The sequence below is a fragment of the Staurois parvus genome, unplaced genomic scaffold (assembly GCF_062004578.1).
Source record: "Staurois parvus isolate SC_StPar_1 unplaced genomic scaffold, SC_StPar_1.0 ptg000401l, whole genome shotgun sequence".
Classification (NCBI taxonomy): Eukaryota; Metazoa; Chordata; class Amphibia; order Anura; family Ranidae; genus Staurois; species Staurois parvus.
The window spans coordinates 6769059-6913237 of NW_028318197.1; the positions used below are offsets into that span (position 1 = coordinate 6769059).

At 41.1% G+C, this 144179-nt stretch overlaps 1 long non-coding RNA gene across 3 annotated transcripts; it reads left to right on the forward strand.

The window, feature by feature from the left end:
- The first annotated feature begins 33180 nt into the window (after positions 1 to 33180).
- Positions 33181 to 63403, forward strand: LOC149455300 (uncharacterized). Of its 3 annotated transcripts, none has more exons than XR_016314091.1 (5): positions 33181 to 33277; positions 36636 to 36800; positions 49581 to 49701; positions 49777 to 49977; positions 61250 to 63403. It is a non-coding gene; the product is annotated as an uncharacterized LOC149455300 (long non-coding RNA). The 3 variants fall into 3 exon arrangements; XR_016314092.1 differs by lacking the exon at positions 61250 to 63403 and adding an exon at positions 52108 to 52930; XR_016314093.1 differs by lacking the exon at positions 49581 to 49701.
- The last annotated feature ends 80776 nt before the right edge of the window (positions 63404 to 144179 follow it).

Consider the following 144179-nt stretch of genomic DNA (forward strand, 5'->3'; position numbering starts at 1 on the left):
AATAACAAAGACATAAATGCACCTCCAATATATCAGAACTGCATAGATCAAACCAGTGAATCTAATAACTGAGTGAACAAACAATAAACAACTGCTCAAACCAAATACATACAGATAGCAGGATATGAGAAGCATAGTTGGTGTCAGAACCAGGATCATACATGGGAGTTCAAGCAGAAAAAGCAGGGAGCAAGTCAGGATAGGGAGAAGGTAAATGGGAGAATGAACAAACAGACAGGTAAGTGTTCAGGCTGAAGGGTCAGGATCAAAAGCAGGATGCAGGATGCAGGGACACAGGAAAGGGGCACATGGACAATCACTAGTGCAAAGAGGAGAAGCACAGGTAAGGTTTAATTACACTTCTTGCAACAAGCATCAGGTGATGCCTAATTACAATGAGCTTTTGGCTGCACAGAAACACCCGCTGGTGGACACTGGAACTGCAGCCTCTAGGTCTGGGAGCCACAGTGCCACCAGCAGGTGTACCCCTTCTTGACAGTTCCCCTGCTCTAAGGAGCGGCCTCTGGATGCTCCAAACAGTCAGAGCTGAACGAGTCCATAAGAAATAACCATGTGTTGAACTAGTCCAGAGATATAGTTCCTCGTAGGCTGATGAAGTGCCAGATTCCAAGTGAGATGCCCTGTTGCAAGGCTCAATCAATAGACAAAGTGTCCCAAAGTGACAAACCGGGTACCCCACCGCTGGCGTAAAGTAACTGGCTGAGGGTTTTGTTGGCCAGATTCTCAGAGCGGTACAACATTCGATACACAGAGTCCCTCAAAACAGCAGGTACCCCAATACTGGGGTCTCACGGGTTATTCTCAAACTTTGCCCTGGGGTCATATGACATTACCAAAATTCTGACACTGAAGTTTCTTGTCACAACCATGTAACTTGCTTGGTTTCCAAGACTTGCTTCCCACATCAATGGCCACCTAGGTCTCTCCAAGGCACTGGTTACCCAACCTGGGTCACCTAGTGCCCCTGGAGTCATGGCACTCACATTCAGACCATGACAAATGTCATTCTGCCATTCTCTGAGAGCTCACCACTACCTGGGTAATGGCTACCAGTTATGGAGAGTATGTCCGGACCACCAGGCTTTGACACCATAGGACCAACACACTGCAAGACGGACCCAACCAAGGTGACTGTAAAAAGAATCTCGGGCTAAACGGGTAATCCACACAAGGCACATGAAAACTCAAAGGTGTCAGACCCATCAGCAGGCAGAAACCTAACTTTTGCACCAGCTGGGTGGAAAGCAGTGGATAAAAAAGATCAAGCTGGTCATCAAGCACAAAACCACCTGGCTGGGCATCAGGCACAGGGCCATCAGGCTGGGTACCAGGCACAGGGCCATCAGGCTAGGAAAGGGTCAGGGGATCAGCAAGGTCAGGTTGGTTATCAGGCAGAGGGTCTAAACCAAACTGGACAGTGGACAGAGAACTAGTAGTGTCAGGCTGGATAGCTGGTGACATATCATTGGAGTTAAGCTGGGTCACTGGAACAGAGGCTGGATGCAGACTGGCTTGTTGGAAAGGCCAAGGGCCTCAATTAGTGAGGTAAAGTGGATATTAGGAAGAGCCCCAGAATCAAATGGGAAAAGTAATGATTTTGCCAAGTTGACCCTGAAAGCCAAGAATCCTCCAAAGTCCTGCAAAAGATAAAACAGATATAGTAAAGACAAGATGGAGGGGTCCTCTAGATATATCAATACATCGTCAGTGTAGAGAGAGACATGTTTCTTCAGCAAATTTATTTTATATCCTTTTATAGATGTGAAAGCTATTAGCATAATCATCAGTGGTTCTACGGCAAGAGCAAAAAGGGTTGGGGACAGGGGGCAACCTTGTCTACTGAGCACATATTTTGATTCAGTATTCCAGAGTTTATCTTTCTAATGGTCTGTCATGAAAAATAAAAAAACTGCTGGAGGTATAAAGTGTAGGTATTATGGTCACTGCTTCCTGCCTTCTGTGTATTGTTATTGGCCATTGAAGCAGGCCATCATAACACTTGGCCAAAGTAACATATGGAGAGCAGAGGAGTCAAGCTCTGACGCTTCCCAGATGTATAGGAGTGTAGCACCCTCCAAGTTAGCTAGGGGGAGCTCTAGTTTCAATTCGCAGTGAGAAGGGCTGAATAGCAGACTGGATGTGATAGCCAGGTTGGTCAAATTTAGGTCAGGAGCTGAGAAGATCTGAAGACTTGCTCTCTGAGACTTCCCTCTGCACTAGAACTTTGGAGAAAGATCTAGAAGCAGTGGGCAGAGGTAAAGAGTGGCTAGTCTGTACTCTTAGGGGATTCTGGCCAATCCCCAACAAGAGGCTTGGCAAGGGGCCATGACAGCCTTTAAGAGTAACTGAGTTTGTCCAGCAGGTGGAGAGAGTTCGGGTGAAAGATGAGAAAGTGAGGCTGAAGAGCAGGAGCCTGGGAGGGGGCCCAGATGGAGAAGGAATGCATCTTGGAAGGAGGAAAGCTCTGGACTGCGCCGGCCCCCAGAGCAAGGACCAACTGTGCAGCAGGGATGGACCGACCCAGCTACAAGGCATGGTAGCAGTCACCAACCCACAAGCAGCACAGGAGGAAGAACTGAGTGAGTAAACCTGCACCCCCTAGGCCAGTTAAGGGAAAGAGGCACATTGGTGAGAAACTGGATTAGATTTTTATCCGGGACTGTTCATTTTGTAGTGGCAGGCAATGGATCCCCTGCCTACGGAAACACCCAGTACAGCTGGATAAGAAGACAATTTATCTGGGGTCTGGGGTGGTACTTCAGGAGATATTGGCTAGCTCTCCAAAAGAGACTGTTTGGTGTAAAGACTTATAAAAATTGCTAAAGAGGTAGTCCTATGTTGCCATTACCCTTGGTCATCCCATACACTCCTTACCCCATCCAAGTTTAATTCCTCTAATAAAACTTCACAGAACAAGCTCTAGGCCTGGTTACTGTCTCCTAATGTAAGACTGAATGAGGAAATGTGTGTTGCCTAGCTGTGCAGGACTATAGCGGGACACAAACTTCAGTGACTCCGAAGGGGTTAGTGCTACAGGTGTTTTGTCTGTCAAAATAACCCTGGATTTGACCATTAAATCAGGGACCTAGAGGCTGCTACAGATACAGTACATTATGTGCAGGAACTTTTGTAAACGGTAGTTAATACCTGCAGCAGACAGTAATTTTTATTTGGCATTCATTATTTTAAATTGTTGCTCTTGTACATGGCTTTTTTTCAGCTGGAACTTGGCGGAACTCAGTTCCACCATCTCTGGCTCAGGCCCTCTGCTCCCTGCTCACCACTATCACTTGTAAACACAAAAGTCCAGCTTCTTTGTTTACAAATGATAGCTTGTCTCCCAGTGGCTCCCAAAAGATCTGATCTCTAGATCAGATCCCAGGAGTGCAGGATGGGGACAAGGGATATGCAGGTGCCTGAGATGCAGTGCAGTCATGGTCATAAAGGGTTGGTTGAACCCTCTGTGATCTCATTTTTTTTTCCTGGTGCCCTGATGCTGGTGCCCCTACTGGATGTGTACGGAGAGGTACTAGAGCTGACTGGGTGTTTCAGCTTAATATGGCAACAAAAGTAAGAAATGGAAAATAGTGGAGATTTTAAGGAGTGGGGGAGAAGATGCGAGCAGTGGAGGTGGAGAGGTCAGTGCTGAAGAGGGAAAAAAGTGAGATGTTGATGGAGGATGCAGAGGTAAGCAGCTGTGGAAGAGGGTTGAACTTTGCACTCTGTAAGTAGCACACCCCTGAACTCTACACTCTGTACCTGGTGCACCCCTGAAAACTGTACTCTGTGCGTAGCACACCCTGGTACTGCACTCTATATGTAGCACACCCTTGAACTCCACACTTTGTGTGTAGTGCACCCCTGAACTTTTCATTCTGTGCATAGCACACTCATGATCTCTGCACTCTGTATGTAGTGTACCCTCAAACTCTGCACCGTGTGCATAACATACCCCTGAACACTGCACTCTGTGTGTATTTAATGCCCCTTTAAGAACCTCCCACTGTTAGTGAAATTTGGCCACATCTACTATTTGATCCCACATGGTTGGTGTGCGTGTGAGGTAAATGGGGTTGTTTTGGGGGGACATGCTTGAGTTCCTGCATCTATTCTCTGAGAAAAATGCCCTGCTCTTAAGTATGCTTGCTAGAATATCCCTCTCACATATCCCAGGAGGCTGAAGAAGACAATACCCAGAGTGGCCAGAGGGCAGAGCTGAATTGAGTCATAACAGGCTGGGCAGCCTGAACCCAGAACAGACAGTCAGCTAATGAGACCATGATAATGCTACATTTTTACAGAGGGGAGTGGGGCTCTAGATAATACACCAAAATAAAAGATCTGCTTTAAAATTAACCATGCGTCCAGGTCTCTTCCAGTTGATAAGTGACAAGTGGGTTCTTCCTTTTCCTTTCTCTAACTTCATTTGTCGGTAGTCCTCACTGTTGTATAAAATGGCTCTCGCATTGTGACATGTGGGCATAGTCTGTTTAGCATTCCCTTATGAGTCTAGGTTGTATGAGGTCATACGCCCAGGGGGTGTGTTCATGACAGCCTGTGCTCACAGGAAAGAGTTTCATTTGGGATCATTCATTCCAGAATTAAGGCAGTGAATATTGGTGAAGGAGACAGAGGGCAGTGCTGTCTCCTCCACCTACTGCTTTTGTCCATATTTTACTAAATCAGGTGCATAATGACTGAGAAAATTCTTAGCATTCAAAAAAAATCACGTGAACTACTAATCTAGGTTTAACCAATGGAAAATTGATAGCTTAGTTCAACATCAACTAATGATCTCTTGATTCTTGTACACCTTGCCTTTTTTGTAAGAAGTTTAATTTATCATTCTTTATAATAGTAGTTATTCCAAGAATGCTTGTTTTCACAGCTGTGCTTACCTGAAATATTACTAAAATGCGTCTCAAGCAGGACAACTGTTCTAGAAGAAAAAATAACATGTACAAAAGAATGTTTTAATAGAGTACCCTAGGTAAACTGAGTTGAGGTTATTTCCTAAGTTTAATGGCAAATTCAACCATCTACACTTATTACTAGAGATGAGCGAATCGAACCTGGCGAAGTGGAATTAGTTTCGAATATCAGGAAAAATTTGATTCGCATCGAATCCGAATTTTAGCAAACTTCGGGTGCACGAATCGAATTTTTCCCGATCAGCCGGCAAAAGTGTCACTGCAGAGAGCTCCGCTATTTCTGACAGTTCTGACAGTTCATTTACAGCGGTTGAAACATTGTATCTATTTGTTTCCATTTAGGATACAGATGTTTTTATTCGGAAATAAATAGATACAATGTTTCAACCGCTGTAAATGTGAAGGAACTGTCAGAGAACTGTCAGAAATAGCGGAGCTCTCTGCAGATACACTTTTTGCTGTACTTTAATTCTTCTTCTTTTCATTCTTCTTCTTCTTTTCATTCCTCTTCTTCTTCTTCTTTTCATTCTTCTTTTGATTCTTCTTCTTCTTTTCATTCTTCTTCTTCTTCTTCTTCTTCTTCTTCTTTTCATTCTTCTTTTCATTCTTCTTCTTCTTCTTTTCATTCTTCTTCTTCTTCTTTTCATTCTTCTTTTCATTCTTCTTCTTCTTCTTTTCATTCTTCTTCTTCTTTTCATTCTTCTTCTTCTTCTTTTCATTCTTCTTTTCATTCTTCTTCTTCTTCTTTTCATTCTTCTTCTTCTTCTTTTCATTCTTCTTCTTCTTTTCATTCTTCTTCTTCTTCTTTTCATTCTTCTTTTTATTCTTCTTCTTCTTCTTTTCATTCTTCTTCTTTTCATTCTTCTTTTCATTCTTCTTCTTTTCATTCTTCTTCTTCTTTTCATTCTTCTTTTCATTCTTTTCATTCTTCTTTTCATTCTTCTTTTCATTCTTCTTCTCATTCTTCTTTTCATTCTTCTTCTTTTCATTCTTCTTCTTTTCATTCTTCTTTTCATTCTTCTCATTCTTCTTTTCATTCTTCTTTTCATTCTTCTTCTCATTCTTCTTTTCATTCTTCTTCTTCTTCTTTTCATTCTTCTTCTTCTTTTCATTCTTCTTCTTCTTCTTTTCATTCTTCTTCTTCTTTTCATTCTTCTTCTTCTTCTTTTCATTCTTCTTTTCATTCTTCTTCTTCTTCTTTTCCTTCTTCTTCTTCTTTTCATTCTTCTTTTCATTCTTCTTCTTCTTCTTTTCATTCTTCTTCTTCTTCTTTTCATTCTTCTTTTCATTCTTCTCATTCTTCTTTTCATTCTTCTTTCCATTCTTCTTCTCATTCTTCTTTTCATTCTTCTTCTTCTTTTCATTCTTCTTCTTCTTCTTTTCATTCTTCTTTTCATTCTTCTTCTTCTTCTTTTCATTCTTCTTTTCATTCTTCTTCTTTTCATTCTTCTTCTTCTTCTTTTCATTCTTCTTTTCATTCTTCTTCTTTTCATTCTACTTCTTCTTCTTTTCATTCTTCTCATTCTTCTTTTCATTCTTCTTTTCATTCTTCTTCTCATTCTTCTTTTCATTTTTCTTCTTCTTCTTCTTTTCATTCTTCTTTTCATTCTTCTCATTCTTCTTTTCATTCTTCTTCTCATTCTTCTTTTCATTCTTCTTCTTCTTCTTTTCATTCTTCTTCTTCTTTTCATTCTTCTTTTCATTCTTCTTCTTCTTCTTTTCATTCTTCTTCTTCTTCTTTTCATTCTTCTTTTCATTCTTCTTCTTCTTCTTCTTCTTCTTCGTCGTGCCCCGTGACTGCCCAAATGAGTGAAGTGTGCGGTGATTCTAAGATCGACGGCACTCATCTGCATGTCATACTGACTGACAGTATTATTTCTCTTCCCCAGCAGACTCCAAGGACATTTAAATTAAAGGTACAGTGTTCTGCACTAATATAAAGGCTCTCTGAAGCCTAGAAACCCTTTTAATAAGTTAAATTCGCGTCGAATAAATTCGCATCGAATCAAATTTCTCCCGCAAATTCGGCGAATCAGCCGAATCGAATTTTTGAATAATTTGCTCATCTCTACTTATTACTGTAGTAAATATGTTGCTCTTTTAAAGCGGTTTCCCACATATTACCCGGTCTTAAAAATAATGCCCACAGTAGGTAAAAGTATATAGGTAAAAAAGTATTTACAGACATCACTGCAGCTGCTTGATTATTATTGCCATTTTTATTTCTGCCGCTTTCCTGCTGTTGACAATAGTGTAGATTCCCTTATGACGTATAGTATCTAGAGATGGGTAAGAAAAGCACGCAATTTTTCCCTGTAGTTGGACCAACCTGTTTCTAAACATCCAACAATAGGATATATATATTTTTGTAAAGTACCGTCCAATATCAATTTAAAAGTATACTTTAAAATTCATACAAAATACAGATTACTATTCCATCCTGGCATAGCTGTGTGATATTCTATTGCTTAAAGAAAGTCTGTGCTTTGTCAATAAAAGGCAACCAACAATAATTCTTGTAACATCAAGCTCTGTTCTTCCCAGGAGCACATGTAAAGATCACAGAACATAACATTTGCAACCTCAGATAAAGGTAAATTGACTGGGCTTAAGAGAGTACCAGAATCTGCCCACTGACATGTATATCTACAAGTCATGCTGTCAAAACAGCACTTGGACAGCAAATGGGTAGAAATGTGCAATTCTTTTTGTTGCCAATTGAAATTCGGACAAAATTTGCATGATTCGGAGATTCGGATGTATCTGAATCTTCAAATCACAGTAATAACAAATTTCAAGTAGTCTGAAATAAATTATAAATAATAAATAAATAATAATAAATATAATAATAAAAAAACAACAAATTAATTTGTATTCGGATGACATGATGCGATAGTTTGGGCCTTTTGTTAATGTTTGAAGCATCCAAAATAACGTAACAACCTAAGGAATGATCCAAATTGTATTCGGACCCATTCATTTTTATTTTAGTGAGTGTAGTATGAATATCCTATCAGGACTCTCTTTGTATCGGGGCTGAACTTAAAAAGCCATTCATTTATTTGTATATGCATGGCCCAACAAAGTCAGTTGGGAATGAGGAAATTAATTCAACTTAGTAACACAACGAATATAGCCAATCTTCCAAAAATAACAAAAGAATAACAGAACTTCCAAAAATACAAATCAATTCAGAACAACAAATACATACTCTTCTGAAATAACAAATCATTAAAAAAAATGAATCATTCTTACATAAAGAATATGATGAAACAGAATTTTTACTTAACGAATAAAACCAATACAAAACAAATTTTTCAGTCATTCACATCCCTACAAATGGGTTTGCTTTCGGTTAACTTTGCTATTTCAAATACATCAAAGTGGTTTCTATAACTGTGTATTTTGCTGCAAACTATGTGTACAGTACATTACAGAGACTTTAGAATGTTAGTAATGCTCTTTGCAACACATTTTAACACAACTATTCTATATACGCCTTTCATTTGTACACTGTCAGATTGTCACCAGTTGAAGCTGAAGACAAACGTAACAAAACTACCTGAAATAAAAAATAGAAAGTGATGCACAGAGGAGAAAAAAGCAGCCTGCATAAAAGGAAAACCCTATGTATCCTCAAAAATATATAAAACAACATGTGATGCAGTGCTATGTGATAATAACAGACAGATTGCCAGTGAATGAGTGACAATGGTGATTGTACACAGCAACAGTATATGTGAGGCACTATTAAATGGCGCTATAGTGAGTAATGGTCAAATTGTGTCACGCTGAATGACAGCGAAAAAGTGATAAAAGAACACTGATGATGGTGACAGTAGTGAAAAGTCCAACATAGATATTAAATAAAAACATCCAAGCAAATTATCTCAAAAAGTCCAAAATATATCTGTGATAACAGGTGAAAAAGTGACTCTGTTATGAAATTGCTGCTCTTAAATGCACTCACCAGAAGTGCATATTAAATGCGCATTATGATACCCCGCGGGTAAGGAAATGTCCACAGAAACTACTCAAGGTATGGAGCAGAAACACCAAAGGCCTTCTACTGCATTAAGGAATGACTCCAGCAGACACATCCATCATAGGCAAAATCAGCAAAAACTCAGCCCACCTTGAAGCAAATAGCTTGCACAACGAGCCACAGAAGAAAGGGAGCACTTATGGTGCAGTATATTTATTAGATCGGTAAAAGACATCCACGTGTGGAAACAAATGGCAAAAAACACTTAAAAGATGGCCGCCGGACCTCCGTATGTTATTATTCACTATAGCGCCATTTAATAGCGCCTCACATATATTGTTGTTGTGTACAGTCACCATTGTCACTCATTTACTAGCAATCTGTCTGGTATTACAGTAATATCACATAGCACTGCATCATATGGGTTTTTTTTGTAACAAAACTACCTGCCAAATTATCAATCTCTAAAAGGTACCAAGCAACATTCAGATCATCTTCCTTTAATACTGTATTTGTATTCTGACTCTGCTTCTGCCCATGATGAACATACATTACATACGTAAACTGTAGAACAGAACTCAAGGAAAAGTCACATTTCTGTTATGACTGAATGTTGCAGTATTTATTACCTACAGAAGTTCTACATTTATTGGTGGCGTTATTTCTGAGATCTACAATTTGGAGTTTCTAGCTTATCCATTGCCCCTTCATCAAGAAGAATAAAATGTTCTCATAATGCCTGCTGCAAGGGGTGGAGATAGGAACAGATGCTGATTGGGAGGTTTCCAATGCGTTCCAAAGACAAAATAATAGTGATAAAAACTATAATTTTCTACCCAGAACTGAAATATTAGTTTTAAATAAATTGGTCCTTTAAATGTCTTCACTAGAATGCATTTGAGACAGCTGATGTAGCCTTCAGAAAAGTGAAACATGATAGTAAACTTCCTCAGTTCCATGTTTTGTTTTAAGACTCTTGACATTGTTACTCTTTTTTTGTTTTGGGAAATACCTGACCAATATGTTCTAATGAAAGTGGAGCTTTAGTCAGAAAATGAAGTCCTGCTAATCGCTTTAGGCTGGTCCCTTTTTCAGGTATAGTCAAATATACACCGTTTCACCTTGTTCTGCACATGCACAGTTGCTCTCTATTATTTGACAATCTAGAGGCTGATCTGCTGAAAGCCTGAAAGATTTACTACAATTTACAGCACACACTAATTTTGGTAACATAATTAGTAATGTGGAATGTTCCTTGCTAAAGAAAATTATTTTTTATAATGTGTTATGTGTAAAGTTCCACTTTAAATACTATCTTTATAAATTGCTAATTAAAAAAGATAAATACAATAGTTTACAACCTTACTTTAACCAGTTCTCCACCGGGCCAATTCTGAGATTTCTCACCTACATGTAAAAATCAGTATTTGTTGATAGAAAATTACTTAGAATCCCCAAACTGTATATATTTTTAGCAGAGGCCCTAGAGAGTAAAATGGTGGGTGTTGCAATTTTTAAAATCACGCAGCATTTTTTTAATTTTTATTATTTATTTTATTTGAAATTATGTTCTACACTGTCTCTTTATTTATTTATTTTTTTATTAACTGTATTGCTTTCACAAGGGTTGACAAACATCCCTTGAGAAAGCATGGGCCGTGACAGGTCCTCTTTATGGAGAGATATGGGGTTTATTAGACCCAAAATCTCTTCTCTGCTCTTAAATGCAGCCGATAAGACACAGATCAGTCTTATTGGCTGCTTACCTAAACAAAGAGCCAAACTGGAAGTAATGAAATCCTCATTGCTTCCAGTTTCTGGGAAGAAAAACGTCAGTAACTCTCTCTCTCTCTGTGTAGTGCCACTGTCTCCACTCACAGTGGTCCCAGGCTCTGCAATCGGACAGGACAGCCTTGGAAAGGTGGCGGCAGCGGGAGGGGAGGACACCATTCCGCCACCCGCAGAAGCGATTGAGTGGCTGTTCAGTCACTCAAATTACTTCTGCTTCAAAGAGAATTGTGGGCAGAAAATGTTGATACTGGAATCTTCCTGGCAGGTGCAGGCATCATCCCAGTATAACCACTTCAACCGGAGAACCTCATATGGTGATTGAAATATCAAATGTGTAAAAAAGATAGAGTAGGTCCATTGATGTTATCCAGCTGCAGCATTTAATATGCATGAATCGGATTTTAAGTTTAGTCAGAAATCAAAATACAAAAATCAGCACAAGAGACATTACTTACAATCAGTAACATTTGTTCCTTGTGCTGCTGTCTCCTCTATTAGCAGAAATCTTCTTCCATTGATTCCCCCCTAGCCATCACTGCTGTAATCTTCTATTGCTTTGGAGGTTAATAGAGCTGACCGCCATGCTCGCCATTTCCACCCAGCTCCTCCATTCAAAGAACTCATGCTTTAGCTTCCATGATTAAAATGTGATCTATGAATGGATGACAGGTGGTTGTTTGAAAGGAAGAATAGAGGGAAATCAATGGTGGAAGATTTCAGCTTATAGAGGAGACAGCAGCACACAGGACACATCCTTCTTGACTGCAAGTAAGATCCCTTGTGCTGATTTTTTATTTTTTGATTTCTAACTAAACTTAGGCTTTAAGATTTTGTGTGACTTGTTTGATATTACTGTAAATCATCTCCGCTCCTCACAAGACCTCCTTCTCTCTAGTTCCCTGGTCTCCTCCTCCCATGCCCGCCTGCAGGACTTCCCCAGGGTGTCACCCATCCTCTGGAACTCCTTGCCCCAACCCATCAGATTATCACCTACTCTCCTCTCCTTTAGGCGCACCCTGAAAACCCATCTCTTCAGGGAAGCCTACCCCACCCCCTGCTAACTTGCCTACCTCCTCCACTCTTCCTACCACTCCATCCCCCACAGCTTTATCCTCCTGTGCCACCATCCCCTCCCTCCTAGATTGTAAGCTCGAAAGAGCAGGGCCCTCAATCCCCTCATGTTTTGCATTGTATTGTTATTGTTCTGTCACATGTTCTGTCCCCCTTTGTAATGTACAGCGCTGAGCGAACTATTGGCGCTTTATAAATACTGTATAATAATAATAATAATAATAATCTCTGATCATGGTAGTTAGGAATAAACAGAATTCTCACATAAATCTCTAGCATCCACTTTAACCTTTTTCACCAGTAGGATCTACAGATTTTCTCAATGGAGCTGCCTCTTAAAATGGGAATCTAAAATAAAAACCTAAAAACAGAAATACTGCATAGTTCTAAGCCAACAGCCTTGACCTAATTTTGAACCCACACACTGTCTAAAAGGAAGACAATAAAGGAAAACAGGTGTGGCTCACTAAGTGATCAAGTGATTGAGTTTCTGCTGAGTGACAAAGAAAATGCACCTTGACAGTATTTGCTAAATTCAACTTAGCATAAGTTGACTATATTCACTGCTATATTTAAAAAAAACTGCCTTACACATCTTAGCTTTATTTTATGTTTAGTATAAGCATCAATTGTCAGGCAGTCATTAAAAGTTGCCAGCATTATCATTTTTAACATGACTTTACGTCATTTTAACATTTTTAACAGAATCCATCCAGCCAATGCCACTTACATGCCTTCCTATTTTCTGAGAAGAGGGACAAAGGAAGCAAAGACACCCCTGCCATGCCCTTCCCCACCCTATCAGTTATATGGACCATAAAGTATTAATATCTTAAAGCCCTAGTAAACTGCAGCAGAAAAAAAAGTGGGCCCAGAGCAGTTGAAGTCATTATGTGGTACTATGCGGTACAGGCCACTATAGGTGCTTCTATCTTCACCAGGTCTTCCTTCCAGGTTCACGGACTTTGGCAGTATGAATGGCCGAGCTGCGAGAATGTCACACAGGAGTCAATGTTTATGACACAGGGCTCTGATGGAACGGCATACTGGTACAACCTCAGTGTTGGTATGAGAAAAGCTGCATTGTCTGCATCCTTGTAGGGGTCGGGCAATCTTAGAAAGTATCTGACCATAGATTTCATGGAAAAGTTATGAGACTAACAAGCAGAAAATTACTGTTCTGATGACACTGTGTACACAATGGCCCACAATAAGGTTCTTTTGTTGCACTGAAACAATATCTGAATTTTTGACACTTTTAGAAATAACCAGCATATTAAAGTTAAAGTGGAACTACGCTGCACCTGACTACCACAAACAAAAAACACTATTTAATTCCTTTTTAATATTCATAGCAAACTCCCCCATCCATCCATGTCTCCATGCTTTATTTTGATGAAAAATCACTTTGAACGACACCACCTATCATTTCTGTCTATGGCCATTTTGAGTAAGGGCAGACAATTCAGGTGGCATGGCAACACTATTGGTATCAATTTTAGGCACATTAATATATGGGATTGTGTTTGGTGCTAGCAGCTTTCAAATTAGAAATAATTGCATAGAAGCTCACAAGCTTTTTACAGACAATTTCATGTAGTATTTACTTCCTGGAATCAATCTGCCCTTAGCGCATGCATGCAGGAAGGTCCACCCTTCGTCCATGTGCTCAGCTATGAAAACTCCTCCTTCCCTCCTGAAGGCACCTGGAATGTATGATGTCATTTGCCTAGGCATGGAAACCAGGAAGTAACTAAAGAAATATAAAAGATAAGTTTAAAACAAGTAAATATGATATATTTTCCTATCTATTTATGAATGCTAGCGGCATAAGGATTAAAAATAGTCAATTTTGATTGAGAGAGTGAAGTTGACCAAAAGAAGGATAATTGGGATTTTTAAAATTTTTTCCCCTCACAAGTATTTTCATAAAACCAAAATTTTGTTACAAAATTTAATTTAAAAATGTCTTGTAGTACAATCGCCTACAAACCATTAATCAATGTAGAAATAGGCCATAGGTAGCTCAGCAACCCCCTACATAATCTTCACCCTGTCATTGATCATTATAAATATCAACAATATATAATGTAGTATTGATTGTAACACAACAAACAGTAGTCAAAGAAAAGTGGAGGGAGCGGGGTTAATGATATTTCAACTAGTTTCGCAGATAGCTTCTTCAGAGGTTCAGAGAGAGAGAGAGAGAAGTTTTGCTTTAAAAATGTACTGCTTCTCATTGATTAAAATTTTGAGAATTATGCAAAACCATTTACCCTACTATAATTCCATTATTGATCCTCCTTTTGATTCATATATGCACTAATGCTTGCAATCATTCATCTCCACTCTTCTTTCTCCCTATTCCTTATTTCCCTTATTTCTTTTTAACTTCTACTCTCCTTTCCTCTTTTTTTCTTCCACATTTTCATTCTTTTCCTCTTATTTCCCTTTACAGTACTGTTTTTTCTTCCATACTCCAAAAGAACAGTCTCTGCCCAGATACCATCTAGGGTTGACAGATTTGTCAATTCACAATATTCAGTGTTCAAATATGACAACAGACCATGGGTTACCTATAAATGTAAGAATCATCTGTATTCAATGCAAATACTATTAGGTCTAATCTGCTAGATATTCTTCCTATGTATGCTTATATTTATTGCTCACATGTTTTAATTACCTTCCAACAATCTTAACACCAACCCAATTAGCATTAGGCAAAAATGGTAAATGCACCTACAGACATGTCATCTGACAACGTTTTTTGACCAGAATGAACTAAAAAGCTTTTGCCTATGGTCACTGTTAGCGTGACTATGAACATAAGTCTGGTGTCTGGTGCCAGGAGCGTGTGTTCAAAACACAGTCCAAATGAGCTGCATGGGCATATACTCTTACATTAAGAATGGCTATAGATGGTTATTTTTGTTTGAGCCAGTGGACTGACCTCACACATGTGAGGTAGATGGAGGAATCCTCTTCGCTGTGCCATTATATTCTGATCGTGGAACTCCGCCACTATCAGAATACACCGATCAGTGGTTGCAGCTAGTTGACAGAAGTCAATTTGACAGAAGCCATTTGCAGAAGTTATATCAAATTCTGTTGAGTGGGAATGGCCAAAGATGGAACGAAACACGTCCGATTCCTGCTGAACCATCTACATTTCTAACCATCTATAGGCAGCTTTAGGTCTTACCACTGAAGCATGGTGTCAGCTAGGATGTAAACCAGTTTCTCAGTACAAAAACAGGATGGCAAAAAAAAATTTTCAGAAATGGATCATATGAGAATCTTTAATGTTTGGGTATCTTAATGTGGCAAATTACCTTGAACATGAGCAACAGAACTTGGCAAGTAACTTTCCTCTAAGCTCGAGAAATATGCAGGGAAAATTAAGGTCCTACATTTTCCTTTTGAAATGTAACCTAGACGTTATCTTAAGGAAACAATTGGCGTGTAATTTTAAAATGGTTAATCAAACATATTAAAGGTGTGTTTTGCTACTCTGAATATTTAAAGGGAATTAAACATGGCAGAACATACAGTATCATTGATTTTAATTGTATGTAAATTGATATACCAGTCTGTTGGCAAGAAGCAAGCACACCTGTGTGTTTTTAAGATTAATACAAACATTTGTAATAAGAATTTTTTTATGATAATTGTATTGTGCAAAAAAAGAAGGACTGTATTCATATTTCAAGTGTGACTGTTCACCTCTAAACCACTCTATATCTACACACCTGCATGTGTGAGTCATCCTGGCACTGACTACTTTTCAAGATCTTCAGCATTCAAGACCTTTACAAACAGGTTTCTTTATTTTGTGTGTGTTTTTATCTGATCAAAAATAGACCATGTGAATTTTGTAGGTATCTAAATGCACACAGCTTTGCAGATAGCAAGTATGATAGGCAAGGGAATAGTAAATAAAATACACTCATATTGTAACAGCATAGTCATCAATAATTGACAAAGCCATAAAGGAGAGGAAAAAAAGAAAGAAAGAAAGAAAGAAAGAAAGAAAGAAAAAGAAAGAAAAAAAAAATCTGTAATGCCAGCTTCCAGGTTGTGATAAGCAATTTAAATTACTATACAGAGATGTAATAAAAATAGTATATATATATTTATTCTGTATATAATCAAGTCTTCTCTCCAAGAATGCTCCTAGAGTAAAGCCAGCGAAGGACTCCAAGCAAGCGGCAGATTCTGGTGGAGGTGACAATAGATCATCAACTCTAGGCCTCAAAACATTTCTAATGTACAGCATAGGCATACCTGGAATTACACCCCAAAACACATTCTGCCATTCCTCCCAAGTATATTGATACTACATGTGTGAGAACTTTTCACAGCCTAGCCACATAGAGGGGCCCAAAATCCAAGCGACACCTTAAGGTGTTTTAGAGACATAAATTACACATCTCATTTCCTGACTACCTTTCATATTTTTGGAGGACTTGTAGCACCAGAACAGTGGAAAACCCATAAAATTAACATATTTTGGAGAGTAAACACACCAAGGCATTTTCTAAGTGAGTCTTTTGAAGACTTATTTTTTTGCCGCACATTTTTTGAAATTGCAGAATGAAAATGTATCTATCACTGGCCTGGAAATAAAATCTGGTAACACATTTTGGTTTCATGGAAGATACATCACTGCTCTTTAGCTGCTGTCAATGTTCTCATTATCTTTTGACATTGTCTATTTTGCAGGAACAAAGCATTGGGAGCTAATTCTAATCTCTGCTGGATGACCGATACTTTGTCTCTTAATAAATAGATTGGGTTCTAGATGCAGTTGAAGTGAGACCCTAGATATGTAAAATCCTTCACCAGAATTAGGTGACTTTTTTCATACTTCACGATCCAACCAAATGTCTCCAGTGTTGTTATAAGTCTATCCCTATGTGCTACTAGATTTTCTTGCAAAATAAATCAGCCAGAATATACCCTTTACGTAAGGTTGTTTCTAGCTCACACGGAAACCATTGCCACTAAGACCTTTGTAAAAATTTGTGGGAAAGTTAAATTCCTAAAGGAAAAGATAGTGAAGTGAAAGCATTGGTCCATGTTCCGCTACTAAAGACCTTAATAAACCTTGTTATAAAGAATCCATGGGTACGCTCAAACATGACATTTCCGGGTTGGACAGACTGTATGATTTACTGTAAGGAACTTTTGAGTCATTCTGTATGTACTCATAGAACCTTTGTATGTTTTCCATAAATATTGAGGAATACACAACCAGTATTTCTGGTCACGTGGAGCAATTATGTTCTGAGAGAGTAGGGTTTCCAACACTTTTCCTTTCATCTGGGAAATTGAGAAGTTTTGTTGGAACATAGGTATTTTGAGTAGATTTCTGCACTTCAAAATGCAACCCCCCAATATTTTATGACTCGGGTATCTGCAGCTTAAGGGCTGAAACCTAGCCCCAAAATGCCTCACTTGGGCAGGTGCACCCTCAAAATACTTCTGGATCTCCTGCCCAGCTGAGGTACCATGTTTGGAACCCTTTCTGAGTGGGAAATTAGTATCTTTTCAACTATTATGGAATTCACTTTTGGGCTTTAGGCTCCCTTCTCTGGTCCTGCACCTGATCCTGATACTCATATTGTAAACATTTCTGTTTCTATCTTTGACCAATGATTTTCCCCTGTTGACTTACTTATTGCTGTATTCCATTTAGAACCCCAATTAGCCACCCAGGGAAGTAACTGTAACTCCCCCCTAAGAGTCACAGACCTTAGCATAGCATGGAGTGAGGAGTACACCCTTTCTATTTCCACCAAATTAAGAGGTCAACTTCTGTTCCTGGGGAACAGAGATCAGCCCCCTTGACTTTTCTGAGAGAACATTTTCTGTCCATACCTCAACTGCTTTCACACATATTACATAGTTACATAGTTAGTCTGGCTGAAAAAAGACAAAAGCCCATCCAGTTCAACCATAAAAAAGTCATAATCCTACACCCACAGTTGATCCAGAGGAAGGCAAAAAAAACCAGCAAAGCATGATACAATTTGCTACTGCAGGGGAATAAACTCCTTCCTGATCCCCCGAGAGGCAATCGGATATTCCCTGGATCAACTTTTCCTATAAATGTTAGTAATCCAAGTGTGTATCCAAGAAAGAATCCAGGCATTTTTTAAAGCAATCCACTGAGCTGGCCAGAAGCAACTCTTGAGGGAGTCTATTCCACATTTTCACAGCTCTTACTGTGAAGAAATCTTTCCATATTTGGAGATTAAATTTCTTTCCCTCCAGACGTAAAGAGTGTCTCCTTGTACTCTGTGATGACCTTTAGGTGAATAACTCTACACCGAGTTCACTATATGAAGCGCGTTGATCATATCTCCCCTTTATCTCCTTTTCTCAAGAGAGAATAAATTCAGTTCCTCTAATCTTTCCTCAAAACTAAGCTCCTCTATGCCTCTTGTCAGTTTGGTTGCCCTTCTCTGTACTTTCTCCAGTTCCCCAACGTTCTTTTTGTGAATTGGTGCCCAAAATTGAACTGCATATTCCAGATGGGGTATTACTAATGATTTGTACAGGGGTAAAATGATATCTCTCTCTCTGGAGTCTATGCTTCTTTTAATACAAGAAAGGATTTTACTCGCTTTAGAAACCGCAGCTTGGCATTGCATGCCATTATTAAGCTTGTGATCTACCAGAACTCCCAGATCCTTCTCCATCATTGATACCCCCAGTTGTACCCCCCCTAGTATGTATGATGTATGCATATTCTTAGCCCCCAAATGCATAACCTTACATTTATCAACATTAAACCTCATTTGCCACATAGTTGCCCAATTAAACAGTGCATTGAGGTCAGCTTGTAAATTGGAGACATCCTGTAATGACATTATTCCACTGCACAGCTTGGTGTTATCTGAAATTTTATTTTTAAAGTGTGAATTTATTAAAATAAGATGTATACTCACAAACGTATCAATAAAAAAATGCATAGAAAGTCCAAAATTGGAACACTGGAGTATGAGACATGTGCGAGTCTTACTAAAATGGGAGACACTCAGAGTACAGCTGATGTGTTTCAAAGGGAGATCCCCTCTTCATTAGAGCTCTGGTTGGTGGTGGCACAAGGTTGGTGTGATTTCTTTTGTTCTCATTTTCATAAATCCATGCTGTCTGTTGCTTAAAATATTTTTTTCCAGCAAGAACTCGTCTATGTAGTCTTTTATTAAACTCTCCAGTACCTTCCCAACTATAGAAGTTAAACTAACAGGTCTATAATTACTTGGTAAAGATTTTGACCCCTTTTTAAATATAGGCACCACGTTGGCTTTACGCCAATCCAGTGGTACTATGCCAGTCCTTAAAGAGTCCCTAAAAATGAGAAACAATGGCTTTGAAATGACAGAGCTCAATTCTTTAAGGACCCGTGGGTGTATGCCATCCAGTTCAGGTGCTTTATCCACCTTAATTCTGTCTAAATATTTTTGGATCATATCAATTGTGAGCCAATGTGGATCATCTGGAGCTGTGTCAATACCATGCCCATTATGAACAAGAGCTCCTCCATGATCCTTTGTATACAGAGAGCTGAAGAAGGTATTTAATAAATTTGCCTAAACTACAGATGTAGAACAGTAGAGGGTTGAAACACTCCACCCACCATCAAATAGTCTTTTTCCATAAACAAAAGGGAAAAGGCAGGAAGCAGCAAAAATTAAGGATACTCTATTCTATACTCTATATATTCTATGGCCCTAAGCTGCCCACCCTTCCCCAGAGTGAAACCTTGAAACTCAATGCAGCACTTGCCAATATCCAATCCATCATGTCCAGTAACAACCTTTCACCATAAAAAAAAAATTGTCCCCAAACTGCGGCTATGCCCAGCACCTGAATACAAGCTTGGCAAAACTGTTTTGCAGTTCAACTACTTTCATACCATCTGGTGAGTACAGCTCTTTTTTCCATATTTTTGGCCTGGCTGATCCCACATTAACACATTTCTACCTGCCAATACAATTTTTTATGTTTTATTTTTGTTAAACATTGTTTAACAATTTACTTTTAATAATTAATTTCTATTATTTTCCTTATAAGGCTATTCCTGTCATTGTCAAGCATTCATGGGCAGAGGCAGCAAGACTGTAAATAAAAAAATGTATCACTGGGTTTTAAGGATGTACCACTGGCTAGAGGTGGCCCATTACGTGCTCAAGGTAATGGCTTGACTGGCAGGTGTCATATCAGAAATGGACGTCTGTTCAGTGGGAATATTTGTGAAATAGAGAAGCTGACTTCTATTTAATTTAATCAGGCCTGGATGACAGAGGACCTTCAAACACCCAATGTAGATGTTATTGATACAATCAATACATTTATTTCTAATCTGTTTACCGTATTTTCCGGCGTATAAGACGACTGGGCGTATAAGACGACCCCCTACTTTTCCTGTTAAAATGTAGTGTTTGCGCTATACTCGCCGTATAAGACTACCCCTCTTCCAATGCACACCAGTGGGAAGAATCGTGCCCCATCATTGGTGTCAGTGGGAGGAATAGTGTCCCATCATTGGTATTAGTGGGAGGAATAGTGCCCCATCATTGGTATCAGAGCGACGAATCGTGCCCCATCATTGGTGTCAGTGGGAGGAATAGCACCCCATCATTGGTGTCAGTGGGAGGAATAGCGCCCCATCATTGGTGTCAGTGGGAGGAATTGTGCCCCATCATTGGTATCAGTGGCAGGAATAGTGCCCCATCATTGGTATCAGTGGGGGGAATAGTGCCCCATCTTTGGTATCAGTGGGAGGAATCGTGCCCCATCATTTGTGTCAGTGGGAGGAATAGTGTCCCAACATTGGTGTCAGTGGGAGGAATAGTGTCCCAACATTGGTATCAGTGGGAGGAATAGTGTTCCAACATTGGTGTCAGTGGGAGGAATAGTGTCCCATCATTGGTGTCAGTGGGAGGAATAGACTGGACCGGAGCCAGGTAAGAGACAGCAGCCCCTGCCCACCCATGTACTTAGTGTCCCTTCCGTTGGAAGGGGGGGCGGCGGCGGCACCGCGCTGCCCCCCTAAAAAGTGTCAGCATGCCGTATACCGGCGTATAAGACGACCCCCGACTTTTGAGAAGATTTTCAAGGGGTAAAAAGTCGTCTTATACGCCGGAAAATACGGTAATTAAGAAAATACCACACGCATTTCTCCTTTTATTCCTGCTGTTGCTGTCCTTGATGCCAACATTTCCACCTCCTGGCATCTCTTTTGCTTTTTCTCTTTGCCAAAAAAAAAAAATTACGCTCTTAAATCCAAAAAAGGCATAATCTCTCACTTGTTTTAGAAGAGAATTCTTACCGCCTTCTTTCTCAACGTTTGGCCTTCTAATCATTATCTTGTGTCTCCAGGTTTAGTTCTGTGCTTGTCTTGAAAATGTGGTGCCTAAGTTGCCAATGTGAGCAAGATCCAAGCAGCAAAGAGCTGCAGATGTTCACAAAAGCATCCCACATGGAATGATGGACTTCATAGTGAGTTATGACCCTCAGTAAGAGGAGTATTTATTAAGTAGTGAATGTGACCTTCCTTAAACTCTACTGGTGGTTATTCAATCACTGTCTATTAAACACATGTACCAGGAAGATTTACCTGCAGTGAATGTTTGGTGAATGTCAGATTAAATGATTTATAGATATGAAATAAGACTGGCATCTATTTTTGGCACCAAAAAATAACTGCCAACCAGAATAAAATAAACTTATGTTTATACATAATTGACTATTATTTTAAAGATAGTTTTTTTTTGTTTTAACTTAAGAAATTTTTAAACAAGTACTGTTCAAGTATAAACAATGTGTGAACAGTTACAGCGGTAGTACACCGAATAAAAAAAAAAACAATCCCTGCAAGGCAATGGCATAATGTGCTAGTATGCATTATATGAAACTTAACTTAAAGCGAAGCCCTCCAGCGGTACACTGTCACCGCTGCAAAGGTTTCCATCTTCACCTGGTCTTCCTTCTGAGTTCATACGCTCTGACCATCTGACTGGCTGAGCCACAATGATGTCACTCCAGCGCATGTGCACGGGAGTCATGGGCTACGGCATGCTGTTCCTTCGGAGAGCATGTGCCAACTAAAAAAAACCCTGAATATCTCCAAAATGGTGCACGTTTAGGGGATATTCATTTTACCTACAGGTGAGCTTTATTATAAGCTTACCTGTTAGTAAAAAATAACAAAGTGGGTTTATTACCCACTAAAAATGCATATAAAGGAAAAGACACAATGAGATGTACCTAATTAAAATAGTATGCATTCTGTGATTACATAAAACCAACAGCCATATACAATGAAGATAGCTTTGCTACTGATGATAACTAGCAAGTAAAAATACATCAGCATTCTGGTGGAATTGTAGCTTTGTGAGTCTAGCCAGGAGGTCCATATTTTTTTAAACGTCTTTGGGCATCCATTAGCTTAATATATCAATTTGTACAGTGGGGTTGCCTGGTTATTCCAAACCATTGGGATAGAGCTGGAGGAGCTTTTGATTTCTCTCAGGTGGGGATTTTGCCACAAGGGGCATTGGGTGAGCACCTACTACCCTCTAAGGGAGTAACGAAGTTGGATATTTTAAATATGCAGAGCATTCTAGCTAAGATTTTGGTGCCCTCTTGTAACACACAACTATGTCTGTGTATTCAATTTTGAGAGATCCATAAGGGATAAGAATGGCTGCTTCTGGTGCTGTGGCTGAATTGTTAGTCTCTAGGTGGAAGCAGCAATGAGTGTGAGCAAGTTGGGAAGTCATGTATTAAACATGGAGATTAGGCATGGCCAAGCCCCCTTCCATAACTGGTAGTTGCAAGGTGTCTTTTGCTATCCTGACAGGTTTACCCTCCCATAAGAAGCATATACTTACAGAGTCTGTTTCCTGAAAATGGCATTTAGGTACATACACTGAAGAGTTACCCAGGACATAGAGGAAGTGTGGCAGTAAAATTATTTAAAAAAATGTTTATCCAACCTAACAGAATTAGGGGGAGCTTATTCCAAACTGTAACAGTGTTTTTAGGTTTAGCAATAAGGGGGTCCAAGTTATTTCCAATGTATCTCTGGATGGGTTGTTTCACCACTGCACCTAAATATCTAAAAGTAGTGGCTACCTTATTGCTGGTACTGTATATGTGTGAGTGCATTCTGGTCCAAGGGAAAGATGATAGACTTCTCCCAGTTGACCCGGAAGCTGGAGAAGTGACCAAAATTCTAAATAACTTTCAACAATATTGGGAGAGAGGTTTGGGGATCTGCTAAATAAATAAGCATGTTGTCCACATAAAGGGACACCTTTTCTTCCTGCTTGTTTACCATCAGCCCCGTATTGGTAGAATCAGAGCATAATAGCTCTCCAGGGGCTCTGTCACCAGGACAAACAGAAGAGTTGACAATGGAAAGCCCTACCTAGTGCCCCTGGAAATAGTGAAAATTCTGAGACACAGTTGTCAACCCTTATCCAGGCTCTTGGTTTATAATAGAGTAGTTTGACCCATCTGAAAAATGCTTTACCAATGTCAAATTTTGTTAGTACCTCCTATAGATATGAAATTCAACAGAATCAAATACTTTATGGGTGTCCAGGACCATCACAACCCTAGATCCCATAACTTCATGTTTGGCCTGCATGTTAGTAAGAAGTCTGATTGGTTCTGTACCATGCTGCCTGGCTCTTACTGACCTTGGTCTGCTTCCTGGAATTGCTCTGTCTCCTGACTTGGTCCCTTGTTGCCTGTCTGTCTCTGGTTGCTGCCTATATACCGACACTGCTGCCATTTCCTGCTCTGGTGGCAAGCTACTTCAGCATCATGTCCTGAGGACTGTGACCCCTAGCTCCACCAGCTTAAAGAGCAGACTCACTTTTGTCACTCTGTGCCTCACACCCTCTCTCTCCACCTTCCAGAGTGTTGGGTAGGAGGTGGAAGAGTGTCCTCCACAACATTCCAGTCATCACCAGGTACGTAGTATTGGTTTTGGAATAAGTACAATTAATGCCTCAGACACAGAAGGGTGGAAACACCTCTCCTCAAAGGCATACCAAATGAGGAGTCAGGATTTCTTTATATTAAATGTACCACTCTATAGGTAACTCATCTAAGCCCAGAGTTTTATTTTATGCAAAGGAAAACATGGCCAATTCTATTTCTTCTGCCATCAGTGGAGCATCTAGAAGTGAAACTTGGCTCAGAGATAGCTTAGGTAGTTGAATATCATACAAACAATGCACCTGATATGAGGGCATTAATTTGAGTGCACAGTGTTCTTACCATTTTTTTTTCAAAGGATACACTAGGGTGTTGTGAAAAAGTTATCTCTTGAATGGACTGCCAGCAGCAATTGCCTAATGCACTCCAGTCACCCCAAGCTAAGGTAGAATCTAAAAAAAGGAAAATACACCAATTAATAGAAAAAAGGGTCTAAATTGTTGAAAATTGGAGAGCTAGCTGTTGACCAGTTTTTGCAGACAGACATTGTTCATTGAACATTTTTTTGCGGAGTACAGATCTGTTAATACAGGTACTGCAGAACATCTTGCTAAAGTAGATGAAAACCCAATCATAAAATTCAATGCAAACTTTAATACAATAATATCAAATTTGTTAAATCTCTACGCTCATGAGAATAACAGCTGGAGATATTGATGTAAAGGTTTTTGTTTGGGCACTATGCGGTAGATTTTTTAAAACTGGAGCACTAAGAATCTGGTACAACTGTGAATGGCAGCCAATCTGCTTCTAACCATAGCTTATTCAATTAGGCTTTGGCAATACTGGAAAAATAAAAATAAAGAGTGTTTAGCGCTTGGTCCAAGCTTGGAGGCAGCACACTGAAAGTTGGAATACAAACTAACAGATACCTATTTGAATGTGCAGGTGTGCTTTTCCTTAATTATTATACACAAGCTTAAAGATAAGGACAAGTGTACCAACTACCAATGGAATGCTCCATTCTCCTAAGGACGCTCATTGGCAATGAAACATGTCAGGCAGGGCCTAGCCAGTGACATCATCAGGCCCACTGAATGTGGATGGTGTGGCATTTTTAGTTTTGTGGTACTCTGTTCCTTGGTTTGTGTATGTGTATATCTACTGCTCTATGGACAAATAAATCTGTGTGGCGGTGTAACACTATGCTGGCTCTTTTGGTTTCTTCCTGAGGTAGAATGTAAAATAGATTCTGCTCTATTAACCCCTTGGTGTTCGGCTGGTTGAAATCCTGGAGGACCGCATTGGCTCGCATAGGTGGTTCTTAAGGGCAGACGCACTCTGAGATTTTTTGATAGCTGATAGCAAAAGAGATCCACATCTTCCTGTAAGAGACTGTGTGTGTCCATGGTGGAGGGATCATGTGAAGGAACACTTGCCATGTATAATGTTTCGGGATATTCACATGTACACTTGACACTTTAATGATTTTTGCACATTATTATTTTTCTTTTTTGATGCTAAATTTGATACATGTTTATTTGTATGTGATGTATGAGATTGGAACACATTAAAAATAGAAAATTCCCCCTGTATCCCAAAAGGGGCCATGGGAAATGGAGGTTTTAATGTGCCCAAACAAAAATTAAAAAAAGAACATCAATAAAAACTCACTTTTATTTTTATATTGAAATTGCCAAATCATAAAACATCTGCCATCAGCTACAATTCTGGTATGAACCATATACAACTGAACAAATGTGAATAATGATAGGTGGATCAACGTGTTTTGCCCAAAAAAGCACTTCTTCAGGATCCACTTTATTGTTTACTTTTTAAAATATTGCAGCTGACAAATAACATAATAAACAAATTGTTACACAATACATAAATACACCACATCAGCAATAATCTCATAGCATACGTATAGCTATCAACCAGGAATTGAAAAAAAAATCACCCTATGCAGCTGTAGAATGATTAAAAGAAAAAGATGAGGGAGTGACAGCCAACATAAAAGAAAAAAAAACACCCACAAACAACACTGGAATGATCCTCAAAGGAGAACAAAATTCAGCACTAAGGGGGGATATTAGGGAGGACAGAAATGCTGCAAACACATCCTATAAACTTACCCAAAATTTTGATGCAAGAAGAAAAAAAGAGGGAAATCCCACAAGGTAACAGCACCTGGGGAGTATAACTATCAGCACCAACCACTATGTTACTGTCCTATATATTGTAAGTGTAATACATAAGTCCCAATGTAGAAATATACAAGAAAAAATATAAAAGAAAGGAAAGAGAAAAGTATAATTTCAAAATAAACAGTCAATAATCAATATATTTTTAGAAGATCCACATATTACAGACCCATATTTGAAATATGCTCAATCAGACATCTAGAGAGACTCGTCCCACAGAATACTACTGGTTGTAGATGTGTTATTCACCAAAATGTAAAAGGGCAACAACATAGCCAGACTGAGACATAACCCCACATCTAGCAGTCCTCGAATATATAGCAAACTAATTCCAACAGGGAAAAGATGACATATGAAGCTATGAGAAGAAAAGGAAAAATGATCTAGCAATGATACCATAATACAAAAAATGAAAGGCACCAAAAAATTTAAGTAATACTGCTAGAGTGTATAGAACTACAGACAGCGCCTACCCCAGAGTCTCTGCTAACCTGCATAACCCCATATGACAGAAAGACTGCACCATTGTGATTGGTTTCTTTGCAGAGTTGCACCAGATTTTGCACTTTTTTTTAGTAAAGCAGCCCTTTTGTGTTATGCCCCTTTCTGCCACAGTCTTCTATCTGTAAATCAATCTGTCGCCGGAAACTTTAAGCAGCTGTACTGATGCACATTGTCTAGGCATATTCCACTGTTGTGCCAACAGCAGTTAGCAAACATGCCCTGTAAAAAAGCACATGCACCCTGTTATCACTGTAATGCATGTGGATAAGGACAGACTGTAAGGGTAAACCAACCACCCCTATTTCTCCTAAATACATGGCATTTTGCTACATATGGGATATTCAAAAAGGGTTTACTTTAACAGACCTGCCAGTGTGTCTAAAAAACCTACTCTATTCTCTCCTACGCAGTTTTTCAGCAGCATTCACTATGCTTTCACTTTCAAAGATAAAGAGGTTGATTTACTAAAGGCACATAGACTGTGCGCCAAACAAGGTGCAGTTGCAGTTTTGATGCGTTACTTTTGATATATATATATATATTTTTCTTCTGTTTTGATATATTTCTGTCTGAATATGTATGTTTTTTTGTGATTTTCTGTGATTTTTTGTATTTTATCCCAAGTAGACATTCATTTTTGTATATATTATTGTTTAAGTTTTGATTATTTACAATTGTGGTTTCTTAGCCCATATCTTCTTGGGATATTTACTCGCTTTTATCTGTATTTGTGTATGTTATTTCATTTTTCATTTTACTTTTCATTTCTAAATTTCATAATTATTTTTATCCATTATTCTTTTTCTCTTTCTTTGTTTCACTTTTTATTCCACTTCACTTTCATTTTTCTTTTCCTGCTTTCTTCTTGTTCTCTGAGATCACTGTTTTTGATACAATTTTATATGTTTTGTTACAATGTATTAGTAGGCGTATCCTCAGGATTTAGGAGTGCTGATTAGGACAGATGTTCATTATTAACTAACACCTATATAAGACAGAACTTTTGTTGTTTTCTTTGTTATGATTAAGCAGGAGATCCTGTGAAACGTGTTAACAGGTCCTGTATTCATGTCCTGGTGTTTTGTGTGTCCTTTGAATTAATAAATATACACTATATTCATCAATCCTTCGGTGTGCGGCTAACCCTTCTTCCTGTTGCAGTTGCACTGTGCAAGTGCAATTGCTCCAGAGCTTTGTAAATTAGATAAAGATTCTTTTTGAAAGGAAAACCCAATCACGTGCAAGGAAAATTGAAAAAAAGCACTGCTGCTTGCACATGATTGGATGATGGAAGTCAGCAGATCTTCTGCTCATTTATTAAGCTCTGGAGTGCACAGTCTATTTGCCTTTAGTAAATGAACCCCAAAGCGAGGGGACTGGTTTATCCAAAAGCTCCCATGTTGGCTCTTCAAAGTCCGCTGAGTAAGTTCAAAGGTCAGGTAGGTCATTGTGGTTACAACAAAAAATTTGTTCTGGCAAATTTCCACATTAATTCCATAGGACTGCAATTTTTGAATCAGCTGGATCTGCTGTGAACCCATGGTGCCATTAAACCCAAACCTCATCTCTAGTTAATATTATGCTCTACTCAGCATTTCACAAACCTGAAATGCACTAACGTGGAATGCTACAAACATCCATATACATTAACAGCTCACTATTTCTTCAAAATTCCTTTGGTCGAAGATAAATATTGTGTAACTGTTATACATTACATACATAATTCTAATTTTCACAAACTAAGATATCTAATTTGAATAAACCACAAAGATTGTTTGAAAATATTCTGTTGTGGTCAATTTCTAGACTCGAATGATGTTCCTTATGGACCATACTGTTTATATATACATATAGCATAAGAATGGAATAGAAAAGATCATGTCAGTTAAGACTTTAAACTTACATCAGTAGCATGTTCAGGTATTCCATCTTTGATGTCTAAGTTATCACTCATTGGCAAATGATGTTTTTATAGCCATTCACCCAGGTTGTTGTTATTGAATTTAATGGATGGCTATGGATATCAAGATAACAGAGTTTATCAAAAGAAAACAAGGTCTTTTACCATCATTTACTGAACCTTTTAGACTTTGGCATCCTAAAGCTAGTGCTTTCAGCATGGATTATTTGATTTCATTTCAATCAATTGTTGTTAAGCCATCTTTGTATAGTGATTAAAATGCACACATAAACCTGAGGGCATTCTATTAAAATATACAAAGGGAAAGTATGTACTTTGCAGTCAGCCATAAGTCAAAAGCCCTACCTTTTTGAGGTCTACAAGGCTGACGTTATTGCACAGAGGCCGAACATTGTACAGTGGTAACATTATCTTGTTTGAAAGGATGCACATTAAAATATGTCTCTATAACTATAATCCTTAAAGATTAGGTTTCTGTTTATTGGTGAAGTCAGTTCATCAGCATATAAAATACTTTGCTCATCTTGAAGACTTGTGCCAGGATTAAACAGACCAACTGGAAGACAAATTGACTTACGTAACCCAGGTAATGATCAGTGCATATCGCCTAAGGCAAGAGCTATAAGAAGCATTTTTAAAATGCAGTTACAGCACAAATGCTCTCATTGTAAAAATACACACATTTTAGTGGATATTTTAGGCCCAAAGAGAAGACAGATCCTTCTGGAGAAACATTATCCATGTGGTTGCAAGAAGTGATTGACTCAAGGACACTTATTGTATATCTAAAGTCAAACCTTTTTAAATTTAGATAGAGTAGGGGAGAGTTAAAACTGTTGTCATTTTTTTCCCCCTTTGGCTCATTATGGAGATATCCCTTTACTTGTCCTATAGATTCAGCAGGAAGAGGAAGAACAAAGATATAAATATGAACCCGTGGGCAATTATAGCTTACCTCAAAATTAAAAAATCTGTTAAATATTGAAAAGCCGCCCACACCTACACATACTCATATAAATGTGCTAAAAAAAATATACAATAACAGTGCCACGCTGCTCTCAAATACAAATAGTGACATGAAAATACTGGCATTAAAATAATCGCATTGTGAACTAGGTAGTGAAATGATATAACACACAATATGAACAATAACTATGAACTAATGCAGTCCATCTCCACAGTGTAGTCCTTTCAACTCAAAAAACTTATGCCATCAAAAATCTTCCTTTTTTCATGCATAGTGCACTTTTACCATCAATGACACCAGTTGTGTTCTCACCTGGAATTTTTAACCTCACAACTAAGTTTGGTCAAAAATGGCTTGCGTCCTTTAGGTTGACATGTAGTGATGGTATGTCTTCTACCAAGATTCTCCTTCACTGTTCATTCAGCTCCTTCTTCTAACTCCTTCTCCTCCACTCAGCACACATGTAGGAAATACATAGGCAAACCAATAGTGCTATATCGTTTAAAAACTATCATTTTATTAAAATATACAGAGAGCCCTCTGGCTATACAAGCTATACAAGCTGACTCCATATTCCTCTCCATGATCTCTCTCAGGAGCAGGTCAGCTTCGTATCCCCCTGAGGAAGCCACATGACCCTGTGGCATAACGCGTAGGGGAGGGGTTTGGTGATGTCACAACACTCGCAGTCAGCTGACCTGCTCCGGAGAGAGATCATGCAGGGGAATACAGAGAGAGCTTGCATAGCCATAGGGTGTCAGCTACAATATATATCTTTTATGTGTGCAATTTTGGGTGCAATGGAGCACCGGAACCATGTGAGTGGCTCTTGTAGAGAGATCCTGAGAGAGATCACAGAGGGGAATACAGAGAGAGCTTGTATAGCTTGTATATGAAAAAAAGAAGATTTTTGATGGCAAAGTTTTTTGAGTTGAAAGGACTACGCTGTGGAGATGGACTGTATTCATTCATAGTTATTGTGCATATTGTTTGTTACATCTTTTCACTACCTAGTTCACATTGGGATTACTTTAATGCCACTATTTTCATGTCACTATTAGTATTTGAGAGAAGCATGGCACTGTTATTGTATAATTTAGTTTTGTTGAAAGTGGAAGAACAGCTTTCCAAAGTGAGGGAAATCCCATCTTAAATTATTGTCACAGGAAGAAGTACCCCCATTGGAAGATTTTCTCTCGAATCCTGTTCTGGTGTCAACTCAAAATTTCGGATTGTCCCTTACTTTTATTCACAGTGACATTGGTAAGCAGGACAATTAGGGAGAGAGAATCTTCCTTACAGGAAAATAAAAAACAAACAGTGATTCTAACCCTCACCATGCTATCCAAATCCAAAAAAAATTTTATTAGTTTTACTTTACATAGAAAAACAAAAAAGTGAGATCAGAAAAAGACCAAGTGGTCCATTGAGTCTTCCCTTTTTTTTTAATTATACATGTTTATGTATTATTTTGTTGTTGTTGTTTTATCTTGTTTGTTTGAGTATAGATCTATGTATGTCCCAAGCATGTGCACTCAAAATAGTTAACGAAATAAAAAACAACAAAAATAGAAAAATCATGTATAAAAAAATAAAATTATATATATATTTATATATATATATATATATATATATATGTATATATAAAATGTAAATTACAGCAGCCATTTAACTATATATATATATATATATATATATATATATATATAAAATGGAGATAACTGTTACATTTAAAATATATTGCTGAAGCTTATATAAATATTGTTAGTATTTGGGTTTATTTATACTTTAATAGGGGCATAATATTCAAATAATGTGTACAGGTACACATTATTCAGCTGTTAGACACCTCTTAAAGTTTATGTAAACCCAATCACTAACATTTCATATAAGCTATAGCATGTTAATGCAATTTCAAAATTAATTTTCAGTCTATTTAATAATTAAGCTTTCATTCACATAATGCCTGGTGGTTCTGCTCTGAAGGTCCTTGTTAAGTTACTTCCTATTATGGGGTGACAATGCTCTGTCTCCGTCTCCCAATTGTGCATTCTTAAACTGTCACATGGGTGTTTGATAGAGACTACAAATGTCTGTTTCAACACAAAATACACAGGCTTGATAGAGTGCTATTGGTGTCAAAAAATCTGCCTTGAGATATGCCATGCAGCCATTGTTGTAGTGCAGGATGCAGACATAAAGGGGGTTATTTACTAAAACTGCAAAATCTCAGCTCTGCACAAAAACCAATCAGCTTTAAGGATTTGTTGTCAAAGTTTAATTGAACAAGCTGAAATTAAAAGCTGGTTACATGCACACCTTTACGAAATTCTGAGTGCACCGGTTTTAGTAAATTTAGCAGCAATCTAGGTAGCAGGGGATCATCAGCCCTGAGACACAACAAAGAATGAAAACAGGTAAAAGCAGTATTTTACTTGAAATAATAGAAGTTATTTATCAATCGCTCAGTTAGCAATTTAAATGTTATTTAGTTAGGTTTTACATCTACTTAACTAGTAGCCGACTGCAGGTAGCCGAATGACGGCTGCACTGTGGCCGGCCAGTTCTGGGAGGCCGCCATATGATGTCCTCCCAGAATGTGCTCTCCTGTGCGCCCCCGAGGGCGCGCACCTGGCCATCTCCGTGATCGCTGTGTCCTACAGACACAGCTGATCACGTGATCTGGTAGAAGGCCAATCACAGTGGCCTTTTACCACGTGATCAGCCATGTCCAATGACACGCTGATCACCGGGAAATGCAATTGTTGGTTCTTGGCTGCACTTTCCTCACGTTGTCAGAGCGTGAGGAAAGTACTGCCGACAACCGGCAGTTGTCAGAGCAGGAATCTGCACCGATCATCAGGGCACTGATGATCAGTGCCCTGATGATCGGTGCCCAGCAGTGCCACCCACCATTTCTGCCCACCTGTGCCCAGCAGTCCCGCCCACCTGTGCCCAGCAGTGCCACCCACCTGTGCCCAGCAGTGCCGCCCACCTGTGCCCATCAATGCACACCCACCTGTGCCCAGCAGTGCCGCCCACCTGTGCCCACCAGTGCCATCCACCAGTGCCCATCAGTGCAGCCCATCACTGTGCCCACCTGTGCCCATCAGTGCCCACCAGTGCAACCCACGAGTGCCCATCAGTGCAACCCAACAGTGCCACCCAGCAGTGCCACCTAGCAGTGTCGGCAGTCTGTAGCCAGTAGTGCCACAAGTCATTGCCCAGCAGTTGCGGCAGTCAGTGCCCAGCAGTGGTGCCAGTCAGTGCCCAGCAGTGCCACCTATCATTGCCGACTATCAGTACCCATCATCAGTGCCAGCTCATCAGTGCCACCTATCAGTGCTGCTTATCAGTGCCGCCTATCAGTGCCATCTATCCGTGCCACCTCATTGGTGCTGCTTATCAGTGCCAATCAGTGCCCATCAGTGCTGCCTATCAGTGCCCATCAATGCCACCTATCAGTGCCCCTCAGTGCTGCCTATGAGTGCAGCCTCATCAACGCACATCAGTGAAGGAGAAAAATTACCTGTTTGCAAAATTTTATAATAGAAACAAAGAAACTTTTTTTTTTTTCAAATTGTTTGCTATTTTTTTGTTTATAGCACAAAAAGTAAAACACCCAGCAGCAAGTAAATACCACCAAAAGAAAGCTCTATTTGTGAGAAAAAAATTATAAAAATTTCATATGGGTATAATGTTGCATGAATGCGCAATTGTCATTCAAAGTGCGACAGTGCTGAAAGCTGTAAATTGGCCTGATAAGGAAGGGGGTATAAGTGCCGGTAGGCAAGTGGTTAAACAGTTTTTTTGTTTTACCTTTAGCATCACCCTGGAAGTGCATCTGCCTGATCTCCAGCCATGGATCTTATAATAATAACACTTTCCAGCTAGTAAATGAAGCATTGTATGTACAGCCAGGTAAGAAGTGGCAAAATATACATGTCTAATGCCTAAAGAACATGTCTAATGCCTAAAGAACCTTTTCTCCTTCCAGATAATTTTTCAGATAATTCACCAAATGCATAAGAAAGCTCCATTATCAGATTCACTTTAAACAAATGGAGAATTTTAAGACATTTGATGACTGTTTTTATGTGGTTTTGGGGTGATCAGAAATTGTTACAATTTATTTGTGCTTTGTGCAGGCATCATTTAGAATGAAATTGCCCTATACTCATAGCAAGTAATAATTTTAATAATAATTGTCGAAAATGACAATCAGCAAAAAAACAAATTCTAATAAACTGGAATGTCGCTATTTTTAATTTTGATTTCGATTGTGAATATCACTAGTAATACTAAGGCTCAATAGGTAATCATAGTAGGCAATTCTAGGAGGCAATACGTATATTATTATTATTATTCAGGATTTATATATCACCAACAGTTTGCTCAGCGCTTTACAATATAATGGGAGACAATACAGCAACAATACAGTTCAATACAAGAGGGATAGGAGAGCCCTGCTCCTTGGAGCTTACAATCTAGGAATATACAAAACCTCCAGTGACTGGAAGAACTTGTAATCTCCTTAATAACAAACCTGATTTTGTCTTTACTGTGACTGCTCTGGAGTTATCATTGGCTGAGTATTATAGAGGGATCTGGTGCCCAAGCAGCTCACACATTTTTTCCAAGATGTAAATCAAGTCACTGGTTACATTCCCTACATATACCAACTTATTTCTTCCAAAGCAGCCCAAAGATGACTCCATTTTGTTTCTTTCCACACCTGGTGAAAGGAAAGAAAATCACTTGATTCCCCCATCAACACAGTTAATGTTGATGGGATAATGCCTCCCACAGAGCTATTGTTCTTTGCTGGTGGGGGTGCATGGGGAACCTTCCTGGCTGGCTAAACACAATGATTAATGCTAACAGCTATAGCAGCTGGCAGTTATGTAAAAAAAATGAAGGATTCACTTGGGTATAATCAGCCTGCCCATACATGGATCGAATCTCAGACGATCCTTGCTGAACCGGCCGCATTTTGATCCGTGTATTAGGGGCCTTAAGAGATACAAGACAGCATTTTCCACACTATTACATAGTAAAAATGATAAAATGAACAATAAAAAAGAAAATATTCACACCTGTACAATGTCAACTTGTAAACTCTGAACTAGCTTTTGTCCGGTTAAAATACTCTTAAAATAGCCATTCGGTTTCAATCTCCACCAAAGCCTTGAACTATGTTATTCAGCATGAAGAGCTAACAGCTTTTTAAACCACTTGCACTTTCCTAAGAAGTAAAACCAGAAATCAGTTGCTGAAGAGATTTTTTTAACTGAATTTGCAAAGAATTTTCTCCACCTTTCAGACAAAAGCTACACAAATACGCAGTAGGATTAGAGTGTGTTAGGGTGAAAGTTATGTCAATCTTCCTCACAATAAAACATGTTGGCTTCTCAGCAAACATTTGTAAAAGACTTGTGAACTTTTGTTCTTCTCATAAAGCTACCTACAAAGAAAATGTTAATAGTTATGAATTCTTTCTACTGAAACTGGCCGCAAAGAGGAATTTTTACATTATCTTGCTTACCTGTTGGTTCAGTATATTTACTGATGACCACATTTTAACTTTTTGTATTTGTCAGGTATTTAGCTAATTGCATACCTATTGTATAAATTACAGGTCTGTGGACATGAAAGTCACAAACCCTAGATCTTGTACAACCTCTTGTGCCATTGGTATTCTGAATTGTCCTCTGACTTGTACTGGAAAACATTTCCAGAATATTGATCCCCTCTTCGCCATGTAGTACTCAGTGTTTTCTCCTGCCAGCCTCCACATCACTACAGGACACAGTAGTGACCAGGGGCAGACTGACAACTCATGGGGCCCCCGGGCAATTGGGGATCATGGGGCCCCTATGTCCTGGCCCACACTCAAAACACACCCAAAAAAGCCTATAAAAGGTATCAGAGGCATTTTATGGGGCCCCCCAATGACCCCGGGCCCTCGGGCAGTGCCCGAGTGCTCAAATGGTCAGTCCACCCCTGGTAGTGACATGGGTGTTGATGGACAAAACCGCTGAGCAATGTGGGGGATAACCTCTTCTGGAAATATTGGTTTCCCAGCAGAATTCAGTGAATAATTCTTTAGCAATGGGGCGGAATTTGGCTGTGTTAGCAACAAGAGGGGTAAGTATTTACTCCCTTCCTTTGCACTCAAGTCTTTATAATCTTTTTCATTTTAATGATGGTTTGATTTGACATTTTAATGTCACTTTAATTTTCATCATGAAGAAAAGCCTAATTAAATCTATTCTCAAAGATGTTCCTCCCCATCTTCCTACCAATTCTGCCTAACCTGCATTAAAAAGATGTGCGTACTTAAGTAATTTTAATCTACTCTGGTCTGGCCATGTGATCCGACATCTCCAACTCACCTGTGTCAGTGAGCAGCTGCTGCAGGGGTTAGGAGAAGGTGCCAACAAAGGCTGGGTTATGGGAGCCTAAGGGTGATATCACAACTCCCAGAATTCAAAGCCGTTGTAGAGCATTCCCTTACACAGAGCTGCATGATCATGTGACCGGTATTGAGTGGAATTAAAATAGATAAGTACAGAGATATTTTTTCTACAGGTTAGCCAAGATAGGTAGGAAGAGGGGGGGAACATTTTTAAGAATAGAGCTAGTTAAGGGTTACTTTAAAGTAATCAATAATCTCTACACTGAATAGTCTTCCTTTTCAGATTTACAGGATATTTATTTCCACACATCCTGTTAACAAACCAACAAATTGAAGCAATTTCATTTTAACTTGTACCTTCTCAACATTATTCTGGTCAGCTTAGTATACAAATGTGCTAAAGATTTTAATTCACTCGGCAGAATAACAGATGACAATACATCATCCCATAAAAGTCAGGTTTGTTTAATTATTAGCTGTTTAAGGCAGTAAAAATACATTGTGTAATCACATTGCACTTAATGCTTGCATAATAGAACAATGAAAGAAAGAATGTTTGAATTATGTAAATTTAAACTGTATGCACTTATTTATCTTTTATGTTAATTGTTTGAACTTTTTACTAATGTAAACTACTGTAATTTTAAATAAATCTAATAGGAAACTTTCACTGGTGTCAAAAATCCAGTGTAAATTTACTTTGCAAATAGGCTTTGAAGGCATGGCTTGTGCTGCAAATCTTGAAATGTCCATTGAAATGTGTATTGAGTCATTTCCAGCATACTTACTCGCATCACATAAAAATTGAAATTATTTTGATTGTGCTTTGTAGTACTTACAGTTTAATATTGTGTTGTTCAGGCTTAGGAAATAAGTGTACAGCTCTGCAAACTATCAGTGCAAGAAGACACCTTTTCATAGCAAAAATCTTGTTCAAACTGCTGCTCTATAAGAAGGGAATCCAGTCACACCAAGTAATTGGAAAACTGAAGCTTCGCAACCTCAGAATGCTGTACACATGATCAGGTTTGAAAGAGAATCCTTCATACAACCCAAATATGCAAACACAGCTCCACCAGTGCATACCCATTATTGTCCTTGGTTCTTACTCGTTTTCTTCTGTCTCTGGCATTGCCCTACTTGGCTGTCCTAAATATTTGACATGCCAGGATTGCCCGTTTGCAGGACAGAAGATTTCCCATTCTTAGAAAGCCTTTCACTCATGGGTTCTCATTGTCAATAGGAAGAGGGATCCTTAATTTATACTAACACAATTGAATTCACTTACCATAATGTCAATGATTTTTTTTCCTTTTCCTTGCAGAGTGGTAGACATTTATTGTGGAAGTGTCAGATTGCAGGGCATCAAAGTAAAGCAATGCACAAGGCACGTAGGCTGTGCTCCCAGTATACCAGTCTTAATTTTCAATACTTTAATAGTATAAAAGTGAAACCCTCAGTAATGATCTCCTCTTATGCTGACCTTATGACATCAGTGCTTTCTTTTACAAGTGTTTATTGAGAAATATAAGCCAAGGTAACATTGTTGACAATGCCATAGAATAAACTGGCCTGGACAAATACAGGTGGTCAACAGTGTACAGAAGTAGTAATAAGATAGCAACAATAGATAGCATAGTCTAGGATATGTTGGATAAGGGCTCCTTTTTTAAATTCAACAGTTACAGAAATGAAAATATGTGCAGGGACCTGGAAATTAAGATCATGGTAGTGTTCCAGGTGTGGCTAAGGGGCATAAACAGAAAATTCAAAAAGGATATTTTAGGTGACATATGTCAGGAAAAGGCTTTAGATCTGGGTAGAGATTATCAGAGCTGCAAAGGTGAGGAAGAGAGAGAAGATAGTAAAAGGGAAGAGAAAGGCAAAGAAAAGTGAATGTAAGGACAAAACAGAAAGAATGCAATTGGCAGGGGAAGGGAGGGGCTCCAGGGCGTCAGCTTACTAAAGAATAAAATTCTCAATAGGGATTTATCAAACCAATGGGGATGAGAGTAATATTTCCAAGGCTGTCAAGTGAGGAGGAATTGGGCTTGGGTAATCTAGCATTGTCATCAATTTGATATCACTCAACCTATTTTTTACTACTTCAAAACTTAGGGTAGAAGTCATCCAGACCCTAGCAATTGTGAGATTGATGGCCATGAAAATATGTTGAACCAATGCCCATTCCATGTGGAAAAGGTTAGGGATAGATTTATTAAGTAATGCCTTGTAAGGGTTTTTATTGAGATTAGTATTAAATAATGTGTACATTAGGTTATAAACCCATATCCATAGTCTGCTAAATGTTGGGCGAGTCCAAATGTGTGTCATTGTGCCCTTGTGGGAACAGCCGCATAAGCAAGTGGAGGGATATGTCTGTATAAAACAAGGCTAACAAACTAAATACCACCCCCATACAAGATTTCATTAGAGTTTTTAAGAATTAAACATTTCTAGAGCTTTTGGTTGTAGTTTTCCAGATGATCTGCCAGGCTTCTAGTGACAAGGATATGTTAAGTTTAGTTTCCCATTGAGTTTGGTATGGCCTAATGACAGTTCATTTAGATGACACAATAGATGCGTGGATGAGGAAAAGTTTAAAATGCCACCGTAATGCACAGCAAATATGTTGGTATTATTGCACTATTCATAGAACCAACAAAAATGTATAATAGCTCTTACATGATGACAACTAAATGTGTGGTTCGCAAAAATGGTGATTTTAAGAATTATGTGATGATTCTGACAAGATATTAAGCTTTGCAACTAATTCACCTGGAGAGCCTATGACTACTTTAGGCTGCACCTCGAAATGGATCCTATGGAGGACCTGGCTTGCATATACAGTATATGTGATACAATTGTCCACAGTAATTACCACTCTCTGCAAGACAGGAGATGCCTAATTATTTATATGATTTGAGGATCTTCTACATTACAGGAGAGCACCACTAATTTTAGTTAGCATCCATGGGTGATACATCCTAATGATATATGGTGTATATTTTTGGCTGTATATGCATATAATCTATCTATCTATCTTGAACAAAGGCACTCCCATTTAGGAATCATTATTTACCACTTGACCTCCAGCAGGTTTTACCCCCTTCATGACCAGGTTTTTTTTTGCTATTCAGCCCTGTGCTAATTTAACTGGCAATTGCTCAGTCATGCAACACTGTAATGTAATTTATATTAATTTTTTTTCCACATAAATAGAGCTTTATTTTGGTGGGTTTTAATCACCCCTGAGTTTTTCATATTTTGCAATATAAACAAAAAATACCAACAATTTTGGAAAAAAACCTCATTTTTCTTAGTGTCTGTTATAACATTTTGCAAGCAAATAATCTTTCTTCATAAATTTAGGCCACAGTGCAGTCTGCTATACTTCTTTGGTAAAAAAAAACAAACAAACAAAAAACAAATCAAAGTATATTATTTAGTCTGTGTGAAAGCTATAGGGTTTGATTTACTAAAGGCAAATAGACTGTGCACTCTTCAAAGTGCTGTTTCTCCAGAGTTTAATAAATGAGGTAAAGCTCTACTTTGCAAAGAATACCCAATCACGTGCAAGGAAAATAAAAAAAACAGCATTTTTGCTTGCACATGATTGGATGATGAAAGTCAGCAGAGCTTCTGCTCATTTACTAAGCCCTGGAGCAACTGCTCTTCCAAAGTGCACAGTCTATTTGCATTTAGTAAGTCAACCCCATAAAGTATATGTATATATATTTGAAAATTGATCAGTCCTGATATACTGACAGTCTATCTCGTTTAAAATGCCAGGACAGTACAAATACCCCCAAATGACCCCTTTTTGGAAAGTAAATAGTCCAAGGTATTTAGTAGGAGGTGTCATGCCTTCAGCAATTTGTTCTTTGTTAATTAGTCATTATTAGTATGACTTATCAGTTTGTAATTCTCTGTTCATTGTGTAACTGCTCCATCTAGTGGCTGTTTGTATACACTGCATCTTTTCACAGTAGAAGTTTGACCCATTTCAGCTTCCATAGCTTGTAGCCTATGAACTCTGATTACATCATCAGCCCTGCTCATAGCAGCCATTTCCTCATCACAGACTCCATTCCTGTGGTAACCACGCTGCTGGTAGGATCCAACCCTCACATTCAGGCTCACAATAGCATCGTCGGTACGTCTACACACATGTCTATATCTTATGCATCTGTGTTTTATGTAACCTACATGTCTTACATGTGTTTATATGTGCATTGCCTTACTGTAATGTATAATATGCTTTGTCACATGGCAGACAGTGTTACTAAGCGCCTTATTTTCTGTTCCTCAGTTTCACCTCTTATATCTTTGCAATAAAGACAAAGTTGGACGTTGCTTCTTTGTCAACTCATTGCCGAGAAAGGTTTAGCTGTCTGTCAAGCTATGTACCTTCACACATAAGGAGGACAGAACAGTGAAACGACGGCTTCTTACAAGCTGGATACGAGGACTGCGACTCCTGAAGTCCTGACTGCAGTGAAACGACGGCTTCTTACAAGCTGGATACGAGGACTGCGACTCCTGAAGTCCTGACTGCAGTGAAACGACGGCTTCTTACAAGCTGGATACGAGGACTGCGACTCCTGAAGTCCTGACTGCAGCGAAACGGTGGCTTCTCACAAGCTGGATAGGAGGAACTACGCAGCATCGCCACCCACATCGGTTGCAAGTGTGCTAACCCGTTCACAGCATCATCATGTCAGCAAAGGAATCCGGACAGTTCGAGACAAGGTCTCGCATCTCAGTTAACTCCAGAGGCTCAGGGAGATCTTTGAGCAGCTCCACCGTCGCCATTGCCCGCGCGAAGGCCGAGGCCGCCAAAACCCGCGCGACATTTGCCGAAGAAGAAAGACAATTAAAAATAGAGAAAGCATGCACGGAAGCAGCTCTAGAAAAGCTAACTGTGGAAAAAGAAGCTGCAGCTGCTGTAGCAGAAGCAGAGGCTTTAGAGGAAGCAGCAAACTTCACAAGCGATAGACTCAGCTACATAAGTAGGCCCGAACCCAGTCTTCACAATAACTCGCAACGCACTTCAGATTACGTACTGCAACATGCTAAGTCAGAAGACAGCCTAAATCCAGGTCCAAGAGCGACATCAACCCCTGCTAAGGAGCTCCAACAGACTCCAGTCATACAACAAGCGACCTCAGTTAACCAAAGACCCTGCATGGAACAAGTCGACGGTTCCATAGGACATCAACCCTCAATGCAACCTGCATTCAAACCCACAAATGATCGCAGTATGGTCAAACCCTTTAAGGAAGAACAAGTAGATGGTGCCTATTACAGCAACAATCTGTCAAACAGAGATACAGGTATGTCGGATTTTCTAAAATTCTTTGCCCGACGTGAGTTAATAACCAAGGGACTCTCCAAGTTTAATGACAGACCTGAAAGCTATAGGTCATGTCGATCATCATTCAGGAATAATATCAGAGATCTGGATCTGTCTGCATGTGAAGAAGTAGATCTTCTTGTCAAGTGGCTAGGAAATGAGTCGACAGAGCTTGCAAGGCGGATTAGAGACATTAATATTAACTACCCAATCAGAGGGTTAAACATGATATGGGAGAGACTTGAGGAGTGTTACGGCTCACAAGAAGTGATAGAGAACGCACTTTTCAAAAGAATTGAGGATTTCCCTAAGATCCAAAACAAAGATTCCCAGAAGCTAAGAGAACTGAGTGATCTGTTAACAGAGCTACAAGTTGCCAAAACTGAAGGAGACTTACAAGGTCTGGCATTCTTAGATACTGCACGTGGTGTAAACCCCATAGTACAAAAATTACCGTACAACCTGCAAGAGAAGTGGATTGCTCAAGGCTCCAGGTACAAGCAACAGTACGATGTCTCGTTCCCTCCATTCTCTTTCTTTATGGACTTCGTGCACCAACAAGCAAAAACTAGGAATGATCCCAGCTTTAACTTCTCGATGTTTGACACCGCTTACCCCAAATCAGGTAAACCTATCTCACTTTGTAACATGAAAGGTACACCGGTTGCAGTACACAAAACCAGTGTGTCTCTTAAAGACTCCTCAAACAAAACCTACAGTACTACAGAGTCTGAGACGATCTCCACAAAGGACCCATGCAGAGAATGTCCTCTACATAAGAAACCACACTCATTGTTGAAATGCAGAGGATTTAGAGGAAAACTTCTCAGGGATCGCAGAACTTTCCTCAAGGAAAACCACATTTGCTACAGGTGTTGTGCCTCAACCTCTCATCTTGCAAAGGACTGCACAGCGAACATCAAATGCTCGGAATGCAACAGTGAAGCGCACAATACAGCTTTACACCCTGGGCCAGCCCCATGGACTCTCACACCCCCAGACCAGGCTGTAGAGCACGGCGGGGAGGAGGGAGACACAGTACCTCCTGAAGTGACACCCCAGTGCACCCAAGTCTGTGGAGAAGGTCTTAGTAACAAATCTTGCTCCAAGATTTGTCTTGTTACAGTTTACCCCATCGGTCATAAAGAGAAAGCGGTAAGGTTGTATGCCATCCTTGATGACCAAAGCAATAGATCTCTTGCAAACTCAGCCTTCTTTGATATCTTCAGTATTAAAGGACACTGCTCTTCATATTCACTTAAAACTTGCGCTGGTGTGAGTGAAGAAAAAGGCAGAAGAGCTACTGGTTTCCAAGTCGAATCCATAAATAGTGAAGCATCCCTGCAACTACCTACCTTGATTGAATGCAATCAGATCCCAAACAATAGAGAAGAGATTCCTACACCTGAGGCAGCATTACATCATGAACATTTAAAGACCATAGCGCATCTCATGCCTGCACTCGACCCAAAGGCCCAAATAGTACTTCTCCTTGGGAGAGATATCATAAGAGTCCACAAGGTAAGAAAACAAATAAATGGTCCTCATAGTTCTCCATATGCTCAGAAGCTTGACCTGGGGTGGGTCATCATAGGTGATGTTTGCCTAGGAAATGTTCACAAGCCAACCACAGTGAATTCTCTTTACACAAATACCTTGGAGAATGGACGTCCATCCCTCTTTCAGCCTTGTCCTAACAGATTCCTTCTAAGAGAGAAGCCGGCAAGTGTGCTATATCCTGACTTTACAGAAACCGAGAACCACTCTTGCAGTGAAGACCAAGATCACTTGGGGTGCACGGTGTTCCAGAGGACAAAGGAAGACCACAAGATAGCTCCCTCTATTGAAGATGAGGCCTTCTTGGGCATAATGGAACAAGGATTCTTCAAGGATAAAACAAACACCTGGGTCGCACCACTACCTTTCAAGACACAGAGACGTCATCTTCCTAACAACAGGTATCAAGCCTTAAAACGCTTCTGTTCACTTAGACGCAACTTTCAGAAAAGACCAGAGATGATGGAACATTTCTTCTTATTCATGAAAAAGATGTTTGAGAACAATCATGCAGAAGTAGCTCCACCCCTAAAAGAAAAAGAAGAATGCTGGTATCTACCAATCTGCGGCGTTTACCACCCTAAGAAGCCAGGACGAATCCGAGTGGTATTTGACTCCAGTTCACAGTATGAGGGAGTCTCTCTCAATGATGTCCTTTTGACAGGACCAGACCTCAATAACACACTTCTCGGTGTCCTCATCAGATTCCGTAAAGAACCCATCGCTATAGTTGCCGACATACAACAAATGTTCTATTGTTTCCTAGTAAAAGAAGAGCACAGGAACTTCTTGAGATTTCTTTGGTTCAAGGACAATGACCCTACTCAAGACATCATAGAATATCGCATAAAGGTGCATGTTTTTGGCAACAGCCCATCTCCAGCTGTCGCTATTTATGGACTCAGACTCTCTGCTCAAGAAGGTGAAAAAGACTATGGGAAAGACGTTAAGAAGTTTGTTGAAAGAGACTTCTATGTAGATGATGGCTTAAAGTCGCTTCCCTCACCAGAGGCTGCAATCAGTCTACTCAAAAGGACCCAGAGTATGCTTTCCTGTTCAAACCTCAGACTTCATAAGATAGCTTCAAACAGCAAAGTTGTTATGGAAGCCTTCTCTACTCAAGATCATGCCAGTGATTTGAAAGATCTAGACTTAGCGACAGACCCGATACCCATGCAGCGCAGCCTAGGGCTCAGCTGGGACCTCAAATCTGACACCTTTACCTTTCAGGTCGACCAAGAGCAAAAGCCTTTCACACGACGTGGAGTGTTATCTACCATTAACAGTCTATATGATCCACTTGGATTTGCAGCTCCTGTGATCATCCAAGGTAAGACTCTGCTCAGAGAGTTAACCACAGATACGTGTGATTGGGATTCGCCACTTCCCTCAGAGAAAGAAGCACTATGGATAGCATGGAGAAACTCTCTACAGGCATTATCTAACTTACATATCTATAGGCCATATGCCCACTTCTCCCCTGCAGAAGTTCAGTCTAGGCAGCTGTGCATATTTTGTGATGCTTCGGTAAAAGCAATCGCTGCAGTCGCTTACCTTAAAACTATAAACATTAAAGGTCAAATCCAAATTGGCTTTGTAATGGGCAAGGCAAAACTGGCACCAAGCCCTGAGATTACCATACCAAGACTGGAACTTTGTGCCGCTGTTCTGGCAGTAGAGCTGGCCGATCTCATTGTGTCAGAAATAGATATAAAACTTGTCAGTACAATGTTTCATACAGACAGCAAAGTAGTATTGGGCTACATTTACAATGAGACTAGGAGATTCTATGTCTATGTTCATAACAGAGTTCAAAGAATTAGGAGGTCAACACAGCCTACCCAGTGGTGCTATGTACCAACTGACCTCAACCCAGCAGATCATGCTACAAGAGCTGTTCCAGCAGCTCACCTTAAAGATACTACGTGGTTCACAGGGCCACCATTCCTCTACAAACCTGTACTTGACACCCTGGAGAAATACTCATTTCAGCTATTAGAACCAAATGCTGATGCAGAGATTCGTCCTCATATTTCTGTACTCACCACAAGAGTTTCTCACAAAGAGCTTGGATCCAAACGATTCGACAAGTTTTCTACGTGGAAATCACTGAACAGAGCTATAGCCGGCTTGATCCACATAGCCAGATCCTTTAGAGCCACACCTACAGGATCAGATCACTGCAAAGGTTGGCATTACTGTCACAAGGCCCATACAGTGGATGAGCTCACACAGGCCAGAGACGTTATCATCCGTTGTATCCAACAAGAGGTTTATACTCAAGAATTTGAACTCATCCAAAATCAAAAGAGTGTTCCTAAAGACAGTTCCCTCAAGAGGCTGGACCCCTTCATAGATGCTAATGGACTGTTGAGAGTTGGGGGACATATTTCAAATGCAAAGTTCGAGAGTAAAGAATGTAATCCCATAATACTTCCAAGCAATCACATTGCATCTTTACTTGTGCAACACTACCATGAGAAGACTAAACATCAGGGACGTTTGTTCACTGAAGGAGCCTTACGTACAGCTGGATTTTGGGTAGTGGGAGCGAAAAAACTTGTGAGTTGTCTTATTTTCAAATGTGTCACTTGCAAAAAACTACATGGTATGTTTCAGTCACAGAAGATGGCTAACCTCCCTGCGGACCGACTCAGTATAGAACCTCCCTTTACTAATGTTGGTCTTGACGTGTTTGGTCCCTGGTCTGTCACCACACGGCACACTAGAGGAGGCCAGGCAAACAGCAAACGCTGGGCAGTCATATTTACATGCATGAGTATCAGGGCTGTGCATATAGAAGTTATCGAGTCTTTAGACACATCCATCTTTATAAATGCTCTCAGACGTTTCATCTCCATCAGAGGCCCAGTTAAACTAATCCGCTCTGATAGAGGTACCAACTTCGTTGGGGCCTGCAAAGAACTGCATATCCCCTCAAACATTGACAGTGACCATGTAGAGAGATATCATGCCGCCCAAGACTGTAAATGGACATTCAACCCCCCACATGCGTCTCACATGGGAGGCTCTTGGGAGCGTATGATTGGCATAGCTCGCCGGATCCTTGATTCTGTCTTTCTACAGCTGGGAACTTCGAGGCTCACCCATGAAACCCTCTCAACCTTCATGGCCGAAGTAGTGGCGATCATGAACGCCAGACCTTTGACTTCAATATCCAGTGATCCAGAAGATCCCTTCTTGCTCACCCCTTCCACTCTTCTCACCCAAAAAGTCGGTACAGCATTGGCTCCTCCTGGCGAATTTAGTGCTAAAGACTTGTACAAGTGTCAGTGGAGACGAGTGCAAACTCTAGCAGATACCTTCTGGGATAAATGGAGAAAACAATACATCTCTACTCTACATGTCCGGAATAAATGGCAAACCAGCAAACCCAACATGGAGGTTGGTAATGTTGTTCTTGTCAAAGACTCTCAGTCAAGAAGAAATGACTGGCCTTTGGGACTGATAACCAAGGTGTTCCCAAGTGAAGATGGGAAAGTCAGAAAAGTGGAGGTCAAGGTCTGCAGACAACAGGAGCCCAAACTCTTTCTCAGACCCGTTACTGAACTGGTTTTGTTGCTCTCTCCAGGGGTGATTTAATGTGGTATCCTTTAGATACCAGACGGGGAGTGTCATGCCTTCAGCAATTTGTTCTTTGTTAATTAGTCATTATTAGTATGACTTATCAGTTTGTAATTCTCTGTTCATTGTGTAACTGCTCCATCTAGTGGCTGTTTGTATACACTGCATCTTTTCACAGTAGAAGTTTGACCCATTTCAGCTTCCATAGCTTGTAGCCTATGAACTCTGATTACATCATCAGCCCTGCTCATAGCAGCCATTTCCTCATCACAAACTCCATTCCTGTGGTAACCACGCTGCTGGTAGGATCCAACCCTCACATTCAGGCTCACAATAGCATCGTCGGTACGTCTACACACATGTCTATATCTTATGCATCTGTGTTTTATGTAACCTACATGTCTTACATGTGTTTATATGTGCATTGCCTTACTGTAATGTATAATATGCTTTGTCACATGGCAGACAGTGTTACTAAGCGCCTTATTTTCTGTTCCTCAGTTTCACCTCTTATATCTTTGCAATAAAGACAAAGTTGGACGTTGCTTCTTTGTCAACTCATTGCCGAGAAAGGTTTAGCTGTCTGTCAAGCTATGTACCTTCACACATAAGGAGGACAGAACAGGAGGCATAGTGAGTTTTTTGAAGTTGTATTTTTTTGTCACTTTTTTTGAAAATTAGTGTTTTCTTCACAATTTTTGTACATACTGTCACCAGTGCAGTACAGTGTCATCTTGGTGTGGTGGTGGTCATGGATACTGACTGGGGACAGTATGTATGTCACCAGTCATATTCAGCTTTTTTTTTAACATTTGTTCTTCTTTTTTTCACTTTTTTTTTTCTTTTACATCGGTGTAGTTCAGTGTAGCCATAGTGACACTGTACTAGTCTGGGGGGTGATCTTTTTTTTAATACACTGTTATTGCTTATAACAGTGATGTGTTTTAACTGTCATGAATGGCTTTCCATTCATGACAGCTTGCTTACTGTTGTGATGTTTTCATTGGCTACAGCTTATTACATGGCACAAGGTGCCAGGTACAGTGTGATAGCTGTAGGCCAATCACAGCATCATAACAGTAAGCAAGCTGTTCTTGAATGAAAACATTCATGACAGTTTGGTTACATAATATCATGTGATCGCTATGATTGGTCTTACATGATATCCCAGCCGCTCACAGGGGCCGGGTACCGAGCACCATAATCTGCTGTGTCCACTGAACATGAGCTAGGGAATATATGAGTACGTAGCCTATCCTGTAGCTGATGTCCATCCACAATAGATGTACTGTGGATGGGTGGCAAGTGGTCTAAGGTCATAGTGGAACATACAGCTTCTTCTTATGAAGAGAAACAGGTAGGACTACAAATTACTAAAATTCCTCAAATATACATTGATCACCCCGAGGGGATTGTTTTTTATTGTCAACCAAAGTGGAGTTACTGTTTAAGCTAGGCTTGGTTATAAAGTTTGATTGGTGTGTATAATTTAGAAATCTGTTTCAGTGTGTATGTAACTGTACAACCTCAAAGACTCTTAGGCAACATAAAATAATCAGAGACTGAAGGTACATATTTGAAATCTGTCCCTACCTGGCACAGTTAGTTATTTTACTTCTTTTATGCATAAGCCCACTATATTTAAACTACTTGCAACAAATGTGACAGTGGTCATTAGTTTGCACTCTGTACAGTTCTGTCATATATGCAGAAGTGAGGCTTCATTTGTAATATGATATAATAAATATTGCATGAAGATGCAAAAAAGCCAGTAAAAAATGTGTACCAGGAAAAGATATTTTTGCTCACAAATGAAAAAGATCTACTGCAAGTAGCTGTCAAGCAACAGAAAACAGACAATGGTTAGCTGCAAGTAAATCACTGTAATTGCTCAGGCTTTTCAATGTCTACTAACTGCCAAAATGAAACAGTGGAATTCCACAGCTGTTGAATCATCAGGACACACTTGGTACAGCATAGAGTTAAAGTGTATCTATATATAAAACATTTGTTTCGTTTTTGATAGAGTGAATTAAGATTAGAGCCCCTGCCAGGTTTATTGCTGTCCAGGACAAAGAGAGTGCACCTTCTTCACGGTCCTGGGGAGAACCTTTTCTTTAGACAGGAATTGAAGGAAACTCTTCTATAGGAATGCGATCCAGGTTTGGGCCAACCTTAAGTTCGAGTAGAATTCAAGTGGTTCATAGTTTGGGAAACCAACAAACTAATGCGATCATATGCTGCCATAGAATCCAGTTACCATTAATGCACTCCCTGGCCATGGTCAGATGGTATAGAAGGGCCAGTAATGTGGATTTTCCTATGTGCCAGCCCTCTTTCTAAAAAGGTTAGGCTTCCCAATCTTTTTGTCAGTGTATGTTGAGACATGGGGGTTGATTTACTAAAACTGGAGATTGCAAAACCTGGTGCAGCTCTGCATAAAAACCAATCAGCTTCCAATTTTTTTGCCAACACTTAAAGGGTAAGTTAACTTTTCATCACATGTTATGTGTTACACCCATATTCATGGTAAAACATGTTACTGTAGCGTTGACCCCCCGCACCCCTCTGCAATCCTTCATTGTGACAGCTGGGGGCGATCTGCTCCCCATGTTAGCTGTCACAATTTTTTAAAAAAATGTGGCTGTACGGGGCTCCGCCTAACTGGCAGCGTCCTTCATTCACAGAGTTTTATGAATGGGAATCTACAAGTACCTACAACCTTTGCAGCTGTCAGCTTGTAGTTCTCAATGAACTACCATGACATTGTTGAGCACTTTGGTAATTCATTGATTCTTCCTGTCAGTGTGAAACTGCCTGCCCGTATGATGTAATGGCTGACAGCTTACACTGACAGTCTGCAGGAGTCCTGCATGGCATGACATGCAATGCTTTCCAAAAAATGTGCATTTATTATTTAATTTATCCTTTAATTGAACAAGCTGAAGCTAGAAGCCGATTGGCTACCATGAACAGCTGCACCAGATTTTGCACTCTTCATTTTTAGTAAAACAACTCCATGGAGTAGATAAAAACAGCTGACAGTGCCTTTAAAGGGAGGAGTAATGATGCAAAACATTGCTTACAGTGCTATATAAAGATGTATATAGTGCTATAAATAACATTTCATTGTGCTACATTACAGTGAATTGCAGTGTGGTGAGCTACATAGTGTACGCCATCATGCCTTCATGTGTTATATTGTGCTATATTACTGTAATTTGCAATGTGGTGAACTATATATTATGCCCCCTGAGCCCCCCTTGCTTTTGTGTGATTTCTTTATTTTATTTTATTTTTGTATCAAGGTATTTGTTTTGGACACCAGTGCAAAAAAAGGAGTTTGCAGAACTGGAGAAAGTGCAGAGAAAGGAAACCAAACTGATAGGCATGAGAAGCTCAATTGAATTTATTCTCTCTTTAGAAGAGGTGAATATGTATAAATACATAAGTGGTCCATGTAGTGAACTTGGTGTAGAGTTATTCTTTTTCTTTTCATTACAGAAACCAAGAGGGTACACTTTACATCTGGAAGAAAAAAGATATAGCCTCCACATATGGAAAGACGTCTTCACAGAAAGGGTTGTGAAAATGTGGAATAGACTCCCTCAAGAAATAGTTCTGGCCAGCTCAGCTGATTGCCTTAAAAAATAGCTGGATGCATTCCTAAATGCACAAACTATGCCTGGATATTAACGATTAAAGGTAATAAGGGATTGTTGATCCAGGGAATATTGATTACCTCCTGGAATAAGAGGGATCATAACTGGTTGGCTACCCTTTTAGATCCCCAATACACGAGGGAAAATGGTAGATTACATGCTGCCATCCCAAGGGAGGAAAAATATACACAACTTGCAAGATGTGCTGTGCAAGAATCTCTTGGCCACCTTTCCATTGAGTGGCAGGATCCCCTTTCGTGGCTGATGCCTCCAATACTCAGATTGCTGAAAGGAGGAGGAGCAATGTTTGTGTTGGATGGATGCCTTAGCAATGCTTTTAAAATGGTATATCAATGTGTAATATGATCCTAAGCCCTTGCTTCCCACCCACAGAGCCCCCTCCTACAACAGTGTGCGGGGGGTTCTTTTCTGTCGCAGCCACTGTCACAGTTAAAATCAGTGTAGCTGTGCAAGGCTTCACCCACACAGCATAGTTACATAGTTAGTCTGGCTGAAAAAGACAAAAGTCCATCCAGTTCAACCATAAAAAAAAGTTATGATCCTACACCAACAGATCCAGAGAAAGGCAAAACACCCAGCAAAGCATGATGCCATTTGCTCCTGCAGGGGAAAAAAATTAGAAAAACAAAAACAGACAGAAAAAACAGAAAAAAACTGACATGGGAAGGTTTTTACTGGAAATAATGTGAAGGAAGTTGGTGAGTGCTGCTTCGAGGCCTGACTATGAGGAAGGGTGAGCAGACTATGGCCACTGGATTGTATGCTTACTTTGTGCTGTTGCCTGCCCTTCACCTGTTGTCTCTGAAGAAACACTAACAAGAAAAGCTAACAAGGACCAAGGGGGATTGAAAAATAAGTATCTCACCAAATGTAGCAGCTCCACAAATTTTTACTGGGTCGCTTTCCCAGCCACTCGTGCCAGTTTTTAATTGACCAAAGCAGGGACTGTCTTATGGATAAAATAATAAATACAATTATAAACATTTTTAAAAATGTGTAAAAAAAAAATTAACGAAACAAGAGAAAAAACACTTTAAAGAAATGTAAAAAACATTTTTAAAAATTGTGATGTTGGGTAGAAACATTCTCCAAACAACTCCAGACCTGGAGGAAAATATTGATTTTCAACAGTTATTCACCATGTGTGATTCAATAGGGGAATACTATTCTCCTCCTATAACCCCAGCTCCCCAGTGCCTCTCGTTACATCTTAATCCACTGTCAGGAATGGATTCAGCACTGGTGGTGGGACTCACCTGCCGTGTGGGCTGCAGTACCAGAGCTGACCAGCGGGTACTCTCAGCAGCCAGAAGCTCACACCTGCAATCAGCCAAACCTGGGGCTGATTGCAGAAGGTGTATTTAAGGCATGACCAGGCCTGTGATCTGGGCCTTGGTGTATGTTTTCCCATGAGCCCCTGTACCTGGTATCTTGTGTTCCTGCTTTGTTGCTGACCCTGCTTGATCCTGACCTCTGCTGATCATCTCCTGTTGAACCCGGCATGTGACCCTGACCATTCTCTGCCTGATCCTTTGTACTGCACTGCCTGTGAGTTGCTGAGCCCGGCTTGTGACCCTGACCATTCTCTGCCTGCTCCTTTGGTGCCTTGCTGCCCGCACGTTGCTGACCTGGCCGTCTGACCACGCTACTACTCTGCCATCCATCCATCCTGCACGGATCCAGCCGTCCCTACTCACACCTTCTGCCTCTTCACATCAGGCTTTCTACCTGCACATACCTCTGGTGGATCCCTCTACCACGAGCAGGTGTACTCAGGGGCCGCGACCTGGTTCCTGTCTGCTCCAAGTCCATCCCCACCATCTGGGGCCCTGGTGAATAAGCAGACTGGGACTTAGACTCCGCGCCCTGGGGAATCCTGTCCTGAGGACCGCTAGAGGTACCACCGAACGGTCATTACAGAACCCTACGGCCGGCCTGACCATTCCACCTCTCCAGCCCTGACTACGCCTGTGTTCCTGCACCTACTAAGATTGGTGGAAGGTTGGTTTGTTCACTGTGCGTTTATATATATATATATATATATATATATATATTATATATATCTGGGTGGCTAATAATAAACTGTATTATTATACTATACCTGAAACCTGCGTTTCCCTGTGTCAGTCCACACCTTTCTGGTCATTCCTAGATTCCTGACATCCACAAAGGATGGGAAGGTGGAAGTGGAGGAGGTGAATGAGGAGATGGAGTAGAGGGAGGAGTGTTCTGTCCCCACATGAAGGCGAATAAAGGTATAACTGATAATGGCTGTGTAACTTCCTACCTTCGTATCCAAGCAGTGGAGCAGACCGGACCGGCAGATGCTCAGGTTAGATGGATCCAAACGTATACACAGGAATGAAATCAGCGTGGGTTTATTTGGTCCAAATACAGCGACAAACAGTGATACAATACTGTAAGGTAGTAGAGGTATTGATGCTGTCCTGTGATATCTTTCCTGAGGCTAACTGCTGGTCAAAAACTGATGCCTTCACAAGCCCAGGGTATTGAATGTCCTGTCACACAGCTATAAAGCACATAAAAATGGCTGCAGGAAGTGACCAGAACCAAGGCTTGCCTAAAACCACGCCCAGCAGAGAAAAAACTTACTAGCTATAACAGGGGCATGCAGCATGCAAATTCTGGCCAGCAGATGGCAGCAACAGATCAAGACATAGAAACAAACATGGTGAAATAAGAATTGGTGATGCAATGCACAGTTAAATAACAAATATGAGGGGAACAGCACAAGGAGCAGGACTGGAGAAGTGGCTGTTTGCAACAGTTTTTTTTGCTATATATGATTTTCTATGGCAATATTTTACACATGAAACCCTAGCTAGGCATCAGAAATGGAAGACATTCTTCATATACTGCAAGTCTTGGGGCCTTCATGCTAGAACATTTTCATGGGACCATCATCATTTTCATTACAACATCACATGCCTGACAAAGGGGTCCTGTGTGGCTCCGAAACATAGCACTTTCTTTTGTGATGTGACCTTTTTGCAATAAAAACCTTTTTTGGACCATATTTGAGATCCAAGGTGTGCTGGTGAATATGTACGTTTGTCTTCATACAATTGTGGCTGGAGCTCTCATCATTATCAGCCATTTCTGCAACTCCAGATTGTAACTGATGCATGCTGCCATTTAGTTCTGCACAGTACAGCCACTGTTTAATATTTGTGGCTATTGTCTCTCAAATAATACTCAAATTTCTATTTCAAGATAAAACCTGCCTCATCTCTCCCTCTTATATTGCAACCTAACCAAGCTGTTTACATACTATTAAGTCATGGAGCAATATTTGTGGATATTGTCTATCAGATAATACACCCTAATTTTATTGCAAGATAAAACCTGCCCTCTCTCTTTAACACAATTTCTAACAAACACATACTTGAAATTTATATTTTGTATTTTTGGCTGGGAGGTTCAGAGAATGTGGGATTGTGATTTTGGAGTGTTTTTGTGCAGTCTGTTTGCAGAGACATTTTATTATGCTTCTATCAGTGGCCAAGCAGCAAGAAAAGCTTGTCTTCTTCACCTATAGCCTTGCTATTTTATCTCTCCGACACAGACTTATAGAGATAGGTATACGGAATGGTGTAATGGGAGAGTTTAATTTTTTAAATAATGATCCTTTGATCTGTAGTTTATCCACTTGGGCTGCAGAAGATTGTACCCCCTTCATGACCAGGCCATTTTTTGCTTTTTACAACTGTGCTGCTTTAACTGGTAATTGCGTGGTCAGGAAAAAATGTACCCAAATAAAATTTATATAATTGTTTTTACACAAAAGATTTCTTTTGGTGGTATTCGATCACCACTGTGCTTTTTATTTTTTGTGATAGAAACAAAAAAAGACCAAACATTTAAAGAAAACTATATTTTCTACTTTCTGTTCTAAAAAAATTATCCGATAAACTCAAATGTAGTCATAAAATTAGGCTAGAATGTAATCTGCTACATGTCTTTGGTAAACAAAAAATACCAATATATGCATATTAATTGGTGTGTGTGAAAGTTACAGCATCTACAAACTATGGTGTATATATATATATATATATTTATGAATTTATGCAACTTTTACCTTCTGACTGCCTATCATATTTCTTGAGGTGCTAAAATGCCAGGGCAGTACAACCCCCCCGCCCCGAAATGACCCCTTTTTGGAAAGTAGATACCCCAAGGAATTTGCTGAGAGGCATGATGAGTCCATAGGATATTTTATTTTTTGCCACAAATGTTTGGAAAATGACAATTTTTTTTACACAGAGATGTCCCTTAAGTAATATATTGTTCACACGTGCCATGGGAATATGTGGAATAACACCTCAAAACACATTCTGCTACGTCTCCCAAGTATGGGAATACCACATGTGAAAGGCTTTTTGGCAGTCTAGCCACATATAGGCCCCAAAATCCAATGACCACCTTCAGACTTTCAATGGCCATATTTCCTTATGCCACTTCTTCACTACCTATCACAGTTTCAAAGGCCAGGATAATACAAAGACTCCCAAACAACCCATTTGTGGAAAGCAGATACTCCAAGAAATTTGATAAGAGGCATGGTGAGTATTTTTCAGATACATTTTCTGTCACAGGGTTTTGAAAAAGAAAAAAAAAATTTTGTTTTCTTTCTTCATTTTACAAAAACTTGTGACAACAAATGAGATCTGCAAAACACTCACCATGCCTTTAGCAAATACTGTACCTTGCAGTGTCTACTTTCCAAAAAGGGAAAATTTGGGAGGGAGCTTCTACTATCCTGGCATTTTAGAGCCAACATTAGAAGCTTATGCCACACATCACCCACTCTTCTAACCACTTGATGGCCAAGCCTTTTCTGACACTTTTTGTTTACATGAAAAAACATTTTTTTTGCTATAAAATTACTTTGAACCCCCCAGACATTATATATATATTTTTAAATCAGAGGCCATAGAAAATAAAATGGTGGGTGTTGAAATTTTTATGTCACACAGTATTTGTACAGAAACACAAATTTTTTGGAAAAAAACACTTTTTTCAAATTTTAATGCACAAAAATGCATAATATTGCCCAATTGTTTGATAAAATATAAAAGATGATGTTACTCCTAATAAAACATATCAAACATGACATGATTTAATATTTTGCACGCCTGTGCAACAGCGACAAACTACAAAAATTTTCAATGTGATGCTTTAAAAGCCTTTACAGGTTACCACTTTAGATATACACAGGCGGTCCAGTGCTAGAATTACTGCCCTTAATCTGAAATTTGCAGTGATACCTCACATGTATCATGCAGTCTCTGTTTACATACATTGCACGTGACCACAGGGAGGATGGGGGGTGTCGGGGGTGATTTTCTACAAATTACTTATTTAGCTTTTTTATGTTTACACAGCCCCTTTCATTTTTTTCTAAATCACTTTTATTCTTATCTCGAATGTAAATATCCCCTGTGATAGCAATAGGCAGTAACAGGTACTCTTTTCTGAGAAATCTGGGTTCTATAAGACACTAGATCTCTCCTCTGCCCTTCAATCAACTAATCACACCAAGATCAGTGTGATCAGATGCTTTCCCAATTTTAACATGGTGCTGTTTATATCCAGTGAAAGCGAAATGATGAAATACTCACTGCTTCTGGTTTCTTAGACCATAGAGATGATTGGAGCTATTCCGGTCTCTGATCAGCACTATGGTCAGCCGGCGGTACCACTGGCTGCATTCTCTGGTTCCTTGGTGGGAAGGGAGAACCTGAAAAAGCCATGGAAAGTGGAGGGAAGGAGGAAGACGTCCCTTCCCACTGCTTGCAAAAGCGATCCAGTGGTTAATTCACAGCTAGGATTGCTTTTACGTAAAAGCTGACCTCCAGCTAAAAAAAAACAATACCAGCATGATGCCTATAGTATATTAAAAAGTAAGGGTCCCAACACTGAACCTTGGGTTACACCACTAACAACCCTAGATCATTCAGAGTATGAATCATTAACCAATACTCACTGAATATGATCTTTTAGCCAATTTTCTATCCATTTATATACTGATTTTTCCAAGCCTGTAGATATTACCTTACACACTAGCCATGTGTGGGGAACTGTGTCAAACGCTTTTGCAAAATCCAAGTATGCCATATCCACCGCCACCCCTCTGTCCAAGGTTTTGCTCACCCCCTCATAAAAAGAAATCAGATTTGTTTGAAAACTTCTGTCTTTTATGAATCCATGCTGTCTGTTGTTACATAGATGTTAAACTAACAGGTCTATAATTACTTGGTAAAGATTTTGATCCCCTTTTAAATATAGGCACTACATTGGCCTTACGCCAATCCAGTGGTACTATGCCAGTCATTAAAGAGTCCCTAAAATTTAGAAGCAATGACTTTGAAATGACAGAGCTCAATTTTTTAAGGACCCGTGGGTGTATGCCATCCAGTCCAGGTGCTTTATTCACCTTTATTCTGTCTAAATATTTCTGGGTTAAATGTGCTAATCTAACATTTGTGTGTAAAATGTAGTACATTTACTCACAGTGTGGTGTTCTCTTTTCTCTCCCTGGACCAACGGGAGCAGCTTTGCTGACATTGTGGTCATGTGAGTCAGTGGACACAACGGTCATGGGGGTGGGGGGGTTGGGTAATGCGCTGAGCACCCTCCTGTGTTAGTACAGCCAGAGCGACGTACCAGTATGTCGCTCTGCCTGTAGCCACCGCCCATCCACAGTACATTGGTGGTGGTTAATGTTAAATGCAGATATTCTCCCTTACCTAACATGCATGGGCAGGATAAAGCTGGATGAAAAATGCTCAGCAGCTATACAATATTTTCCAAAATAATCACGTTTTGCATGTATTCCCACCTGGGACATTTATAAATAATAATGTAATAATAATGATAATACGGTAATAACAATATTGCTTCTGACCAGATAACCTGTTCATTTAGAAAAAAAGATTAAAGTGAACACTAAGTGCTAGATGCAGAAAAGCATTCAGTGCCCATTCTTCTTTGGATTTCTGGTGTGTGACTGTGCCTTTTGTCATGAGAAAAATGCTGTATGAGGTTGCCATTGCTATTCTCTTTATGAGATCACAAGTTGCCTGGCGGTGCCCAACTTCAGTATTTCTGAGCCACCAACCTGGAACAAAAAAGCTGCAAATGAATGCTAGACTAGAGTAGTAATTCCTTACCACTGTGGCACCCCCCTGACCACCAGAAGCATGGTGGTACACTCAGAGACAGGATGGGCTAGATTTCACTTTAGGGTGTGGATTACTTAGGCAATAGTGGAATGTGAACAGATGCGTGCCAGTCACTTTGAGATACAAACGAAAAGGAGTTTATTGACTCCCACTCATAATTCATGGAAGAGAGGGGTAGGGAGTTCAGAACACCCGTTACTGGCCTGCAGACTCAATAAAACAAACAGAAGAGATACCAATACAGAAAAATCCTTTAAACTAATTGCAGCAATCTGTACTGTCTTAATAGCACCCATCTGCCTTAGCAACCAAATTGTTCCAATTGGCAGCAGCAGTAGCCTCAATGATTCCATCTTGATGTTTTCCCAGTTTTTCCACAAGTTCCTCATCAGGACCTCTAATATTTCATTTTGGATATCATCTGTTCATCTCCTGTCCTCAGCCAGGATCCCTGACCACAAAGCCATAAGCTCCAGCTCTCACTGGACAGGCAGGCTTCTTTTGCTCCAAGTACATATACTGTACAGGCCTCAGGCTTCAGACCTAGTCACTCATCTGCTTCTCACACACCCATCCCAGACATGAGCCTGGATGGAAGAAAGCAATCAACTGTCCCTCCCAAAAATGTATACTTTTCCCCAGCATGCACCAGTGGCCATAAACTTCCTACTGGTTGGCTAGAGGAAGTATGAATATTCATAAGTCAGTTTTATTGTAGTTTCTCATACTAAGACAAGAGCTACCAATGGCAGCTATTGGCAGAAGGGAGAAACCACAGCTCCACTGCTTTTAAGGAAAAAATCAAATGAACAAGTAGACTATATATCACCTAAGGTGTCTATAACCCAGCACAATTAAATTTAACTAGCAGGACAGGGTGCTACACCTCTATTTTTCTGTCACGTCAGTTATGCAGAAAATATTGAAGTCAAAGCATTATAGCCAGGTAACTAGTAGGATAGTAACAGGAACCTACATGTTTCTCAATTAACAGGTTTTCTTTAAGGAGAAATAAGGTGATCTCAAGGTAAGCTTGCTCATAATTGCTGCACATGTACCAGTGTTAATTTTATGAAAAGATACAACAGGAACATACTGTGTACCAGTGTTATTACTCTGAAAGAGTATAGTATGACAACACTTTGTACTGTTATTATTACAAGGACTACAGTAGCACCACCTGTTTTACCATTGTTGTTACCCTGAAAGAGTACATTAGAATAACATTTTGTATCAGTCTTATTACTTTGAAGGAGAACAATAGGACCACACTTTATACCTGTGTTATTGCTCTGAAAGAGTACAGTAGGACTACATTTTGGGTCTTCTTACTCTGAAGGAGAACAATGGGGCCACTCTTTGTACCAATGTTATTACTCTTAAGGAATGTAGTAGAACCACTCTTTTTATCAGTGTTTTTACTCTGGAGCAGTGCATTAGGACCACATTTTGTATCAATATTATTCTGAAGAAATACACGTTGTGCTAGTGCTATTACTATGAAGAAGTACCATACTTTCCACAAATGCTATTACTCTGAAGATATATAGCAGAACAACATTTTATATACATGTTATTATTTAATATAGGTACTTATATAGTAACGTCAATTTACGCAGCGCTTTAAACATATATTGTACTCTCACATCAGTCCCTAACCCTCAAGGAGTTTACAACCTAAGGTCCCTAACTCTCATTCATAGAGGTACATACTAGGGCCAAATTAGACAGGAGCCAATTAACCTACCAGCATGTCTTTGGAATGTGGGAAGAAACCGAAGTACCTGGAGGGAACCTATACAGGCACAGGGAGAACATTCTTACCATATATTACCCTAGAGGAGAACAGTAGAATTGTTTTGAAAGAGTGCAGTAGGACCACACTTTTTATCAGTGTTATTATTCTGAAGAAATACAATAGGACCACACTTTGTGCCAATGATATCACTATGCAGAAAAACAGTAAGACCATACTATGCACCAGTGCTATAACTCTGAAGAAGTATAGTGGAACTACAGTTGCAAGAAAAAGTATGTGAACCCCTTGGGATTACGTGGAGTTTTGCATGAATTGAGCATAAAATGTGCTCTGAACATCATCTAAGTCACAACAATAGAAGAACACAGTCTGCTGAACATAATACTACACAAACATTAGATGTTGCCATGGTTTCATTGCACATAACATGTAAACATTCACAGTGCAGGGAGGAAAAAGTATGTGAACCTTTGGACTTAATAACTGGTTGACCCTCCTTTGGAAGCAATAACCTCAACCAAACGTTTCCTGTAGTTGCAGATCAGACCTGCACAACGATCTGGAGTAATTTTGGACCACTCCTCTTCACAAAACTGTTTCAGTGTAGCAATATTCTTGGGATGTCTGGTGTGAATCACTCTCTTAAGGTCATGCCACAGCATTTCAATCGGGTTGAGGTCAGGACTCTGACTGGGCCACTCCAGAAGGCGTATTCTGTGCTGTTGAAGCCATTGTTTTGTTGAATTACTTGTATGCTTTGGGTCATTGTCCTGTTGCATCACCCATCCTCTGCGGAGCTTCAGTTGGCAGACAGATGGTCGTACGTTTTCCTGCAAAATGTCTTGATAAACTCTGGAATTCATTTTCCCATCAATGACAACAATCCGTCTAGGCCCTGAGGCAGCAAAGCAGCCCCAAACCATGATGCTCCCTCCGCCATGTTTTACAGTGGGGATGAGGTTTTGATGTTGGTGCGCTGTGCCTTTTTTTCTCCACACATAGTGTTGTGTGTTCTTCCCAAACAACTCAATCTTGGTTTCATCTGTCCACAGTATATTTTGCCAGTAGTGCTGTGGAACATCCAGGTGCTCTTTTGCAAACTTCAAACGTGCTGCAATATTCTTTTTGGACAGCAATGGCTTCCTCCGTGGTGTCCTCCCATGTACTCCATTCTTGTTTAATGTTTTCCTTATTGTAGATGTGTCAACAAAAATGTTAGCATGTGCCAGAGATTTCTGTAGGTCTTTAGCTGACACTCTGGGATTCTTCTTTACCTCATGCAGCATTCTGCGCTGTGCTCTTGCAGTCATTTTTACAGGAAGGCCACGCCTAGGGAGAGTAGCAACAGTGCTAAACTTTCTCCATTTGTAGACAGTCTGTCTTACCGTGGACACATGAACATCAAGGCTTTTGGAGATACTTTTGTAACCCTTTCCAGCTTCATGCAAGTCAACAATTCTTGATCGTAGGTCTTCTGAGAGCTCTTTTCTGCGAGGCATGGTTCACATCAGACAGTGCTTCTTGAAACCAGTAAACCCAAAACAGGTGTGTGTTTTTTAAGGGCAGGACAGCTGTCAGCAACACATCCAATATCAACACACTGATTGGAGTCAAGATTGGCTCACTCCTGGCTCCAATTAGCTCTGGGAGAAGTCATTAAGTTAGGGCCTCACATACTTTTTCCTCCCTGCACTGTGAATTTTTACATGGTATGTGCAATTAAACCATGGCAACATCTAATGTTTGTGTAGTATTATGTTCAGCAGACTGTGTTCTTCTATTGTTGTGACTTAGATGACGTTCGGAGCACATTTTATGCCCAATTCATGCAAAACTCCACGTAATCCCAAGGGGTTCACATACTTTTTTTTGCAACTGTACATTTTTATACAGGTGTTATTACCGTAGAGGAGAACAGTAGAAATATTTTGAAGAAGTGCAGTAGGACCACATTTTGCACCAGCATAGATATTCTGTTATACCAGTGTTATTACTCTGAAAGCGTACAGTAGATCCACTTTTTGTTCGAGTCTTAATACTCTAAAGGAGGGCAGTGGCACCACACGTTGTAACAGTGTTATTGCTCATTATATCATTATTGACACTCATTTGTACCAGTATAGGTACCATGAAAGAGTACAGTAGGACCACACTTTACATACATATCTTGCTGTGGCAAATGGCTTCCACATATACTGTCACATGTATGTAACATGGACCTCTGTTTCTATGATAGAAAAGTGCTATGATAACTCTTGTCTACTGAAGCTGCTCTTCTTCACTGTCTATTGGAGCTGCTTGTAATTTTCTGTTTGTGGTTTGTTATTTAGATACCCATGGGTTACATGAAAGTGGAGACAATTGGTATATCTGATTCCCATATAAACAGATGTAAATAACAGGACTGTCATTGGACCACTGCCTGAACTCTGACAGCCAGCTGGTGTTACCGGCCACTGGAGGTCACTGCGGGCTTTCAAGATACAAACGTAATTAATAGTTTGATGTGCACATTCATCCAAGCGGAATGTATGGGAAAGAAATAAAGTAGTCGCAAGTTTAATTGAACATCTGCCTCTGTCGACACTGTCAAACACTATATGAACCTACATTAGGAAGTTGTTATATAACCTAAACCCAGTGCAATGAAAAACAATCTTTTTGTTTGTTTGTAAAAAAGGACTAAGCTTACAGCTGAACACTACGTATGATCTTAAAGTGCTACTAAACCCAAGACTCTGCATTCACTACATCTGGTCTCCCACAGTGCACAGAGCATGGAAATGTAATTGTTTTAGTAAATATAAACTGCTAAAACCTTATCTCATCAGCAGTATATAGCAGTCTTGTGACTTCTATCATTGCCCAGCAGAGCACTGGTTAAAGCTTGTAGGAGGAGTTTCAATTTGGCTCAAGGAGGATGCAGGACCCCTGACCTCTGTCTGGACAGTGCTGATTGCCCCTGTGCTGATCACATGCACTCTTCCAAGCAATACACACTAAACTGAGCATGTGCAGAGTGACTCCACACAATATGTTTTAACAGGATATAAGAGAGGGACACTGGAAGAAGGGGAGGAGAAGACAGGATCAAACAGTGTTTTTACACAATGCAGAGGATTAACCCCTTAGGTTCCACAGTGAGTTAAACAAGCATGCTCTACTGCATATACAGACAGATTTTACTGTTTTAGGTTTAGTAACACTTTAATTGCATACCTACATTTGTAGAGCTTGGACTAATTTACGTATACATACAGTATCTCTCATACCTGAGGGACCACTGTGAAAGCTTACAATCATTGTAGTAGTTGGCACTACTACAGTGATTGTCATGATCTTCCAGGTACTGTACCAAGGAGCAACCTCACTGCACACCAATCACAGAGCTCTGCTGACTCAGCACTGCTGCCATTTGCAGGAGGACTTGTAATTTTTTTTAATCAAATCTTTTTTGTTAGATTTTTTTTCTAACAAATGATCGCAAATGCTTTAAAATGGCAACCAAAAGCTGAAAGACGTGGAAGAAAGCGAAAAACTACCATTCGAATGGAAGAATAGCCAAAATGGCAAGGACTCAGCCAACAATCAGCTCCAGGAAGATGAAAGAAGCTCTAAAGTTACCTGTGAGTACTGTTACAATTAGAAGATGCCTATGTGAAGCTATCTGCAAGAAGCCCCCGCAAAGTCCCACTGTTGAAAAAAAGACAAGTGCTGAAGAAGTTACAATTTGCCAAAGAGCACATTGACTGGCCTAAAGAGAAATGGCGCAACATTTTGTGGACTGATGAAAGTAAGATTGTTCTTTTTGGGTCTAGTGGCCGGAGACAGTTTGTCAGACGACCCCCAAACACTGAATTCAAGCCACAGTACACTGTGAAGACAGTGAAGCATGGTTGTGCACGCATCATGATATGGGGGTGTTTCTCATACTACGGTGTTGGGCCTATTTATCGCATACCAGGGATCATGGATCAGTTTGAATACATCAGAATACTTGTAGAGGTCATGCTGCCTTATGCTGAAGAGGAAATGCCCTTAAAATGGGTGTTCCAACAAGACAATGACCCCAAATACACCAGTAAACGTGCAACATCTTGGTTCCAGACCAACAAGATTGACATTATGGAGTGGCCAGCCCAATTACCGGATCTTAATCCAATAGAAAACTTGTGGGGTGACATCAAAAATGCAGTTTCTGAGACAAAACCCAGAAATAGAGAAGAACTGTGGAATGTAGTCCAATCATCCTGGGCTGGAATATCTGTTCACAGGTGCCAGAAGTTGGTTGACTCCATGCAACACAGATGTACAGCAGTTCTCAGAAACAGTGCTTATACAACTAAATATTAATTAAGTGATTCAAAGGAAAGCAAAATCTTCAAACATTTTTCAGTTTATATAGTGAATGTTTGAGTTTGTAAAGAATACAAACACTGCTATTTTTTTGAACAGTCTAATATTCACTTTTCTTCAATTTTTTTAGAGGAACAACACAAATTTTATATATTTTTCTTCATGTTTTGATTTGGAATAGAATGTGTAGTGTTCCCAATGCATTTGTGTGTATGGAAATAAAAGCTATTAGAAGGATTTTGAGCTTTATTCACTTTTTTCAACACACTGCTATTATTTTGAACATAACTGTATGAATGTAATGTACAGGAAATTGGAAAGGAAATTACCTTAAATAACCCTATCAATATTTACCTGCAGTTGATGCTGACCCAGACTCCATTTGAACTCTCCAGCCTAAAACAGCTAAGGTCAAACACATATGAGTCTACTGGATGGCCCATATTCACAGGTCTTCCTAACATTCTTTGTGCAGAAAGCAGCATATACTTAGCTGCTGTAAAGGCTACTAGGTGTTTTATCAGTACAGCATATTTCTCCATCTGAGAGTAGGTTTATTGCCCATAGGTAAGCCACAGATTATGCAAATATCTTTCCTTCCACCATGGGTGCAAGGTTACAAAATTACTTGATTCTCCATCAACACAGTCAGTGTTGAGGAGGGAATCTGCCCTGCAGCATTATTTTATTCTGCCAATGGAAAGCCTTCCCTGTCAGCAGAACACAATGATTACAGCTAATGGCCATACCCTCCGGCAGTGATCGTATGCAAAAAATCTGACAGGCTGGTTTTACTGAAGCCAGTCATGGATCAACTTCAGTACAATCAGCCTGCCCATAGATGGATCAAATTTTGGCCAGTCCCTACTAAACCAGGTGAGATTCAATCCATCTATGGCTTTGGAGCTCCAATGCAGCTAAGACATCACTGTGAAATGAATTCTGTGTACCTAAGATGCACTTACCAAGGTTTTTTTTTTTAATCCCTTGTGCCTTTTTAAGTAAAAAATAGGACATCTGGGGGTTGTAGTTCTGCAAAAACAGTTTATAATAGGATCATAGAGTACACAAAGTGTCACAATATAAACCAGCATTACGAATATTATTGCTACTACCACTCTTTTCTTTGCAGACTATCAAACCACATGCCCATAAAACAGAACAGAGTAGCTGTCTGAAAAATTAAAGCATATCTAAACACAAAAAAAACAAAATATAATACATTGCAGCTTGCCAATCCTTACATGTAGTGACTGCATTTTCCTTGATTTTTACTTGGTAAATCTGTGAATAACACAGTACCTGTCCCTTCATGTCTAGATTTTTTTTCTCCACTTTATCTTTGGGGGTAGCCATAGTTATCATACAACTTCAAACATGTCTGTATGTGGATTGATGGGACTAGTAATTTACACAATGAAGACAAGGTTCTTTGTGCTTTTTAAAGTTCACAGGTAGTTTCTGGCAAGATCGGGTATTTTCTGTACTTACTGAAAATGTTCTCATTCTGAAAAGTGAAAACAGCTACCATATCTGAGAACTAGTAAGCTGCAACATATTTGTAACACACTGCATTGTTACTGATTGCAGAGTGTAAATTAATCACAAGATGGCAGTGCAGTTTAGTTATTACAGACTTAAGCATAGCAAAGCAAAGCATTGTTGAACTTGAGTGCTGAAAGCAGGACTTCTGTACCCAGACAAGCTGAAAACAGTCTACATTTCCCACTAGAGCTTGCAAAGGGGTGGGATCCTATATAATCAAAAGCCTGGGAACTTCCTGGCGAGGATGGAGGGGAGACTGTGAGAGAGTGAGGATGTGTGTGAGAAGCTAATGCAGGACTCAGTGAGCTCAGGCCAGATCAAATCACAACAGAGAGACGGAAAGAGGAACTACAGATCGCTGGTATCGTTGACAAGCAGGAGAGTTGACCTTGCAGGCAGGTGGATTGTGGTATCATCATCGACATTGCTTCCTCTTCACAGGGATCAAGAGAACAAGGGGGCCCACTAGCTGAGAGACCATCCTTCACTCCGCTAAGGCTACAAACTGGGTGGAAGGGTTCCATAACCCAGACTATCACAAGTTACAAGTGAACTCTGTTGTTTTTAGTTGCTTCAGTTCAGTACACCTTTCAACACAGTATGCCACTTTGAGACACAGACTTCCTAGCCAATTCAGTACTGCAGTCTACTGTTTTAGTGTCTCCGCCATTGCTCTGAATGCAGGACTCTTGCTGCTACATGTGTGTTCTTGAAGGCAGGAATACTGTTAGCGTCTCATCTCAAACCTCTTCCAGCTGTAAAGGAACTTGCTTCATCAAGCTAATTCAGCTCCTATAGAAAATCAGTTCTACTAAAGTATACTTCCGCCCCTTTCTCAACTATAAAAAGTCTTGCATTCATCTTCTGTGTTAAAGGGACTCTCCCCTAGGTCTCTCAGTCTAGGGGGAGCTTCTCTTAATACTGTACCCTTTTCAGGAGATCCTGTCTCTATCCAGAAGGACTTCAATTTTTATGTGCACCAACTAGGGACCCATCAAGCATGCAGAAGAATATGTTCTATACTTGAGAGTGATGCTAGACAGGATGTTATTACATGTAAATTCATCTTGAGAGTTAAACCCTGTTTCTAGTCATTGAAAACCCATAAGTGAGTTAGCCTGACTTCTCTTTATATTCCATTTCCGCTTACTTTCGGAAAAAACATCTCAGTGCTGGAATTAATGTTTAAGCTCTGGTCCTGTGGGACAATTGGGTCTATTTAAAGTGGTACTGTGTATGTTCTTTTTGACTAAGTTGTCCAGAGTGATTATCTTTTGTGCACGCCTACCATTGTTTCTTTTGTGCTTGCATTACTTGTACTCTAATTTCAATACAATCAGAACATTGATTCACTGTAAACTGAGTGATTATTTTGTGTTTCACAGCCAGGCGGTTCTCCTGGTCAAGGTTATACGAGGGTGTAAGCAGGGGCTGTATTTTAAAACTGGCTCAGAGCTAACATGGGGACACAAAATACATAGATACTCCTAAGGGCGTAGCGCTACATGTTATTTGTGTTACTAGATACTGTATGCTTTAAGGTTAAAAGTTGATTCTCTACTGCTGTTCCCCTTTTCCTTTGCAACATGTATCAACAGCACTGGTACCTGGTAGTGTACCGACTGTGCTAACAATTCACTTACTACCTGTCCTAAAAGCCAAACTACAGATTAACCAAAAAATATTAAATAGTCAATGTCCTGAGCTAGTCAAAATAAAAAAGCAGCTTTCACTACAAAACTCACCCTATCTGCAGCACTGTCACCTGCAGACTCATTATTCTGTGATCTAGAGCCAGGCCTTACAACCATGGAGGAAGAAGAGGAGGAATGGGACCTGCAATCAAGACTCGTCCAACCCCAGAGGAAGAAAAGGAGGAAGGGGACGCTAACCCAAGGATTCAATGGAATTCCATGTCCCAAAGACTCATGAAGATATGCATATAAAAATGTAACAATTTAGAAAAGACTAATGGAAGTATTGTCCTCACTGATTCTGCCAAGTACTACAGAAAACAGGGACCCCTCTTTCTCTATGCAAAATATTTAAGGCAAACCACTATATAAAATGTTATTTTAGCCATCAGTACATATGAACTGTGCATTATAAGATGAAAAGTGCACTATGAATAATGCTGTTATTGAGGATCCTCCAGTAGGATATAATGAAAACGAATTTTATTGGTAGGCATGCATACTTACACATGTGGAAAGTAGCCACTGCTAAAAGCAAACCTATACTGGATATGGTATATTTTAAGCAAGCTCTGTGTTCTAAGGGTACAGCTCAGTATGCCTTTAATTTGTCTGTGATTTCCCTACAGAACACTGCCATAATTATTAGAATGCCTCAACTCTTTGAAGCTTGATATTTGTTTAAACTTGGACCCACCTACCACCTGATAGTGCCAGGTGACTTCTCTGCCTGGCTACCCTACTTTCTCTCCTCTGAAATACCCACTATCATTTTTGGTGACTTTAACATCCCTGTTAATGTTAACAGCCTGGCTACAGCTCAATGTATTCTCATATTTTGACCTAACACAATGGACACTCTCTTCCAAAACACCCCTCTAAACAGCAAAGAATTACTGGTAGAAACCTTCACCACTTTAACTCTTCCCTTCTCTATTCTGCTCATGACCACCTCTGTAACAAAATCTTTCCCCTTTCCTGTCCTAACGTGGCGACCTCTGTCTGCAACAGTTCACTTTCATCCTCACTGGACGCACTTGCTCCTCTAACTACACATAGAATGAAGCGTGACTGTTACAACCTTGGCAAGCTGACAACACCAAAAATCTCAAGAGATGTTGTCGTGCTCTTGAATGACTGTGGTGTAAAACCAAATCCCTGCAGGAGTTCACTCTATATAACTCTGCCCTCCTAAAATACAATACCTGCCTCCATGCTGCCACAAAAACCTACTTTTTTTTTCTCTCTTATTAATACCTTGTCATCCAATTCTCACCGACTCTTCGCTGCCTTTAACTCTCTGCTTAGTCCTCCACTCCCTTTACCCACTAACTCACTCACTTGCCAAGAGATTGCCAATCACTTCAAATACAAGATTGATACAAGATTGATGCAATACGTGAGGACATATTCACTGTCCAGATATATTGCGCACTTAATATACCTTGTGTAACAGCACAGTCAACACTTTCCTCTTTTGAAATGGCTATTACTGAAGAGGTCACCAAACTTTTCTTAGATGCCCACCTAACCAACTGTCCCCTGAATGCTTTTCCCTCGCAACTATTACTTCTATCCTATGCTCTCTCACTCACATCTTCAATCTCTCCCTATCTACTGGCACTTTTCCCTCCCTCCAAAGCATGCACAGATTACTCCCATACTTAAAAAGCCCTCACTCGACCCCACCAACCTGAACAACATAAGACTCATCTCGCTGCTCCCATTCACCTCAAAACTGTTAGTATGATTAGTCTACAATCGCCTGAGCTCCTACTTCACTGTAAACAACTTTCTTGACCCCTTACAGTCTGACTTTCGCACACAGCACTCCACAGAAACTGCCCTACTAAAACTCACTAACGATTTACTAACTGCTAAAACCAATGGCCACTACTCCATACCCTTGCTACTATATCTCTCTGCAGCCTTTGATACCTTTGACCACCTACTTCTTCTCAATATTCTCCACTGCCTTGGCCTCCAAGATTCTGCTCTATCCTGGTTCTTTTCCTACCTATCGCAGTGCTCGTTCAGTGCTACCTATAACTCTGTCTCCTCTTCTCTACTTAATCTTCCTGTAGGGGTCCCCCAAGGCTCTGTTCTTGGACCCCTTCTCTTCTCTATTTACACCTCCTCTCTTGGTCACCTGAAAACCTCCCACAGCTAGCAATGCCTCCTCTATGCCAAGGACACCCAAATCTATTTCTCTACTCCCCACCTCACTCCTTCAGTCTCCTTTTGCATTACCAACTTACTAACTGACATATCAGCATGGAAGTCGCACCATTTCCTTAAACTAAATCTCTCTTCAAAACCGAACTGATATATTACCCCCTTCTAATGTCCTCCTCCATGACTTTTCCATCAAGATCAATAATGCAACTATCAGTCCCTCCCCTCAAGCCAGGGTACTAGGTGTAATCCTGGACTCTGACCTATCCTTTAGGCCCCAAATCCAAACGTTATCAAAAGCTTGTAGACTTCGCCTCTGTAATAGCTCTAAAATTTGCCCCTATTTAACTAATAAAACTATCAAGCTACTCATCCACTCTCTTGTTATCTCTCGCCTCGACTATTGCAACTCCCTTCTCATAGGCCTACCTCTCCATAGGCTATCCCCTCTTCAGTCTATCATGCTGCTGCCAGAATCATCTGCCTTACCAACTGCTCAGTGTTTGTCACCCCTCTCTGCCAATCCCTCCACTGGCTTCTGATTGCCCAGCAAATTAAATTCAAAATATTAACAACAACATACAAAGCTATTCACAAGTCTGCCCCCAGCTAATTCACCAATCTTGTCTCCAAATATCATTCAAACCACCCTCTCTGCTCCTCTCTTGATCTCCCGCTCTCAAGCTTCCTTGTCTCCTCCCATGCTCATCTCCAGGACTTTTCCAGAGCCGCTCCCATCCTCTGGAACTCTCTACCTTAATCTGTCTGGCTATCCGCTACTCTGGCTGCCTTTAGAAAATCCCTGAAAACTCATATCTTCAGGAATGCCTATCAGGCCTCCAAATAAGCATTTATCACTTCCATTAGCTCATATCCCACAGTTAACCTTTTGTACTACTTGCCACACCCTATTAAATTGTAAGCTCTTATGAGCAGGGCCCTCTTAATCCTCTTGTTTTGTAATGTATTGTAACTGTACTGTTTCCCTTTCTATTGCAAAGCACTGAGCAAACTGTTGGTGCCATATAAATCTTGAATAATAATAATAATAATCATAATCATTACCTCTGCTTGATCTGCAATTGCCATGGTATTGCACATCGGCCTTTTTATAGCTTGAAAGTTCAGTTCAAAGATAACATAGGCTAGTAACTGTAACAGTTATCATTTAAGACATGCCTTGAATGTACCTGTTTTGGGAAACAGGTAAACCAGTGGGTTTACTTCAACTTTAATATTGCATTATGTGTATGAGCTAACAAGGAGCATTCTGATGAAAGGAGAAAGTCAAGTGACAGAAAAGAGATCAGTTTACTGCTTTTCTTTTTTACTGTCAAATCATAGGCTATGGAAAGGATAAGGTCTGGAAGTGTTAAGCAGCCCATAGATTATTCCTTTTTTTCCTTCAAAAAATGATCCCTTTGTGCTATTGTGTTCTGAGGGGGCACAGATCGTTTGGGAAAAACCCAACAGGCTGGTTGTACAGTCAATTGATAGATCAACTTATGTTCAACCAGCCATGGATCAAAATTAGGTCTTTCCCTGGTGAACCAGCTGAATTTAATTCTTGTATGGCCACCCTTACTTGACTGCAGCAAACAAAAATCAAATTGCCTGCTCTGTAAGACAGGGCTGTGCTATGTTGCAGATCTGTATAAATCTCAGAACTGACTGGACAGCAATGCAAATCCTTTGGCAGATTAAACAACTTTCTTATAGGAATTTGATCTGTATATTTAGGCCGCATGCACACAGGGTATTCGCCCAGCTCTTCCAAATGCCTTTAATCCTGGCAGCAGAATTTTGGCAGAAAAAAAATGCTTGACTCATGTAAACACTTGTAAACATGTCTAGATGCATTTACACACCTTTATGTGCATCAAGTGCTTAGGCATTAATTCATTTGATTGGCCAGAATAATACTTTATTCTGGCCATTAAAATGAATTAATATTCAAGCACTTGACACACCTAGTATTAACGTGCATTTAGATGCATTTCCAGGTTTCAAGCATTTCTTTCTGCCCAAATGCCACTGCTCCTGGATGCACTAGCAATGGGATTCTTTCTACCTCTAAATTCCCCTGCCTCTAAATACCTCTAAATGCCTATGTATGCATGGACACTGCTCCTGGATGCACTAGCAATGGGATTCTTTCTACCTCTAAATTCCCCTGCCTCTAAATACCTCTAAATGCCTCTAAATGCCTATGTATGCATGGACACATAGGCTCACATGGAGAGGTGTTTAGAGGCAGAAAAAAAATGCCATATGCCCCTAAAAGCAGTGTTTTTAATGCTCTGTGTGCATGAGGCCTTATACGTTTGCTTCAGGCTCAGCTTCAAATAATCTTGCATTGAACTGAAAAACTATGGGTACTCACACATTAAATGAATAGCACATAAAAAAAACACTGACCTTCCTTACTGCCATAAAGCCGGCAAACTGTCAAGGTGCCAGTGCCCTAATTCATGACATTTAAAGTTTATATGACTGACCTTATACATTTTTAATAAGTTGATTTTAAATTCAGTATTTCGTAATGGAATTGGATATTACATTTATCAAAAGTCAAGGCAATTGGATGTGATGCTTGTTTCCGTAAGCTTCTGGTACTTGGTACTATGTTGAAATGGCTGTTTTACTGCTTTGTTCTCCCCAGGCATTTGTATAGATGGCTATAAATGGCCTTAAAACACTCCATATTGGGCAGCTTGAAACAAATCAATGATCATTTTTACCATTGGAAGTGCTTGTTATTAGTATCAGATTTTTTAGAGAACAGAATGTCTACATAATGTGAAAAAGCTCTCCCTTTTCTCATCTTTTTGGAACTCACAAATGTCCCCCCAACCTTCAGGTCTGACTCAGTTGAAACCAAAAGGCTTGTCATTAAGGTATAATTACAGTCAAGTTTTTCTTAATTTTGGATAAAATAAAAAAATTCATACTTTTTTTAGCCTGTTGAGGTTCCGCACTTCATAAAGCAGGATATGGATGGAATTACATAATCTGATATGCAGCTGTCCACAAGAGACAGTACTTACAAATTTGTATATGAAACTTAATAGCCAAAAAAAAGGAACAGCAAACGTGGAAAAGAAAAAGTCAGGCCAAAAACTACTTTTCTGTAAACATTACAGTAATAATGATTAATATAAAAATTTAAAGCCCCACTCCAGGAATCAGAACGGTCCTCATTGTAGTGGGACTGCATATGCAGCCTAGTGCATTACGTACGCGATGGCTTTATTAGTATGAAAAGATCAGGTGTACTGTATACTCACAAACAACATCAGTAATAAGGCACATCAAACTCCACAATGTACATGAAACCATCTGATCTCCTAAATGAATCCCAAATGTGAGAAGACCTGCCCAAAGTCTGATGCATTTCGAGGGGAGATCCCCTCTGCCTCAGAGACAATTTTGAATGCTGCATAACTGGTCTTTAAATCATAACTGGATTTAGGTCACAGGGTACCCCCTTTGGGCCATCCCATCTGTGGGCAGGTACATAAAACGTGTAAAATCGTGTAAAAAACACACCTTATCTCAAACGCATACACGGTCCCATATCCTTAGACTTGTAAAGTCGACAACTTTTTATATACCTGCCTACGGATGTGAGGTGCCCAGTTGGGGGTACCATGTGACCTAATCCAGTTATGATTTAAAGACCAGTTGCAGTATCCAAAATTGGCTTTTAGTAAGAGGAGTTCTCCCCTTGAAATGTATCAGCCTTTTGGAAGGTCTTCTCGCATTTGGGATTCATTTAGAAGATCAGACAGTTTCATGTACATTGTTTGATGTGCCTTATTACTGATGTTGTTTGTGAGTATACATCTGATCTTCTAATACTAATAAAGACATCGTGAAGGCAATGCGCTAGGCTGGTGTGACCTTTGTTTTATTTTAGACCTCATTGTGAATGGCTCCCCCATACAGCCTGCAGCGTGATTGTGGGAACCGCAGGGGAAAAAAAAAAGACCATGCAGTTTCCCTGCAGTCATGTTTTCAAAAAGGTGCATGCACATTTTTATGTGGAAAAAGCAAGCACAGCAGCCCATTCAAATGAATGAGCTGATGTGCCTGAGCAAACACTGGTGGCATGGCCTGCAATAGTGTGAACCAAGCCTTAAGACTAGAGATGAGCGAAGAAATGAAAAATTCGATTCGACTGATTCGGCGAATTCGTGGACAATATTCGATTCGAGTCGAATAAATTCGCTGTGAATTTAACTTAAAAAAGGGTGTTTCTAGGCTTCAGAGAGACTTAATATTAGTGCAGAACACTGTACCTTTAATTTAAATGCCCTTGGAGTCTGCTGGGGAAGAGAAATAATACTGTCAGTCAGTATGACATGCAGATGAGTGCCGTCGATCTTAGAATCACCGCACACTTCACTCATTTGGGCAGTCACGGGGCCAAAACCAGAGTGTGGAGCCACAGTGTGGCGGTGGAGGCAGCAGCAATGGGAGGCCATACAGCACCCTATGACAAAAATGGAAACCACCAGCAGTGTGAGGAGACCTGAAAGTGGCACATGGCAGAGTGTGGCGATAGAGACAGCAGCAATGGGAGGCCGTACAGGGACCCATGACACACTCTGGACCTGGCAGCAGCATGAGGAGGCGGTACAGGGGCCCATGACAGATTACGGGCCTGGCAGCAGCATGAGGAGTCGGTACAGGGGCCCATGGCAGATTACGGGCCTGGCAGCAGCAATGGGAGGCCGTACAGGGACCCATGACACACTCTGGACCTGGCAGCAGCATGGGGAGGCGGTACAGGGGCCCATGACAGATTACGGGCCTGGCAGCAGCATGAGGAGTCGGTACGGGGGCCCATGACACACTCTGGACCTGGCAGCAGCATGAGGAGGCGGTACAGGGGCGCATGACAGATTACGAGCCTGGCAGCAGCAACTTGGACAGGAGGACGTTCAGCTTCTGCACCGTCGGGTGCGTGCTCGCAAACTGTTGTCTCTTGGAAACGGATTCCAAGAAAGACTGCTGACGGAATCCGTGAAGAGGAGTAGCAGGAGAAGGAGCATCTGAACGAGCGGAATATGCCAACAAGCGACAACAGTGGCCCATGACAGATTACGGGCCTGGCAGCAGCATGAGGAGTCGGTACGGGGGCCCATGGCAGATTACGGGCCTGGCAGCAGCTATGGGAGGCCCGTAATCTGCCAGCACCCTATGACAAAAAATGGAACCCACCAGCAGTGTGAGGAGACCTGAAAGTGGCACATGGCAGAGTGTGGCGATGGAGACAGCAGCAATGGGAGGCCGTACAGGGACCCATGAGAGACTCTGGACCTGGCAGCAGCATGAGGAGGCGGTATAGGGGCCCATGGCAGATTAGGGGCCTGGCAGCAGCTATGGGAGGCCCGTAATCTGCCAGCACCCTATGACAAAAAATGGAACACACCAGCAGTGTGAGGAGACCTGAAAGTGGCACATGGCAGAGTGTGGCGATGGAGGCAGCAGCAATGGGAGGCCGTACAGGGACCCATGAGAGACTCTGGACTTGGCAGCAGCATGAGGAGGCGGTATAGGGGCCCATGGCAGATTAGGGGCCTGGCAGCAGCTATGGGAGGCCCGTAATCTGCCAGCACCCTATGACAAAAAATGGAACACACCAGCAGTGTGAGGAGACCTGAAAGTGGCACATGTTTGGGGCATGATTCATGGCGGATTTAGTCAGTTGTGTCAGGAACTGGTGGTTTGAAATCCAGACTAATCCACGCCTGATTCATTTTCACAAACGTGAGTCTCTCCACACTTTGGGTGGACAGTCGTGTCCTCCGCGGAGTTGCAATACCTCCTGCCGCACTAAACACGCGCTCCGATGCCACGCTACTGGCCGGGCATGACAGCCTTTCAAGGGCAAATTCAGCTAGTTGGGGCCAAAGGTCAAGTTTCGTTGCCCAGTAGTCAAGGGGATTGTCTACCTCGGTTGGCAGGGTGCTGTCCAAGTAGGCCTAAGCCTGTTGTTTGAGGTCCTGCTCCAGGTCCACCTGATGCTGCTGCTGCTGCTGCGGCTGGTTAGTAGTTTCCTCACTGCGCTGGTGAAGAAAGCTACTCATCATCGACTGCAGACTGAGGCAGCCGCTGCTGGTGGAGCTGCCACTGCTCCTACCACCCCACCCCTCCCCTGCTGCCATGGCAGCGGAACACGAGCGCACAGGGCCCACAGTGTCTGAGGATGGACGTTGGCGCAGACAGGCAGAGACCAGCTGACTACATAGGTGTTTTTTATAGTACGTTATTTTGGCCTCCCTCTCAGCAGGTGTGAAAAAGGCCACCATTTTTGAACGGTAGCGAGGGTCCAACAAGGTGGACAGCCAAAAGTCATCCCTCTGTCTGATGGTTATTATTCGGCTGTCGCTACGCAAGCAAGCGAGCATGCTATGGGCCATTTGTGCCAAGGAATGCGAGGGACTCCCTGCCTCCATCTCCACAGCATACTGCCACGGTGCGTCTGGGTCCTCTGTCTCCTCTTCCTCCTCCTCTACCAGATGCTCCTGCTCCTCCACTCCTGTCCGCTGAGTGGAAAAACCACCCATTTCACTCAATAATTCCTGAGCACCAATGTCCTCCTCTACCTCCTCCTCTTCTTCCAGTCCTGCCCCCACAGGGGCCATGTGGCGTTGAGATCTGTGCGCCACGTCTACCGCACCCTGACCAGCCATTGTTAACAGCATTTGTTCCAGGACGTGCAACAGAGGAATGACGTCGTTCATCCCATAGTCCTGCCGACTCACGAATAGCGTGGCCTCCTCAAAGGGCCTGAGCAAGCGCAGGTGTCACGCATGAGCTGCCAATGGCTGACATCTAAGTTACACAGGGAGTACCTTTATCTGCTTTTAACATCAGGAAATCTGTGATGGCCTTTTGCTGTTCGTAAAGGCGGTCTAACATATGTAGGGTTGAATTCCACGTTGTTGCAACGTCACAGCATGAGGAGTCGGTATAGGGGCCCATGGCAGATTAGGGGCCTGGCAGCAGTTATGGGAGGCCCATAATCTGCCAGCACCCTATGACAAAAAATGGAACACACCAGCAGTGTGAGGAGACCTGAAAGTGGCACATGGCAGAGTGTGGCGATGGAGACAGCAGCAATGGGAGGCCGTACAGGGACCCATGAGAGACTCTGGACCTGGCAGCAGCATGAGGAGGCGGTATATAGGGGCCTACGGCAGATTAGGGGCCTGGCAGCAGCTATAGGAGGCCCGTAATCTGCCAGCACCCTATGTCAAAAAATTCAACACACCAGCAGTGTGTGAGGAGACCTGAAAGTGGCACATGGCAGAGTGTGGCGATGGAGACAGCAGCAATGGGAGGCCGTACAGGGACCCATGACAGACTCTGGACTTGGCAGCAGCATGAGGAGGCGGTATATAGGGGCTTATGGCAGATTAGGGGCCTGGCAGCAGCTATAGGAGGCCCGTAATCTGCCAGCACCCTATGTCAAAAAATTCAACACACCAGCAGTGTGAGGAGACCTGAAAGTGGCACATGGCAGAGTGTGGCGATGGAGACAGCAGCAATGGGAGGCCGTACAGGGACCCATGACAGACTCTGAACTTGGCAGCAGCATGAGGAGGCGGTATATAGGGGCCCATGGCAGATTAGGGGCCTGGCAGCAGCTATAGGAGGCCCGTAATCTGCCTGCACCCTATGTCAAAAAATTTAACACACCAGCAGTGTGAAGAGACCTGAAAGTGGCACATGGCAGCAGAGTGTGGCGATGGAGACAGCAGCAATGGGAGGCCGTACAGGGACCATGACAGACTCTGGACTTGGCAGCAGCATGAGGAGGCGGTATATAGGGGCCCATGGCAGATTAGGGGCCTGGCAGCAGCTATGTGAGGCCCGTAATCTGCCTGCACCCTATGTCAAAAAATTCAACACACCAGCAGTGTGAGGAGACCTGAAAGTGGCACATGGCAGAGTGTGGCGATGGAGACAGCAGCAATGGGAGGCCGTACAGGGACCCATGACAGACTCTGAACTTGGCAGCAGCATGAGGAGGCGGTATATAGGGGCCCATGGCAGATTAGGGGCCTGGCAGCAGCTATAGGAGGCCCGTAATCTGCCAGCACCCTATGTCAAAAAATTTAACACACCAGCAGTGTGAAGAGACCTGAAAGTGGCACATGGCAGCAGAGTGTGGCGATGGAGACAGCAGCAATGGGAGGCCGTACAGGGACCCATGAGAGACTCTAGACTTGGCAGCAGCATGAGGAGGCGGTATATAGGGGCCCATGGCAGATTAGGGGCCTGGCAGCAGCTATGTGAGGCCCGTAATCTGCCTGCACCCTATGTCAAAAAATTAAACACACCAGCAGTGTGAAGAGACCTGAAAGTGGCACATGGCATGAGAGACTCTGGACCTGGCAGCAGCAGGAGGAGGCGGTATAGGGGCCCATGGCTGATTAGGGGCCTGGCAGCAGCTATGTGAGGCCCGTTATCTTGCAGCACCCTATGTCAAAAAATTTAACACACCAGCAGTGTGAAGAGACCTGAAAGTGGCACATGGCAGCAGAGTGTGGCGATGGAGACAGCAGCAATGGGAGGCCGTACAGGGACCCATGAGAGACTCTAGACTTGGCAGCAGCATGAGGAGGCGGTATATAGGGGCCCATGGCAGATTAGGGGCCTGGCAGCAGCTATGTGAGGCCCGTAATCTGCCTGCACCCTATGTCAAAAAATTTAACACACCAGCAGTGTGAAGAGACCTGAAAGTGGCACATGGCAGCAGAGTGTGGCGATGGAGACAGCAGCAATGGGAGGCCGTACAGGGACCATGACAGACTCTGGACTTGGCAGCAGCATGAGGAGGCGGTATATAGGGGCCCATGGCAGATTAGGGGCCTGGCAGCAGCTATGTGAGGCCCGTAATCTGCCTGCACCCTATGTCAAAAAATTTAACACACCAGCAGTGTGAAGAGACCTGAAAGTGGCACATGGCAGCAGAGTGTGGCGATGGAGACAGCAGCAATGGGAGGCCGTACAGGGACCCATGAGAGACTCTAGACTTGGCAGCAGCATGAGGAGGCGGTATATAGGGGCCCATGGCAGATTAGGGGCCTGGCAGCAGCTATGTGAGGCCCGTAATCTGCCTGCACCCTATGTCAAAAAATTTAACACACCAGCAGTGTGAAGAGACCTGAAAGTGGCACATGGCAGCAGAGTGTGGCGATGGAGACAGCAGCAATGGGAGGCCGTACAGGGACCCATGAGAGACTCTAGACTTGGCAGCAGCATGAGGAGGCGGTATATAGGGGCCCATGGCAGATTAGGGGCCTGGCAGCAGCTATGTGAGGCCCGTAATCTGCCTGCACCCTATGTCAAAAAATTTAACACACCAGCAGTGTGAAGAGACCTGAAAGTGGCACATGGCAGCAGAGTGTGGCGATGGAGACAGCAGCAATGGGAGGCCGTACAGGGACCATGACAGACTCTGGACTTGGCAGCAGCATGAGGAGGCGGTATATAGGGGCCCATGGCAGATTAGGGGCCTGGCAGCAGCTATGTGAGGCCCGTAATCTGCCTGCACCCTATGTCAAAAAATTTAACACACCAGCAGTGTGAAGAGACCTGAAAGTGGCACATGGCAGCAGAGTGTGGCGATGGAGACAGCAGCAATGGGAGGCCGTACAGGGACCCATGAGAGACTCTAGACTTGGCAGCAGCATGAGGAGGCGGTATATAGGGGCCCATGGCAGATTAGGGGCCTGGCAGCAGCTATGTGAGGCCCGTAATCTGCCTGCACCCTATGTCAAAAAATTTAACACACCAGCAGTGTGAAGAGACCTGAAAGTGGCACATGGCAGCAGAGTGTGGCGATGGAGACAGCAGCAATGGGAGGCCGTACAGGGACCCATGAGAGACTCTAGACTTGGCAGCAGCATGAGGAGGCGGTATATAGGGGCCCATGGCAGATTAGGGGCCTGGCAGCAGCTATGTGAGGCCCGTAATCTGCCTGCACCCTATGTCAAAAAATTTAACACACCAGCAGTGTGAAGAGACCTGAAAGTGGCACATGGCAGCAGAGTGTGGCGATGGAGACAGCAGCAATGGGAGGCCGTACAGGGACCATGACAGACTCTGGACTTGGCAGCAGCATGAGGAGGCGGTATATAGGGGCCCATGGCAGATTAGGGGCCTGGCAGCAGCTATGTGAGGCCCGTAATCTGCCTGCACCCTATGTCAAAAAATTTAACACACCAGCAGTGTGAAGAGACCTGAAAGTGGCACATGGCAGCAGAGTGTGGCGATGGAGACAGCAGCAATGGGAGGCCGTACAGGGACCATGACAGACTCTGGACTTGGCAGCAGCATGAGGAGGCGGTATATAGGGGCCCATGGCAGATTAGGGGCCTGGCAGCAGCTATGTGAGGCCCGTAATCTGCCTGCACCCTATGTCAAAAAATTTAACACACCAGCAGTGTGAAGAGACCTGAAAGTGGCACATGGCAGCAGAGTGTGGCGATGGAGACAGCAGCAATGGGAGGCCGTACAGGGACCCATGAGAGACTCTAGACTTGGCAGCAGCATGAGGAGGCGGTATATAGGGGCCCATGGCAGATTAGGGGCCTGGCAGCAGCTATGTGAGGCCCGTAATCTGCCTGCACCCTATGTCAAAAAATTTAACACACCAGCAGTGTGAAGAGACCTGAAAGTGGCACATGGCAGCAGAGTGTGGCGATGGAGACAGCAGCAATGGGAGGCCGTACAGGGACCATGACAGACTCTGGACTTGGCAGCAGCATGAGGAGGCGGTATATAGGGGCCCATGGCAGATTAGGGGCCTGGCAGCAGCTATGTGAGGCCCGTAATCTGCCTGCACCCTATGTCAAAAAATTTAACACACCAGCAGTGTGAAGAGACCTGAAAGTGGCACATGGCAGCAGAGTGTGGCGATGGAGACAGCAGCAATGGGAGGCCGTACAGGGACCCATGAGAGACTCTGGACCTGGCAGCAGCAGGAGGAGGTGGTATATAGGGGCCCATGGCAGATTAGGGGCCTGGCAGCAGCTATGTGAGGCCCGTAATCTGCCTGCACCCTATGTCAAAAAATTTAACACACCAGCAGTGTGAAGAGACCTGAAAGTGGCACATGGCAGCAGAGTGTGGCGATGGAGACAGCAGCAATGGGAGGCCGTACAGGGACCCATGAGAGACTCTGGACCTGGCAGCAGCAGGAGGAGGTGGTATATAGGGGCCCATGGCAGATTAGGGGCCTGGCAGCAGCTATGTGAGGCCCGTAATCTGCCTGCACCCTATGTCAAAAAATTTAACACACCAGCAGTGTGAAGAGACCTGAAAGTGGCACATGGCAGCAGAGTGTGGCGATGGAGACAGCAGCAATGGGAGGCCGTACAGGGACCCATGAGAGACTCTGGACTTGGCAGCAGCATGAGGAGGCGGTATATAGGGGCCCATGGCAGATTAGGGGCCTGGCAGCAGCTATGTGAGGCCCGTTATCTTGCAGCACCCTATGTCAAAAAATTTAACACACCAGCAGTGTGAAGAGACCTGAAAGTGGCACATGGCAGCAGAGTGTGGCGATGGAGACAGCAGCAATGGGAGGCCGTACAGGGACCCATGAGAGACTCTGGACCTGGCAGCAGCAGGAGGAGGTGGTATATAGGGGCCTATGGCAGATTAGGGGCCTGGCAGCAGCTATAGGAGGCCCGTAATCTGCCAGCACCCTATGTCAAAAAATTCAACACACCAGCAGTGTGTGAGGAGACCTGAAAGTGGCACATGTTTGAGGCATGATTCATGGCGGATTTAGTCAGTTGTGTCAGGAACTGGTGGTTTGAAATCCAGACTAATCCACGCCTGATTCATTTTCACAAACGTGAGTCTCTCCACACTTTGGGTGGACAGTCGTGTCCTCCGCGGAGTTACAATACCTCCTGCCGCACTAAACACGCGCTCCGATGCCACGCTACTGGCCGGGCATGACAGCCTTTCAAGGGCAAATTCAGCTAGTTGGGGCCAAAGGTCAAGTTTCGTTGCCCAGTAGTCAAGGGGATTGTCTACCTCGGTTGGCAGGGTGCTGTCCAAGTAGGCCCAAGCCTGTTGTTTGAGCTCCTGCTCCAGGTCCACCTGATGCTGCTGCTGCTGCTGCGGCTGGTTAGTAGTTTCCTCACTGCGCTGGTGAAGAAAGCTACTCATCATCGACTGCAGACTGAGGCAGCCGCTGCTGGTGGAGCTGCCACTGCTCCTACCACCCCACCCCTCCCCTGCTGCCATGCCAGCGGAACGCGAGCGCACAGGGCCCACAGTGTCTGAGGATGGACGATGGCGCACAAAGGCAGAGACCAACTGACTACATAGGTGGTTTTTATAGTACGTAATTTTGGCCTCCCTCTCAGCAGGTGTGAAAAAGGCCACCATTTTGGACCGGTAGCGAGGGTCCAACAAGGTGGACAGCCAAAAGTCATCCCTCTGTCTGATGGTTATTATTCGGCTGTCGCTACGCAAGCAACCGAGCATGCTATGGGCCATTTGTGCCAAGGAATGCGAGGGACTCCCTGCCTCCATCTCCACAGCATACTGCCACGGTGCGTCTGGGTCCTCTGTCTCCTCCTCCTCCTCCTCTACCAGATGCTCCTGCTCCTCCACTCCTGTCCGCTGAGTGGAAAAACCACCCATTTCACTCAATAATTCCTGAGCACAAATGTCCTCCTCTACCTCCTCCTCTTCTTCCTGTCCTGCCCCCACAGGGGTCATGTGGCGTTGAGATCTGTGCGCCACGTCTACCGCACCCTGACCAGCCATTGTTAACAGCATTTGTTCCAGGACGTGCAACAGAGGAATGACGTCGTTCATCCCATAGTCCTGCCGACTCACGAATAGCGTGGCCTCCTCAAAGGGCCTGAGCAAGCGGCAGGTGTCACGCATGAGCTGCCAATGGCTGACATCTAAGTTACACAGGGGAGTACCTTTATCCGCTTGTAACATCAGGAAATCGGTGATGGCCTTTCGCTGCTCGTAAAGGCGGTCTAACATGTGTAGGGTTGAATTCCACCTTGTTGCAACGTCGCAGATCAGGCGATGCTGTGGAATTCCGTTCTGCCGCTGCAGCTCAATGAGGGTGTTCTTTGCGGTGTAGGAATGGCTGAAATGCATGCACAGTTTACGTGACATTTTAAGGATGTCTTGCAGTGGGATGGTGGATTTTAGGAACCGCTTGACAACCAGATTGAACACGTGAGCCATGCATGGCGCATGGCACAACCTTCCTTGACGCAGAGCAGACACCATGTTCTTTCCGTTGTCAGTCAACATGGTTCCGATTTTTAGTTTGCGCGGAGACAGCCATCTGTCGATTTCTCTGTTCATTACACTCAGCAGTTCCTCCCCTGTGTGACTACGTTCGCCAAGGCATACCAGGTGCAGCACAGCGTGACACCGTTGCGCCCTGCACATGTGATATGCCGGTCGGGTAATGGGACTTGGCACGGGGGTGGCGGCTGAGGACACGGCGGAAAAAGAGGTGGTAGAGGCGGACATGCTTGCTGGACCAAGGACGTGCAAACGTGGAGGCAAAAGCGTCGTGACCTGTCCAAGTTGCTGGTGCGGCTGTGCCGGCACCACGTTCACCCAGTGGGCCGTAAATGACATGTACTGTCCCTGACCGTAGTTACAGCTCCACACGTCGGCGCTGCCGTGCACTTTGGCAGAGACCGACATGCTCAAAGACTGGCCCACCATCTCTTCTACATGTGAATGCAGGGCTGGCACTGCCTTTTGGGCAAAGAAATGACGGCTTGGCACTCTCCACCGCGGCGCGGCACAAGCCATCATTTCTCGGAAAGGTGCTGAGTCCACCAGTTGGAAAGGGAGGGACTGCAGCACCAGCAACTTGGACAGGAGGACGTTCAGCTTTTGCACCGTCGGGTGCGTGCTCGCAAACTGTTGTCTCTTGGATACGGATTCCAAGAAAGACTGTTGACGGAATCCGAGAAGAGGAGTAGCAGGAGAAGGAGCATCTGAACGAGCGGAAGATGCCAATGAGCGACAACTCCCCTCAGCAGAGGTGTTGGAGCCTTGACTGGCTGATAGAGGGCGATTGACGACGTCGGGTGACGGAGCAAGTAACGGAGCGGGTGATGGAGCGGGGGCTGGGGCAGGCAGAACCGCCGTATGTTTATCACGGTTTTCCCAGGCTACCGAATGGTGACGCTGCATATGCTGACGCAACGCTGTAGTCCCAACATGGGCCCCCTGGCCACGCTTGCATTTCTGGCCACATAGTCGACATACGGCTACGTTTACTTCCTCGGGCGGCTTGAGGAAAAATTGCCACACCACCGAGTAGGAAACTTTGCCCCCGCTACTCTTCACTGGCTGACTGCTACTTCCTCCGTGCGCACCGGCACCACTACTGGCCGTGGTGGTAGGCTGCAGTGGAGCTGGTGCTCTACTCCGTGGACGTTTGGCTCCACTGACACTGATGCGACCCTGCTGCTGTCTCCTGGGCAACCCACCGACTGTTTTGCTCGCTGCCAAGCTGCCACCCTCTTCTCCTGATGATGCGGAAGAAATTGCCTGATGACGACGAGGCTGCCAAGTGCGATCAACCTCCTCATCATCAAGTAGGGTCTCCGCCTCACTACTAGCCCCCTCGGCTGCGTCTGGGTCAGGAGACAGACCTGTCTCTAGACCGGCTACCGAGCCACTCTCCTCGCCAGTACTTGTTCGCTTGGCTGCTGAAAAGGCCGATGTCTCCCCCCGTTCCTGACCGCCCTCTGTTAGCTCTTCCTCACTGTACAGTGGGGCTGAGCCCACAGCATGCGATACTTCGCTTGGTGAGGGAACAGCAAAGGACAGGGGCAGGTAGAGGACACGTGATTTCAGTGGGCTTGGTCCCGGGCCATGCCAACTAACGGTTGTGTCTGACGTACCCACCGACCGTTGGCTGTAGGTGTCAGAGGTGACCTGGGAAGAGGAAGACGACCGAGCCAACCAATCAATGACGGCAGGGTTGTCGGTGGAGACACGACCGCTGGATGACACCGGGAGCACTGGCCTCTGGCTGCGAATACTGCTGCCTCGACCCCTTCCTCTGCTGCCACGTCTGCTCGCTCCTAAAACATTGCCTCCTCTGCCACTCCTCTGCATGTTGTCTGACATACTATTTAATTCAACGATTAGGTGTCCCTGAGTAACAATTCTCTGGCACTCAGTAACAATTCTGTCTGTCCCTGAGTATGAATTCTGTGGCCCTGAGTAACAATTGTGTGTCTGTGCAAGTAACAATTCTGTGTCTGTGCAAGTAACAATTTTGTGTCTGTGAGAGTAACAATTCTCTGGCACTCAGTAACAATTCTGTCTGTCCCTGAGTAACAATTCTCTGGCACTCAGTAACAATTCTGTCTGTCCCTGAGTATGAATTCTGTGGCCCTGAGTAACAATTCTGTCTCTGTGCGAGTAACAATTCTGTGTCTGTGCAAGTAACAATTTTGTGTCTGTGAGAGTAACAATTCTCTGGCACTCAGTAACAATTCTGTCTGTCCCTGAGTAACAATTCTCTGGCACTCAGTAACAATTCTGTCTGTCCCTGAGTAACAATTCTCTGGCACTCAGTAACAATTCTGTCTGTCCCTGAGTAACAATTCTCTGGCACTCAGTAACAATTGTGTGTCTGTGCAAGTAACAATTCTGTGTCTGTGCAAGTAACAATTTTGTGTCTGTGAGAGTAACAATTCTCTGGCACTCAGTAACAATTCTGTCTGTCCCTGAGTAACAATTCTCTGGCACTCAGTAACAATTCTGTCTGTCCCTGAGTATGAATTCTGTGGCCCTGAGTAACAATTCTGTCTCTGTGCGAGTAACAATTCTGTGTCTGTGCAAGTAACAATTTTGTGTCTGTGAGAGTAACAATTCTCTGGCACTCAGTAACAATTCTGTCTGTCCCTGAGTAACAATTCTATGGCACTCAGTAACAATTCTGTCTTCCCTGAGTAACAATTCTCTGGCACTCAGTAACAATTCTGTCTGTCCCTGAGTATGAATTCTGTGGCCCTGAGTAACAATTCTGTCTCTGTGCGAGTAACAATTCTGTGTCTGTGCAAGTAACAATTTTGTGTCTGTGAGAGTAACAATTCTCTGGCACTCAGTAACAATTCTGTCTGTCCCTGAGTAACAATTCTCTGGCACTCAGTAACAATTCTGTCTGTCCCTGAGTATGAATTCTGTGGCCCTGAGTAACAATTGTGTGTCTGTGCAAGTAACAATTCTGTGTCTGTGCAAGTAACAATTTTGTGTCTGTGAGAGTAACAATTCTCTGGCACTCAGTAACAATTCTGTCTGTCCCTGAGTAACAATTCTATGGCACTCAGTAACAATTCTGTCTTCCCTGAGTAACAATTCTCTGGCACTCAGTAACAATTCTGTCTGTCCCTGAGTATGAATTCTGTGGCCCTGAGTAACAATTCTGTCTCTGTGCGAGTAACAATTCTGTGTCTGTGCAAGTAACAATTTTGTGTCTGTGAGAGTAACAATTCTCTGGCACTCAGTAACAATTCTGTCTGTCCCTGAGTAACAATTCTCTGGCACTCAGTAACAATTCTGTCTGTCCCTGAGTATGAATTCTGTGGCCCTGAGTAACAATTGTGTGTCTGTGCAAGTAACAATTCTGTGTCTGTGCAAGTAACAATTTTGTGTCTGTGAGAGTAACAATTCTCTGGCACTCAGTAACAATTCTGTCTGTCCCTGAGTAACAATTCTCTGGCACTCAGTAACAATTCTGTCTGTCCCTGAGTATGAATTCTGTGGCCCTGAGTAACAATTCTGTCTCTGTGCGAGTAACAATTCTGTGTCTGTGCAAGTAACAATTTTGTGTCTGTGAGAGTAACAATTCTCTGGCACTCAGTAACAATTCTGTCTGTCCCTGAGTAACAATTCTCTGGCACTCAGTAACAATTCTGTCTGTCCCTGAGTAACAATTCTCTGGCACTCAGTAACAATTCTGTCTGTCCCTGAGTAACAATTCTCTGGCACTCAGTAACAATTGTGTGTCTGTGCAAGTAACAATTCTGTGTCTGTGCAAGTAACAATTTTGTGTCTGTGAGAGTAACAATTCTCTGGCACTCAGTAACAATTCTGTCTGTCCCTGAGTAACAATTCTCTGGCACTCAGTAACAATTCTGTCTGTCCCTGAGTATGAATTCTGTGGCCCTGAGTAACAATTCTGTCTCTGTGCGAGTAACAATTCTGTGTCTGTGCAAGTAACAATTTTGTGTCTGTGAGAGTAACAATTCTCTGGCACTCAGTAACAATTCTGTCTGTCCCTGAGTAACAATTCTCTGGCACTCAGTAACAATTCTGTCTGTCCCTGAGTAACAATTCTCTGGCACTCAGTAACAATTCTGTCTGTCCCTGAGTAACAATTCTCTGGCACTCAGTAACAATTGTGTGTCTGTGCAAGTAACAATTCTGTGTCTGTGCAAGTAACAATTTTGTGTCTGTGAGAGTAACAATTCTCTGGCACTCAGTAACAATTCTGTCTGTCCCTGAGTAACAATTCTCTGGCACTCAGTAACAATTCTGTCTGTCCCTGAGTATGAATTCTGTGGCCCTGAGTAACAATTCTGTCTCTGTGCGAGTAACAATTCTGTGTCTGTGCAAGTAACAATTTTGTGTCTGTGAGAGTAACAATTCTCTGGCACTCAGTAACAATTCTGTCTGTCCCTGAGTAACAATTCTATGGCACTCAGTAACAATTCTGTCTTCCCTGAGTAACAATTCTCTGGCACTCAGTAACAATTCTGTCTGTCCCTGAGTATGAATTCTGTGGCCCTGAGTAACAATTCTGTCTCTGTGCGAGTAACAATTCTGTGTCTGTGCAAGTAACAATTTTGTGTCTGTGAGAGTAACAATTCTCTGGCACTCAGTAACAATTCTGTCTGTCCCTGAGTAACAATTCTCTGGCACTCAGTAACAATTCTGTCTGTCCCTGAGTATGAATTCTGTGGCCCTGAGTAACAATTGTGTGTCTGTGCAAGTAACAATTCTGTGTCTGTGCAAGTAACAATTTTGTGTCTGTGAGAGTAACAATTCTCTGGCACTCAGTAACAATTCTGTCTGTCCCTGAGTAACAATTCTCTGGCACTCAGTAACAATTCTGTCTGTCCCTGAGTAACAATTCTGTCTGTCCCTGAGTATGAATTCTGTGGCCCTGAGTAAGAATTCTCTGGCACTCAGTAACAATTCTGTCTGTCCCTGAGTATGAATTCTGTGGCCCTGAGTAACAATTGTGTGTCTGTGCAAGTAACAATTCTGTGTCTGTGCAAGTAACAATTTTGTGTCTGTGAGAGTAACAATTCTCTGGCACTCAGTAACAATTCTGTCTGTCCCTGAGTAACAATTCTCTGGCACTCAGTAACAATTCTGTCTGTCCCTGAGTATGAATTCTGTGGCCCTGAGTAAGAATTCTCTGGCACTCAGTAACAATTCTGTCTGTCCCTGAGTATGAATTCTGTGGCCCTGAGTAACAATTGTGTGTCTGTGCAAGTAACAATTCTGTGTCTGTGCAAGTAACAATTTTGTGTCTGTGAGAGTAACAATTCTCTGGCACTCAGTAACAATTCTGTCTGTCCCTGAGTAACAATTCTCTGGCACTCAGTAACAATTCTGTCTGTCCCTGAGTAACAATTCTCTGGCACTCAGTAACAATTCTGTCTGTCCCTGAGTAACAATTCTCTGGCACTCAGTAACAATTCTGTCTGTCCCTGAGTAACAATTCTGTCTGTCCCTGAGAATGAATTCTGTGGCCCTGAGTAAGAATTCTCTGGCACTCAGTAACAATTCTGTCTGTCCCTGAGTAACAATTCTCTGGCACTCAGTAACAATTCTGTCTGTCCCTGAGTAAAAATTCTGTGGCCCTAATAACGTTTCTGTGGCCCTAAGTAACAATTCTCTGGCACTGAGTAACAATTCTGTCTGTCCCTGAGTATGAATTCTGTGGCCCTAACTAGCGTTTCTTTGTCCCTAAATAACGATTCTGTGGCCCTCATTAACAAGTCTGTGTCCCTGAGTAATGGTTCTCTGTCCCTAAGTAACTTCTCTCTGTCCCCAATTCTCGTTTCTGTGGCCCTAACTCTGTCCCTGTCCCTAGTACAGAGCGGTCTGCCTCTGTTCAATGACTGCAGGCAAATGAAGATTTCCAAAATGGCCGCTATATATACCTCGACCATTACACAGTGCTGGCTGGCTGGCTGCTGATTGGCTGATGCGATCACATGTCGTTGAGGAATGCATTATGGGGCAGCGCGCCTTGTCTGCGCGCCTTCCCCGACATCCCCGCTCCGTCGCCGCACATGTCAGCCGCCATTTTCGGAAAAATTTCGATTCGCGCGTCCGAATTAGGCTGTTTTTCGGATTCGGCACGAATCGAAATTTTTCCGAAATTCGACTCGAATTCCACTTCGGATACTTCGATTCGCTCATCTCTACTTAAGACTACTAAGGCTGTGCCTGCTTTCTAAGGAAATCAAACTGTCAGACTTTGCAGACCTTTTTTATGTATCTGGAATGTATTTAGCTGATTTAAACTATAAGTTTAATTGGGCTTAAATACTTTATTTCAAGTGGATCCTCAACCTGTAGTCACTGTAACACAATATTCACTTATTGCCAAAGCACAGTCTGGGACCCTAATAAACAAATAGCTTGCACTGCACCACTATACTATACTCCCTTTTGCGTCCTATATGCTTCAATGAATTTCTTTAACAAATGCATTTTTGAAATGTGACTTGCTGATATTTACAATTGTTTAAATCAACACTAATTTAAAGTTTGCTATAAAGGTTTAGGAGGGTATATTTCTGGAAGAGTTTTTACTTTGCTCTAGTTCTGGAATGTACTGTATAGATAGCTTTCACATCAACCATGTATTTTTCAGAGCCTTTAGCATAGCAAAGATAACCTTGTATAGGGCATTGAGCAAACACATTTCCATATTTTGCAAGGAAACAATTTAATTGTTTATTACAGCCATACCTCGGTTTACGAACTTAATGCATTCTCCGGGACGTTTCCTATTGCAAAAGATTCGTAAACCGAAACGCGGTTTCCTATAGGAATGCATTGAAAACCATTTAATTAATTCCAGAGGTCAGAAAAAACTAAAAAGAAAGTCTTTTATCTGTTCAAAACTTTTTTATAAAGTGCACTTGAAAGGCATAAATACTGTACAGGGACATGATTAAAAATTCATTCATAACTGCATTGAAAACCAATTAATCCGTCTTGGAGGTCAGAAAAAAAGTCAGAAAAGTATTTTCTGTTCAAAACTCTTTATAATGTGCATTTATAGGCATAAGTACTGTACAGGGACATGATTAAAAAAAACTTTGTAAATGCACTGAAAAACAATCCGTTCCAGAGGTCAGAAAAAAGTAAAAAAAAGTCATATCTGTTCAAAGCTCTTTATAAAGTGCACTTTAAAGGCATGGGGCCGGCACTATAAACCTCCCAGGTGCAATGCATCCTGGGGAAACTTGCTTCATATTGTGAAAAAAAATTTGTAAACCGAGGAATTATTTTCAATGGATTTTCATTCGTAAACCGAAAATTACGTTAACCGAGGCATTCGTAAACCGAGGTACGCCTGTATAGTTAATTTTCAATGAAACATATTACTAGCTGTTTTACGTGGGACTTGTTGCTTATGAGTAACATTATCAAGTTATCATACCAGCATGAAAATACTCAATATAAGGGGTCACTGTATTGCTTTTTAATTGATTTATTTACCAAACGCATTTACATCACAAGACAGTACCTGGTGCATCTAGTTTTGTACTGCACCATTTCTAACTCCAACCAAATTAAATGGCTGTATCATTGCTAAACTGGAACATTATTAGATATGTCTGTGACACTTAATTATATTCAGTGATATCACGTCCTCATCTTCCAGGTAAGTGTCAATGCTGTGTTGTTATATCTAAACTATATGTAGATTTCTGCTTTGAACTTTGCATATTTTCAATAAATTATAACATTTTAGAACCAACAGAGCTTTTAAAAAGATAATTAAAAAGAAATTACAGAGAATAAAAGCTTACATCCTCAACTGATTTTGAGAAGAGGATTTAGCTGGAGAGTTCTGAAGTTTCAAAAGTCATTAGGGGACCTGCTGTGGTTTCAGAGGCACGGTCCCCCATAGCATATATTTTTAAGTAACTCTTTTCAGCCAATGGAAAGGTTTTGCTCCTTCATACAATCAGAAAAAATATATCAAGGATGAAACAAGTAGGAGGCACTGATAGTCTCAATAACCCATCATTGGCTAACTCTTCTAAGACTTGTAATATAGATAGTAGCTGTGATAGGGTGCTGTCTGTGTCACTACATTACTTGGTGTGACAATGCATGTTTTTGGCCCCTTGGACCAATGCATATGCATGCATTTTTTGTGCCTTTTTCATGCACTTTCACTGAGTGCATGAAAAAGGCACAAAAAATGCATGCATATGCCAATGCACAAGTGTGAACCTAGTGTTACCGAAGTGCTTTAATGCAAAGATGCTACAGTGTAAAATCTGCACAAAAGCTATATTTTTAAAAAGAAGGTACTAAGAAACAACAAAGGCTCTCATAAAATGCTTAAAATAGACATTATGGCACGCATAGTAGTAAAATTAGCTGAGCATGTTTTAAAAAATACAAAGGGGTTGATTTACTAAAGCTAGAGAGTGCAACATCTAGTGCAGATGTGCATGGTAGTCAATCCGCTTCTAATTTCAGCTTCTTCAATTAAGCTTTGACAAAAAACCTGGAAGCTGATTGGTTTCTATGCAGAGCTTCACCAGATTTTTCACTCTCTAGTTTTAATAAATCAGCCCCAAAGTATAAGTCTGCTTATAGCGCAAACTGTTGGCGCTATATAAATCCTGTATAATAATATTAATAATAATAATTTTCAATAGATCCTTAGCACGATTTTGCAAACTAGAGTGTTATTCACAAATACAGTTGAATTGCAGTGAAAATTTAGAGATTAGGATAAACACCCCAAAATGGAATTTAAAAAATGTTGCTATCAGTTAATATTTACATAAATAACATCTAAATATAAATATGTGCAAAGCTGGATTATTTGTACCATTTTGCTACTATTTGTTATATTTGAAAATATTCCTAAAATTGCAATTAAATTAAAATTGTTTCTATAAAATGTTTACACTTTCATTGCAGTTCAAAGAAACAACACAATTTAAATCTCTGTATACAGTACTGTGGTGCTTATGCATTTTTGATGCATTTTTGCTTTTTTATGCATTATACTGGAATTAATTTTTTTTTAACTAAAATTTACATCTGTACATTCAGCCCCTGTGCTTATATCTGAAAAAAAAAATAGCAACAATTTTTGTATTTTAATGCTGAAAATTAAACTATGTATAGGACAGTTTAATTTAAAGCATTAAAATACAGAAAATTGTTGCTATTTGTTTTTTAGATATAAACACAGGTGCTGAATGTATATATGTAAATCTTATAAAAAAATGTGCTTAAACATCAAATTAAACACATAGAAAAGGCATGCAAACTGGTTGGAATAATGCAGGAGTCTAATGCATTAGTATGCACCAAAATATACTAAATCAAACAAGGTGAAGATCTGGTTGAAAATAACTAGAAAAATAATTTTCACCTATACATTTTGCATTGTTCCATAACCCTTCGTGTTTGCTATTGTACACAATTTTAGCCTTTGTACATTCTATCCTTGTTTGCAGATTGCTGTGGTCTGCTGACAAGTTCTACTTCAGTAAATTGTATTTAGACAACAGCATATTTCATTCATGTCTTTTAGCAATGACTAGGCCAAGGTCAGTTTTATATTCTGCTCAAATCATAAAGTGACACTTGAGATAAACAGAATGTTTACTCTTTCCCTGTGAGCTGAAGCTGATATGTAAATTTCTCCTTATTCTTTCATCAAATTTGCATTTACCCTCTTAGTCAAACACTACACAGCTCCAAACCAAACAGCTTTAATGATGGTCAAGCCTTTATGACCGATTGCCATATCAGAGGAAAAGAAACAGCAATTTAGATTAAAATGAAAAGAGTAGCACAACACCGCTATCGTCATCCGGTTAGCAATAATTGGATAAACTTTTCATAGGAGTGATTACGTTTTTGATGCTTCGTTGGGTGAGAAGCCACCGTTCCATACCCCCGTTTTTTGTATTGTGCCCTCTTTATCTAGGATGAGCAGGCTATACTCACCTGTCATCTTGTTTAAACAAACTCGAAAGCATGAAAGTATTCTATATGGCCAATTCTACATGAAAGCAGAAGCTGCTTCTCTCTGTTTCCTTCCTTTTGGTTAGGTCTGCAAAAAATACATTCTTTCTTATTTTTATTTTTTGTGTATTTATTTAGGAGTTAGGATTTATGCTAAGCATTTATTACACAATGGTTTAAAGGGAAAAAAGTAAGACAAGCTTTTCTGTTCCTTTTATTTTATGGGAGTTTTATGTGACAAGATCATCATATCACCGCATGCAGGCTAAGAAAAACATTGCTTGTGTCTATGAAAAGGGGGCTTTGGTTTGTTATTAGTGATGCATTCTCTGTTTTCAAAGAGAAAACTTAATAGGTATATAAGAGATTATTTTCATGCTGCCTATGGCAACAAAAAAATACAGGTAGAGACACATCCCTGAATTTCTTTTCAAATACAAACTGACAATAGCGAGCATGTACAAAAGTGAGAGGATAATTAGCATCTTTGTTTGCTTTCCATTTGTCCATGGACATGAGCCTTACTCTATGTATGCGTTGTCGCAGAATATAGAATGCAGAAGGGATTAAGCTTAGCCCACACAAATATTTTATATGCCTATTTAAACAATTATTTCTCTATAGATTGTAAGCTCTTATAGACAAGACAATCACACTTGTCTGTTAATGATGATTTTCATGTCCTAAAGAATAGATGTTACAAAATTAGTCATTTCATGGTAAGTTAAGAATTGACCCGTCTTTACATTGGAATTACAGTGGTCTACGAAGAGGAGAAACAACTGTATCAGATATCCCTATTTGAAGCAGTAGAGAGATTGTTGGTAAACATAATGATGCCAATGACATAATTGTGCTGGAAGCAACAGTGGCATCAGACAAAGCATAAGGACAACACTGCAGACTCAGTTGCTGTGTAGGAGTCAGTGTAAAAGTTTTTCAAGATCAGTTACTTAGAACTAAAATTTAGTTAAAGGATGGGTATTGGTGCGCCAAATCAACCACTTCCATATCTCTCAGGGATTCCTGAGATAGCTCTGTTAGAATTCCAAATTTTCCCACCTACTGCATGGTGTTTTACACTCCCAGTTTTAGTATTAGATGTCTTATGATCCCTGAAAACCCTGAAACCCCCTTTGTAATGCCCAAGTGCTGTTGTATTTTGGATTTTACAATTGGTACACACAGGTAGTGTATGTTATGGAAATCCCTTAAAAGTACTAGAATTTTGTAAGTGACTGAGTTCTAAAAAACTCAAATTATTTGTTTTTTTAACTGGACTTTTAAAATGTCAGGAAAGTTGTGTACGTCTGTTAAGTGCTGGCCTTTTTACCAATGACCACATTGACAACCTATTCCTGTATCACTGGATCTCAGACGAATCTAGATGTGTTGGTTGTTCCCATTTTGTTAGCCCTTGAAAGATATGCGCACATGATGGTATAGATACGGAGAGCAAAATGAAGAATCCTAATAACAGCATTTTTACATAGCTAGTGCAATAAAATATATGGTCAAACCTCTATTTTAAAATCTCTGGTGATGGAAATGGGTCTGCAGAAACAACAGAATATGGCAAAAAAATTCACTATTTAATCAATTTGGAAGTCTATTGGTACCAAAACCCATAATCATACCCTGATTCAGCTGAAATCAGTAGATTGCAGCAATTACCCATTTATATACCTTTAAAATAAAAATCCAGTTTCCTTCCCACCTTCTTGCCCTTTCCCCTTCCTAAATTCCCTCAAACATTTTCTTAAAAGAAAAAAACAAACCTTTTACATACTATATTTCTTGCAGCCCTCAAATCAGTTTGGTGATGTCATATGTTCTTCCTCTTTTTCCTTTGTGGGAGGTTATCCTCCTGAACTAAGCATCACTCATGTAATGATGTATGAGTACTGCTGAGTCCAGAAGTACCATGTGCTGGGGTCACAGGAAGTGGGTTGGGTGATGTTAGCCCACATTGAACCTAGTAGAGTAGAGAAGGCCAGAACTAGAACCAGTAAGTTTGCAAGGGACAGCACCAGAGAGGAGGTGAGTAATGCAGCCAAATGAGCTTTTTTATTTTTACACCTGCAGTATAACAGATTAAAGTGCTGTGCAAATTGTTAACACTATATCAATCCTATATTATATTAATAATAATAGGGATAATATATATATATATATATATATATATTTATTTATTTATTTATTTATTGAAATATTTTTATGCAAATCAACACACCTTCTGCGGTATAAGGATTAATAAACAATGTGTAAGTGAACCTTTAAGCTCTTTACATTTTTTTTGTATTGTTTAAATTTGTTTTTAAATGAAAAATAATTAATTTTTTTCTGTCCTACCCCATGAAATGTTGACAAGTTCAAAGTAAATCGAACAGAGGGAAACCTGTATCAACGACATAAATGTGGCAACTGCTGGAAGGCTCCATTGTCTCATTTGTTATGCAGAATAAGAAAAATGAAGAATGTTGTCTGCCTTTTTCACTGGGTAACTGAAAGTTGGTAAATTGGAATGTCAGACACATCAGTGTTCTCCCCAACACCAGAAACACAAGTAACATAATTCAGGTCACTTGTACAAAAAGCCAGTGTTTATTCCGAACTTTTGAGCTTGTCTTAGAGGAGAGAGAAAAAAAAGAGTAAGAAAAAGAAAAGAAGAGGAGAGAAAAAAAGGGAGCAAAATTGCTTTTCAGTGAGGCTGTCAAATGACTATCTAATAGGGGCATGGATGGAGGGGAAAAGATATCTGCCTTTCTCTGGAGCCTGCAAGTATTTCTGCCATTCACGAATCCAAAGGATGCCACACACATTCTGTTTGTTCAACAAAAGCAAACAGATTGTAAACTGGCTGATAATTTTTGTACTGACAATGTCATTTACAGCTGTCAGCCTTTTGTCTGTCATGTTTGCTTTATTCAAATATGAACCAAGTGGACCTCCCTTCTACCGCTTTCTTCTGCATTAAAATCACATCAATTCCCTTCCATTCTGTCTTATCTAAAATTCATTGGAGGCCAGTCACTTGGATGAATGCTTTGGCGTTTCCATGGAGCAGAAAAAGTCTAGTGTGGACCTTAAGGGATTAGGAAGTTTCAGATTTGAGGTCTTGAAGAGCACACTACTTCTTTACCCTTTTTATAATTGTCTTTTCGCACATAATCATAGACCTCTGTACCTTTATTTTTTTTTAATTTGCTTAAAATGTATGATAAAACTATTAAAATATATCAGAGTAAAAAAAAAAAATAACAAAATATATTTAGATTATAAGGTATTTTGTGGCTTTATGGGAATCGAGAGTGCAAGCCAAGGAATCTAGACATCGGTATGCATTCTTCCTTTAGTATCTATACCATGAGCTATGGACCTGTATAATAAATTCCTAATTCTCTCAATTAGTTTGATTTTGATCTAGCTGCTTCCCATGGAGTTGTCTACAGATCTTGAAGCATCTCCCATTGTTAACGGAGGTCATGGCACTTTCTGTTAAATAATTCACACCAAACTGTCTTTTCCTGAAAGCAGCTGCAGATGTTGTCAGTTTTTTCAGAACATAGCAAGTTTAAAGTAAGGAAGAAAAATAGATGTTGCAGAATAGTATATCAAAATGTAATATTATAAAAAGCAAAGAACAAAGTAGCCAATGCATAATTACTTTACAAATGTTTAGTTTTCTGCCATCGTACCAACTATAACTGTCAATGCAAAAATACCTTTAAGATATTAAGCAACATTGCACAGATCTATTGCTTTGATATGTATTATCTAATAAAATATTTATACTCCAATGAATACTGATCGAAAAGGCATAAGCAGGATGAAAAAATTTTAATATGAAAAATAAATAAATTATATATATATATACTGTATATATATTTAAGATCAGAACAAGCAGCATTTTCATTGAAATGTCACTTCTTAAGGAAAAAGGTATAGCTGAGTCATTTATTTATTTATTAGGGGTGCTAAAGAAGAAGATTTTAACATCCTGTCTTTTTCAGAGGACTTTAAAAAAAATAATTTTCTTTGCAAATGTTTGGATGATTTAAGTTAAAGTAGTTGTAAAGCCTTAAGACATTAGACGGTCCACTGGCATTCAGCTGAATGTCTAAGCTTGTTGCGCTGCTTAAAAATTGTTTTAGTACCTTTCCTAAACTTTTTTTCCCCACCTTCAAATGAGTGCAATTCCCCCACGGATCAGAACAGATAGTGGGCAGATAGCTTATGGGATCCTGTGTCAATTCCGGAAATCAAAGAGAGGAGATAATTACAAATGCACTGGCAGCGTGTTGAGAAAAAGAGACATGGGGACCGACAATAATAGGTGGCAGTCAGCAGCATTCAGCAGCCATAATGCAGTGTTACCAGGCAAAGAGTGGAAATAGACTGGAGTAGTTCAGAATGGCAGGAAAAAGGGTACCTTTGAGTTATACATTAATAAATAAGAAAAGTGCTTAATACAAAAAGTGATTTATTCTTACATAGAAAGGAATGGGAATTTTTTTTTTTTTCATGGAAATTCACTTTAATACATCTTCATAAAGCTACATATGTGAAAATGACACTTATTTAGTAAATGAAATCTCAATGTTATTAGTAATGATAATTGAATCAGAAGAATCACTGATACATCACTGTTTGATTGGCCTTAATGTAGATACTGTATGTCTGATCAGCGAAGAATCATACATTTCAGGAATCCAACACTCATGATTCATGAACTAAACAGAACAATATAGCGCAACACTATCCCACTTTACAAAACTAGACAAATACAGAATGTACTGTATACTGTATGTGGTACTGTATAAACCAACCCTAAGCAATTAATCATATAAGCCTGTAGCAGAGAGAATGATAACATTATATACAATCTTTTAAATTGCAAACAAACTTCTTTTCATCCAAAGCCTCTAAAAGTTGGTTTGCGTGCTTCACACAATTGTGCAAATAAAGTCTCTCTTCACAGTACAAAAAAGGCTTTCTTGAATGTCTGGACATTTCCAATAGCAAGCAAAGTGCAGCAGTACTCCAAAATTCAATGATTACCCCCACCTCTGCATTTAGACACAAACTCACCCTCCATAGTGGATCTCACACAATATACAAGGTTATATTGCATTTAAAACTCAATCATCATCCCAACATTTCATAATACAAAAGAAGAGCCCAGAGTACTTTCCAGTTCAAAAACGTGCAAACAGAAAAGGTACTTTAAAAATTGGTAAACTATTACTGTGCACTAAGTGAAAATTGGCCAACATATGTTAGCAGCAATGTGAGCAACACCATAGGGGAGATTTACTAAAACTGGAGCACTTAGAATATGGTGCAGCTGTATGAGGTAGCTAATCAGCATCTAACTTCAGCTTGTTCAATTTAGATTTGACAATAAAACCTGGAAGCTGATTGGTTTCTATGCAGAGCTGCACCAGATTTTGCACCATGAAATTTTGGTAAATAACCCCCACTATCTCACTCAGATTGTGGCGCATGTTTCCTGCATATGGCATCACTACACACACCCCCCCCCCCCCCCCATCCTTGTAAAGCACTCTGTATAAAGTTCAGATAATAGCATTTTTTAAAATAAGTTTTTTTATACTTTTTAAAATGTATACTGTACATGCTATACTGTATTTAATGTTGTCACTATCTGTTCAATATGCTTATACATTTTACATCTGGACGGGAAGGAATAAAACGTAAAAAAGAAAAAGCAAGGTATTGTCAAGAAAGTTTTGGATCCTGGTGGTCTCTGATTTGTTTGATTACCACTTCTGTTATTCTGTCTATTATGGGATCTGCGTATCCACGTTGTTCTATTTATGTGTAATCCTGCTGTTGCAGTAATGTCACTGTGGATTCTGTAAGTACTGTTCCATTTTCTCTATTATCTAGACAATAAAAGTTGTTTGGATTAAAAAAAAACAATTACAGGGGTTAGACAAAAAGAAATGGAAACACTACATGATTTGCAGGTGTGAAAGTGGCATGTTTCACTTTGAAAATGGAAGTAATGTAATATTCTTTTGCTTCTGCTGTGTGATGAGACACCTATCTAACAGGTGGGAAGTCTCACTTTCATCATTCACTGTGAGTAATGTCAGAGCTTACTGAGCTTCAAAGAAGGCAAATTGTTGGTGCCACTTACTGTAGCTAGTGCCTCTGGGACTGAAGTTGCCGATTTATTTGCCGTGTCTTGAGGTACAGTATCAAAGGTTATGACATCATATGCAGTTTCTGGGAAAATGTTGTCTGATAAGCATAAGCACAGTCGACATGGTCAACTGACCAAAAGAAACAAAAGGACATTGTGACGCGGAATAAGAAAACAACTGCTGCAAAAGTGACTGCAGAGCTTCACTTCCATTTTCAATGCAAAACTCATCACTTTCACACCTGCAAATTAGCAAATGATGTAGTGTTTCCATTTTTTTGTCTAACTCAGTATACAGTATATTAGTTTAGTAGGGTGAGATAGTACTGCACTATATTTTTTGTCATTTTCCATTTTTGTAAATACATTCATATTAGGATGCTATCAGCTTAGTGGGGGATAGGGTTAAAGCCCATAATAATAATTTTAATATTGTATTAATGATCTGTGAACTGTATGGGAGAGATTTCACATTTATGTGTGTGTGTGTGTGTATATATATATGATTTGTTCACCACTAGTTAATAACTCCAGGCACTAGCATTTTCATATTTTTATATCTATTACTGTATGTGTTTACTCTGCAGTGCAGAAAGTTAATCTTAGATTCATTCAAAAGGATTTTAAAAAATTCCTTTTAGTTCTGCCAGATAGTACGGATATCACTGCTCCTCCAGCCTCCCTGTCAATATACAGAGCTGCACGTTGGACACACATTGGCACTGGTGTTGTGTGTCTGCTCCTGCTTGACTATTCACAAAATGCAAGCAGAAATGGAGGCAGAGACATGACAGCAGCACTGGTGACCATCATACATGAGATTGGCTTCCTCATATTGGCTTGCATATGATCATCAGGCTTCCCCCAATCTGGCTTTATACATTCCTTCCCTGTGATCACAGTATTGTAGGAACACTTGTGCTCCAGTTTCTAAAGATTAACCCATCTCACCATTGCACTGCTGTTTAGATCCTTCTCTTCTTTCACTACAACATTGTTCACTGTATTTGTCTACTTTTCAAATCAGTTGCAATACAGTTACTATTTTATTACTATGAGTTACTAATTTACCCAATTACATTGAGTAATTAGCAGCACTAGCTCTGAAGAATTCTATATTATCTTTTACATCTTCATTTAATGGCATATGTTGGTAACAACACAGGACCTTTGCCACTAATTCAAACAGCTGGCTTACTCAGGATCAGATATAAGGTTTCTTAGTTACTGAGAGACAGATTAGGGAGTAACATTTAAAGTAATAGGGACAGACAGACTAGGATTTAAAAAATAGCCTTTTTGCTACTCCAGTTTGTGCTTCAACACTATGAGTGCAGATCAACAGGGATCAAAAATACTATAGTTATATAAGTATATACACTATATTGCCAAAAGTATTGGGACACCTCTCCAAATTATTGAATTCAGGTGTTCCAATCACCTCCATGGCCCCAAGTGTATAAAATCAAGCACCTAGGCATGCAGACTGCTTCTACAAACATTTGTGAAACAATGGGTTGCTCTCTGAAGCCCAGTGAATTCAAGCATGGTACTGTGATAGGTTGCCACCTGTGTAATAAGTCCATCTGTGAAATTTCCTTGTTACTAAATATTCCACGGTCAAGTGTTGGTGCTATAACAAAGTGGAAGCAACTGGGAACAACAATAATTCACACAAAGTGGTAGGCCACGTAAAATGACAGAGCAGGGTCAGCACATGCTGAGGCGCACAGTGCACAGAAATGGCCAACTGTCTGCAGAGTCAATAGCTAAAGACCTCCAAACTTCTTGTAGCCTTCAGATTAGCACAACAATAGTGCGTAGAGAGCTTCATGGAATGAGTTTCCTTGGCCGAGCAGCTGCATCCAATGCTTACATTACCAAGTGCAATGCAAAGCATTGGATGCAGTGGTGTAAAGCACGCTGCCACTGGACAGTGAGAGAGCAGTAGAGATGTGTTCTCTGGAGTGACGAATAACACTCCTCTGTCTGGCAATCCATTGGACGTGTCTGGGCTTGGTGGTTGCCAGGAGAATGGTACTTCCCTGACTGCATCATGCCAAGTGTAAAATTTGGTGGAGGGGGGTTATGGTGTGGGGTTGTTTTTCAGGGGCTGAGCTTGGCCCCTTGGTTCCAGTGAAGGGAGTTCTTAAGGCATAAGCATATCAAGACATTTTGGACAATTTCATGCTTCCAACTTTGTGGGAACAGTTTGGGGATGGCCCCTTCCTCTTCCAACATGACTGCACACCAGTGCACAAAGTAAGGTCCATATAGACATGGATGAGCAAGTTTGGGGTGGAAAAACATGACTGACTTGCACAGAGTCCTGACCTCAACCCACTAGAACACCTTTGGGATGAATTAGAGCGGAGACTGCGAACCAGGCCTTCTTGTCCGACATCACAAATGCACTTCTGGAAGAATGGTCAAACATTTCCATAGACACACTCCTAAACATTGTGGACAGCCTTCCCAGAGGAGTTGAAGCTGTTATAGTTGCAATGGGTGGGCCAACACAATATTGAATATATATATATATATATATATATATATATATATATATATATATATATAGTTAAAGGCCTATTCCCCACAAAAGTGATATTTTAGTTTAAAGTGAAGTCTTTATAGGCTTTATAGTTATATATGATTTTTTTTATATGTTTTAGATACTCCCACAGAGAGTTTTGCCTTTCATAAATCCTGATATTGCATGTTGCAGAACCTTCTATTGTATTTGCCATGATAAAAAAGTAAAAATTCCAGAAGGGAAAGTGGAAACCCAGCACATTTGCTGCAGCACATGAACAGATCCAGGAGCTTAAGAGCAGATATCTCCATAAGAGACTACCGAAGTGATGTTCAGGTTATTTAGTTTTCCAGAATCCATCAAATTTCTCATTCTCATTTTTCTTATTTGAGTAGTGTGGAGAAGGGTTATACCATCAGTGAATTTGTTGAGGAGATTTTTCTGCTATTTGTGTCTTCTTAAACTGACCAGACAAGGGTCAATAAATCAAACAAAACTCAACCTGTCTTGACAAACTTCCACTGTCTTCTGCCATGTCGGCAACCAACTCCTCCTCCCCACCCCCCAGCTGAATAGTTCTAAATTAGGTAAGTCAGAGCAGAAGGCCAGTTTGCACACCCATTAGTCTATACCACCATGGCTTAGATTATCTGAGGCCATTGTACATCCCTGACATGAATCAAATGTCTGTTCAGGATACTTCTTTGCAATCCAAAGGTTGCAGCTTGCCAACATTGTCAGCCTCTCTGAGAGCAAAATTACTTTACCTCCTTCACATCATCTTCTCCCCTCATTGGAACCCATTATTATTATTGCAGTGATTGCTGGCACCCCCCACCCACCCACCCAGCTAGACACAGGGTCAGCTTCATGCTCAAAGCACAGCATGGACAACAGCCCTTTCTCCTCAAACTTCATCATCCTCCCAATTCTTCTTCAGGTAGGATGTTATGATCTGATCTGAAAAAAATAATAAGATAGTAGGAGATTTGCTAGTGGATCCATAACAACGTGTGGGACAAGTCAAGTCTTAGAGTTTGACCAGGTCATTTAAGATGGCATTACCCACTTCACCTCCTTTATTTAAGGTTTTGTTTTTTAGTGACAGCTATCGCATTGGACCAGTTATCCAGTCCTCATGCACACTGGGAGTTTTAAAATAGCTGGTTTTAAAGACAATTATGACACCTGGCCATTTTTTCAACTCAAGGCTTGGAGGTTGGGAGAACTTTATAGTTTTGCATGCATAATGCATGACATGTAATCAATGGAAAAAAATATAGTGCAGGGACAGCATTATTACATCAATAGTGTTGTCAGTATCCTCCATCAGGACTCAAAAAATTCCATAAGTTTATGAATGTGAACCATAGCTCAATGATCATGCCACTAGCACTTTGGCAAGATGACAATTTAGATGGGTGGATTTCATTCTCATGCACCATGTTCCTTTCAACATGGTTCACAAGAATGATTGGCAATTAGAGTGGGAAAGATGGGGGTAGTGTATCCCTGAAGTTATTGGAGGTGAGGCACTGTGCTGCAAAATAATTGTGCTTTCTGTTATTCTGTTTTCACCAACTGCTTCAGCAGACAGCTGAGAATTCTTAGCCCAAAGAGGATTGGGCAGTGCATGCAAAAAACCACATCAATAGCAAACTAGACACTTTAGCCACTGTGCTTCTTCCACAGGACTGAGATGGTTTACTGTATATTGTATGAGCGATGAAATGTCCTAATATGTGCTTGGATAACCATGGTTTTGCCTTTGCTTACACACAATGATGGGTACAATATGTCATATGGCAATGTCCCTGCAATGCCACTACTGCTTCCTGATCTCCCACATTCAGAACTTCTCTTGGGTCTGACACTGTGAAGGTGAGATACTAAAGCAGCATTGCCAGCACCAGGGATGCCCATTTTAGAAGCATTTATGCCATCATGCTACTGCCCTATTTTCTTCATGCAGAACTATCTCCTGTCTACCACTATATTAATAGTATCACCACAGTCAGACATTTCATAAGAAGTATTACACAAAATACACAAAATAAAATAAGCTGTGATGTGCTCTCAAATTTGTCATGGACACCATGACTGCCTAAAACAGATAAGAAAATATAAGAAGGTGCAAAGATTGAGCTGAAGATAAACTTGTATTTAAGATAACAGCATTTGAAATGAATGGTCAAGAAAAGAAGGATTAAATGGTAATTCAGCCCATGGTGTCCAGTTCATCATCCTGCTGCCACTGTAAAGATACACAAGGTATCCACTCAACATTGTGAACTGTCTAGCAGGGATAGACTTCCTTGCTGCGGCTTTGCAACAAGTTTTGAAACAGGTGTTTTCTTGGGTCTGCTGGTGATTGCATATGTTCTACCGCCCCTCACATTATTACTGTGGGTACAGGTGGTCCTGTAATGTCATTTCTCAGTGACACTTCTACTGTCACAGCTATTGTTAAACATTGATGACTTGGCTGGAAACCAAAAATGACTGCAGTGATGCATACATTTTCTGACTTGAAAGATGCCATTAGAGATTTTTCACAAATACACAGAAATGTTTTTTGTTACTTTGGACTTAAGGTGATTTTGCAAACTTTTTTTGGTTTATGTTTTATTTCCAGGACTAAACCGTATAATAAAAAAACCTTAATTTATTATTCCTTTTTTTAGCTTTTATCAGGCAAATATTAAATAATGCATTTTATTCATATTAACCATTTACAGGCAGAAAATGGAGGTGGAGGTCTAGAGGTTTTTGGCAGTACTTGACAGCTATTTATTAAATCAAAAATAATTTGTTCTCCAGCTGAAAAGCTCTACTCAGAGCACACAGAGAGCTCAATAACATCTCTTCCCTCTGTCTGCTCTGACAAAGTTCTATGGCACATTAACACATTCTTATTAGAAAGCCCAGCATGCTCTGTAAAAAAATGCCATGCAATATATTAAATGCATATTTGCAAAATCATTTTTACTACAAGTGATGAAAAACATAAAGGATAAGTTCACCCTTTGGAGCATGCTACACATTACACCCATATTTAAGGTGCAACAAGTAACATGTTCCAGGTCTGCCCCCCCTCCCCCCCCCCAAATTCCCCTGGTGGATCCTCTCCCATCACCCACTGTCACTTTTCAAAACAGCTGTGTCATTTATTCTGTGAATGAATGAACTTCAAGTCCTGTCTGCCACCACAGCAGACGGCTTGTAGTTCTCAATGAACTGCAAGGGTGCTGATGAGCGCTCTCGTAGTTCATTGACTCTTCCTCCAGCTTTTTAACTCTCTGCCAGTATGGAGGTATGGGCAGGCAAGCTGAAGGTGGTGTCTGCAGAAGCCTGACAATGCATCCGCAATCTACTGATCGTAGGTGCAATGCTCTGCAGAATCATCAGAAAAATAATAATAAAAGCCCATTTCTCCCTACAAAAATATATGTATATATTATTTTGGTGATCTCAGCCTTTATTTTTTTTAATTATACACTTGTAAACATTCAAGCAATAATAATTAAATAAAAGTGATCACAATCATTTTATTTCCTTTTAAGGAAAACTGTCATGAGATATGTGTACAATAAGTTGCCATTGCTGACCCCTCCTGAAAATGCTAGTTGCTTGGCTGTCAATCCCAGTCTATGTCTTCAAAACCTCCTGAAGTACTGACCTGGAACAAGAACAGACACATGAAACTCCGACTTTGATTTGCTCTATGCTTGTTGTGGCTCTGTGACTGACAAGTATTGAAACCAGACAGAGCACTGAAAGTACTGAAACTGAAACCAGACTGGCACTTTCAAAAAGAGGCCAGCAATGGCAGATTCTTTATATCTCTCATGACAGATGTAATTTAAAATCCAAACATATAAACATGAAATAGAAAGCTGTACTTTTTTGTTCTTACTTTTCAAATAAAAATGACAAACAGAATAAACTCAGTATTTGAAAGCCAACAACAACAGTGAGCTGATCACAGTAAAGAACAAAACAAAATATCCAGTAAAATGCCAGCTGCTCGAATTACTGCTAAGCTGTATGTATATTTAGCTGGGAAAAAACAACTGACTACCAATAAAAAATACAAAGCAACCAACACACGATTAGGCTATACAGCACAAAGACTCTTAAATCTAAACTTCTTCTAACATTTAGATTAAAAACAGATATTTGAACCCACTATATAGTGACAAGTTGCCTCACAAAATGTGGACCTGCTGTAAATGAATACACCCAATCTGAAATATATATATATATATATATATATATATATATCTCCTCTTCACAATCTTTCCGCCCGTGATGAGCTGCTACTGTACACAACGCGACGTATGGGCACCTCGCTGCATACTTCCTGGTTTTGAGCGCATGTGCCTCCCCTCCAGCACCTGCTATCAATGTATACAGCAAGTGTCTGTCAGCAAGTCCCAGCTAATGATACACAAATGGGACCTGTTGATCAGCCCAGAGCTCTGTGTTGACATTCAACATGGAGCTGTCTACACAGGGAGCAATCTATCTGCTTGGATGGAAGCGTGGTGACGTCAGTTCCGGCTTGGACGGCTGCCTCCATGTGAAAATGTGAATGCAATGTGTATCGCTGTTTTATTTGAATAAAGAAGCTTAACAGTATTACACTATTAGTGTCCTTTCTGCTTTCACTTTGCCCGCATGATGAATCTTGGAATACATTGATGAATTGCACCTATACTCCATTGAACCCTGGATATCTCTGTGAGCACATCTCACCAGTCATAAGCGTTTTTGGCTCTTAAGCCCTAAAAGCTAGGAGTCCATCATATCTGGTGAGTGTGGATTCCACAAGGGAGGGATCACTGAGCACTACGTGGTGTAATCACCTTGTGTTTTTTGAGGAACGGGATATACAGTATCTCACAAAAGTGAATACACCCCTCACATTTTTGTAAATATTTTATTATATCTTTTCATGTGATAACACTGAAGAAATGACACTTTGTTAAAATGTAAAGTAGTGAATGTACAGCTTGTATAACAGTGTACATTTGCTGCCCCCTCAAAATAACTCAACACACAGCCATTAATGTCTAAACCACTGGCAACAAAAGTGAGTACACCCCTAAGTGAAAATGTCCAAATTGGGCCCAAAGTGTCAATATTTTGTGTGGCCAACACTATTTTCCAGCACTGCCTTAACCCTCTTGGGCATGGAGTTCACCAGAGCTTCACAGGTTGCACTCCTCCATGACAACATCATGGAGATAGTGGATGTTAGAGACCTTGTGCTCTTCCACCTTCCATTTGAGGATGCTCCACAGATGCTCAACAGGGTTTAGGTCTGGCCAGTCCATCACCTTTACCCTCAGCTTCTTTAGCAAGGCAGTGGTCGTCTTGGAGATGTGTTTGGGACCGTTATCATGTTGGAATACTGCCCTCCGGCCCAGTCTCCGAAGGGAGGAGATCATGCTCTGCTTCAGTATGTCACAGTACATGTTGGCATTCATGGTTTTCTCAATGAACTGTAGCTCCCCAGTGCCAGCAGCATTCATGCAGCCAAAGACCATGACACTCCCACTACCATGCTTGACTATAGGCAAGACACACTTGTCTTTGTACTCCTCACCTGGTTGCCGCCACACACGCTTGACACCATCTGAACCAAATCAGTTTATCGTGGTGTCAACAGACCACAGGACATGGTTCCAGTAATCCATGTCCTTAGTCTGCTTGTCTTCTGCAAACTGTTTGAGGGTTCTCTTGTGCATCATCTTTAGAAGAGGCTTCCTTCTGGGACGACAGCCATTCAGACCAATTTGATGCAGTGTGCAGCGTATGGTCTGAGCACTGGCAGGCTGACCCCCCACCCCTTCAACCACTGCAGCAATGCTGGCTGCACTCATATGTCTATTTCCCAGAGACAACCTCTGGATATGACGCTGAGCACGTGCACTCAATTTCTTTGGTCGACCATGGCGAGGCCTGTTCTGAGTGGAACCTGTCCTGTTAAACTGCTGTATTGTCTTGGCCATCATGCTGCAGCTCAGTTTCAGGGTCTTGGCAATCTTCTTATAGCCTAGGCCATCTTCATGTAGAGCAACAATTCTTTTTTTCAGATCCTCAGAGAGTTCTTTGCCGTGAGGTGCCATGTTGAACTTCCAGTGACCAGTATGAGAGAGTGAGAGCGATAACTCCAAATTTAACACACTTGCTCCCAATTCACATTTGAGACCTTGTAATACTAATGAGTCACGTGACTCCGGGTATGGAAAATGGCTGATTGCGCCCAATTTGGACATTTTCACTTAGGGGTGTACTCACTTTCCAGCGGTTTAGACATTAATGGCTATGTATTGAGTTATTTTGAGGAAACAGAAAATTTACACTGTTATACAAGCTGTACACTCACTACGTCGCATTGTAGCAAAGTGTAATTTCTTCAGTGTTGTCACATGTAAAGATATAATAAAATGTGACGGGTGTACTCACTCCTGTGAGATACTGTATTTCTTTTTGGACTTTTCTTCTTTTTTGGCATGGATTCCTTTTTTTGGAGCACTTAGTCACAGATTATTTTGAATTATGGACTTTTCTTTATATTAATTATATATATTTTTTGCACTGTATTATTGATCAATTTATGTTATAGTGTATTTCACTTTTGAACAGCACCATTATTTGTTATTTTTCAAATTGATTTACACTTATTGTCTTTATATATTAAGCACAGGTGATTTATTGTATTTTAGGACTTAAGAGTTACCTGCCACCAGTTGCCCCACCCAGCCCCTACCTTGCCCCACCCTTAATTCCGCCCCTAAACACGCACTCATAAATTATCTCATGAAATGGCACTGTTAAATGTTTTATGCAGAAGGAAGGAAGGGAAGGAAGGAAGATAATGGCAGGAAGGGAGGGAGGGGTGGAAGGAAGGGAGAAAGGGAGGGAGGGGTGGAAAGAAGGGAGGGAGGGAGAGAGGGGTGGAAGGAAGGAAGGGTGGGAGGGGTGAGATTTAATGTGAAAGGAAGGGCGGGAGGGGTGGAAGGAAGGAAGGGAGGGAAGGAAGGGTGGGAGGGGTGAGAGGGAGGGTGGAAGGGAGGGTGGGAGGGGTGGAAGGAAGAGAGGGTGGGTTGGAAAGGAAGGAAGGGGTGGAAGGGAAAGAGGGGTAAAAAGGAAGGGAGGGGTGGAGGGAAGGGGTGGAAGGAAGGAAGGGGTGGAAGGAAGGAAGGGGTGGGAAGGAATAGAGGGAGGTGTGGGAAGGAAGGGTGGGAGGGAGGGTGGAAGGAAGGATGGCATGGATAAAGGGAGGGGTGTAAGGAAGGGGTGGCAGGGAGGGTTGAAAGGAAGGGTTGGGAAGGAAGGGTGGGAGGGGATGGAGAGGTGAAGGAAGGGAGGAAGGGTTGAAAGAAGAGGTGGAAGGGAGGGGTGGGAGGGAGAGTTCAAATTTCAAGGGCTGCTCGAAAGTACTCATTGTTTTTTTCTTCCGACCTCTACACTAAAACTGTGGCCTGTAGTGATTTAGAGGTCCCTTTGGTAGATATTAAAACATTAACAACTCTATTTAGGGATGGTTGTTCCATTTTGACATAAATGGTCTCTTTCACACCTCTTATGAATTAGTTTTTCCCTCTGTCCAAAATGAGCAACTCACTGTTGTTTCCTTGAGGCCCCACATGGGGCGGGCTTGGTTTAGACCAGCAGGGGATGTGTCTGCTGATCCCCTGCTAATCAGAACAGGCATATGTCTGGTCCATGTCAGCTCAGTTTAAGCAGAGCAGACACGGACAGAGCCTCTCTATTCTATAGGTGGTAAGGTGTAAATGAATTCTGTTTTCTGCCTAGATGAAGGGGGATGGATCCCCTTCCTTTTTTTTTTAGTGGACTGGATCAGATTGGAGGTAGGTTGGTGTAAACAGACATACATCTATTTAGACTGTCCAATCCATAGGGATGAATGGAGGGTCCGATCAAGTCCATCTCAAAAAGTTGCAGGTGGACCTAAACAGACCCTTCATGTGAAAGGGCCTTAAGCATATTTCCACTTTTGTAGTTGAGTATGAGAAAACCCCACTTTAACAACTTGCTAATCGTGCTATAGCTGAATAATGGCTACAGAGTGGTTGTCCAGTTCTGGGAGGGGGGTCATATGACGTCCTCCCAGAATGCGCCCTCCCGCCCGCCCACAGAGGCTGCTGATCAGGTGATGAGGTAAAAGGCCAATCACAGTGGCCTTTTACCATGTGATCAGCTGTGTTCAATGACACAGCAAATCATCGAGTACATACAGTTGCTGGTTATAGGCTGCACTGTGACAGCGTGAGGAAAGTACTGCCGATAACCAGCAACTGTCACAGAGCAGATCGACACTGATCATCAGGGTACTGATGATCAGTGCCCTGATGATCAGGACCCAGCAGTGCCACCCAGCAGTGCTTCCCACCAGTGCCCATCAGTGCCTCCCGCAAGTGCCCAGCAGTGCCACTCATAAATGCCAATCAGTGCCACCCATCAGTGCTACCAGAAGTGCCGCCCATCAGTGCCCAGCAGTGTCCACTATCAGTGCCCAGCAATGCTGCCAGTCTGCACTGCCCATCATTGTCGCTCATCAGTGCCCATAAGTGCCACCTATCAGTGCCCATCAGTGCTGCCTATCAGTGCGGCATCATCAATGCCTCCTCATCAATGCCCACCAGTGCCGCCTCATCAGTGCCACTTCATCAGTGCCCATCAGTGCTGCCTAACCATGCCACGTCATCAGTGCCCATCAGTGCCCATCAGTGCTGCTTATCAGTGCCCATCAGTGCTGCCTATCAGTGCAGCCTCATCAACACACATCAGTGAAGGAGAAAAATTATCTGTTTGCAAACTTTTATAATAGAAACAAAGAAAAAAAAATGTTTTCAATTTTTTTGCTCTTTTTTTGTTTATAGTGCAAAAAAAAAACACCCAGCAGCGATTAAATACCACCAAAAGAAAGCTATATTTGTGTTTAAAATATGATAAAAATTTCATATGGATACAGTGTTGCATGACCAGGCAATTGTCATTCAAAGTGTGAGAGTGATGAAAGCTGAAAATTGGCCTGGGCACCCAGTAGGCAAGTGGTTAAATTTGTTATGTTTCCATTCGCACAGCACACTTAATTTTCTAGTGTCTCAAGCGTTTTTATCCCAAAACTATTCCTCATTAATATACAATGTAAGAGAGTGGTTTCTACATTGTTAACCCTTTGTTAGAACAGACAATATTCAAATCTGGTTTACGGCTGATAATGAAGAACTGTGAACACAGTACACACAGAAATGAGATATGTCTGTGCTCAGATCCATATAGCTTACACATGTACTGTATACAGTATATAACCCATCAGATGCTAATGGGATGTGACCACATTAACCCTGAACATTGTGAATAAACCCTCTGTATACTTCTATAGTCCCAGTCCACACTCTACTCTGCAAAATGTAGAATGCTTGCATATTGCATACTTCAGTGGATATAGTGCCTAGTGCATAGTGTAGGTCAGTGATCAGTCTGTAGCTCTCCTTCAACTGTGTCTATTTGTTCCATATTGGCACTATATTCAATGAAGTATGCTATAAGCAAGTAAGTATTTTGCAGAGAAGAGTAGGAACTGGCCAGAAAGGGATTAATTTGACACAGTTGGCCAGCTTGAACATGTTTTGCAATATATGTGAACCAAATACTTCTGTTTGTGCAAAGTTTGCTAAAAGATGTTTAATGTATCCCAACCATGACACCACCTGTCTGGAGTTTGCGTATTCTCCCTGTGGCTGCGTGGGTTCATTCCGGGTACTCTGGTTTTCTCCCACGCTCCAAAGACATGCTGGTAAGTTAATTGGCTCCCAACTAAAGTGGCCCTAGTATGTGTATGTATGAATGTGAGTTAGGGACCTTAGATTGTACACTCCTTGAGGGTTAGGGATTGATGCAAATTTTCAGTATATATATATATATATATATATATATATGTAAAGCACTGTGTAAATTGTCTGCTCTATATAAGTACCTGTAATAAATGAAATAGTGTATAGCAGCGTGCAGAGGGTTGATTAAAAAATCAAAGCATAGATAGGGTTCAGTAAGTTAAACATTACTCTAGAGCCCCCTTGTAAACATCACAAAGCATGGAGAGCATGTAAGAGTTTTCAGCAAGTAAATAAAAAAAGTACTTAAAGGTAACCTCCAATTGTTATTATTTGTTTCAAGTTATGCTATGTGAATGGGAACATTTTACAAATATAAAGTAGGTGTTTTGTCCCAATTTGACCTACAGAGTTCATCCTCCTAATTTAGGCTGTTTGTTGAGAAGTTGTTTTGTCTCCACAATATACAGGTTTTTTCATTCCTCACTATCCTAGACTGCATATACAGGGTTACTTCCCTCGGGTTAGTGTGTTGGGTGTTGGCCCTGAAAAACAGAGGACTATGATGTTTACAAAAAAAAATTAGAATTTTTCTGGCACAGCAGCCCAAAACCGGATGGTTATATTTCTCTGTGTGGTCTCTCCTGTGTCTAATGATCACATGTTCTGGCTTGACCTTGTGGATTTTCTACTGAAAGCTCATTCCAGGTAGCCACAAACTTTTAAAGCCTTCCTAAGATGCTATTGATTTACTCTATTGATTTACGACACTCTGTGTTTGTTGTTGCCATTTCAATCTGGTGTTGTAGAGTTCTAACCAAACCTGGCTTGTGTTCCAGTAGGTTAGTGGTTTCACTTCCCATCATGTCATATGACAATCAACATCTGCCTTGGCACTTTCTGTGGTTATTGAGATGACTAAACTACTCTTGTGGCTACTAATCCTGGGGTATGTTCTTGTCACTCATTAGAGCTGAAGAAGGGGCCAAGATAAGTAGCAAAACATTTTCAAAAATACAGTATATGTCCAGATGAATGTGACTAATTACTGATATCTATTTATAATAAACAAAAGTAGCTGTAAGAAACCCTTCACAGTGACTGGATAGCATGCATATTGGAAATTGTGTGTCTGCATGCAGTGAAGGCAGAGGAAAGAATCAGGGTCTACTTAAAGAGAACCTGTCTCTATTTTTATACTGTCACATAGGGGTTTGTCAGCGTCCTTGTACCAGTAATGGTATTCAATAAAAAAAATTGGAATAAAAGGCAATATATAAAAAAATATTGCTGCATCTACACACAGGCACATTCATATGGAAACTCAGTAAAGCCTATGTCACACTTTCAGTCCTGTTGCTGGCAAAAACTCCTCAGCAATAGGAACACTACAGAGAGCAAAGAAACAATTACCTGTTTCCACAGTAATTGCCCCTTGCTGTAGAAATACTGCAGAATTCAGTTAGCAAGGGAGGATGCCATGGAAAAAGGTGAGTACTTATTCAGCCTCTGTAGAAATCCTATTGTTGGTGAGTTGTAGCCAGCAACAGGAAGACTCACCATGTGCTATGTGGGCTTAAATATGTACTGCCATACTTTCAACCTGATCGTTCTGATTTTATCATGTGTAAAAAATGCTACATTTGATCTGGAAGCTAAAGAATTAAAATTGGCCAAGCCCCCCTTCCTTTCAGGCTGGGGCTCAATGGTGTTATTAGATCCAACCTACTTCTTTTCTCTATAGTCACTGCTTCCTGTCACTACCTCACTCCAACAGGCTGAATCAGTGAAAGTAAAGGAGAACAGTGTTGATTGGGTGATTACCAGTGTCACAACGCTATTCTTAGTTGTCAACACTGTGGCCTTTTAGAATGGGAAAGTAGTAGAGTGAAGATCCTACAATACATTATACACGATGGTGGAAAGCTTGCAGTCTATTAGGAAATAAGGGAGGGATACAGTATAGATGGCGAAGAACTTACACACTATTAGTATTATAGGAAGGATACAGAAAATAGAAGAGCTCACCATGTATTACACCACAAAAAATAATACACATGCAACCAGTGCATTGGAAAGTAGGGAAGGAAGGGGGAGGGGAGAAGACTTTTCAATAAAATACATTACTGCTTTCCAGGTATTGGTACAAACACAGCAAAAGCCAGGAGAATAAAAATTCAGTGAGTGGTACCCAGAGGATTTGGAACTTACAAAAGAATGCCCAGCAAAGCCATGGTCTATAGAGAAAAGCCCAAAAAGGTCAGTCAAATACATTCATTGTAACAGAGCAATATTCACTGGAGAGTAAGCCTAAACAGTCAAAATTAGGTAACTTCAAAAGAGTGTAAGAGTCTTCCAGAAAACTCAGGAGCTCAGAGATTTCTCCAATTGCACAGAGAAACATATCAGGACCCAGTGAAGCCCATAGGGACTACTCAATACCTAGCTTACAGAAGTAGTTTCCAATATTTGGACATAATAAAGTATAGGCAGCAGCAGAGCTCATTTTGTCATGGGCAGTCTTAGGGCTTGCATGAATGTAGGCAATACCTGGGAAAGACTTCTCAAAAGCAGTATGTGGACATACTAAGACAAAGCAGCATCTGGGCATGCTAGGGCAGAATTGTAACCTGAATGGACCTCTCAGCAACAGAAAGAACACCAAACAATTGTCTGTGATGGAGGAATGAGACTAGGAAATAAACCATAAATCAAACACTGAAAAAGGAATCTGAGAGACTTCAGACTTTTTTTATATATCATATCAGATACAGTATATAAGATTCAGAGATTCTAGATTGAAAAAAGATATGCTTAATGTGAGGAATCAGAATCCGATGTGTAAGATTCACTGATTCTAGATTTAAAAAGGCAGTCCAGAAGAGTTCTTCAAAAGAGGTTTTTAATAACAGGGTCTCAGGCAAGCATGATACTGGCAGTTTCTTGGGCAAACATGACACTGACAAAGTTTTATATAACAATGGCCCTGGCAAAGTTTCGATTGAGCATGGCAAGGGCAAAGTAGTGGGAGAACATGGCATTGGCAAAAGTTTCAGGCAAGTGTGGCCCTGGGAAAGTCTAGTGTGAGCATAACGCTGGCAATGTCTCAGGCAAGAGTGGTAGACCAAGGTCAAGTTTAAGCACAACAAATCCATGAGCAGAAGAGGCTTCCTCAAATACAGAAAACACAAATTCCATGTTAGAAGAGGTCATCGCACATTCAGAAGAAGCTGTTGCACATTCAATAGAAGCAGTCTCAGAGACTCAGACAATGCAGAATTGATGATAGCTTGGTAGGAACAACTGGTAGTTCTTATGATTCACAGGGCTGTGAAAAGTATTTGCCCCCTTCCTGATTTGTATTGTTTTGCATACTTGTCACACTTAAATGATATCAGATAATAAAACAAAATCTAATATTACACAAAGATAACCCAAGTAAATACAAAATGCAGTTTTAAATGATGGATTTAATTAAGGAAAAAAAGTTGTCAAAACCTGCCTTTCCCCATGTGAAAAAGACATTTTTGGAAAGGTGAATTAAATTTCACTTGCCGCACCCAAGCCTGCTTACTGCCAGACCTGCTGAATCAAAAAATCCCTTAAATAGAAGCTGTCTAACAAAGTGAAGCAAGCTAAAAGATCCCAAAAAGCTACACATCATGCCGTGATCTAAATAAATTCAAGAACAGATGAGAAACAAAGTAATTAACAAGTATCAGTATGGAAAGGGTTACAAAGCCTTTTTTAAGGCTATGGGAACCATGGTGAAAGCCATTACCCACAAATGGATTTGAACTTTTTGGAAGGTGTGCGTCCTGTTACATCTGGCATAAAACTAACACAGCATTTCATCAAAAAGAACATACCAACAGTCAAACATGGTGGTGGTAGTGTGATGAATTGGGGCTGATTTACAGCTTCAGAACCTGGATGATTTGATGGAACCATGAATTCTGAGCTCTGCCAGAAAATCCTTAAGGAGAAAATCTGGCCATCAGTTCATGACCTCAAGCTCAAGTGCAGCAGGACAATGATCCAGAACACACCAGCAAGTCCATCTCTGAATGGCAAAATAAAAGCAAAATTGAGGTTTTGGAGTGCCCTAGTCAAAGTCCAGACTTAAATCCAATTGAAATGCTGTGGTATGACCTTAAACAGGCCGTTCATGCTCGAAAGCCCTGAAATGTGGTTGAATTGAAACAATTCTGTTAAGAACAGTGGGTCAAAATTCCTCCACAGTGAAAAACTCATTGCCAGTTATCACAAAGGCTTGATTTGCCAAGGGTGGCACAACCAATTATTAGGTTTAGGGGGCAATTACTTTTTCACATGGGGTCAGGCAGGTTTGGACAGATTTTTTCCCTTAACAAATTGAATAATTTAAAAACTGCATTTTGTATTTACTCAGGTTATCTTTGTGTAATATTAAAATTTGTTTGATGATCTGAATCATTAAAGGGGGGACAAATATGCACAAAAACAAAAAAATCAGGAGGGGGCAAATACTTTTTCACAGCACTGTAAATCCTCAAATCCTGGCAGAGGAACAAAATGTATCTCTTTGAGCTAGTAACACAGGGACAGAGCTTTCCAAACCACCAGAATAACTGCTTCCCCCCAAAATCCATACCAGACCCCTATCCAAGCATGCAGCTCTGCAGTTCAGGAAAGGGGGAGAACAAGTGAGCACCCCCCCTCCTCCTGAACCATACCAGGCCACATGCCCTCAACATGGGGGGGGTGCTTTGGGGAGGGGGGCTTATTGGAATCTGGAAGCCCCCCTTATCAAGGGGCCCCCAGATCCTGCCCCCCCTTGTGACATCATCATGCAGTGTGATTGAACCGGCTAAGCCTTTTCCTCTCAGCCCTGTGCAGCAACTAGGTATAAGAGACCCCATTGTGATATAACCACAAGTAGTAGATAAACATTGCTGCTTATCTGTGACATCACTTATTTTGCCTTATGGATAACTGGGTTCCATTTTCCTCTTCTGAGCCCTGATTCCTAAAAAATCCTAAAAAAAGCCAAATACAGTTCAAGCCTTTGCCTCTTTTCCCTAGCCTCTTGCTGAGCATGCAACCTGCCTAGCTCTTGGGCTATCACTGGTAGGAGGAGACAGTGTCACTCTTCTGCTTTCCAAGTGTACACACTATCATGGAAACAATGCTGCCTCTGTCTTGATGTAGGATTAAGGTGAGCTAATGAGATGACATCATCTGATAGGTGGTATAGCTGAGCTGGGGACCAGGGGAAGATAATTAAAAAATCTGAAACCTGAAAAATTTTTAGGCAAGGTACAATACTCACGGGAACAGGGCCCACCAGAAGATTCTCCAGTGTTTGACCCTGATAAGATAAAAATCATAGGGCAACTCGCCAAAACTATTCCAGTCTGGCCAACAACATTTGCTTTGATCTTGTAGTTCAGCTCAGCTGTTGTTTGGGGAATGAGGAGTAGGCACCGCACAGCACTCTACTCTTTAAAAAGAGATTTGTGCATATGGGACCCTTCTGAACCAACTGGTTCCTAGACACTAACCTAGGTTATCTTGCTGTTAATCCAGCTTTTCTGCCATCTTGGTAATATTTTTCCAAGGTCAGGTTCACTTTAATACAGATCTGCTTGATTTTTATATTTCTTTGTGGAAGTAAAAGGGCTCATTTCAAAACACAAATGTTGTACATCTTTTTCTTTGGTTTATTTTTTAATTTAACACATCACAAAAGTAAACCAAGACAGAAATAAATGTGCTTCATCTGTATCTAAAATTTAAAACTTGAATACAAGATTTCAGCAGCTTGTTTCAGAGTAGCCGTTTCAATGTCTGTCATGGCAACCGTGGTTTACTCCATACAATTCTTTCTAGTGCACATGAATGATTTGTTTACTTAGGACAAAGTGTATTCTGTGACATGTGGCCTGCAGACAGCTTGTCCTCACAGCTTTGTGGGATTGTTGAGATGGCACCTCTTAAAACACATTTAGATAAAAAAAAAAACATTCAAATGATTGTTGGTTCTGGCGCAAAACGATCTTTTTCTTGTTTTTCGGCTGTTCATTAGAGCCTTTAAAACAAGCTGAAAGCTTTTGCTCAAAAATAACATTTTCATAAAAGATATTCTTTAAAGATTATAATGCATATAGATGTAAATTCCAATATGTTTCTGTTCTAAGATTAATGTGGATTCATATGGTAAAAGATTAGTTATTTCATGTAACTTTGCAGATCTACTTTCTTTGCTTTGCTGCTCTCCTTTATTAAAAATAAATAAATATATATATATATATATATATATATATATATATACAGTGTACATAGTGTTCAGCGTAAATGAGTACACCCCAGGAGTTTTGTCAGAAAACCTTTACTTTCCTTTACAGAATCAACATTTTCTATGGGACACAAAACACTTCCACAAATGTGGACATTGATTGCAAATAAGATTTGTTCATTTGCACACACAAAAAAAGTATTTTTCCTAACAAATGTATTCAAGACCATGTTGCAAAAATGAATACACCCCAATGTAAGTCTTAGGAGCAAAGCTGCATTTTAGACTACAAAATCCTGAATTCAACTACAGGTGAGTTTTATTATTAATTAAACAGCAGACAGTTGAGTAAAAAAGGGCGTTACTTAACAAAGAAAACCCCTTCCTATTTCATGCTGTCAGCAATAGCACCACATGGAAGAGAAATGTCACAAAGCCTGAGAAAGAAAATTATTTCTTTACACAAGAAAGGTGAAGGCTACAATAAGATCAGCAAAGCTTTACTTATCAGTCAGAATACTGTAGCAAAAGTGATACAAAAATTTTAACAAAGATGGAACTAGAACCGTCCCACAGAGACATGCAAGCCATCCACAGAAGTTAACACCTTGACAGGAGTATCTTCTGATGAGAAGGGTTGAAGAAAATCACCATGCAAGTTCACTGCAATTAACTAAAGAAGTAGAAAGCCAAACTGGGGTGATTGCTTCCCATGACACAATATGGCATACATTGCAGAGGAATGGCTTGCATGGGTGTTGTCCACAAAGGAAGCCTCTTCTAAAGCCCATGCACAACAAGCCCATCTAGAATTTGCCAGGGCCCATGCTGAAAAAGAAGAAGACTTCTGAGACTCTGTACTCTGGAGTGAAGAGACCAAGATAAATGTTTTGAAACTGATGGTTTCAAAACTGTATGGCATCACAAAGGTGAGGAGTACAAGGAAAAATGCATGGTGCTTACTTTGAAACATGGTGGTGGCAGTGTCCTTCTGTGTGGCTGCATGAGTGCTGCTGGTGTCGGGGAGCTGCATTTTATAGGTGGTATCATGAATCCACAGATGTACTGCTCTATATTGAAAAAGAAGATGCTACCATCACTCCGTGTCCTTGGTCACCGTGCACTTTTCCAACATTTCCAAAACACACATCTAAGGCCACTGTGGCATTTCTGAAGAAGAACAGGGTGAAAGTGATTCAGTGACCAAGTATGTCTCCTGATCGGAACCCAATTGAACACCTATAGGGAATTAATAGTGATGAGACACGTTGAGCATCACTCTCCATCCAGCTTCCAGGCAGGTCGTTCCTGAAGAATGGAAAAAGATCAATGTTGCAATATGCCATGACTAGAAGACTTGGTGCTGTCCTTACAAATCATGGAGGTCATACAAAATACTACATGTAGTAGATTTTGTTGTTTGATGTATTTATTTTTGCATCAACTAATTTGTAAAAACTGAAGATTTTATAATTTAAGTTATACTATTAACCTTACTTTTATGTAAGGAGCTAAACAAATGTTCTATATAACTCAGTTTTGTCAAATGTTGGAAAATGTTCTTGTGTTCATTGAGATATTGCTTAACATCTTACTTTTTAAAAGAGGTGCACTCAGTTATGCTGAGCACTGTATATATATATATATATACATTTTCTTTTTTTTATAAGTGTTTACTGTAACCAGCGTATACCCAGAGACTGACGCAGGCCTCCATTTTGTTGAGAATCTCCATTTTCTCCCCTCATACTTTCTCCCTTTCCTCTCTGAGAGGCACAGTGACATTTGGCCAGTGTGTGTGTGTGGTAGGAGTGTCACAGGAGGCCAGAGCCCAGCTGGGGGCTACGTGCTATAAAATCCCCAAGGGAGCTGGGGCCTAGCTGTCCGAAGAACCTGTGCAATGTAACACCTCGTATAAGATAAGGCAATCTTTCCCAGGAGTTCAAAGAACATTCCCAGGAAACATGACCAGATAACCTTTGTTAAAATCCATTTTTCCCCTATGTCTCATATCTTGGAATATGAGACCTATATAAAAAATGGACATATCGTCAGATTGGCCATGAGAAAACGAACAGTTTGGTAGGTTACTCGCCTTGTCTCGAATACATAGGAAAGCAGAAAAGTAGATCTCGTGAACCGTTCAGTGTATAATTTCATAATTCATATCTAATCAATCCTCAGACGTCTGCATAATAATCTACCCGCGGGTGGAATGTCACTTGTGCAGATGGAAAGTTATGGGCCAAAATATGAGTTAGGAGAGATTTTGGCTCTAGTTGAGGTATCCGCCCAGACCTCCATGCCCTAAACGGGGCATTGGTCCTTGACTTCAGAGATGCCCCCTGCTGGGGAACTACAAATTGGGCTGTCAGGCCTAAGAGAGGGAAGTTGAAGAATTCTCCCATTGACCTTTGAAACAGAGGGAGATCAAAGCACCCTTCTGCTCTGAAACTTGATCTGCTAACCCAGGACTTTGGCAAGTACTTTAACCCCTAACCTCCTTTCTATTATATCTTTACTGTGCTGTTCTTCTCTGTATATTTATATTTATATATGTATTAGTTACATCTTTTTCTGTAAATATTTTTATTGCATCCCTTTCTGACTTTTCAGTAATAAATCTTTCCTTCTGAAAGTGTTGAACTGTTTCTATAGCTCTTAATTGCAATTTACGAATTCCTGCCTCTAAAAGAGACGCTACTGTGTTTGTTTAACCCTCTGTATAACCTGCCTGCAGTGACCATTTTATTCAGACGATTATCTCAACCATTATAGTGTATAGCTGATAAAGCCAAGTTTCCCCTTTCTCTGTACAAAAAGGAGGTGGTGGCAGTGTGAAGGGTTAATTGCGTAATTAACTTGACCCAGTAACAATCGCATTCAAGCTGCCGGTGCATCGATTGTGGTCCAATTAGCTGGAAAATCGTTGTGCAGGGTGCAGCTGAGTGTGGCATTGTTACGCACGTGACATCGCGGTTTTAGATTGTCTAGTCCTTTGGTCCTGAGTTTGGTGAGAAGGGCTGGGGTCTGACGCCGCGTTCATCACATATTAGTGGCAGCAATCCCGCGTCCATCACATTTACATCTTCTGTTTTCTTTAGGGGTGTTTTGGCACAATGCAAAAAAATTGCCCACAAACTGTATACAAGCCAGTGGGTGGATCAGGCCTACTTTTTATTACACAAAGCCAGGGTTTTTCTTTGTGCACCATTACAGCCCTCTAGCCACCAGTACCCTGACAACCAATGACATCATTGGTTGATAAGGAGGACGTCTGGTGCCTGTACAGCATCCTTGTTTGCCCCGCCCCATCAGCACTGGGGTCACATTAGCTGAGTGAGGGACAGAAAAGAAAAACATTGAAATTCTCATTAGTACCAATGTGTAAAGGTGTATTTTCATTGAAAGAACAAATCACCTTTAATGTTGGGTGTCCTATGTGTGTGGATGTTGCTGTATTATGTAAAAATATTAGTTTAGTTTTTTATATTTTAGAATGGGGTGCCTTGAGATTGTTCATAATTTTAAGGGTGCCTTGACTGAAAATATGGTTGAAAAATACTGGTTTACATAACAAATGTGCTCACCTGTATAAGGGGTTTAGAGAGCTAGGGGTGGAGAAGCAGCAGTACATTGATCTCCCCAGTGAATCCACATGGGGAGGAGCCCAGAAAAACAACACAAATGTCTCAAATATTGATTGCCTCCCACGCTCATACCACTAGGACTGGGTTAATGATTGGCTGGGTCAATAATGATTCATAATTACAAATTTAACTCCCCAAGCGCAGACTGCTGGAGTATGATCGGAAGCAGCAGTCAGAGGCAGTATGTGACCAAAATCTAACATTCTGCTCTTCCTTCAGTTTCCTCACACATGGTTAATTTACCAGCTGACATATCAGTAGGAATCAAACTAAACAAGAAAAGATTGCTCTCAGTGCTTAAAGTGAAGTTCCACCCAAAAGTGGAAGCTCTGCTTATCTGCCCCCCCCTCCATTGCCACGTTTGACACCTTTTGGGGGAGCCAATACCTGGCTTTGACAGGTACCCGCTTCCACTTCTGGCTCAGTATGCCGTGATGAACTGAGCCGGAACTTTGTGCATGCATATTAGGGAACCAGCTGTGAAGCTGCGAGGCTTCACTGCCGGTTTCCCTAAGTTAAGATGGCAGTGAATAATTGGCTCAGTGTAAGGACATCACTGGATGCCTGGACATGTAAGTGCCCTATTATTAAAAGTCAGCAGCTACAGTATTTATAGACACCCCAAAAATCAAAGTGAAAAAATGATGCAGCAGGCTAGTCCATTTTGCTGAAATTTCATTGCAGCAAGTCAAACTGGTACTCATTACTTTGCATGTCCCCCACTTGCTTGTATGCATGCCTGACAATGTCAGGGCATAATCCTAATGAGATGACGGATGGTGTCCTGGGGTATATCCTCCCTGATCTGAAGCAGGGCATCACTGAGCTCCTGGACAGTCTGAGGTGCAACCTGGTGGTATCGGAAGGACTAAAACATGATATCCCAGAGGTGTTCTACTGGATTTAGGTCAGGCGAGTGTGGGGGACATTCAATGGTATCAATTCCTTCATCCTCCAGGAACTGCTTGCATATTCTCATCACATGAGGCTAGGCATTGTCATGCACCTGGAGGAACCCAGGACTACCGTAGGGCCAGACAATGGGTCCAAGGATTTCATCCTGATACCTAATGGCAGTCAGGGTGCCATTGTCTAGCCTGTGGAGGTCTGTGCATCCCTCCATGGATATGCCTCCCCAGATCATCACTGAATGATGTTACAGGCAGCATAACATTCTCCATGGCCTTTCTAGACTCTTTCACGTCTGTCACATGTGCTCATGGTGAACCTGCTCTCATCTATGAAAAGCACAGGGCACCAGTAGCGGACCTTACAATTCTAGTGTTCAATGGCAAATGCCAATCAATCTCTATGGTGTCGGGCTGTGAGAACAGGGCTCATTAAAGGATGTCGACCCCTCAGGCCACCCTCATGAAGTCTGTTTCTGATTGTTTGGTCAGAGACATTCACACCAGTGGCCTGCTGGAGGTCATTTTGTAGGGCTCTGGCAGTGCCCATCCTGTTCTCCTAGAGTATCTGCCTAGCTCTCCTAGAGTATCTGCCTGTCTCCTGGAATCTCCTCCATGCTATTGAGACTGTGCTGGAAGACACAATAAACCTTCTGGCAATGGCACATATTGATGTGCCATCCTGGAGAAGTTGGACTGCCTGTGCAACCTCTGTAGGGTCCAGGTATTGCTTCATGCTACCAGTAGTGACACTGACTCTAGCCAAATGCAAAACTAGTGAAAAACAGTCAGAAAAGATGAGTAGGGAAAAAAATGTCAGAGCCCTAAACCTGTAAAACCATTCCTATTTTGGGGGCCGTCTCATTGTTGCCCATCTAGTGCACTTGTTCTTAATTTCATTAACACTAAAGCAGCTGAAACTGATTAACAACCCCCTCTGCTACTTAACTGACCAGATCAATATCCCAGGAGTTTAATTGACTTGATGCTATACAGTAGATATAAAAAGTCTACGCACCCCTGTTAAAATGTCAGGTTTCTGTGATGTAAAAAAATGAGACAAAGATAAATCTTTTCAGAACTTTTTTCACCTTTAATGTGACCTATAAACTGTACACCTCAATTGAAAAACAACCTGAAATCTTTTAGGGGGGGAGTAAACGTAAAAAACTAAAATAATGTGGTTGCATAAGTGTGCACACCTTCTTATAACTGGGGATGTAGCTGTGTTCAGAATTAAGCAATCACATGCATGTTAAATAGGAGTCAGTACACACCTACCATCATTTAAAGTGCCTCTGATTAACCCCAAATAAAGTTCAGCTGTTCTTGGTAATGTCACTGTTGTACCATATTTTCTCCACTTGATGATAACTGTCTTCCCTGTGTTCCATGGTGTATCTAATGAATTTCCAAGGCATTAGATATACCATGGATTACAGTGAAGACAGTTATCATCAAGTGAAGAAAATATGGCACAACAGGACATTACCAAGAACTGGACGTCCCTCAAAAATGTATGAAAAGACAAGAAGGAAACTGGTCTGGGAGGCTGCCAAGAGGCCTACAGCAACATTAAAGGAGCTGCAGGAATATCTGGCAAGTACTGGCTGTGTGGTACATGTGACAACAATCTCCCGTATTCTTCATATGTAGGTAGGCACTGGGGTAGAGTGGCAAGACGGAATCCTTTTCTTACGAAGAAAAACATCAAAAGCCCGGATACATTTTTCAAAAACACTGTCTCCCAAAAGCATGTGGGAAAATGTGTTATGGACTGATGAAACCAAGGTTGAACTTTTTGGCTATAATTCCAAAAGATATGTTTGGCGCAAAAACAACACTGCACATCACCTATAGAACACCATACCCACAGTGAAGCATAATGGTGGCAGCATCATGCTTTGGTGCTGTTTTTCTTCAGCTGGAACTGGGGCCTTAGTCAAGGTAGAGGGAGTTATGAATAGTTCCAAATACCAGTCAATATTGGCACAAAATCTTCAGGCTTCTGCTAGAAAGCTGAACATGAAGAGGAGATTCATCTTTCAGCATGACAGCGACCCAAAGCATACATCCACCAAATCAACAAAGAAATGGCTTCACCAGAAGGAGATCAAAGTTTTAGAATGGCCCAGCCAAAGCCCAGACCTGAAGCCGATCGAAAATCTGAGGGGTGATCTGAAGAGGACTGTGCACAGGAGATGCCCTCGCAATCTGACAGATTTGAAGTGTTTTTGTAAGGAAGAGTGGGCAAATATTGCCAATTCAAGATGTGATGCTGATAGACTCATATTCAAAAAGACTGAGTGCTGTAATGTCTGCCCCTCTCTGCTAATCCCCCTTCTGGCTTCCACTCACCCAACGCATACAATTTAGAGTACATTGATATACAAAGTCATCCACAACTCTTCCTCAAGTTACACCATAAACCTCATCTCAAAATAATACTCAAACCAATCACTTTGCCCCTCCCAAAACTTCCTGTCCTCTAACTTCCTTGTCACCTCCTCCCATGTTTTCCTTCAGAACTTTTTCCAGAGCCTTTTCTCATCCTCTGGAACTCAATACCCCAATCTCTCGGTCTACCGCTACTTTGTCCATTTGTAGGCAATTACTGAAAACCCATCACTCCAGGGAAGTCTATTCTACCTACCTAAAAACTGAACATTTGCTTTCTCCATCAACTCATTTCCCTACATGTATTACTTTTTGTATCTATTGCCCCTCCCTTTTAGATACTCGCATAAGCTGGACCCTCCTAACCTTCTTGTCTTGCCAAGTAAGTTTACAGTCGACCTTCTTTTTGTAAAATGTTGCATAAACTGCTGGAACTATATAAATCCTGTATATCACTTGCCGTCCAGAAGAATTACCCCCCTTCCTGACCAGACCATTTTTTGCGATACGGCATTGCATTATTTTAACTGACAATTGCACAGTCATGCAACGTTGTACCCAAATAAAATTTATGCCATTTTTCTCCAACAAATAGAGTTTTCTTTTGATGGTATTTGATCACCACTGCGTTTTCTAATTTTGTGTTAGAAACAAAAAAACAGAAACATTTTTAAATTAAATATGTAGAACAATATTTTTGAATTTCTGCTATAAAGCATTAAATAAGATTAAAAATAAAATTTCTTCATAAATTTAAGACAATATGTATTCTGCTACATATTTTTGGTAAAAAAAATCCAAATAAGCGTGTATTGATTATTTTGTGCAAATGTTATTGCATCTACAAATGGCTGTATATATACTGGAATTTTTATTTATTTATTTTTCTATACTAGTAATGGCGACGATCAGCGACTTATAGCGGGACTACAATATCGTGGCGGACAATCAGACACTAACTGACACTTTGTGGGAACCAGTGATCGGTGCTAAAAATATGCACTGACACTGTACTAATGACACTGGTTAGGAAGGGGTTAACATCTAGGATGATCAAAGGGTTAACTTTGTGTCAAGCTAGTGCTTTTGTGTAAATTGTGTTGTGCTGCTCTTACTAATGGAAGTGATGAAAATTATTCCCTGCTTTGCAGGGACTGAAGATCCATCACTTCCACCTGTCAGAACAGAGCTCTGCCTTGTTTACATAGGCAGAGCTCAGTTCTGTGTCTCTCCCTGATGATCGGCAGGTGCCAGCGGACATCCACTGCCCGGCACCTATAGATCAATTTCTGCTGTGAATACTTACAGCCAAAGTGGGCCACCAGCGGCACGCCTGCGCACCCCCCTATTTACCTGATTTTGCACAGGAGGGTCGCCCTGTAGCAATATATCTGCTATGGGGCAGTCATAAAGTGGATAATAATAAAAATAATAACTGAATGTAAGCATACACAGTATTAAAGAAACATTTGTAACATACAATATATGCATTAACCCATATTCTAGGTTAATTTATATATATTTGGTTTTGTTTTAATGCTGCATGTTCCACTCGGATGCACAGAGTGGAAAAAAACAGTAACATGCTCTGTACCTGTACTCACATAAAAATGTGGTTGTCCTTGAAATGGGCACAGAAAATGAACGGTAAGTTCAAGACTTTCCACTGATGGCAATTATAGTGGCAAGTTACCTCTAATAGCATGGTGAGCCTACAGATGCATTTATTAGTGAAGGTATTTGTAGGAGTCAGTCTATAATTCCTTTGCCAAGTAGACCTTACAAGAAACACAAACAGGGGCACTCCATTATATACAGTATATACCATCCTGTTTACTGAAGTGATTTGCTTTAGTTGGTATTATGGGCTATGCCAGTTTGCCGCTTTGGTATTCTGATTCTGAGCAATTTAAGCTACATACTGTATACATGTTCATCTCTGATGTAATTTAAAAAAAAGAAGTAAAAACTATGAATAATCACTCAGTAATTGAGATCTTTCTTTGAAAAGCAACAAAACTTTGCAATTTTGGTGCAGAAAGTGAACCTAAAGTGCTAAAACCACCCGGCTCAAAAAAAGGCATCTGCCAGGTAAAGAAAAAGAAGTGAGAAAAATTGCTGGTGCTTAAAACTAATTGGCCAATGTGCTGGTGGATCATAAACTTATTACTAACATGCAATGCCAAACTGCAATTTCTAAAGCTAGCAAAATACTTTCTTGTAGTAAAGAGAGAGAGAGAGAGAATTTTGCCCCCACAGAAAAGGGCAACCAAACTGATAAGAATCATGGAGAAGCTCAGCTATGAGGAAAGATTAGCTGAACTGTATTTATTCTCTCTTGAAATAAGACGTTTAAGGCGGAGGGGGGGGGGGGTATGATATCTATGTATAAATACAAAACTGGCCTTTAAAGTAAACTGGGTGTTGTGTTATGGTTGATTTATTCATTTTCAGGTCATTAAAGAAGACAAGGGGCCACTCTTTACCTCTGATGAAAGAAGAGATTTAACCTCCACATACTGAAAGGCTTCTTCACTGTAAGAGCTGTGAAAATATGGAAAAGACTCCCTCAAGAACTAGTTCTGGTCAGCTCCATAGATTGTGAAAAAAAGAGCTGCATCCATTCCTAAATGCACAAAATATAACTGGATACTAACATTCACAGGTATTAAAACCAGGGGTAGTTGATCCAGGGAATATCCAATTTCCTCCTGGGGGATCAAGAAGGATTTTTTTTTCTCCCTCTTAAGCAAATTGGACCATGCTATATTGGTGATCAATTGTGGGGATAGGTTTGTGTATATGGAGGTTTTCCATTTTTTTCTCTATTGGTTGAACTAGATCGACTTGTGTATTCTTTCAACCTAATTCTGAGATTATATAACTACTTTTTCTTGGCTGTTTTTATAGTAAGAGTACATATGTCTTAATTTACTCTGCAATTCTATAAAACTAATTTTTAGAGCAGTGTTTTTAAATTCTCCTTTATCTTATAGCATACAATATATAGCGGATGATGCAAATACACACATACATGTGCAAGTTTCCCATTTATAAGTATTAAATATTAATTCTTATTCCAAGTGTGTCAAGGGAAAATAATGTCTGATGCTTCCTTTGTATGCACAGAATAACACTTTCTCTAAGGGTTATAGAAACCACAAGAGCTGAGTTCAAGCTTCATGAAATGAGATCAGAATTCTGAGACAAAGTCTTATAAAGGCATCCTAGCGGTATCCCCCATTGTGTCTGTGACTAGTGTCATTGACCGAATGATACGCCTCATCCTGGTATTGGTTACACTAGAAATAATCAGTAATATATGAATAATGATGTCACCCTCTGATCACGACTAATTGAATAGCAGCATGCTGTAGAGATGATGAGAAAGATTTACTGGGCTTACCATTCAGTCTTCACAGTTTACATGCGGATACATGCAGTGATTTATGAGCATTTGCTTTTGAAGAAATAATGCAATCTAGACAAGATTCAATTAATCATCATCAATATATAACTGATTACAGATATTTTAACCAGAATACAAGTGTTGCTGGAATAAAGAAGTAATGCTGTATATCACTTTATATACTGTACATAGTATATTTATTTATTTTGGGTACTTATATAGAACCGTCAATTTATGCAGTGCTTTACATATAAATTGTACATTCACATCAGTCCCTAACCCTCAACATTTTGCAACATTTTTTCATCTTACCGTCTCGTAAACAGGCACAACCTCCATGAGAATGGCAACTCTACTCTGAATTCAGGAGCAGTGCAGCACCATCGCCATACCATCACAGAAAGTTGCATTAGGTAATAGGTCAACAGATATTTGTGTATATATATATATATATATACACACATTTGTTTTTCTGTCATTCTGCAATTTCCCCTGTGTAGATCATTCATCATGGATTTAACCTCCTTGGCGGTATTCCCGAGTGTAGCTCGGGGTAACATTTCAGTACCAAAAGCGGTAACCCCGAGCTACACTCGGGAATACCATGCGGCGCTGCTCCGGCATGTGTTCTTCACTTACCTTACCCTGCGCTCCCACGATGTGTCCCCTGCAGCGTCCCCGGCCATCTCCTCCGGCCGATGCCGGCATCCGGCTTCTGTGTCCTGTCCCTGTGACGTCGGGACGTACGGGCGCCGCCGCTGCCGGCGGCGGGAAATTTAAAAATTTTAAAAAATGTCATTTTTTTTTTTTTCATTTTACACAGTAAAACATTGCTGTTTCAACCTATTTCACATACATTTTGTCCCTAGTGCTTTGTCCTGCGCCCTGCCTGCATTTTGTCTGTTCTTTCTGCCTGGAAACTGAGAAATGTCCATGGCGTCCAAAAAGTGTCCCTTTAGGTCAAAAGCGGTTTAGATCAGCTAGAGAACAGCGATAGTAAATCAGAACCACTTACAGAATTGAGTGATAATGATTCGTGGGGGAAATTCGTCATCAGAAACTGAAAACGATTTTGCGACTGAGCTCAGCAATGTGTGAACTTGGCGCTATATTTCACATTTCAGTGTTTTTGGTTTGATTATATTATTGAATTAAATTTTTTATTATTTTTATATTATTTTTATGATTATTTATTAAATTATAATTTATGATTTTGTGTTTCAAATTTTATCATACCCAGGATGTTTACTAGACTCTTGTTCGGACAGATTTCAGTGAGTTTTTCCTAAAAATTACAGCCTACAATAAAAAAAATACATATTTCCATGCAAAAAAATGGTACCGCTTTCAGCACCAAAAATCTGAAATAATCATACCGCCAGGGAGGTTAATCTGCCGATGCATGAGCTGCAATATCTTAAAATTCAAGATGACTGCAGTGTCATTCAAATATTGTTTGCCCATGCTCAAAGTGAACATGTGCTTTGTCCATGCAGGAATTATAATTGACTGACTAGAATGTAGTTAATATTTTTAAAAATTTTTTAAAGAGTCAGTCCACTGATAAATGATCATTTTAGCTACAGGTGGAGCCTTTTGGCATAATCGGCTCCATTTTTTTCTTACATGCATTGAATCCAGTACATAGCTTTCCTATTTATAATTACCATCTTTGTCCCTTTCCACCTGGGATGTTTTCTTGTACCCACCTTGTCTTGTTTTAGCACCTACTGTTACATTCTACATAATTAAAATTTAAATTAAGATCGACACGGGTCGACACGGGTCAGAGCAGGTGTGCAGCCCCAGGAAATGACAAGTATGGATGACACTATTAGAATCCCTTGGAGATATATTTAAGTGTTCTTGCATGGCAAGACCACTTACTGTTATCTCACATATATATTCTTATTATTATAGCCAAATTTACCACCCTAACTCCTCCCACAGTTTTTACACTACATAGACAGTAATATACCGAAACGTGAGGATTGTTCCCGATTGGTGTGCTATTACTTTGTGGAACGTTTTACCGAATGGTTCATGAAATATCGGCATTTTTGTGGTGAAATTGGTCCCATAGGAATGAATGGCGCAATGTTCAAAACTAGAGTGAGAGCTGACAAAAGCTAGAGTGTGAGCAGAAAAATCAGGACATGATTTCTAAATTGCTATCACTCCCTCATTTTCAAGCCCACCTACTCAAATCTTATATCAAAACATTCAGCTATCCCTGCTGCCACTAAAAATGTCCACGGCTAAGCCATAGTCCTGATAGTTTTCACAATATGACTATTTGTTTGCAACTCACACCGCCCATTGACATTCATTGAAATTCCACTCTAGCCACCTCAAATGTGAATGGCAATTTCTAAACTGCGACTGTGCCTTCATTTTTAATATTTCAGAGATATACTATGCATCAAAATGTAGGTCTGGGTCTTGTGATTCTCACAATATAAAGCTCTTCAGTGTAGGATTTATCATTTTTAAACTACAACCGTTTGAAGATGGCAACCGCCAGTGAAGTGAGCAAGTTGGAGCAGTTTGTTTTTAACCGCTCTTCTCTGCCCTTGCTGTAGTGTGAGTTGCCATAGGAACCCAGGTGTGTGAGCAGGCAGCAGAGTGACAAGCCACTCCACCCAGTTACTCCGCCCACTCCAGTTGTAGACTACTGGTGGAGGCAAGAACACTTCACACAATTTCCCCAGAAATTGTAGCTTTTCTAGTTATTATTATTATACAGGATTTATATAGTGCCAATAGTCTGCACAGCGCTTTACAATATAAAGGGAGACAACACAGCAACAATACAGTTCAATACAAGAGGGATAGTGTCAGGGCTCCCGGGGTGTGACCAGAGGTATGTGACTGACGCAGGGGAACGCAGGCTTCAGATAAGTTATAAACAATATAATTTATTAAAGACTAACAATACAAACATAAACGCAGTGCAATACTAAAACATAACACAGTGCAAACGAACCAAACCAAACCACCCACAGATAACAGTACATACAATGCAAGTGTCGTCAGGCAGGCCGGGTCAATAACAATCGGGCAGGTAGGTACAGGGGGTCAGGCAGAGAATGGTCGGGGTCACAAGCCAGGGATGAAACAGGAGAAGTCAGCAGAGGTCCGGATCAGGCAGGGTCAGCAACGAATCAGACAAAGACAGGGACAGGAACAGGAACAGGAACAGGGATGCAGGAACAAGATACAGGGCCCAGGAAAAACACACACCAAGGCAGAGACTGCAGGTCTGGCCATCCCTTAAATACACCTGTATAATCAACTTCAGGTGTTTGGCTGACTGCAGGGTTGAGTCTCTGATTGCTGGGAGCACCCGCTGGCCAGCCCTGGTACTGCAGCCCACAAGGCAGGTGAGTCCCACCATTACTGGCAAGTCCATTCCTGACAGATAGGAGGGCCCTGCTCTTTGGAGCTTACAATCTAGGATTCAACTTTCAATATCTTTTGGTTCGCTGACTCTCTAATTAGCTGAGGTACATAAGATAAAGCTGTACTATTTAGGGGTACATGCAAGTCAAAATAAAATTTAGTTAAGTTACAACTAAAGTCCCCCCTTTGACAGTTTAGACAAATACCAAATGAATGGACTATGTGATGCACAAGCCTTATAAAGTATATAAAAACTTTCTTTATTCTCACTTACTAAGCCAAATCCTTCTTCATTCATGACTTGGTGTACATGCTCCCCCCTCCAGACACTGCAGCTCACAGTGGGAGGGTTTCAGCCACAGAGGCAATGCTGTCAATCCAGAAAGCAGTGAGCAAGACTAGGTATGGCCAGGTGCCAACCGACAACTTACAGGCTTGTAAATCAGCAGTGACAATACTGAAGGCTTTCCCTTTTGCAACATTTTTTCATCTCACTGTCTCGCAAGCAGGCACAGCCTCCATGAGAATGGCAACTCTACTCTGAATTCAGGAGCAGTGCAGCACCATTGCCATACCATCACAGAACATTGCTTTAGGTAACAGGTCAACAGATATTTGTGGGACTTTGCAGGGGACCCAGGAGAAAACCGTCAGTGCAGCTGCATTTACAGTTAATTGCTGAAACACATATTTGTTAGTAGAAGACCTGAGCTCTACTTTAAAGTGTTACGAAATTTGTGACCCTGCATTCATTATATCTGGTCTCCCACAGTACACAGAACATGGAAATGCAATTGTTTTAGTAAATAGAAACTGCTAAATACCTTTTCTCATCAGCAGCATATAGCAGTCTTCTGACTGTCAATCACTGTGTCCCGGCCGGTGATTACTCACCAACGCCCGGTGACTGCGGAGCATCTCCGACAGGGGGGGGAGAGAAATGTTTTCAAACAAAAACAGTTCTCCTCCCTGTCAGCTCCTGCACACAGTGAAGCACAAACACAGAACATCGTGTAAAATAGCACACAGTTAACCCTTTGATCGCCCCAAATGTTAACCCCTTCATGTCCAGTGCTATTAGTACAGTGTCAGTGCTTTTTATTAGCACTGATCACTGTATTGGTGTCACTGGGCATGTCAGTGACACCAAGTCAGTTCCCCCCAGTATCAGAATGCCTGCTGCAGTGTCAGAATGCCCACCCAGTATATAAACCACCATTTGTAAACGCTATAACTTTCATGTAAACCAATTAATTTACACATATTGGGATTTTTTTTAGCAAAGACACGTAGCAGAATCAGGGGCGGACTGACCATTTGGAAACTCGGGCACTGTCAGTAGGGGACCCCATGAGATACCCCTGGTACCTTTCTCATAGGCTTTTTTGAGTTTGGGCAAGGACACAGGGGCCCCATGATCCCCATGAGTTGTCAGTCCGCCCCTGAGCAGAATACATTTTGACCTAAATTTATGACAAAATTTGATTTTTACTATTTTTTTACTGGACATGTTTAATAGCAAAAAGTCAAAAATATAGTTTTTTTCTCAAAATTGTCACATTTTTTTTATAGCGCAAAAAATAAAAAATGCACAAGCAAATACCACTGAAAGAAAGCTCTATTCATGGAAATAAAAAGGCCGTAAATTTCGTTGGGTGCAGTGTTGCATGAGTGCCCAATTGTCAGTTAAAGTAACGCAGTGCCGTAATGCAAAAAATGGCCTGGTCAGGAAGGGGGGTAAATACTCAGGAGGGCAAATGGTTAAAAATGCATAACAACATTCACTATAGTTTTTTAATATCTACCTGCAGTGTAGTTGAAACACGTAATGACACTTGAAAATAATAATTTGTTAGCAAATAAAATACTGTAACAGTTAAATGTTGAATGTCAACTGTTACTTTTGTTTGGCATCAGCAAGTCACTATTAAGGCTCCATGCACACGGGGCATTTTAATAACGCTGGTAACGTTAGCTGTGTAAAGTCATGTTAAAAAAACATGAGTTTTCCAGCATTTTTTAGCATTTTTGCATTAGCGTTTAGTAGTGTTTTGCAGCATTTTGCAGCATTTTTTTTGCTCGAGAGGAGAGCCGGTAATTGGCATCCCTCAGAGGGGACATGTACACTGATCATCAGGGCACTGATGATCAGTGTGCCCTGATGATCTGTGTAGCCCCAGCAGTGCCACCTGTCAGTGTGCATCAGTGCCAGCTGTCAGTGCTCATCCATGCCACCTGCCAGTGCCCATCAATGCCACATTTCAGTGCCTACCAGTGCAGGTGGACACCCTGGCTGCCGTTGTGCTACATGCTGGGTGTCAGGTGCGCTCCCATGGCCTTAATGAGGGGTGGGCTCCCTCAGGTTCACCTGCCCTTGTTTCTATCCATTTAAATGCATGTGCCTCCATTGTGAGGACTCTCAAGATTTATAGACTTAGGACCACAGATACTCAGGGTGCCGTGATGTGGCTCTGTGGCTTACGTATGTATTTGCAAATGTGTGCTAACTAAACCCCTGTTTTTAAACGCACGTTCTTAGACAGGTTAATTTGGGTTTTGATAGTTGGCTAACTGGCTGGCAGTTTGAACTGGCTTTCTTATACCCTCTTTTGATAAGTTATACTTATCCATGTTCCTTGCCGACAATAGCCATTATTAGACTGGGGTAGGCTGGCAAGTTGAACTGGATAGTCCTATTTTTTACAGTGCACATCAATGCCACATATCAATGCCCATCTGAGCTGCCTTTCAGTGTCACCCATCAGTGCCAGTCAGTGCCACCTATCAATGCCAGTCAGTGCCACCTATCAGTGCTGCCAATCAGTGCCACCTATCAGTGCCAGTCAGTGCCACCTATCAGTGTGCATCAGTGCCGCCTTTCAGTGCCCGTCAGTGCTGCCTATCAGTGCCACCTAACAGTGCCAGTCAGTGCCACCTGTCAGTGCCAGTCAGTTCCGCCTATCAGTGCCACCTATCAGTGCCGCCTATCAGTGCCATATGAGTGCTGCCTTTCAGTGCCTATCAGTAATGCCTGTCAATGCCCATCAGTGCCACCTACCAGCCTCATTAGCGCACATCAGTGAAGGAGAAAAATCACTTATTTACAAAATTTTATAACAAAAACTAAGAAAAAATGTTTTTTAATCAAAATTTTCAGTGGTTTTTGGTTTGTTTAAGAAAAAATAAAAAACCCAGAGGTGATTAAATACCACCGAAAGAAAGCTCTATCTGTCTCAAAAAAGTTATAAAAATTTCATATGAGTATAGTGTTGCATGACTGCGCAATTGTCATTCAAAGTGCAACAGTGCTGAAAGCTGGAAATTGGCCTGGCAGGAAGGGGGTATAAGTGCCCTGTAGGCTAGTGGTTAAACAAAAGCATGTTTGCTCTCATCAGCTTGCGTTTATATACAATTATTTATATTTATATGTATTGAAAAGCATTGTAGCATGCTGCTTTATCCTTTTCTTTGTCACCATCAGTTCTAGTCTGTTCTTTATAGCATAAGCCCAGATATTTGGCTCTATCTTACCATGAAGTATCTTTCTTCATGTACAATGCAAAAGTGTATAGTGTAACACCATCAGAAATGTTATAGGCACGCAGCAACAAGACCACAATGGCAGAGATGATGATACCACACTGACACCACTGAAGGGAAAATCATCAAAGATGGTTACCAGAAGAATAACTGTCATTTGTTTAGGTAATGCACTGTTAATGTAGTTGCTTATTTCATAAATTAAAAGCAAAATGCATTAATCAGTAGCAAGAAATTAGAAAAATCAAATCTGATTGGTTTCAAAAGCTGCATTTTGCACTTCTTGCTCTTTGCATTGTCCTATTTAATAAGTCTGCTAGTGCAGAGCAGTAAATTGATTTAATACAGAGGCATTCTACAATTACAGAACTTCTAATATAAGGGTAAGGCCAGGGGCGGACTGACAACTCATGGGGCCCCCGGGCAATAGGGAATCATGGGGCCCCTGTGTCCTTGCCCAAACTAAAAAAAACTCAAAAAAGCCTATGAAAAAGGTACCAGAGGCATCTCCTGGGGCCCCCTACTGACCCCGGGCCCTCGGGCAGTGCCCGAGTTTCCAAATGGTCAGTTCGCCCCTGGGTAAGGCTGTATACACCAGAATCCAGAGACCACTGTGTGTAGGATTGGGGCTCACCCCACCAAGCATTGAGTGTAACTGCTTTCTGTACAAAGACAGCTATATTCCCTTCAGGCTTTCACTCCAGCTTGTCTGATTCTCTATAAGCCCTGGTTCACATCTGTGTGGTCATGTGGGCCATGATTTGGATGGACTCCTGTGCCCCGGGACTCGCTGGGAAGAAGTCCCTGCACTACTTCGGAAACTGCAGCCCGCACGGGAACCGAGGTTCCCAGTACGATTGCAATTTCCAGTGCAGGCGGCATGCCATTAGAATTAATGGCACCTGCCCGCGAGTCCCTCATTCCTATGTGTGGGTGATGCGGTTGCAGGCATTTGTGCGGGTCCCGCAGCGGCACCACCCGCACAAATGTGAACAAAGGCTAAGGGAGCTCAGCAACCTCACAGATGTGAGTACATTGTTGCATTTTATCCTCTCTTCATACATTATTTTGATCTGTAAACTACTACACTATGAGGCTCCTTTCACATGAATGTTCTGACCCGGCCCACCTGTCTGTTTTTTCAGGCAGACCCGATCGAATCCTTGATTCTCCTCTATGTATCAGTGGGTGTAAATGGGCTGTCTGTTTACACTTGAATACATCCAGTTCGATCTGCTAAAACTAAACGGATGGGAAACTATTCCCCTCTGTCTGGGTGGATCGGAGTTGGGTGTAAACGGACAGGCTGTCTGTTTACATCCAACCGCTCATAGAGGAGTGTGTGCTGTGTCTGTGTAAGTGGGGTGGAAAAGAAGAACCTGTCATCCATCTGCTCAGTGAGGGGTCAGTGGACAGATCCCCTGCTGAGCAACCAGATCACAGGAAGAGTCCAACCCATGTGAAAGGGACTTAAAGCGGAGTTCCACCCAAAAGGGGAGGTTCCGCTTTAAAGATTGGTCCCCTGCTCCCCATTAAGGATTGGCACCTTTGGGGAGCGGGGGAATGGGTACCCGAATTTGAAAGGTACCCGCTTCCACTTCTGCTGTGATCGCCTAGGCCAGAGGTGGGCAACAGTGGCCCTCCAGCTGTTGTAGAACTACAAGTCCCATGAGGCATTGCAAAACTGGCAGTTACAAGCATGACTCCCAAAGGCAGAGGCATGATGGGACTTGTAGTTCACCAACAGCTGAAGGGCCAGAGTTGCCCACCCCTGACCTAGGCGATCGGAAATGGAAGTTGTCCTCCTACCCTCCCTCCCCGAAGTCTTGTGGGACATGTGGCAAGTCCGAGAAGATGACGGGGCCATTCAGGAAACGCAGCACTACTCGTGCATGCACAGTGGGAACCCAGCTGTGAAGCCGCAAGCTGTCATAGCCGGGTGCCCACACTGAAGATGCCGTCGCCTGGAATACAGGACAGCCGGTGAAACGGGCTGCGGCGGGGGCAACGCGGGATCATGGGACAGGTGAGTGGCTGTTTTTTAAAAGTCAGCAGCTTTAAAGATCTCTCCCATGACCTCTCTCTTTGTATTTTCTTTTTCTCTTCTCTCCATATCTTTGGAGGTACCCCAGCAAAGGAAAGAGGTACCACAGTGCTTCTTAAATGCACTCAAATGCACTTGAATTTGGTATTTTATGAGTTTCTGGATTCTTCTAATACTAAATTCATAAAGGATAGCAACACAAAGCACAATCTTTGCAAACAATAAGGCTTCACATGCAATAATAGTGGCTGTCAGGACATGTAACAATTACCCAGAAGACAATAGCAAATCTTTCTGATAAGGAAAGGCTCCCTACAGCACACGGTGATTTTCCAACATTCTTTGAAGAAAAGATTTGATCACATAGAGTACTGTCACATTTAACAGTAAGTCAAACCAGGGACACAATAGCAGGTTCGAGTGGGATGACAGCGCAGGAGAGCTAGGTCATATTTTTCAAAACCCGCTTCCTTAATAAATAACCTTCTCTCTTCATACATACTGCACATTTTTTTTTTTTTTTAATTTATTTCAGGTACTTATATAGCGCTGTCAGTTTACGCAGTGCTTTTACATATATATTGTACATTCACATCAGTCCCTAACCCTCAAGGGGCGCACAATCTAAGGTCCCTAACTTACATTCATACATACACATACTATAGCCAGTTTAGACAGGAGCCAATTAACCTACCAGCATGTCTTTGTACAGACCAATGATAGTTACATAATTAGTCTGGTTGAAAATGAACACAAATCCATCCGTTTCAACCAATAGAAGAAGGGAAAATGATACACAATCCTATATACACAATCCTATAACCGCAGTTCAAGAGGAAGTAAAAAAAACCCCAATAAAGCATGTTCACATTTGCTCCAGCAGAGGAAAACTTTGCTTTCTGATCCCCCAAGAGGCAATCAGATATTCCCTACATCAACTTTACCTATAACTATAGTATCCTGCTATATTGTGTGCATTTAGGAAAGAATACAGGACTTTTTTTAAAAAAACAATCTACTGAGCTGGCCATAACAGCTCTTGAAGGAGTCTATTATTTATTTATTATAGGTACTTATACAGTATAGCACTGTCAATTTATGCAGCACTTTACATATATTGTACAGTCACATCAGTCTATAAACCTCAAGAAGCTACAATCTAAGATTCCTAACTCGCATACATACTGGGGCCAATTAACCTCCTTGGCAGTATGATTATTTCAGATTTTTGGTGCTGAAAGCGGTACCATTATTTTGCATGGAAAAATGTAGTTTTTTTTATTGTAAGCCTGTCATTTTTAGGAATAACTCACTGAAATCTGTCCGAACAAGAGTCTAGTAAACATTTCGGATATGATAAAACTTGAAACACGAAATCATAAATTATAATTTAATAAATAATCATAAAAAATAATAATATAATAATAAATTTAATTCAATAATATAATCAAACCAAAAACACTGAAATTTGAAATAGAGCGCCAAGTTCGCACATCACTGAGCAAAGTCGCAAAATCGTTTTCAGTGTGTGATGACCAATTTCCCCACAAAACATTATCACTCAATTCTGAAAGCGGTTCTGATTTACTATCGCTGTTCTCTAGCCAGTCTAAAACCGCTTTTGACCTAAAAGGACGCTTTTTGGACGCCATGGACTTTTCTAAGTTTCCAGGCAGAAAGAACAGTCAAAATGCAGGCGGGAAACAGGACAAAGCACTAGGGACAAAATGTATGTGAAATGCTTTGAAACAGCTATTTTTTTGCTACAGTGGGGAAAAAAAGTATTTAGTCAGCCACCAATTGTGCAAGTTCTCCCACTTAAAGATATGAGAGAGGCCTGTAATTGGCATCATAGGTAGACCTCAACTATGAGAGACAAAATTAGAAAAAAAATCCAGACAATCACATTGGCTGATTTGGAAAGAATTTATTTGCAAATTATGGTGGAAAATAAGTATTTGGTCAATATCAAAAGTTCATCTCAATACTTTGTTATATATCCTTTGTTGGCAATGACAGAGGTCAAACGTTTCCTGTAAGTCTTCACAAGGTTGGCACACACTGTTGCTGGTATGTTGGCCCATTCCTCCATGCAGATCTCCTCTAGAGCAGTGATGTTTTGGGGCTGTCGCTGGGCAACACAGACTTTCAACTCCCTCCAAAGGTTTTCTATGGGGTTGAGATCTGGAGACTGGCTAGCCCACTCCAGCCCACACAGCTTCCATGCATCCCAGGCAGGAGGGGGGCTGTCAGAGTGGGGGGGACTGGACCAAGTGGCAGATACAACCAGCACCCCTGTAATTTGTTGGTGCTGTCTGTACAACCAGCCTCTGCTGCTCACCATGCTGCTTCCTATGTTTCAGCACCAGGTGTTGGAAAGAGTATTCCAGCATCTAGTGCTGGTAACAGACCTGCATCCACAGTACTTGAGAGTTAGCAAATCTAACCCCATTTCCTGTTTTGGTCCTGTGACAAAGCATCTCATGAGAGTCACAAGGGCAGTCTAAGACCCTGGGCAGAGGTCTGAAGAAGTTGCTGGGAAGGTAAGGGAAAATAATGGCAGGTTATCTGAGATCTGAAGTGGCCAAAGAGGAAAGGGGGTCATCTGAGGTCTGAATAGGGTAGAGAGGATAAAGGGGCTGGCCTGAGGTTGGAAAGGCATTTAAAAGACAAGGAGGCAAGTCTGAGGTCTGAAGGGGTTAAGGAGAAAAAATGGGGGCTGATATGAGGTCTATAGTTAAAGAGAGGGGGCTGATGTTAGATTTGAAATGGTTAAGGAAGAAAGAAGGGAGCTGATCTGAAGTCTAAAGCGGATAAGGAAGAAAGAGAATGCAGATCTGAGGTCTGAAGAGGTTAAGGAAGAAAGCAAGCTCTGATCTGAGGTCTAAAGAGGTTAAGGAGGAAAGAGGAGGCAGATCTGAGTTATGAGGAGGGTATGGAGGAAAGGAGGGCTGATCTGAGGTTTGGAGGGCTTAAGGAAGAAGGGGAAATAAAGAGAGGTTTAATGGTACATACACACTGCCAATGGCAAGGTATTTTTCCTTCAACTGACATTGACACAGAAACATTTTTTCCACCACTGATGCCATACATTTGCCTTCTCACTCTAACGCCACAACATTTTTACCAACAACTGACTTAAGGTTTTTTTTTTTTCAACCACTGACCGTTGATTTTTCCTCCCACTAAGGCTGTGGCATTTTTCCAACCACTGATTCTGAGGCAATTTCATCCTACTTACCACTAACACCAGGCATTTACCTTCCACTGATCAATAACATAAGGCATAAAGCCCTACTAAATATGTCAGATTTAAAAAAATGCATCCCCCAAGATATATAGTATACATGTAATATTAGCATACTGTAAACCTCAATGATAGCCTGTGCACTGATGCTGTTGGAAAATGGGGATTCCACACTATAATTTCTTAAAGTAAAAATAGTAATGAAGCACTGACTTATGACTGTGCATGCTCTGGTGTTTTTGGTTGCCTTAATCTGTAACACACACACACACACACACTCCAGTAATCATTCAAACTGCCAGAACTGCATGCTGAAATGTAGGTACCCACATTATTATGAACTCTAACAAAAATATACTCACTAACCACCCTCTCTGGTGTACCCAATCATTAAAGTATATTTAGACCCCAAAACCTAAGAGCTGTAGTTTACCAGTCTGCCTGTTCATGCTTTTTTTCTCTTTATTTGTAATTGGGGAACCTACAAATCACACTTTCTCTATCCTCGTATCGACACTAATTTCCACATTGTATCTGTGGAGGGAAGCATGGTTGTCACACAGGCTGGAATTCAAACATGCTTGGCTTTGTTCATCTCCATCACATGGAAATTTTGAACTGCCTCTTGGAGGATCAGGAAGGAATTTTTTCCCCTGCTGGAGCAAATTGGGTCAAGCTTTATTGGGGTTTTTTGCCTTCCTCTGGATCAACTGTGGGTATAGAACTTTTTTTTTTGCAAGATATGCGGTATTTTCTATGTTCTGAAAAAAAATAAAACCTAATATAGCCACCAAATCTAAGGACTGGTAAACTACAATATAAAGTATATATGTTTAGATAAGCTTTAACATGAATATCCAAATAGCAAATTATAGCAAGTAATATTGGTGCAATCTAATACCTAAAGCATGCAGACATGGTCAGTGTTGGGAACTTTGACCAAGAAAAGATTTTTGGCACCAGAAATGAAGGCTGCTACAACTGAAATACTGGTGGCCTCCTGGGATTTTGATATTTTATAGCTTCAAGAGTTTATAGAGAATGTTGGGAAAAGTCAAGGCATACAGATCTGTGGGCGATAGGTCAGAAGAGAAGGGCCAGACTCGCTCATGGTGATAGCAAGATCACAACCAATCAAACAATCACGTTAAAAAAATGAAAACACTATCAGAAATTCTAACATTTCCCACTCTATTATGAATGTCTGGGTTCCAGTTCGAAAACTTTCTCGTAACTTCTCGTCCAGACAAGAAGAGATTTTAGATACAGGCAAAAACATAAAACATATTTTTAGAAAACTTGGGTGGGATAGAACTTTTGACAGGTTTTTATTGCTGCCCATGACTTTCTCCCCTGGTGACAATTGCTCCCCATATGTGTCACTTGTGCAGGATGTGAGGGAAAATCACCTCACTGAAGTCACAGACAGATGTATAAAAACCTAATAATTTCTTACCAAACGTTTGCCATATGATGTGTTGCATGGTTCATTTTGTTTCTCTGCTAGGATAAAGGAGGGCACTTATAGATTGAAAAATTCCAGCTATGCAATTCCAGTATTTAATTAATGGTGAATGTGATGTTGAATATTTATTCAAAGCAAATTAATCATTCTGGTGCATGTGTTTTCAATTACAGGGAATGATTATAGACCTGTGAATGTTTGGTGAATGTCACATTCACTGCTTTACAAAGTTACCTGTAAGTACAGCACAGTTCTACAGGAGAGCAGGGAACCTCGAAGGGACTGAGAGGGAGTTATAACTCAGGATAGGTTTTTTGGCAGATTATTTTTTTCCACAAGATAAGTAGCTTCAGTGGGATCACAGTTTACATAGATGCATGCTAGCAGAATACCCACATATTTTCCTAGTTTAATTATATGCTATAAATAATTCCCCTATTAAAATCTAAGGGTATACATAATTTATGTTGGTTATAAAAAAAAATCATTCAGTTTAAAAAAAATATTTTGCAAAAAAGTGTTTATTTCAGTGTGCAAATACATTATTTGAATTAAATTTTATTGTAACCCTATACATTGAAAATTATTTTAAACAAAAACAAATTAATTCTGAGCTAAATTACAATTTAAGACAGGTAAATCTTACTTTTTCTGCATTCCTTATGTAAAACTGGTGCAGCAAGGTCACATTACACATTGAAACACTTGGGTAGTGATTAGGTGACTTTTTTCAGCCTAACATGGTAGCAGCACCTCTTTAAGCTTCTTTAAAGTCGCTGGAGACATCATGTGTGGTCCATGGCCTTGTGTCTAGTTTCTGTTTTGTTACTCCTTTCAAGACTCCATAAATGACAAGAGTTCTCTTTACATTTATATTCATTACCTTTCAATAGGAAGACAGCTTTTGGCAATCCTCTTTTACTGGGATAATGTAGTTGGTCAGAACCTAATAGATTGTGTAGCTATTGCAATCAGAATGTACGGGGATACAAAGAATTATTCAGAACAATGAATAAAATGTTTTAACATAAATATATATAAGATGGAAATGAATAAATCACTAGGAATTCAAAGCTGTTATTACAATTAGGTATGTTTACACAATTAAACTAGATGTAATTTGTTTAATGAATTCATTATTAATTAATTTTTGGGGAGGATTTACTAGACTTATTAGGAATCTTTTATATAGAGATGGTGAGGCTTGTTTTCACTCAATAAATTGTAGCTGTGTTAACAGTGAATATCCATGTGCAGATGAAATGAATAAACAAGGATTTGCTTTTTACATGATTGGCTAATTGAAGCAAATTTTCACTCAATCTGTTGAGCAGATTCTTAACTCCTTTAGAAAATCAGCCCCATTAGCTGGCCAAACACTGATCGAAATGTGCCTGGGTCGGCAGGGACTGTCAACATTTCAGTGTGTGGCTGGCCCTGCCCAGACTATATTTTAATAAGTGTGTAGCCATTACTGACTTCTGTCGCAAGGACGTCATGGACATCTTTTCTCGATCAGCTGCTCCAACCAATCAGCTGCAGTTACCGGTCAGCATAATCTGACAGCTGAGGGTGCAGCTGTCAGAATGCAATGTTCCAGTGGGGAGAATTCATCTATCCACCTTGTTTGTGTGGATGGAGGAACCTGTTAGCTTTTTTTCATTCAGCCCACTGGAAAATAAAACTAACAATGTATGACTAACTTTATTCTTTGAAACAACACCATCATCCTGCAAAACATAGCATTCTGTCATTATGCATTGAATGTTCTACAGATTTTAAATAAAGCCTTCAGTAAACAGTAACTGAGGTCTGGAGTTGTAAGGGAGCACTGGTCATAATACTTTCAAAGCATACGTGCCCATTGGGGGGACACCTACCTCTGTATTTGCACTGTTCCAGCAATAACATCTTTGTGCAGTAATAATAGCTTACTGTCAGTGCAACCTTCTCTTAGGATTCTTTCAAAGTGGGCATCTTTATCATTTGGCCATTGGGCAGAGAGTTCAAATGTAATTTCTTTAATGGAGTTGCACCATCCGGACACTAGGTTCCACTCTTTGGCATCTTATAGGAGCTGGAAAAAAATGCACTACACATGTGCAGCAGGTAAATTTAGTTAAAATAAAAAGTATTAGTAGAGATATACAAAAGCAGAAGAGACATACAAAGTTCTTTCTGTCAAAAAACTGTCACTAAATAGTTACATTTTTTGTATATCTTTAGTTATTTCAAAAATGGTAATTAAACCAGTGCAAAACGTTATGACCACCTTGTATTTATATACAATACACACAGAGAGAAGAGGCAAAATCCTGTATGTTAGCTGTTGTCAAAATTACTATTTCTTTTACAATTGTCAGTCAGTCAAATATTATTTGTTTTCACCTATCAGTGTTTGCTGTTCCATGTACTAAACTTTTGGCTATTTACTGAATAGAGTCAGCCTCATCTCATTATATAAATCTGTTCCAGCCATGAGATTTTGTTTCTTACTGTACATTTTTTACTTCCTTAATTTTTCTTTACTAAAATCCTATATTTAAATCCTATATTTTAATATGTATAGTATTTAAAGGCTACTATATGAAAGTTACATTATCTTCAAAAGTAGTGATAGATTATTATGATAGATTATAGTAATAGATTTAAATAGGATTTATTGATAAATTACAAATGTTCCAAATCTTCCAATACAGAGCTGACTTCTGTCCAGGAATGTCTTGGATTAGCAGCTTGCATAGAAAACATGTTATTTCTTTGAAGGTAATGGCGCTCTTCATATAGCCTGAAGAGTTTAGGTGCCTATATTGTCTTCATTTAAAATACCCTGACCGATTCAGTAGTACTTTTAGTATTTTCTGGTTTCTTAAAAAACCTGCAGCACTGAATATATATAGTCGCAAGGGGTGCTGGAGGGTCTGTTGATGCTTACTGCTGGGGGATCTATTGTTGCTGGAAATTGTCTATTTTTGCCATTGGGTCTATTGTTTCTGGGGAGGTCTATTGTTGCTGATGAATCTATTGTTGTTGGGGGTGGGTCTTATGTTGCTGGTGTGTCAGTCATTGCTTGGAGGGATCTACTGTTGAGGAAAGGGCCTATTGTTGCTGGCTGCTGGAGGCTGGAGAATCTATTAATGCTGGCTGTTAGGAGGGGTATATTGTTCCTGGGGTGGATCTATTGTTGCTGTCTGCAGGGGATCTATTTTACTGCCTTTGTTATTATCAGTAGCAAATTCCATAAAAATTACTTAGCACCAAAAAATGATACTTGAT